Source organism: Myotis yumanensis, unplaced genomic scaffold, assembly GCF_028538775.1.
Source record: "Myotis yumanensis isolate MYYU_CA2020_CCGP unplaced genomic scaffold, mMyoYum1.0.hap1 SCAF_5, whole genome shotgun sequence".
Lineage (NCBI taxonomy): Eukaryota > Metazoa > Chordata > Mammalia > Chiroptera > Vespertilionidae > Myotis > Myotis yumanensis.
This window is the reverse complement of record NW_027223756.1, coordinates 89,676,051-89,814,934: the sequence shown is the minus strand read 5'-3', so window position 1 is coordinate 89,814,934 and position 138,884 is coordinate 89,676,051. Positions and strand designations below refer to the sequence as shown.

The 138,884-nt window shown below is 52.7% G+C and overlaps 6 protein-coding genes across 14 annotated transcripts in view; 3 read left to right on the top strand and 3 right to left on the bottom strand.

The window, feature by feature from the left end:
- USHBP1 (USH1 protein network component harmonin binding protein 1) overlaps positions 1–6,210 on the top strand; it is a 9,210-nt gene extending 3,000 nt beyond the window's left edge. For 2 of the 4 annotated variants that reach the window (XM_070416346.1, XM_070416345.1), the window contains 9 exons: positions 1,640–1,765; positions 1,935–2,071; positions 2,246–2,386; positions 2,671–2,838; positions 3,343–3,592; positions 4,145–4,363; positions 5,095–5,198; positions 5,427–5,549; positions 5,777–6,210. In XM_070416346.1, the coding sequence (XP_070272447.1) occupies positions 1,640–1,765; positions 1,935–2,071; positions 2,246–2,386; positions 2,671–2,838; positions 3,343–3,592; positions 4,145–4,363; positions 5,095–5,198; positions 5,427–5,549; positions 5,777–5,966 (1,458 nt within the window). In that variant the 3' untranslated portion in view covers positions 5,967–6,210. The remainder of the gene's footprint in view (positions 1–1,639; positions 1,766–1,934; positions 2,072–2,245; positions 2,387–2,670; positions 2,839–3,342; positions 3,593–4,144; positions 4,364–5,094; positions 5,199–5,426; positions 5,550–5,776) is intronic. The other 2 variants (XM_070416348.1, XM_070416347.1) reach the window with 2 other exon arrangements.
- A 3,434-nt stretch (positions 6,211–9,644) lies between these two features.
- Positions 9,645–19,197, top strand: NR2F6 (nuclear receptor subfamily 2 group F member 6). Its single transcript, XM_070416344.1, has 4 exons — positions 9,645–10,396; positions 14,139–14,233; positions 16,957–17,523; positions 18,443–19,197. The coding sequence occupies exons 1-4, from the start codon at positions 10,116–10,118 to the stop codon at positions 18,715–18,717; spliced, it is 1,218 nt and encodes a 405-aa protein (XP_070272445.1). The 5' UTR covers positions 9,645–10,115; the 3' UTR covers positions 18,718–19,197.
- Positions 19,198–20,480: 1,283 nt separating this feature from the next.
- On the bottom strand, positions 20,481–22,604 carry OCEL1 (occludin/ELL domain containing 1; the record flags this gene model as incomplete). The annotated part of the gene is made up of 6 exons (XM_070417023.1): positions 20,481–20,872; positions 21,048–21,101; positions 21,351–21,519; positions 21,732–21,874; positions 22,007–22,183; positions 22,545–22,604. Coding segments are annotated over 6 exons (726 nt in total), but the record flags the coding sequence as incomplete, so codon positions are not given.
- A 4,744-nt stretch (positions 22,605–27,348) lies between these two features.
- Positions 27,349–30,318, bottom strand: USE1 (unconventional SNARE in the ER 1). The gene is made up of 8 exons (XM_070414047.1): positions 30,200–30,318; positions 29,867–29,916; positions 29,627–29,705; positions 29,374–29,526; positions 28,905–28,917; positions 28,453–28,480; positions 27,978–28,152; positions 27,349–27,745 (listed from the first exon to the last, which is right to left on the bottom strand). Exons 1-8 carry the CDS (start codon positions 30,299–30,301, stop codon positions 27,563–27,565), a joined length of 783 nt encoding a protein of 260 aa, XP_070270148.1. The 5' UTR covers positions 30,302–30,318; the 3' UTR covers positions 27,349–27,562.
- Positions 30,319–31,672: 1,354 nt separating this feature from the next.
- On the bottom strand, positions 31,673–117,863 carry MYO9B (myosin IXB). 6 transcript variants are annotated; one of them, XM_070416343.1, is made up of 41 exons: positions 117,782–117,863; positions 103,483–104,377; positions 77,049–77,143; positions 70,558–70,620; positions 69,688–69,787; positions 69,326–69,426; positions 67,745–67,874; positions 66,672–66,761; positions 64,657–64,773; positions 64,185–64,319; positions 61,280–61,401; positions 58,853–58,994; positions 58,401–58,605; positions 57,794–57,875; positions 55,238–55,351; positions 53,701–53,740; positions 52,707–52,829; positions 51,773–51,853; positions 49,959–50,069; positions 48,551–48,673; positions 47,445–47,594; positions 47,195–47,361; positions 45,667–46,527; positions 44,841–44,907; positions 44,328–44,452; positions 41,765–41,898; positions 41,347–41,528; positions 39,535–39,633; positions 39,240–39,413; positions 39,087–39,128; positions 38,813–38,924; positions 37,795–37,868; positions 37,194–37,386; positions 36,980–37,108; positions 36,638–36,743; positions 36,339–36,470; positions 34,912–35,035; positions 34,418–34,465; positions 33,918–34,067; positions 33,147–33,270; positions 31,673–33,028 (listed from the first exon to the last, which is right to left on the bottom strand). In XM_070416343.1, exons 2-41 carry the CDS (start codon positions 104,320–104,322, stop codon positions 32,613–32,615), a joined length of 6,423 nt encoding a protein of 2,140 aa, XP_070272444.1. In that variant the 5' UTR covers positions 104,323–104,377; positions 117,782–117,863; the 3' UTR covers positions 31,673–32,612. The 6 variants fall into 6 exon arrangements, with proteins under 6 accessions (XP_070272444.1, XP_070272440.1, XP_070272439.1 ...); XM_070416339.1 differs by lacking the exons at positions 31,673–33,028; positions 33,147–33,270; positions 55,238–55,351 and adding an exon at positions 56,653–56,742 and having other exon boundaries at positions 33,431–34,067; positions 37,194–37,413; XM_070416338.1 differs by lacking the exons at positions 31,673–33,028; positions 33,147–33,270 and having other exon boundaries at positions 33,431–34,067; positions 37,194–37,413.
- A 184-nt stretch (positions 117,864–118,047) lies between these two features.
- Positions 118,048–138,150, top strand: HAUS8 (HAUS augmin like complex subunit 8). Its single transcript, XM_070416337.1, has 11 exons — positions 118,048–118,245; positions 122,124–122,188; positions 125,108–125,163; positions 127,249–127,330; positions 129,749–129,844; positions 129,954–130,048; positions 130,828–130,884; positions 130,989–131,147; positions 132,366–132,507; positions 134,562–134,703; positions 137,753–138,150. The coding sequence occupies exons 1-11, from the start codon at positions 118,217–118,219 to the stop codon at positions 137,928–137,930; spliced, it is 1,101 nt and encodes a 366-aa protein (XP_070272438.1). The 5' UTR covers positions 118,048–118,216; the 3' UTR covers positions 137,931–138,150.
- Positions 138,151–138,884: the final 734 nt, after the last annotated feature.

Sequence of the window (138,884 nt, the reverse complement as noted above, 5' to 3'; positions counted from 1 at the left end):
TTCATTTTTTAAAATAAGCATTCTTTTAATATATATATTATTGATTTCAGAGAGGAAGGGAGAGTGGGGGAAAGGTAGAAACATCAACGATGAGAGAGAATCATTGATTGGCTGCCTCCTACATGCCCCACACTGGGGATCGAGCCCACAACCCAGGCATGTGCCCTGACTGGGAATCGAACTGTTACCTTCTGGTTCCTAGGTGGATGCTCAACCACTGAGCCACACTGGCCAGACTAAAATTTATTTTTATTGATTTTAGAAAGAGGAAGAGATGGGGAAAGACAGAAACATCGGTAAGAATCATTGATCAGCTGCCTCCTGCATGCCCCACACTGGGGATTGAGCCCGAAACCCAGGCATGTGCCCTGAACTGGACTTCCTGGTTCATGGGTCGATGCTCAACCTCTGAGTCACACTGGCTGGGCAATTCTTAATTTTTTTTGAGGAACCTCCATACTGCTTATAATCCCAATAGTGCACCAGGGTTCCCTTTTCTCCACATCCTCACCAACACTTATTTCTTATCTTTTTTTTTTTTTTAAATATTTCTATTGATTTCAGAGAGGAAGGGAGAGGAAGAGAGAGATAGAAACATCAATGATGAGAATCACCAAACAGCCACCTCCCGCAAACCCTCGAACTGGGGATTGAGCCCATAACCCAGGCATGTGCCCCCAACCAGAATCGAACCCGGGACCCCTCAGTCCACAGGCCAACACTCCATCCACTGAGCCAAACCAGACAGGGCATTATTTCTTATTTTTTAAAAAAATGTTTTTATTGATTTGAGAGAGAGAGGAAAGGATAGAGGAAGAGAGAGACAGAGAGACAGAGAGACAGAGAGAGAGAAAGAGAGATTGAGAAACATTGGTTGGCTGCTTCCAGCACACATTCCGACCAGGGATCAAACCTGCAACCTGGATATGTGCTCTGACTGGAAATCAAACCAGCAACCTTTGGTGCACGGGACAACGCTTAACCAACTACTGGCCAGGGCTATTTTTAATTTTTAAAAGTTTTTATTGATTTTAGAGAGGGGAGGAGAAATATATATAGAGAAACATCTATTTATTGTTACACTTAGTTACACATTCATTGGTTGATTCTTGTATGTGCCCTGACTGGGGGTCAAACCTTCAACATTGGTGGATTGGGACAACACTTTAATCAATTGAGCTACCAGGCCAGGGCTGGCTCTTGTTTTTTTTTTTTTTTTTTTTAAATTATTGATTTTTAGAGAGAGAGAGGAAGGAAGAGGGAGAGAGAGAAACATTGATGTGAGAGCTGAACATCGATTGACTGCCTCCTACATGCCCCCAACCAGGAATCCAGATCAGCATCCCACACCAGCCAGGTCATTTCTTGTCTTTTTTATAATAGACATCCTAACAGGTGTGAGGTCATTCTCATTGTAGTTTTGAGAGCATTTACCAGATGATTAGTGATGTTGAGCATCTTTCCGTGTACCTGTTGGCTATCTATACATCTAAAGAAAGAGAAGTCTTGGGTGGCTAAGTCGCCCAAGGTTATATAGTGAGGAATTTGGTGCAGTGAGTATCTGGGGCTCTTGCCACTGCCCCAAGAACAGGTGGGCATTTGGGGCCCCCAGGCCTGACATTTCCCATAACCCCGCCAGGTCCAGGAGCTGCAGGATTCCCTGCTGAGGCTGGAGCCCTTGCCACCTCCCTCTCAAAGCCAAGTGGATGGCTTGGGCAGCAGTTCCAGCAGCTCTGGGACTGTCAGGGAACCCTGGACCACTCAGGTGAGTGTAGGAAGCTCAAAACCACTTATTTGAGATCCTTAGGGTTTGGGGCAGTGAGACCCAAACCTGGCCATGTGATCCAACAGCTTCTGGGGTTGGAAAAGCTTAAAACCATAGTACGAGGCTCTTGATGCCAATCTGAGTGAATCAAGTCCCCTCTTGCTGGCAGGATCCCTTCTCCCTGTCTCACCCCCTGCTCCGGCGCCTCCAGAGTGATTCCAGTGCCCAGATCCTTGGGCCTCTCCCCAACCGGCCCCTTGCCCCTGAGATGCACATTGTGGAAGCTCAGATGGAGCAGCTCCGGGGGTAAGAGACACAAATGTTGAGCTCTTAAGGGCACCTGCACCTGCTTTGCTAGGATATAAACCTGAGTCTGGAGCTGAAATGGGGGTGAGGGTCGGGGAGGAGAATGGAAATCGATAAGGTCCTGACTGCCCTGTGAGGCCTCTCATTTTTTCTCTTCCCCGTCTTTGGAGGTAGAAACATCGAGAAGCTCAAATGCTTTAACCGTCTGCTGTCTGCTGTGCTCCAGGGATACAAAGGCCAGTGTGAGGGCCTCAGCATGCAGCTAGGCCAGTGGGAGGCTGAGGCCACAGCACTACGTCTGGCCTTGCAATATAGGTCAGTGCATCCTGCCCATGATGTCAATGGCTGGGAAGAGAATGGGTACATTTAGAGGATGGCCCTGATCCACAAAGAGAGGCAGGACCCCTTCAAGAAAGCACTTTCTCTCACCATGAAAATTAATTGAAGGCAATTTTAGTCCAAGGATGCTGAAGAGGTTCGCATGCCCTCTGGGGGTGGGAGTCAGGGAGATATGAGAGACCCAGGAGCAAGTGAAAACACCCCTTACACGGAAAGATGGGGCTGAGTGTCCCAGAGCACTCAGAACTAATGTCCCACAGTGAGCACTGTGAGGAAGTGTACAGAGTCCTGCTCATGCTCCGGGAGGCAGACTCAGGAGCAGAAGTCCCCAGGAGTGATGTGGAGGCAGCTGAGAAGGAGGCTCAGAGGCTGCTAGCTCAAGAGGAGGCTGTCATGGATGGAGAAACACTGTGGGATCCCCAGCCAAGGTACTCCTGGGAACCCCTGGAACTGGGTAAGCTAGTAAATGGGATCCTGATTGGAGAATGGGGCTGGCTCCCAGAGCTGACCCTGTGGAAACCTGACTAGAATTGGCTGGTTGCTACTCAACAAACTTGTCATGGTAGTTGACAGTCATGGAGGTTGATCTAGGACCCACCAGGATGGGCATGAACATCGATGCCCACTGATTATAACTGGCATGACCGTGCTTAGTCAGGTTGGCCTGCTGCCAAACAGGGCTGGCAAGCTGAGTGGTGAAGTCTGTTGTGTTGGTGTGATGGTGTTCACCATGTTGTCTTGATGGATCACGGTACCCACTGGGGTTTACATTATAGTGCACATCATGTTAGTATGACAGTGCCCACCACAGATGGCATGGGATCCATCATGGACAGTGAGATGAAAGAGGATGGAGCCCACCAGGGTTGGCATGAAGTTAGTACCACCGTGCCTGCCAGTGTTGATACGGGCCCCTCTTCTGTTTTCCATAGCCCTGAGGGCAGCAGTGTGGACAGGCCCACACTACAGGAGGTGGCTCTCCAGCTCCGGGGCTATGTCCAGCGTCTCCAGGAGCGCCGTGCTCTGGTGAAGATTCTCCCAGAGCCTGGCCCCACCTTGGCACCCATGCCCACTCTGCCCCATGCAGAAGCCCTGGTGCAGGCCATTCTGGAGACTCAACCTGGCCCAGCCCTGCCCCGGCTGGAGAAGAGGCGGATCCAGCAGGACCTGGAGGCCACACGGGTACACATAGGCGGGGTCACTGTGCCAGTCTTTCCTGGTGGGACAAAACCCTTTGGTGAGGATGAGGGGTGTGATTAGGTGACCAAGTAGCAAGGAAAAGCTCTGCTGGGCTAGAGGCGGGCTTCCTGGAGGGAGGAGAACGGGGCTGGAGTTTTGAGGGATGAATAGGAGTTTGTCCTTTGGAATTCAGTTCCTCATAAGACTTTGAATACGGCTTTCCAAAATGCCCTTCCTATGGAAAATAAATGGGGCAGGAGACGCCACCTGAGCTCTCTAGCCTGGTGGGAAAGACCAAAGGTTCTGGACTTGAAGAAACTCCAGACCCTTCCATTGAGCTGTTACTTGACCTTGTCTAAACTACTTGCCCTCTCCGAACTGCCATATCTACAGCTGTAGTTCTGGCGGGAGGATGATATGTCTCACCACACAAGGTCAAGGTGAGGGCTTGAGTTCTTGCTTGACCAGCCCTCAGTGGGTGCCTCCTGGGACCTCAGTTTCCCCAGACGTTGACCCTAGCGGCACAGATTCTTCGCCCTCTCCTTGGTTTCTCAGGAGACCCTGGAGGACCTGGTGCTGAGGCTACAGCTGGTGCGGCGGGAGAAGCGGGGTCTGGAGCTGCAGGAGGCTGCCCTCCGAGCCCAGGGCCCGGTCCACATGCTCCTGCTGGAGCAGCTGCAGTGGGAACGGGCGCAGCTTCAGACTCGCGGGGCCAACAGCAGCGGTGGTGGCAGTAGTGGCGGGAGCAGCGGCGATGAGGAGGCCTGGTGCCAGGTGAGCGGCTCTGCTGGGCCCAGGAGGGAGAGCAGTACCCTGCTGGCTGGCTGTCTCTGGCCAAGCCTCGGCTTCCATTTCTGCACAAAGAAATGAGTTGAATGGGGAACTGCAGGTTGAAGTTCACACTTTGTACTTTGGGGTCTTTTTTGGGAGGGTATTGAGCCCAATCAGCCCCAGGGGCTTAGTATTTTCCCTTCAAACCTGCACCTCCTCATTCCCATCTCCCACGCCTATTCACACTCGCCCCTCTACCCAATAGCCCCAGCCCATGCTTCATCCCTTCCTAAATTTTGGTTCTAGCTCCCTCCCGGAATCCTTCCTTTCCCCCCCTTTTTGTCAGTCATGTCTGCCCTCTGCTTAAAGCCTTCGGTGGCTTATAGAACCCTCATCTGAATCATCTCTTCCACCTCTAAGCCTTTGTATCTGCTGTGCCCCTGCCAGGAACAGGGGTCACTTCTTTATCTAGTTAAGTCCTTGACCTCCTGGAGGTCTGAGTTTAAATATCACCTCCCTCAGGAAGCCCTTCTGAACTGCCTTTAGGTGAGGTCACATGTTATTTACTTCCCTTGTTAGGGAGTAATTTTACCCTTACTGGGGCATCTCATGAGACTGGGAGCGCTGTGAGGGCAAAGGACTATCGCTACCAGTCTGGACATCAACATCCAGCTTGAACTGAGCACACACTTGGCCCAGGCCAATGTCATGTTCCTCCCCTCTGCTTCCTTCAGGGCCCTGCTATCCCTGGAGGCAGCAGGGGCATTGATGGAGGCCAGATGGGGCAGGAGCAGGACCCGGAGGAGCTAGCTCAGGAACTGTCAGCATCACTCGCCCGGTGTGTGCCTGGGTCCTGGGCTGGGGGATGGTTGGCCTGAGAGGGTGGTGGTGGTTCCTATGTGAGCGCCTGGGGGGGCGGGCGGGGCGTTGTGTACAGCAGCGGTATACTGGGTGTGCACCTATGTACAGGTGTGCTCCCGCGGAAACAGTGTGGGCAGGGGGGTCGGCAGAAGGAAGACAGGATTGGCTATGGCTGTGAGCCCTTCTCTCCTCACTCCTGCACCAGGGCCCTGGGCCTGTGGGAGCAGCTGCAGTTTCTTCGGGAGGAGCTGGAACAGGTGGCTAAGAAGGGGCGAGCCAGACGTGCTCAGAGTGCCAAGCTGAACACTGAGTTATGTAAGGCTCACAGGTGGGTCCCCGCCCGTGGTGATCTCAGAAGCATTCCTCACTCTTTATGGGCTTCAGTTTCCCTCCTATAAGCTGGGCTGCAAGTTCAGCCCATTCTACCTCTCCCTCGGTGCCTGGTTTGTGTCAGCCCCTACTGAGTGACAATGGGATCCCAGTCCAGAAATACATAGCCCCCGTCTTGGGCGGGGTGGGGGACGATATCCTGGCTCAGCTCCCTCACCTCTCCAGAGCCCTGGTTCTGGCCTTCCGAGGAGCCCAACGGAAGCAGGAAGAGCAACGGAGAAAGCTGGAACAGCAGGTGACACTACTGGAGGCCAGACAGGCAGAGGAGCTGGCTGTGCTAGAAGCCACCACAAGAGTCCTGGGGAGGCCCAGGCCACCCCGCTCACCTCCCGGGCCGGGGGAGACCTTTCTGTAGGCCCTGTGCCTGGCTGTGTCTAAATGTACCAGACGGTGGTGGCAGGCCCTGTCATAAATCTCCTGGAGTGATGTCATGTGGTCTGACTTTGCATGTTGATGGGTGTTTGGCTTGGTGTGATGGGGCTACGTGGGTGTCTGGGTCCTGATGGGTTGTTGGCCAGAATTTGAAAAAGATTCGGTGTCTTTCTCCTGGCACCATGGGGCATATGAACGGGGTCAGCCAGGGTCATGCTAGAGGCAGCCTGGGCTGTGGGGATAGGGTCCCCAGGGCTGGCTGGGGAGATTCAGGGGTCAGTGAGGTTACATAGCCAGAGCTGAAATTCCAACTCTCACCTGTCTCCAGGAGCCAGGGAAGGGTCCATGGTGTGTGCGTGGGGGGTGGCAGGGCACACCTGCCCCTCCCCACCCCCTTGGGAGATGCCAGGTTTGGCCTGGCAAATGCTCCTGAGAGGAAGATGCTCAAGTCCCAGGACGACTGGGGCCCCCATGGTTCAGGGTGTGGAATATTTGCTGGAAGGGCATTGCCCTCGGGGTGCAGGTTGGGGAAGGAGGAGTCAGATGCCGCTTTGGAACTTGCATGCAAAGTATGTGGAGCTAAGGCACAGGGCTTAAAAACCTGAGCGCAGAAACTCGGGGTCTATACTGCAGGCGCTGAGGAACTCAGAGTTGCTGCTGATGGTGAGCACAAGGCCCTAGAGAACGTGGATGGCTAAATCCCAGCTTTCACCAGGCGGCTAGGGCGCTGTGGGAGGTGTTAGTGTCAGGTTAAGAACAGGCATCTGATTAGCATTCATTTGCATAGGCCACACTTCCCCGCCCTTCCAACCGGGTTTGCCGGGTTGCAAAAGGAGGGCTGGGCTGGATCCAGCCGGCTGGGATTAGTAGCCAGCTGTCCCCTCCTGGGCGGTAGTTGAAACCCAAACTGGGGATTAGCCAGGTTTTCCTTCTCTGCCTGGTGCTGGGGGCGTTTCCCAGGCCTCACCTGTGCTGGTGTGTGTCGGGTGACGGCCTCTCGGGAAGGCAAAACAGGCCTGAGGTCAGCGTCAGTCAGCGACCTGGCCGGCACCCGGTTCCTGATCCACAGAGGCCTCAGGGTGTGCTGGGGCTGCTGACCTTCAGACCCCTGAGCACTCTCTCTGGACGGAGGCAGGCTTGGAAGACAGCAGGGAAACTGAGGCGGGCAATGTCGCCCGTGTGCTGGGCAGAGGAGCCAACCTTATCAACCTTCTTGTCCTTCTCCCCACTTCCCGAGAGTCCAAGAATGACCTTAGCCCCCAGTCCCACCTGGTAGCCCGTGGGGGAGGGGGCAAAAGGAGACAAGGTCACCTGTTGGGAGGTGGGGAAGGAGTTTGCGCCGGAGGAGGGGGCGGGGGCTGGTTCCCAGGCCTCCCAGAGCGGGGTCTGGCTGTTCCCACGGGTGCCCCCGCGGCAGATGGGCCCAGACCTCTTTGTCCCTGGACCTCAGCCGCCACAAGGTCAAATGTCACCGCGGGGCCACGGGCAGGGGTCAGGGGGGCGGATCTGGACCTCCACTACCCCCACTTGCAGGCGGGGCTCCAGGGGGTGCATGGCCAGTGGAGCTGGGCAGGGGGCAGGGCAGCCGCCTGGGGTGGGACCTACTCGAGGGTCTGGGATCTGCAGCAGATGATCTAACTTTAGTCTCCAATCCAGCCCCAGCCAGTCACTTCTGAGCCCCCCTGCCCCAGACTTGTGTCTCTTAAACCTCCATTCCCTGCCTCCTCCCTTCCCCAGCCCCACTGATTCCCTTTCCTGATCCTTCTCTCCCTCCCTTCTAAGTCTCCCTTTCTGAAACCCCTGTTCCCCCATCAAGGATCCTGGAAGATCTAGGCCAGGGAACTAGGATCTCTGTCCTCACCCCAAATAACTAGTCAGCACCCCCACATTCCCAGGCAGCCCCAGAACCAAAGGGTCCTCTCTAACCACCCAGGTCCCCCTCGCCCAGCAAGGCTTACGGGGCAGAAGTCCACTCTAGTTAGACGCATGGCCAATCCTTGCTCATGTCTAACCCTAGTCCTTCTTGCTGTCTGTACCTGTTGAAACCTTCCCCATCTTCCATCCAGCCCGACCCACCCTGGGAGGCCCAGAGTCCCAGAGCTGGAGGACTGTGCTGGCTTTCCCCGGGCCTTGGTATCCTTTTAAATGTTGCAAGATTTCTAAGCAACCCCCTCCTTCCCAGGATGCTTCTTCAGATGTTTTGGGGGGGTGGGGGGTGGGGGGGCTTTCCCAAGGAGGGAGGGCATTGGAGCCTCAGGGACAGAGGGCATTGCTTTCCTGCCTTTATGGCCCTCACAAACCCAGCCACATGGCCTCGTGCTTGGCTCTGGGCAGGGCAGGGCAGGGCAGGAGAAAAGGCTTGGCGACTGGACCTACGGGACTCCAAGGTGAAAGGTGAAAGGAAGGGCTTTTCCAGCCGGTTAAACGTTAACAGTTAAGCCCAGAGCTAGGGGCTGCTGCTTCTCTCGCCAGAAGCAGCCTGGGAGCATTCAAAAGGTGTTTAATAAATGCTGGTTGGCCCTAGTCCAGGGTCTGGGTGGGGTTGTGGGAGGTTTTGCAGGCAGACGGCAGCTGGGAGGAGAGCTCTCCGGGAGCCTGGAAGAGACATCTGCAGTCCAGCCGGCCGCCTGGCCAAGCCCTTTCTATAAAGCACAGGAAAAAAAGGAAATTAAAGGGGAAGGGGCAGGCCCCGGTAGGGGTGGTGGGCATTCCTGTCGCCTCTAACCTCGCCGGGCGGTGGGCGACCTGCTCCCAAAGGCCAGAAATTCTGGCGAGGGACCGTCTGACCTCGCGTCCCACCACCACATCCCTCCCCCCTGGATATTCCGAGCACCAGGTGTTCGCCCAAGCAGAGACTGGGTGGGTGGGGGTCGGACGCGGCGACTTACTGGAAGAGGAAGCAAACACAATCCATTTTGCAACTGTGCAATGCCCCAGGGTGTACGGGCGAGAGCGCGCGCGCGCGCGAGCGTGTATTGCATATGGGCATGCCCCCCGGCTGCAACCGGACCCCCGTTATTGCTTATGCCGGGAATGTGGGGCTTCCGAGCGGCGCCCGGAGGGCAATGGAGCGAGGCAACCTCCAAAACAGGAGGTGGAGGGGAGGGCCATGAAAAGGTGTCTGGGCGAGGCTGCGGCAAGGCTGAGGGCAGCTGCGGCCCGGGTTCCAGCCGCGGCCGGGCAGGGGTTAAGGCTGGAGCGGGCGAGGACGGGGCGGAGACGTGCAGGGGGAGCGGGAGGGGAAGGGTCAGGCTGAGCGGCCCGGTGCTCCGCCCTCGCCCCTCCCGCCTGCGCCGGGCGCCGCGCACGGCCACCCATGCCCTTATAAGGGCGGCTGTCGTCGGGGCAACGAGCGCCCGCCCCCAGCCCGCGGCGCGCGCCCCTGCCCCCGCCCCCGCCCCTCGCCCGCCCCGCGAATGGAACGTTGTGTGTCAAACCGGCCGCAGCGCGAGGCCGGCGCACGGGGTCGGCGGCGGCGGCGGCGGCGAGAGCGAGGCTTGGGCCCGAGCTCAGGCCCAGGCCTGGCGTGTGCGGCCGCAGCGGGGGCGGCAGCTCGGGAAGCGCCGGCCCGCGGCCCCGCAGGCCCCGAGCGGCCGCCGGGGGGCCCCGGCGACCCAGGGGGCGCGGCGACCGGCCCCGGCGCGCGCCCGCCGCCCATCCCCCTCGCCGCGGGCGGCCGCGCAACTTGCGGCCAAACTTTCCCCCCGGCCTCCTGCGCCCGGATGGCGGCCCGCTAAGTTGGCCGCCGCACCCGGCCGAGAGGCGGCCAGGCCAGAGGGCGCCCCCTGTGCAGCCCGGGCCGAGCCATGGCCCGCGCGCCCCCGCCGGGGCCCCAGGGCGGCGGGGCGCGAGTGCCCGGGGCCCCCGGCCCGCGCCTCTAGCGTGCCCCCCCCCTCCCCCGGGCCCGGCCCCGCGCACGCGTGGGAAAGTTGGCCTGGAACCGGCCCGACCAGTTCCGCCCGGGCGGGCGGACCGGCCGCAGGAAGTTGCTGCAAAACTTTTTTGGGGGGTGCAGCCGGTACCCCCGGCGCGCCGGGACCGGATGCGCACCGGGTAGCGTCCCCCCGGGCAGACAGGGGTGCTCGGCGGGAGGAGCGCGGAGGGGGCGCCCCGGCCCCGCTGCCCTGGGGCTATGGCCATGGTGACCGGCGGCTGGGGCGGCCCCGGCGGCGGCGATACGAACGGTGTGGACAAGGCGGGCGGCTACCCGCGCGCGGCCGAGGAAGACTCGGCCTCACCCCCTGGCGCCGCCAGCGACGCGGAGCCGGGCGACGAGGAGCGCCCGGGGCTGCAGGTGGACTGCGTGGTGTGCGGGGACAAGTCGAGCGGCAAGCACTACGGCGTCTTCACCTGCGAGGGCTGCAAGAGCTTCTTCAAGCGGAGCATCCGCCGCAACCTCAGCTACACCTGCCGGTGAGCCCCTGTCCTCGCCCCGCCCGCCGCCTGCGCGGGCCGAACCAGGCCAGGCCTGGGCCCTGACCTGCTCGGTCACCTTGGGCCTGGCGCTGACCTTCCTGGGCCTCCACTCCCCTCCTGAGATCAGGGCACAGCCCCCTGTCCCCCTCTCCGTTCCGTTCCTGGGATTGTGTATACAGTCGGCGCAGTATGGATGCAGTTCCTCCCATCAGGTGGTCCCCTGGCGTCTTCCGCCCCGGGTCCTTGCTCCTCCTCCGCCCCTCGCCTTTTTTTTTCCGGAGAGGGGTCATCTCCGTGGGAAGAGGGACTGGGGTGCTGTCAAGGGTGGGACCTTAACCCCAGGACACCCCTCGGGAATCGCCGTGCAGGGACCCCCGCGGGAATCGAACGTGGAACTTGGACTGTGCTGCTCGAAGCGTCCAGGGGCCATTGTCTGCGGCCGCAGGGATCGATACGGCGCGCCCTTGGGGTCAAATATCACTTCCAAAGTCGCTCTGGCCAAGGGAGGCCTTGACGAAAGCGAGGCCCGGGTGGCACAGGGCGGCCGCCTTCGCATGGAGGACCCTATTGTGGGGGAACTGGGCCGGCCCATCAGTGGGCACCCGCCCTGGGCTCACCCTGGACCTTGGGTCACCGGAAACCGCCGCTGGAGGAGGGGGAGGATGGGGAGGGCGGCTGGATTTGACCGCACCTCTGCTGCTCCGCCCCGGCAGCCTGGAGTGGGATGAGACCTGGGGCTCCTGGAAAATCCCTACACTTAGGTGGCCCCACTTGGGGCTAGGGGTGGGGTATGTTTCTGAGAAGGCCTGGGCTGTGCTAGGTTGGAGTCTCCATTGAGGGGTTTCGCCCAGCCCAGGTCCCCTTCCCACCACTCTTGGGTGAACCTTTTCCCACTCCATTGATCAGCCCCTACTTTGAGCCCACATGAACATGCCTGGGCTCTGCAGAACCAGTACGGGGAGCCCCACTTCCCATATGCACAAAACTGAGGCTCAGAAAGGTCCTAGTGTCGGTTCTGGGTCACCCAAGGAGAGACCCTGCCTCAGTTGGGGCTTAGTGAGGTGAACTATGGGGTGGGGAAGGAAGGGCGGCCAAGTTGGGGTCAGGGCCCTCCCAGAAGAGGCTTTTGGGTGGGTCCCTGGGCACCTGGAGTTTGGCCCCAAGTTTGGGGTCAGGGCTTGTCTGGCGTGGCCGTGTGTGTGTGTGTGTGTGTGTGTGTGTGTGTGTGTGTGAGAGAGAGAGAGAGAGAGAGAGAGAGAGAGAGAGAGAGAGAGAGAGAGCTGGCTTCCTCCCTCCTCCAGTGCTAACTGGGCCACCAGACTGGCCTCATTCTTGCTGCTGGAATAACTGCCTGCTTTCTGGCCAGGTCTTTGGGGAGGGCAAAGGAGGGGCTCAGGCGGTTTTGAGGTCCCAGAGGTTCCCTGAGGGTGGGAGCACCAAGGCTGGGGAGAGGAGGCATTGTTAGGGGCTGACAGGTCCTTGGGAAGCTCAGGGCTGTGTCACCAGGTGAAGTCACTGCCCTTCAGTAAAGTTGCCTCAGGGCCCATCCTGGGTAGTGTGATGCCAGCCCCCTAGGAGAGACTCTAGCTCCAAGTCCAGCCCTCTCCCCGTCTGATGGAGCACAGTGAGATGCAGAAGCACCCGGCCTGTGGAGTCGGGGCTGGGCCAAAGGGAGAGCTAGGTCTGGGGTCCCAGGAGGGAACAAGGGGCTCTGGCTGAGGGTCAGGGAGGGCTGCCTGGAGGAGGGCAGCAGGATGGGCTTTAAAGCAGGAGCGGTTTGGTCCAGGCAGACTCCCAGTGGCAGGTTGGGGGAGCATTGTTGTAAAATGAGACCACCCAGGCATGGGAGAGAAAAGTAAGAGCTGAGTGGGCCTGAAATGCTGGACTGAGGGCCACAGGGGGCAATGGAGGGTGTGAGCAAGGGAGGGCTCTAATCAAATTGAACTGGAAGCCAGAAGTCCAGGGAGGAAGCTCAGTTGGGCCCCGGGGTTGAGCCAAGCATGTGCTTGTTAGGTGGATCATTGAACTTTCGGTTTCCCCATCTGGAGGACCAGGAAAGCTGTCCTGACTCCAGAGCTGGGGAAGTTGAAGCAGAAGGTTCCAGGCCTCCCCTGAGGTCAGGGGCCCTGAGCTGGGCCCCTGCCTGCCTGCCCACCCACCCTAGGCTTGGCTGTTTCCAGCTGCCTGCCCCCAGCCTGCTGCCTAGGACCCTCCCACTGCCTGCCTGCTGGGCTTTGTTCTGGTTCTGCCTGAGCTCCCTCCGCCCTAGCAGGGCCTCCTCCTGGGGGCTGGGGCTGTTTAGGGGCAGAAGCCTGAGCTCAGAGGCTGCCACTTGCAGGATCCAGGCTCTCGGAGGCTCTCCAGAGCCTCAGCTCTTCTAAAGCTGCTATTGGCACTTCCTGCTGGGGCCTGGGGCCAGGGGCCTAACACCTCCCCCAGAGCCCCTCAGACAGCCCCACCCACCTGACCCAGTGCATTTCATGTGGAGCTGGCCTCTGGCCTCCTATTTCCAAATGAGGAAACGGGCTTGGTGGAGAAGTTGCTGCAGGAGGGTCAGGGCTGCATGTTCAACAGAGTTGTTAGATTTTTAACTTTAGTAAGTGTTTTGCTCTGATTTTTCTCTGGATGAACTTCTTGGTGCTCAGCTGGAAGCTCAGGGGTATCTGCCCCAGGTCTGGGCTCAGAGAGCCCTGGGACCAGGGTGGAGAGAGTTATAGAGGGGCAAGGGCCAAGGGGAAGAGATGCTGGGGACATACGAAGGACAAGCTCTTGCATCCTCTTGCTTGGGGTTGACTCTGGACAGGGAGCTCACTGCCTCACAGGGCCCGGCCACCTGGCCCATACCTGGGAGAGGCAACAAGGATCCCTGAGGGCCACCAGAAAGAAGTTTCTTGGGCTCAGTTAGGAGTTGGAAGGTCTTCCAGAGGGAGAGACATGGGTGTGGGGTCTTAAAGCAGGGACAGGAGTTCGTTCATTCATTCATTCATTGGTGGTGGCCTTGTGCAGGGTGATAATGCGGGGGCCCCCACAGTGCTGTGACCCCGTAGAGGACTGGCTCTGGCCTGGCCTGGCCTCTACTGTTCGTCAGCTCCCTGACCATGTACCTTCTCTGCTCTCACAGTGCCCCTGGGACAAAACCGCACCCCTTGGTGTGTCAGTGGCTACATAAAATGAAACTGTTTAGGCCTCCGTATTTTCACATTTCCAACCTTTTGCTCTCCTTGCACTCTGCTTATAATTGCCTTTCCATTCACCTGGGGTACTATTCATCCTTCAAAACCCAGTTCCAATAAACCCTCCCTGGTGTGCTAATCTACTTTGCCATAGACTCCTATTCATCTGTCACCACCCACCCCCAATTGTCCTTTACTCTTTTTTTTTAAAATTGATTTCAGTGAAGAAGGGAGAGGGAGAGAGAGATAGAAACATCAATGATGAGAGAGAATCAGTGATTGGCTGCCTCCTGCACCCACACTGGGGATCGAGCCCACAACCTGGGCATGTGCCCTGACCAGGAATCGAATCATGACCTCCTGAGCCACACCAGCCGGCTGTCCTTTCCTCTTTGTAGACCTGCAGGCGTAACCTTGGTGCCCCTTTGGGGCTACCTACCCAGCCTGGGGTGGGTGGAGTACCAGTGTTTCCCAGGCGCAGCCTTCAGAGGTGGCTCAGAGGGTAGCTTGAGGAGCTGGATGTGGGTGTCACAGTGACCCACATGGTGACCTCTGCATGCCCACAGGTCTAATCGTGACTGCCAGATCGACCAGCATCACCGGAACCAGTGCCAATACTGCCGCCTCAAGAAGTGCTTCCGGGTGGGCATGAGGAAGGAGGGTGAGTCTGCTGGGGCGGGGCAGACAGAGAGTAGACAAATGGCCTGCCCTCATTCCCTCTCTTGGGGTCTGGTGCCTGCTAATCTCGTTACCACCCATCTGAGATCCCACGGGTCTCAGTTGGGCCCAGGGCTTGAGAATCCAATTACCCGTGGCTGCCTTGTGGCTGTGCAGGAGCTGGGGCTGCAAGGGATACCCTGACGGGCCCATGTTAGGACTGTTCTCCAGCCTCCCTGGCCTCAGAGGCAGGTGCTCTGGCCCTGACACCTCAGTGACCTCCCTGCCCCTGTCCCCTAGCCTGGCCACCTCTTTCTGAACAAGGACATATTTTTTTATTTGACTTTCTCTCCCTCCCACTCCACCCTGCGTTATGTTTGCCCAAGGCAGGAACTTGTCTGATTAAGTCAAAGGGCAGCCTGTCCTTCCGCCTGACCCCTGGCCCTGGAGCCAGAGGGAGGCCCAGCCTTTTGTCTCTGCCCTGGGGACTTGGGTGGATATGTGCTGGCAGTTGGCCTAGAACTCCACCCTTAGAATTGAAGTGGAATGCAGAGACTTCCACCAGGAGCCTGGGGGCTCTAGAACAGAATCTGACCCCACGCTGGGTGTCATGTTTCTGCCTGGACTCTCACGGGCCAGGGCAGCAGTTCTTCCCTGCATTGAAATGGAATTTTTCCTGGTCTAAAGTTGGTTTCTTCTCTGCCGGGCTTCTAGAAGAAGCTAGGAATGGCTGCTCAAACTATGTCTCTTAAACCATCTGATCAGTCCCTTTGGTCCTTTTAAGTTTGAGGTGACTGTCCTGCCTCCTTCCCCACCTGGATTTGCCTCCACTTGTCCGTTTGACCTAAAACCCCTCGGTTCTTCAAATCGGGGCTTCAGATCTCCCGTCTCAGGAGTGGATACCGTCATAACTGCAGCTCATGTCCTAAGCACAGTCCTGCCTCGGCCTTTGCATGGGCTCTTCCTTCTGCCTGGCATGCTTTTCCCCCAGACACCTGCCTGGCTTCCTCCCTCCCTTCCGTTAAGGTTTGCTTAAATAGCACCTCCTCAGAGAAGCCTTCCTGTCTACCCTTCATCCTCCTCCTTGGTTTCACACCATTTACCTCGCTCTGCAATTTACTTGCTCCCTTACTAGAATGTCCCCTCTCTGAGGAGGAAGACTTCTGTCTTGTTTGTGACATATCCCCATTGCTTATAGGCCAGGCCCTGGAACACAAAAGGTGCTCAGTAAATGTTTCTTGTCTTGAATTACTATTCATTTAGCCCTTACTGTGTGCCAAGTGCTGTTCTAAGCCAGTTAGATAGATTCTTATGTAACTCAGTGATTGGTGTCATCATGTTTATTATTATCTCCTAAATCTTACAGATGGGGAAACTGAGCAGAGCAGGGAGGTGGGGCCGTTTGCCAGGGTATGAGAGCATATAGTTATGGTTTAGGCTTGAACCCACACATTCTGGGCTGAATGAGGAGGAAGACTGGGGAAAAGATGCTCAGGAAGTGGGAACAGCAAGTGCAAAGGCCCTGAGGTGGGAACATGGTCAAGTGGGGGTGGGGTTTAGAACTGAGTGAGCAAAGGGGGAAGGAGAAGGTCCCCAACCTCTGAGAGCAGAGCATGGCTCACCCCAAGCCTTCACACTCCCCCTTACCCATTTTGTCATTCCTCCCCCATCTGCTTATGCCCCTGGCTCCCACCCATGTCCCCCTCCCCATCTGCTCCATGGCAGGTTGACCAGAAGTTCATGGAGGTGGAAAGACAGGGCCTGCCAACTCAGTAACGCTCAGTCTCTGCCTGGCACCCAGGCTAGTCTGCCCCTCTTCCCACCGCCCTGGTCACTGGGGACACGGCTGAGGCCACCAGTGAGTCCTCTACCTCCTTCCTGTCGAGACTACTGATGGCAGTCAATGTTTATTGTGCACCTACTGCTGTCTAAGGCTCCATTCTCAGCACTGGGCAGCTGCAGTGACCCAGACACAGATCCTCTGGGGCCATGACCTGGGAGGCGGGGCTGGGAGCTAGAGAAATGATCCCATCTCCATAGGAGAGATCACTTGCTTTAGGGACAAGCTGGCCAGGGTCCCAAGTCCTAGGAAAATACCCCCTCCCTGGCCCCATTTTCAGCTCTGGGACTCCCATGATTGACAGGGACATGATTGACAGGTCAAGCCTCCCTGGCTGCTGACTGGAGCTCACACAGGCCAGTGGGAGAGGGCCAGGCATGCCTGAAATTCGCCCTCACCCAGTGGTCCCATTCCCACCCAGGAAGGTACCCCCACCATGGTCCTTCTCTGTAGGAAGTTGGGTGGGGTTGGGGGCTCAGGCTGGAGGCACAGGGCAGAGCCGGGGAGCGGGGGGGGGGAGGGAGCTGCAGGACTGAACCCCTGGCCTCCCAATAAGCTGTGTGCCCATGGGGTGGGGTTTTAGGGAAAGGCTAGGTGTGGGGGCTTTTAGAGGGGAGGGGCTGAGTAACCCTCTGATCACTTTGTCTTTTCCCCTTTATTTCTCCCTACCTGCCCCCATGATTCCCTGGATATCCGCTTTCCCCCTATCCCATCCCTCCTCCTCCTTCCTGGCACCTCTCTACCCTCCCCATGTTCCTTCACACTCCCCTTACCATTTTCATCATTCCTCCCCCACCTCCTCACCCCTCATCCCTTCTCTCCTCTCCTGTCTACATCTCCTGTCTGCCCTCTCCCGTCCCTCCTGCCCATCTCTGTCCCCCTCGCAGCGGTCCAGCGTGGCCGCATCCCGCACTCTCTGCCTGGCGCCGTGGCCGCCTCCTCAGGCAGCCCCCCGGGCTCAGTGTTGGCTGCCGCGGTGGCCGGCGGGGACCTCTTCCCGGGGCAGCCGGTGTCGGAGCTGATCGCGCAGTTGCTGCGTGCGGAGCCCTACCCCGCAGCGGCGGGGCGCTTTGGCGGAGGCGGAGGTTCCTCGGGCGCCGTGCTGGGAATCGACAACGTGTGTGAGCTGGCGGCGCGGCTGCTGTTCAGCACCGTGGAGTGGGCGCGCCACGCGCCCTTCTTCCCCGACCTGCCGGTCGCCGACCAGGTGGCGCTGCTGCGCCTGAGCTGGAGCGAGCTGTTCGTGCTGAACGCCGCGCAGGCCGCGCTGCCCCTGCACACGGCGCCCCTGCTGGCCGCAGCCGGTCTGCACGCCGCACCCATGGCCGCCGAACGCGCTGTGGCCTTCATGGACCAGGTGCGCGCCTTCCAGGAGCAGGTGGACAAGCTGGGCCGCCTGCAGGTTGACTCCGCAGAATATGGCTGCCTCAAGGCCATTGCGCTGTTCACACCTGGTAAGATGCGCTCCAAAGGGGGGGGCGGGGCCGGGGGACTCTTTGGGGGTAGGGGGGTGACCCTTCACTCTCTGACGCCCTGCCTGCTAGGCTGTGGCCTGCGCCTGCTGTGAGTGCTAAATGGGGCGGTGGAGGAGGTGATATATAGGTGGTGTGGCCCCCTGATGCCCCAACCCCAGATCCCAGGTCTCCCTAAGAACTCTGACTCTGGTCCCCAGACCCCAGGCTGGGTCTGAACTGGTTCCACAGCCTCTCTTCCTGATTTGAGGTCCTTCCCATTGAGGAGAGGCAAGGCTGTCCTAATACTCTCCTGCCAGGTGTAACCAACCATCCAGCTGCCAAAGCATTACCTAATTCTGGGGACTGTTGGCACAGCTGCCTCTGTAACCAGGAAGGATCCAGACCCTACTAGGTGTTTTCTTGGGGCCAGGGATGCAGGAACCAGACCTAGGCCATTCGGGGAGGTGGCATCCATGTGAAATATACAACTTTGCCTTCCTTCTTTCCCTAGAAGGCTCTACCCCCACCTTCAAGGGGCCCATCTAGACAATGTCACACTCCCTCAAGCCCCAGACCCCTCTGGGCCTTGCCTTCCTCCCCATGGCCCCTTCCCAGCCCCCTCTTTCCCTTGAACTTGATTAGAACTTGTCTCCCTGAAAGGGCCTCAGTTGGGGTCCCATCCACCCTTGGGGTATCATTGCCTGCACCCTTGTGTTATTGTCCTCGGATGAGGCTACCTCCCTATCGTTTGAGAGCCAATACTGCCTTAGATACCCTCATTTGTGACCCAGTCCCTATCTCTCACCTCCTGAATGCTCCTCTTTCTACATATCCACATCCCCAATGGTGCCCCCAGTCACCCCTGGGGCCCTGTGTCCTGCCATATCCTACCCATCTGACCTTGCCCTTGTCCTTCCAGATGCCTGTGGCCTTTCAGATCCAGCGCACGTGGAGAGCCTACAGGAGAAGGCACAGGTGGCCCTCACTGAGTACGTGCGGGCCCAGTACCCGTCCCAACCCCAGCGCTTCGGGCGCCTGCTGCTGCGGCTCCCTGCCCTGCGTGCCGTCCCTGCCTCCCTCATCTCCCAGCTGTTCTTCATGCGCCTAGTGGGAAAGACGCCCATTGAGACGCTGATTCGAGACATGCTGCTGTCTGGAAGTACCTTCAACTGGCCCTATGGCTCAGGCCAGTGACTGGACAGGACCCGGGGCACCGTGGCCGGGTCTGCAGACCTCAAGGGATGTGGCTGCTCGAGCCTCAGGGGGATTCCCCTGACAGAGGACTCCAGCCTCTCTCCTCAGACTCCTATTTTTTAAAGACTGTGAACTGTTTGTCTTTTCTGTTTTTTAAATGATCATGAAACCAAAAAGTGACTGTTTGTCCAGGCTCTGGCCTTGTCCTCCACAGAATCTCCTGGCCAAGATGGGGGAGGAACTGAGGTTCTAATCCTGGGACAGTCTTGTCCCTCAGTACCTCAGGCATGAACTCGTGGGATGGTGGGGTTGGTTCCCTACTGTGATGGGCAGAGGCCTGGTATCGACTGGAGGGGCAGCCGTAGCCAGGAAGGAGTTGCGTGCACCAGGTGGCTTCTTCTGGACACGTGATCCACGTTGGACACTACATAGTGAATGAATCAAGGCCAATAATAAAGGCATTTCCTACCTGCAAACAAAGTTTGTCATTCCCCCTCCCCCCCCCACATTGATTTTTAGAAAGAGTGGAAGGAGGGAGGGAGAGAGAAACATGCATGTGATCCATTGGTTGCCTCCCACATGCACCCCAACTGGGGCTGGGGATTGAACCTGCAACCCAGGTGCATGCCCTTGACCAGGAATTGAGTCCACAGTCCTTTGATGCATGGGCTGATGCTCTAACCACTGAACCATACCGGTCAGGGCTCTGTTATCTTTTGAGGGGAAGGCAGCCTACCATGGGAACCCACTCCCACCCTCTGGAAAACCCACAGCCTAACAACAGCCCTGCTTGCTGTTTGTGTTGGACAGTGTTGTAGGGAAACAGTCTGGGGTTGGGAGGGGCCGAGGTCAGCCAGTGAGTCTGTAGGAGTTAAGCCTAGCAGATGGCTCAGGTGAAATTCAGACTCTGGCTTCAGAGTGAGCCTCATGGATTCACACATGCCCTGGACCAAACACCTCATTGTTTTCTTTGGCCAGCCCTTAATCATGGCTTCAGGCCCCAGTGTCCTCAGGTAAACCACAGTGCCCAGCGGCAATTGCTGTTCAGCTTGCAGTGCCCAGAAGTGGAAAATTGCAGGGACCCATTTACTTGGTTGGCCTTGCTGCCTCCTGAAGGGTCCTGGCTGCGCCTGCCCCCTTCAGGTGGTCCCCAGCATTACATCACATGAGTTCTCTAGAAGAATACCCCAGCAAGACTCTAGGGCAGTGGTTCTCAACCTTCCTAATGCTGCGACCCTTTAATACGTTCCTCATGTTGTGGTGACCCCCAACCATAAAATTATTTTCGTTGCTACTTCATAACTGTAATGTTGCTACTGTGATGAATCGTAATGTAAATATCTGATATGCAGGATGTATTTTCATTGTTACAAATTGAACATAATTAAAGCATAGTGATTAATCACAAAAACAATATATAATTATATATGTGTTTTCCGATGGTCTTAGGCGACCCCTGTGAAAGGGTCATTCGACCCCCAAAGGAGTCGAGACCCACAGGTTGAGAACCGCTGCTCTAGGGTCCTTTGCCTCCATTACTGGACCTGTGGAAACTCCTGGCCCTGGGGCTCCCCAATCACTTGGCCCCTTTCTTTTCCCCCAGAAAGGGCCACCTGAGGCTCTGGAGGGGCAGGAGCCCGCTGGACAGATAAGCGTTCATACCACACTTGGAGACCCTGAACAAGGCCATATCTCGGAACCTTCATTTTTTCCCTCTGCAACATGGAAGAACAATTTTTTGGTGACGAGTGTTAAGCATAGTATATATTTAAGAAATGTTTATTCCATTGGGATTGGGAACAGGACCTGCTTCCAGAGGATGAGTTGAGATCTAGGGTCCCCATGGGGTCAAGGTTGGGGGTCCTGGAGGAGGTCCTGGGAAGAATTCCTGGAGTAGGGGGTCATCAGGACCAAAGCCTCAAAGGCTGAGGCATTTGTAACCAGGGAAGGCTACCCTAGGAGGGGGAAGAGCAGAAACTAAGGCTGGGCGGTAGAGAAGTGAGCGCAAGGCAGGCTCACTCTGTCAGGATGCTCAGAAGTACACAGAGCCCTCGCTGTCTCCTCGGCTGTCGAATTTCTGGATCTGCGCCTTGAGGTGCCTTAGTTTGCCCTTCAGGTAATGGCAGCGAGCCTGCTTGTCCAGAAAGCCAGGGTCCTGGGTAGGATGAGAGCGGGGAAGTCCTTGTGGTAGTCTGGCCTATGGCCCTCAAGCTGCTTGGCCGTTTGCTTTTCCTCTCTGAGCCTTGGTTTTCTTTCTGTGAAACTGGGCACTTATGGGAGTGTCAGGGGTGCAAAGGCCAGGCTGTGGGATTCAGGAGGCCATGACTCACCGTCCGCTTCTTCTCAAATTCTCTCCAGACTCTGGCGGCTACTTGAGCCTCCTTCTGAGGGGAGAAGGAGGAGGGTGACTAAGGGAGTGCTGGACCCAAGGAGAGATGGGGAAACTGAGGCTCAAAGAGACACAGTGACCCCTCTAGGGAGCACTTCAGGGCTGATGTTGGCTCATGTGCGGTGGTGCCCGCCCAGGCCGGAGGAGGAAGAGTTTGGAGTTCTAGACCTGATGGGTGTGCTGAGAGCCAGGGTCTGGCCACATGGAAGGGCTGTGGGGCAAGGGTTTCCACCTGGTTGCTGACCTGGCTTTGGGGTGGGGGCAGTGAGGTCAGCAGGGCTTCCAGCTGCTGGAGCTTAGCCTGTGCAGAGTGCAACTCCTGCTGGAGCTCCAAGAACTCTGAGTACTGGTCCTGGAACACAGCAGCGTAGCAACTCCGCTCCCTCTCACTGCTCACTGGTGGGTACTTACTGCTGGGGGGAGAGGGGAGTGTTGAAAGCAGGACAGAGTGTGAGTGCAAAGAATCCCTGCCTCTCCCCCAGTCAGTATAATTTGTTTTTCTTTGCTCATGTTGGGCTCCCTGCTCAAAATGTCCTTTTTCTCTTTCTTATTCACTTGCCAAAGCCCCAGACTCAGTGCCCCTTCACTGTCCCCAGACACCGGCAACCACACTGGGGACACTCACAGCTCATAGTCGGGCACTGGGTGGGGCCTAGGCATATGCTCCCCAGGGATGGATTCAACAGGCTTCTTGGTGCAGGGGAGGGTCCGGGAGGGCAGTTCATCCTCAAATACAATCTTCTTGGGCCTTGCCCTGGGAGCTCCTGCCTGCGGTTAGCACAGAGAACAGCGGACGCTGGTTTCAAATGAACGAGGCTATTGGGAAGCTGGGATCCTTTAAACTGGGGGTAAGGAATCCTCTGCCTAGGCTCGGCCTGGGGGACCCTCCTCCTGACTTACCGGAGGCCCTGGGCCAGGCGGGCGGAACTGCAGGTCCCCCCGGGAGCCGTGGGTGTGGGGGGGCCCCCGGGTGGGCATGGACCTCGGGAAGGAGCCGCTCGGGCGTCCCGGGGCCGACGGGCGGGTCCTGCGGGGGGCGTCGTGGCCCGCACGTGGCGGGGGCGGTCTGCGGGCGGCCTGTGAACAGGGGGACGCGCATGAAGGGGGGCCCCGCTGCAGGCTCCGCGGAGAGCAAACCTGTGACAGCCAACTCCCAGCCCCTAGCGCGAGCCCCAACCCCGCTGATTTGCATAGATGCACACGATTGGTCCTCAGAGCACTCCGACTGCGGAACCCGGAAAGGCGCTATGCAAATGACCCTGACGCCGACGCGCGGCCGGGGCCTGGCTGGGGTTAGTCCCCGCGCTGCCCGGGGCTCGCCCGCTGAGGCGCACGGAGTCCAGTGACACCGCCCCCGAGGAGACCCGAGGGCCCCCCGCTCGGGCTACGCGCCGCACGAACCGCTCCCGCCCGAGCTCCCGCTCCCGCCCGGAGTCACCTGTCCCAGCGTCCGGAGCTCGGTGCCCAAGGGTCCACTCTCCGCGCAGCTTGAGTACCACAGTTATGCCTTAGCTGCAGGTTGGACCCAACTGCTGGGGTCGCTCCGCCAAGCGGGGGCGGGGCCGAGGGGCGGGGCGGGGCTGGCGGCGAGGGGGCGGGGCCTGGCGACGCGGGAAGCGGACTCACTGCCTTGATTGACTCCAGTTCCAGTCCTAGGAGGACCCCAAGCTGCCGTGTGTTTGGGGCGGTGAGTCACCCTCTCTGAGCCTCAGTTTACTCCTCTGAAAACCAGTGGCTTTGGCGAACTTGCACCCATCTATTTACAAAGAAATTATATTTTAAAAAACATTCTCTAAATAACTAGCGGCATATTTATAAAGTTCAAACAATAGAAAAGCTGCATAGGGCAAAAGTGAATGTTTCATCCGCTCAGAAGCAGCACTTCCTTGTGTCTCCTGGGGCGATCCTATTTCAATGACAGACAAATACAAATATTTTCCTCACTACAGACAATACTGCAAAAAATATTCACGTGCAAATTCCTTTGGCCACATATGGGAGGAAGTGGAATTGCCCCTGCAAGGCAAAGAGACCTCTGTATTTTAATTTGGGAAGATACTGTCAAGTTGTTTTTCGATGGGGCAGTGCTGTTGATATAACCAGCAGTGAAACACTGGTTTCCCCAAACCTTTGCCACCCTGATGTTACCACGGTTTTCTGCAAATGTATTTTCAGTTTTAAATCTCGCTTAATCTGGTAAGTGAAAAAATTTAGAAACCATTTGTATTTCTTTTCTTATTTTCTGCAAATTTTTCTTGTCTTGTTGATTTTTTAGTAGCTCTTCCTCTATCAGGGAAGTTAGTTTAACCAGGTAGTGTATCTTCTTTGATGCTATTATAAAGCGGAATCTTTCAATATATTTTGCAGCTTCTTTTGCACATAGGAAACAAATTTTTTTTTTCATTTATTTTATTTCTTCCCCATCACCATTTATCCCTGCCATACCCTCTTCCACCTCCACCCACTCTAGGAAACTAATTTAAATATTCATTAAATCCCTTGTTTATTGAATTCTCTTATTAAAATAGCTTTTTAAAATGGTGATGGAAGGAGCCCTGAACATTGTGGCTCAGTTGGTTAAGCATTACCCCATGCACCAAAAGGTCAAGGGTTCAATTTCCAGTCAGGGCACATGCCTGGGTTGTGGGCTTGATCCCAAGTAGGGGGCAAGCAGGAGGCAGTTGATCAATATTTCTCTCACATTGATGTTTTTCTCTCTCTCCCATCCTCTCTCTAAAAATCAATAAAAACATAGTAAAAAAATAAATAAATGGTGATGGAAGGAGCCTTGACTTGGGGTGGTGAACACAGTACAGTATACAGATGATGTATTATAGAATTGTACCCCTGAAACCAATGTCACTCCAATTAATTCAATAAGAATTAAATAAGTAAAAATAAAAAATAGCCTTTGTCTTTCATATAGTCATATCATCTGTAAATATTTTGCCTCTTTTCTAATTTTCCAGTCTCGTGTATTTTCTTGTCTAGTTGCATTGAACACCTCCTGACAATGTTAAATCATTGGGGGAGGTGGATGGGCCGTGGGCTTCCCCATCTCTTCACTTTGATGGCACAACTTTCATTATTTGCTCATTAAACTCAATGCTGCCTTTGCCTTGAGGTTTTGCAATTAAATGAGGGGGGAAAATCTCTCTTCCTTATTTTGTATACTCTTTTGTATACTGTTCAGCAACAGTGCAAAGCACCATTTCACCGTTTACTCTGGTTGTTTCCTGATGCATTCATGTGGCTATTGACAGGCTCCCTAATACCGAACCACTCCTGGCTCTCAAGCACAAGTCTCCTTTAAATATATTGATTTCAGAGAGGAAGGGAGAGGGAGAGAGAGAGAAACATCAATGATGAGAGAATCATCACTCCCCCTACTGGGGATTGAGCCTGCAACCCAGGCATGTGCCCTTGACTGGAATCAAACCTGGGACCCTGCAGTCCTCAGGCTGACGCGCTATCCACTGAGCCAACCAGCTAGGGCTCCTTTTTATGATCTATTTTTATTTTTATTATTATTATTATTTTTAATCTTTACATGATATTTTGGGTTATCTTGATTTTTTTTTTTAATTAAATCTTTATTGTTCAGATTATTACATTTGTTCCTCTTTTTTCCCCCCATAACTCCCCTCCTTCCAGCTCCCACCCCACCCTCCACCCTCACTCCCCACCCACTGTGTTCATCCATAGGTGCATGATTTTTGTCCAGTCACTTCCCGCATCTCCCACACCCCTTTTCCCCCCAAGAATAGTCAGTCTATTCCCTTTCTATGTCCCTGATTCTATTATAATCACCAGTTCATTCTGTACATCAGGTTATTTATTCACTTGATTCTTAGATTCATTTGTTGATAGATGCATGTTTGTTGTTCATAATTTGTATCTTTACCTTTTTCTTCTTCTTCCTCTTCTTAAAGGATACCTTTCAGCATTTCATATAATACTGGTTTGGCGGTGATGAACTCCTTTAGCTTTTCCTTATCTGTGAAGCTCTTTATCTGACCTTCAATTCTGAATGATAGCTTTGCTGGATAAAGTAATCTTGGTTGTAGGTTCTTGGTATTCAGCACTTTGAATATTTCTTGCCATTCCCTTCTGGCCTGCAAAGTTTCTGTTGAGAAATCAGCTGACAGTAGTATGGGTATTCCCTTGTAGGTAATTGAGCCTCTTTCTCTTGCTGCTTTTAAGATTTTCTCTTTGTCTTTTGCTCTTGGCATTTTAATGATGATGTGTCTTGGTGTGGTCCTCTTTGGATTCCTTTTGTTTGGGGTTCTCTGCGCTTCTTGGACCTGTAAGTCCATTTCTTTCTCCAGATGGGGGAAGTTTTCTGCCATTATTTCTTGAAATAGGTTTTCAATATCTTGCTGTCTCTCATCTTCTGGCACTCCAATAATTCTGATATTAGACCGCTTAAAGCTGTCCCAGAGGCTCCTTACACTATCTTCACACTTTCGGATTCTTTTTTCATTTTGCTTTTCCAATTGGGTGTTTTTTGTCGAATCTTTGGTTTGATTATTGTGCTCCTCTGGTCTGCTATTGGGTATAATATTCTTTATTTCAGTCCGTGTATGCTTACTTTCTAATTTCTTTATCGTAGCATCGAGGGTCTCATTAGTTTTCGTGAGGCTCTGCACAAATTTATGGCAAGCCCTCAAAATTGCGATTCTTAGCTCCATATCCTCCATTTCTGTCATGTTTTTTTGTCTCCGCATCTTTTATGCTTTCTTGGTGCACCCCCTTGTGGTCTCTGTGCGCAGTCTTGTTCTAGCCAAGCCTTAATTGTTGTAGTTAACACTAGAGGGCTTTGACCACCAGGCCGACTGGCTATAGGAATCAGCTGTATGGAAAACGTCTGCCTTCTGGGGAGGCGCTAATCCAGCCTTTGCCTGAGGCGATCGGCAAATGGCTGTGCGCAGGCTTTGGGCGGGGCGGGATCAACAGGGCGGGCGGAGGGAGCAGTTATGGCCACGCTCAGTCCCGTTCCCAGAGGCTCTGCTTCTCAGAACCCCGGCAGCCGCTGCAAACTTCGGAGAGAAAGCTGCCCTCAGGTTCCAACTGATGCCGGATAATCCCGCTTCTCCCGTTTGAGTCTGGGTCCCTAGAGACTCGCCCGGATCTGGAGCCCAGAGTCTGAGACTCACTCCCGACAGAAAACGACAACCGCGCCCTCAGCCACCAGCCCGCTTTGCGCGCGCACCTCGGTACCTTTGTATTTTCCACACTGCGCCGCCTCTGAGCCTCGATTTGCTGTTCTCTTTCCTTCTAGTTGTAGAGTCTCTCTTCAGCCAGCCTTCCTGTGGTTCTGGGTGATGTCCGTTCAGTCTTTTAGTTGTATTTTTGAAATGGTTGTTTGCGGCAGCGGTCTCCGGTGTTTACCTACGCCGCCATCTTGGTCTCCTCCCTTTATGATCTATTTTTAAAAAGCTGCCACTAGAGCTTCTATAAAGCTCTATCTGGTGGTTTTGCATCCGTGTCAGTGGAGGTCCACGTGTGTCCCACAGCGCCTGCTCATGTGCCCAAGTGTCTGAAACAGACACTTTCCGTGCAGCTGTCACCTGTCCACACTTCCTTACTGAGCTGCCCTGGTCACCATCCTTACAGGCTTTGCCCTTAAAATCTGAAATGGGGGTGGGCAGAGGCCAGGACCCACTATTACCCTGGACTCCCACTCATGATCCCAACTCCAGTGCCCTCCAGTTCTCATCTGAAATGATCAGACTATAGCCCAGGCAGGGCAGGGTCTCCACGAACCCTCCTGTTTGCTGACTGACTGTGTGAAGCACCTGCAGTGTCCTGAGAGCTTAGGCTGTGCTGAGCACTGTCCCTCAATTATCACCTTCAATTGCAAGGAAGGCCTAGCACTGATGCCCCCTCCTCTAGGCATGGCCCCATTCCTTACCCACCCTCCAGGCCTCACCCCAACTCGACAGGCTGAAGGCATTGTCAGTTGGCTCTGATTCTACCAGACTGAGGGTTGGGTTGGGCGCGTGGGGATGGGAGGGTGGCTCTCACCTTGTCCAGGGGAAAATAGGGGGTTTGCTGAGTCACTATCCCTGTCCCCAGCCTAATCTTCTCCCCCCTCTGCTCATGTAGTCTTTGTGGCTCTTGGGGGCCTCCAAGGGCCTTCCCATCTTGTCCACCCCAAAGGGTACCTCTGGAGAGGGGTGGAGGGCAGACAGGGGACAGAAAGGGTGGGCCAGTCCAGGTCTTTTTACTTTTAAATTTATTTTTATTGATTTCAGAGAGGAAGGGAGAGGGAGAGAGAGAAACATCAATGATGAGAGAATCATTGATCAGCTGCCTGCCTCCTGCACGCCCCCTACTGAGGATTGACCCTGCAACCCCGGCATGTGCCCTTGACCGAAATCAAACCCGGGACCCTTCAGTCTGCAGGCCGATGCTCTATCCACCGAGCCTAACCAGCTTGGGCCAGGCGGGTCTTTATTTGAGTTTGGGCATGATTCGGATGAAGAGGATCATGCTGATGAAAATGAAGCAGACAATGATAAGCATCGCCCAAAGCAGCCAGTTGACGGATTTCTGTGTGTGCTGCTCCAGCCGTTCTGATTCTGTCTTCAGCTTCTCCAGGTTCTGGTCGGCCATCTTGAGTGAGTGCGACAGGGTCTACGGGTGAGAGTATTAAGAGGACTGGGGTGGAGTGTGGACTCTCCCTACTGCCCTGGGGCAAGCCAGCACCTCTTGGCCCTGGCGGGCGGGCGGGCGCTGGTTCCTCAGCTGGGAATCTTGTCTGCTACCAAATTTGCATTTATCCAGCCAAGTCCCAGCCACAATGCCCCTCTACTGGGAAACCTCTGATGTCCCAGGGCAGAAGCCGCAGTTCCCACAGTTCTCACACCTGGTTGTCCTTCTTGATGACACTCTGGGCGGCCAGTGTGTTGGTCTTAAGGCTCCGGGCCAGGCCCAGCATTTCTTCTGCCAGCTTCTCCTGGAGGTTCTGGTGCTGCTGCAGGACGAGGTCTAGCTCGGCTGCCGACTGCTTCTCATCCCTGGGCCTGGGACCTGCCACCCCACTGACCTCACACACGGGTGGACAGGTAGACATGAGATGGGAGTGGGGGTGGGGGGTGGGAGGTGGGGGAAGAGACAAACATGTTCCCAGGGAACCCAGGGGTTATGGCTGCAGCCACTGCCCCACTTGGGACTGTTTCCCCTTCTTTGCTTTGGCTTCTGGGTAAAGCATTCCCAGAAGTGGCGTCTGATGGGTGATTTAGACGCTTGTGGTGGCTCCTCAGTGGTCCAAGATTTGTCCAGCCCCCCCCCCCCCCCCCTGCCGCCCGCCTCAGTGCTGTCCAAGGGCTGAGGACACTCACGTTCTCTTCCTCACATCCAGCTTGGGATCTGGAAGAGGAACAGGCCAAGCAGAAAGGAGGAGAGGATTGGTTCTCTGCATCTGGTTTCTTGACCATTACCTGGGATGGGTCTGCTACACATAGGCCCTTTTCCAACTTGTCTGCTGCCCAGCAGGCTCCTGATCACTCCTCAAGGCTCTAGCTCAAATGCCCTTTTGTCTGGGATGTTTTCCTCACCCCCATCTGGGCTTCCCCTGGCCCCAGGTCCCTCCCTCTGGTTTCCTCTGGGGACCACTTCCTCTGTCCCAGCTGCCCTCTACAGACATGACGTGGTAATGCCCCCAAGGACACTCCCTGGGCTGTGGAGGACCCTGTGGGAGCCAGATGAGGCACAAGGGACGGGGAGCAGCAAGGTCACATGTTATGTCCCAGGCAGTTGGGACTCGAGTCCTGTTCTGCTCAGGGCCACTCACCTCCAGCAGAGTCCTGTGGGAAAAAGGGACAGGCAGGAGGTCATCTACCTTGTCAGGCCCCCAAACCTGTCCTTTCTGCTCTCAGAACCTCTGTATCCTTAGTCAGGGCCCCGGGCAAGTCCCACAACCTCTGACCCTCAGTTTCCTCAACTATTAATAATGACAGCAGCTCATATTTTGAATAATTTAGCTGATCTATGGAAAGTTCTCAGAAAGGGATCTGTCATCCTATTTTACAGATGGAAAAATCTTGTCTATCTGTGGCAGGTGGCAAGCCAGGAGCCAACTCTGTGGCTTAACCAGACATGGGCACCTTTTGCCATGTACCAAACAAATTCCTCTTCCTCTGGCAAAACCTTGACCAGAATGCCCCTCTGGTGGGATGCCTTGTTTCATGGCCCAGGGCAGAGGCCCCTAGGGTCCCTGTATCTGATGGGAGGGTTCCTAAGGACCAGGGAGGGTGCCCTACCATGCCCAGCAGCTCACTCCGCATCTCGCTGGTGTACCGTGCCCGTGACTGCAGATGGACCGTCTTGGTGGCGGGCACCCGCTCCCTGGCCGTGGTGGGCACTCGGCCAGGGGCCAGGAACTGGTTGGCTAGTGCCTTCTCGGAGGAGGACGCCTACAGGAGAGGGAGGAGGCGTCACAACAGGAACAGGTCCTGGGGACTCGGAGAGCCTGCTGAGGGCTGAGGAAGCTGCGGAAGGGATGCCTGTGCTCACCAGCTTCTCTGCCTGCAGCATCCCCTTCAGAAAGTCCACCTTGCGGGAATATTCATTGATCACTTCACAGACCGGTTTGCTGGATGGCGAGATGCAGAAAAAGAAAACCTGTCTGCTGTCCCCAGGTCAGAGAAAGGTCCCAGCAAGGACTGGAGCCTCGGGGCCCCCTACTGCACCTGCCTCCCGCCCCCCGCGGCCTCTACCCTCCGATAGGAAGCCCTTCTGGCCGTCTGCACTCACCTCGTCTGGGCTTTCAGGGCCTGCAGCATGTCCTCGAGGGCTCCCACGTACTGGGGAGAACAAGTGGGTGTCAGCCTGCACCCCCCTTCCTCCCCATCTTGCTCGAAGCGGGCAGAGCCAAGGAGGGGTTAGGGGCTGGAAAACGGAAGGGGCCCATGTCGAGGAGGCGGGGACCAGCTGAGCCCCAGGGACGAGGGTGGACGAAGCTGGTGGACGTGGCGGCGCCCACCGAAGGGGCGTGGCCAGGGCGGCTGGTGGGGGGCGGGGTCCGGCTGTAGCCCCGGGCACCTCCCTAAGGGAGTCGAGCTCTAAGCGGCAATGCAGGGCCCCCACCTTCTCTAGACGCCATTCGTCCGGGTCCCGCTTCTCTGCTGCCATCGCCTCGCAGCGGCACAGCAGCCGCACCAGGTTCAGCTCCAGCCTGGACGCGGCCATCACCGACCGGCGGTACCGCCCCTTCCGACGGCGGTACCCGCCCCTTCCGCCCGCGCCCTCTTGAGGGCGGAAGTGCCTTCATTTGACCTCCTTCCGGGTGGGCGTGCCCTCTCTCTCTCTCTCGCAGTCCCAGCTTTAGAGCGGGAGTAACGTCTTGTTTCCTGGAGAGCCCACCGGGTCCATATTTAGTCAGGGCCGGACCGCCAGCTTTCGTTGTGGCCATCTCAACCCTTAACGAAATGTTGAGGACCACGTAGGTCCTTCGGTACCAGGCGCACGTGCAACCTGATCACTCCCCCCCGCCCCTCCTTCAGTCTCTGATCACCGCCCCCCCCCCCCCCCCCCCCCCCACACACACACACCTCGCCACACTCACTCCTGGCTGGGTTCTTCCCACACCCCAGCAGCCTTCCCCCTAGTTCTTTCGGGAAGGGGTTAAGACCTTGGACATCGGAATCCATGGGTTGGGTTCCCATCCGAACTTACGTGGTTACGAGCACGTCGTTCTCAACCCCGACTCTGACTCAACCCTCCAGCCCTTTCTTGGGAAGTGGGCAGCAGGACGGTGTCGCTTCAAGGGGGCCACAGGTTAGCCCTTGGAGTGAGATGGGGCTGGGTCACCCCTAAGGCTCAGACCCCCATGGAAAGAACCCAGTCCTAGCCCCCCGGCCCCCTAGGGAGCCAAGGCTTATCCTGAGCAGACAGTGAATGAAGATGGAGGCTGCACAGGGACAACCCTGGAGTGCAAACGTTTTATCTTCCCAAGCCCAGGTCACCTGTGTTCCCATCACACCAGTAGGCCTGGTGTCCTCAAAGGATACAATGGATGAAACCAAGCCCAGGACGGATAAAGGGACACTCTAGAGCAGTGGTCCGCGGACCACTGGCGACAGCTGCTCCAGAGGCAGTAGGTTTTGAATCCCAGCCATGCCCAATCCCAGCGTGTGACTTTGGACAATTCCCTAACGTGTGCAGTCTTCACTGCCCCCACCTGCCAGCCAGCTCCCACAACTGCCCCCGTTTGCAGCCTGGGAGCTTGTGTGTGGGGACGTTGTTCCTGGCTCTGTGAGGCCCTCAGGGTGGATGGCCCTGGCTGGGGTTAGGCTGCAAGAGGGTGACAAGAGGCGGCTCCCAGGACAGCAGGCTCTTCTCACTGAATGTAGCTCCAGGTACTCCCTGCTCCCTCTGGTTTCTGGATCAATATGCATGAGCCTCCAGCAGGCCCAACCCCCCCAGGGATGGATACGTGTGCAATTCCAACAGCAGTGACAGCAGTGTTTGCTGCAGGAGCAAGGCAGGTCCTTCCAGAGGAGACCACAACCCTGCTGCCCCATGCTCCTCCCACCCAGAGCAGGTATCACATCAAACACCTCAGTCACCTTTTCTTTATTTCACATGGTTTGTAGGACACCTCTAGTCCCAGACCCGGGGCCATCTGTCCAGGTGTCCAGGGAGTGAGAGGAGCCCGAGACAGGAGCCCCGCTCTGGAGGTCCCCAGGCTGTTCCCAGGGATGTGCAAACTCAGGCCTCGCCCTCCTCGCCCTTGAGCAGTCCTGAGTTCCTGTTCTGCCACATGGGGCAGGCAGTGCCAAGGGTGGCCTCCTCCACTCAGGGAACAGTGGACAGAGCGATGACCACATTTGAGTCACCCTGGATGTGAGGTCTGTGGTACCCCAGGTGAAGGCTGCCCCCCACTTCACGTCCTCACTCCAGCCAACAGCCTGGATCACCATGGAAGGCTCCATTGTTTCTTTGAATGCATGGGGGCTGATGACTGCTGGCCAGGCCTGAGGATGAGACCCAGACAGACTGGGGACAGTCAGTGCCCCAATTGTCCAAACCCCTGGTCCAAGCCGTCCTCGCTGTGGGCCTGAGCCTTCGAGGTGAGGCGGCCATGTGGGTTTTGCTCTGAAGTCTGTGTCCAGGTTATAAAGGCGAGGCAGGGCGTTAATACAAAAGTTTGTACATACACATATAAAAAACAGTTTGGTCTTCTGTTAAGGCTGTTACAGTTTAAAGTTATGTAAACCACGCACAAGGTAACAGTTAACTGTAAAACCGTACAAAACGTACAAAACGGGGTGGGAGAGGCCAGGCTGCCTGCTAGGATTTGGGGCTCTCGGCGGCACATCTGTGTGAAACCGGGGCTCTGCCCCGGCCGGCCTCTCCCCGCTGGACTCTGCAGTTGGAGCCAGTGCCCACCGCACATTGCTCTTGGAGCTTTTCATTCCAGATCCTTCTCGGAGAGCCGAATGCTGGCGCTCCCGCACACGGCTGTCCTCAGATGTTCTGACTCTGGTACTGCGGGCCTTCAGCCGTTGGCCTGGCCTGAGGTGGGGGGCAGGCAGTAGGTCGGGGGGTCTGAGTACCTCCGTTTGGCCCCCGGTGGCTGGTCATCCTTGTCCAGGGGCTCCTGAGTGCCCTGCACAGGCAGGTGTGCACCCGGTGTGATATACACAGAGTGTATTTGGTCCGGGCGTCGGGCAGGTGTGTCTCGGCGCCTCACTAGCATGGCAGCCTCCTGGGCACCTGGTGCCTGACCAGGGAGGTAGGAGGGCAGGCCAGGGGGGAGCTTGATGTTGGCTGTGGGCATGATGGGGGTCCGCCGGGGAGTCTTCACTCTGACCGTCATGAAGGACGACGGCCTTCGTCTTGGAGAGGCGGCCACCTCGGGGAGGGGGCTCGGGGCAGGTGCACTGGGGCAGGGGAGAGCAGGTGCGGGGGGTCCTTTTGAGAGACAGATGGCAGGGTTACTGCAGCTTCAGGCTAGCAGACAGACCCTTGCCCGGGGGCCTGCCAGGGGTGGACATGGGAGGAAAAAAGCAGACGCTACCTTAATACTGACCTTCCGAGGTCCCCCGCCCGGCCCGCTCTTCCAATAGACTCTCGGTGCTGGCCGAAGTCTCCGAGTCCAGGTTCTCCTCGTCAGAGCCCCGAGGGTCCAGCTCTGGCAGCCGGTAGGTGATATCCTCCCTGGGAACGAGAGGGGTCCCAGGTCCCAGGCTGTTCCCACAGTGACAGACCACCCCATGGAAAGTGCCAGGACAGTATGGGACAGAGCAGGACATCCTGGTCCTGGACGGGACTCCCTGCCTCCAGAACGCCCCACCCCCAAAGCATACCCGGCCCCAAATGCCCCGGCCCTGCAAAGCTCACAGGAAGAAGGTGTCGGGCTGTTGAGGGAAGCCGGCCACCTGGCCCAGGACTGAGCAAGCGAGGAGCTCCTGCCTTAGGACTTTGCACGTGTTGTTCCCTCTGCCTGGAGAGCCCTACTCTGTAAGACTAGGGTGTCCAGCTACCCTGGGTCACATCTGTTCTCCTGGCACAATTTCACACTCACATCTCAACCGGACACAAATTCATCAGTCACCCCAGCTAAGGCCACCTTCAAGACAAAGTCTGAACATGATCCCTGTTGCCCTTTCTCTCCCAGTGGGCACATGGTTCCCTGTGGTGAAGAAGGAATTTAACAGAGCTCCAGGCTGTGTTTTACTCCATGAGGTGGGTACTGGGCGGCAGGACTGAGCCTGGCCCATTGGCTCCAGAGTGCATAGTGGAGGGACTGGTGGAGAGGCTGGATGGTGCAGACGAGGGTGGGAAGGGGATGGAGGGACACTTGCTTCTCCTCCTTGATGGACTGGATCCGCTCGATGAGGATCTCCTTCTCCCGGTCCTCGTCCTCATCGGGGCCGGCTGCCTCCTCCTCTGGCAGCACCCCTAGCTCCTCTGGGCCGCTGCTGCTTCCCCGGGCTGTGGGGCTCTTGTTCTGCAACAGAGAAGCAGCAGGTTTGGCGGCCCCTCCAGGCGGGTGCGGTCAGTGCTTGTGGGTGGAGAGAGGGTGGCGTGCACAGCTCGAGGGGTGGTTAGTTCTGCTGTGGCTGGCTGGCTGGGCTTAGTGAGGCTTCTCCAGGAACCACTCTTAACCAAGTGGCCCTGGCACAGCTGGTTAGTTGTCCTCAACACAGGTGGTCAACAGGCAACAGGCCTCCCCCAGCATGCAGTTCCAGAGGTTAGGACATGCTGGGCCTACCCTACGAGGACCCTGGGGGCAGAGGGGAACCCCAGCATGCACTACACTGAAGACATGCAGGGTGGGCCCACCAATTGTGTACATACCAGGACCCCCTCATAGGGAGACGAAAACCCCAATTTGAGAGGCCATGGCTGGGGGGAGAGATGAACAGAGGGTGACCACATGGGACCACGACAAAGACACCAGTTCTGTTATGGTCCATGGGGACAAGGGCATGTCCTCCCATGGAAGCTCAGGACCTGCCCTTTTAAATCCCTCCCACCCCCCACTCTGGGGCCACTTCTGTGGGATCAGTCCCCTATGGGCGGGGCCCAAGTCAGCAAGGACCAGGGCAGGAGGATGTAACACCACCAAGCGGGTGACGGTCTCCCACTGCCCTGAGAGGGGCAGTCGGCAAAGAGGACAGGGCAGTAGTCATTTGGTTGAGGTAGGAATCGGCCCTGGACCAAGCTGCCCGTGACAGGGGTGTTGGTGGTAAGGGAAGTGAGACCCCGCCCTGACACCCAAGCCCTGCTCACAGGGCCACTCCCACCCAGGCCACATCCCCATGGAGGACCCCACCACACAAAGTGCTCACAGTGTTCTGTCGCAGGAGCGAGAGCCTGCGGAAGGCAATGCTCTCGGCGGCCTCCAGCTGGCTGATCTCATCCATCTTCACCTTGTACTTCCTCATCTGTTCTTTGATCAGCATCTCTACGCACCTGTGACGAAGGCCCATGGAGAGGGTGACTCAGATACGGTGCCAGGGATGGCTGGCCAGGGGACCTGGTATCCAGGGAGGTGTTGGCTGGAGATGGCACCATGGCCAAGGCAGAGACCCATCCGGAGACCAGGCAGGGCCAGGGATATGGCTGCAGCTGCCATCTTGACCCCAGCTGACTGGCTGGGTGACCCTGGACGACTCACTCCACCTCTCTGAGCCTGAGTTTCCACCTCAACACGCCTCCTTGTCGGAAGGAAGAAGTACGCACAGAGGGTCGGAGTGAACCGACTCCTCAGTCACGCTGCAGGGTGGGGATTATCGCATTTCACAGAGAAGTACTAGTATGAAGTGCAGGGAGGCTGGGCAACTTGTCCTAAGGCCTGCAGGCAGCTGGCCCCCAGGGCTCCAGAACACGCACTGTAACCAGCAGTTCATCTGCTCAGTAGTCAGGGCCAGCCTGGAGCGGTCAGTACTGAGGGACTCCACCTGGAGTATTCAGTACGGAGGGCACTCGGCCTGGATGGACGACCAGTCACACTCATTTTCCCGTCACCAGAAGCACAAAGGAAGAAAGGAGCACAGACGGTGCTGGAAGAGGCTGGAAGCAAACCTGTCGGGCCAGCCAGGCCCCTCTGTTCCCACTGCCTGCCCGTCACCTTTCAGTCGTGACAAGTGTGGCCTCGGGCTGCACTGTCAGGCCTTCTTGGCGTGTTTGCCCCATGAAACCACCTACAGTGACAGGTTCTTGTTTTCTCAAGTCACCTACACTATGTCCCCTTAGTGACTGATGTCTGACGATCTTCTGAGGAACATTTAAAAAAAATTTTTTTAAAAAAATATATTTTTATTGATTTCAGAGAGGAAGGGAGAGGAAGAGAGAGAGAGAGAAACATCAATGATGAGAGAGAATTATTGATTGGCTGCCTCCTGCACGCCACCCTACTGGGGATCAAGCCCGCAACCCGGGCCTGTGCCCTTGACTGGAATTGAACCCGGGACCCTTCAGTCCTCAGGCCGACACTCTATCCACTGAACCAAGCCAGCCAGGGCCTTTTGAGAAATTTCTGGAGAATTTTGCAGAAGGCTCAGGGGAAAGGAGAAACCTGGAGACCAGCGCTTCTGTTTGCTACCAGCTCTCTGCTGCTGGAGGGGAGTACATTGGCTGCATGTCTGTCCCTCACCCTGGGATGAGGGGTGAGGTCTTCCCCTCCTTCATAGTCTTCAGCCTCAAAAGGACCCGGAAGGGTCCCTGGCATGGCCACCCAGAGTGTGTGTGGGGGTGGGGCTGGCCCGGCACTCACGTGGTGATCTTAAGGACGTCCTTCATGCTGGTCAACGGGTCTGAGTTGTCAGGGCAGCGCAGGAGGCAGGGTGCAAAGATGATGGCCAGTGCACTGGGCGACATGCGGTTCACGTCCTCGAGCAGGGCCACCCTGCGCAGCGAGCGGCAGTTAGGGAGGGGTGGCCGGGGGATCCCCCCAGACCCTCAACATGGACCCACGTCCTGGTGCAGAACCAGCAGAGAACACTCGCCGGGAGTGGGCAGTGGGGCCTCCTGCAGGGACCCCCCATCCCACAGAGAGTGGCAGCGGGCACTTGCTTGACCAGGTGGAAGATGAGTCGCTCCAAGGAGTTGTGATTGGCTTCCGGCAGGTGCTCCAGGACGGCATAGATTGCGGCCAATTGCTCCTGCTTCTCTGGCAGCTCTAGGAAGGCCAAGGTATCAGCTCCCCGCAGGCCCCACCTCCACACACCGTGGGGACGGAGAGCCTCCACCGTGTGGGACAAGAATGCAGGACCACAGACGGTCTGGGTCCCACCCCAGGCCTTGGTTTCTTAGCTGTGACTGGGTGGTCCCACCTCCCTGGCTGGCCACAGGGTGCTCATGCCTACGACCCCGATATCAACCACCTGCCTGCCCTTCCACCATCACAGGACTCACCCACAGCTCGGAGGAAGTCGCCATACTGGGCGAAGGTCATGAGGGGTTCGGGCAGCTCCCTCAGCCACTGCTTGAGCACCCCGGTGATGGCGTGGATGGGAAAGTTATCCAGCTTGACTGTCGAGGGGTCTGAGGGAAGGGTGGGCAGGGCCGGTGAGCACAGTGCAGGCAGGAGCCCTGCCTGTGCGCAGGTCCCACCTGCCGTATCACCCACCTGTCTGCAGCGCTTGCCGGAGCTCCCGCGTGCGGTTGGCGGCGCCTGACTTGCGGTAGAGGCCCTCGGTGTATAGGCCGTGCATCTCCACGTGTTCCAGAAGCTTCTCCAGTACGATGGGCACCGAAGCCTTGTCACTGGTTAAGCTGTCCACGCACACGCCGAAGTGGCCCGGCTCGGTCCCCGGCTCGCTCTGCAATCCCGGGGTCGGGGGTGAAGCCTGGGTTAGCTGCCTCCCTGGCTGCCCTCAGCCTCCTCTGTGGCTCCACCCCTCTGTCCCTCATTCCCCATTGCAGGCTGCAGAGGTCAGATCAAGGGCCACGGGGCAGGGACTCCCTATGAGGAGCACCCATGGTCCTCTCAGAGCCGTCAGCCCCAGCTCCTGCCTCCGCCCAGTGCTCAGGACCCCGCCTTCCTTGTGGGCACAGTGAGGGGGATTCCCTCCACCACCCAGGGAAGGGAAAAGCAGGGCCAGGTCTGAGATGTCACACAAGCCTGGCCCCTGCCTTAGGGGCTCAGGCAGAACCGGATGTGCCTGGTTGGGGTCACCTGGGCCTGACCTAGTGTTGTTTTGCACAGCTCCCGGCCGAGATGGGCTCACCTTCCTCCCACATGGATAGGAGCAGTAGGTCTGAATCTTGTGCATGCACTTCTTGTGGCAGGTCATCTTGCACACTAGGAGGTCATGGTGGGGCAGGGCGGGGGAGGGTGGTCACAGGCGGAGCATTAGGGACCCCAGGTTCCCGTGGCTGCCCGTCCCAATGGCCAAGGGGACAGGGACCCGCCAACTGAATTCTAAACTTGCACCACACAAATCTCTGCCCTGGTTCCCAGACTTGGGGGCTGTGTTGGCAGGTATTTGTAGCTGGTGGCCCTCAGAGCCAGCCTGGCCAGTGTGACAGGAGCAAGGGCTCAGGGGCCTACGCCTCAGTCCTGCCAGGGGGTAGCCCTGAGGATTTGGCCTGTGATAGTGGTATGAGTGATGTTGCTCCAAACACCAGACTAGGGGAATGTCATGCATGGAAAGAAGAAATCAGCTACAATAAACGGTAGCTGGCACCGGGGTGCATCCTCATCTCAGCACAGTGACAGCTGCTGAGGTATTGATGGCAGATATGGGAGGGAGAACTGCTCTCACATGGCCCAGAGGGAGAGGAGGAGACCCTGTGTGGAAAAGAAAGCCAGGCCTGGCTGGTCCCAGGAAAATGCAAGTGCTGGGTTGCCTCCTGTCCACCTGATGGAGGGTCTGCTGGTGGGGACTGATGGCTTCCCCTGGAACATGTGGGAGGGGCCAGCAGCTCAGGTGTGTGCACAAAGGCCCAGAGGTGGGACACAGGGGGACCTGCTCTGGCGGGGGGTCGAGTGGGTGAGATGTGGCTGGGGGGAAGGCCCTGGTGCTCAGCAAGGGGTTGGGAACATGGTGGCAGAGTTAGGGCCACTGTGAGGGGTGAGAGGGTACCGAGGGGGTCAGGAGGTACAGGGGTAGTTGAGATTTGGTGGAGGGTCAGGGGTTACCATGGGTTATAATGGGTAATCAGGGGTTTGGTGGAGGGTTGGGGGCGTGGTGGAGGGGTCAGGGGTACAGTACGGGGGAAGAGCTGGAGTTCTGGGACACTCACCGCTGCAGATCAGGGCCTTGTCCATGAGCCAGATGTAGGAGAGGCACTGCTCGCACGACTGCGGGATGCTCACCTGGTAGCTGGCGAACACGTGTCCATTGTGCTGCTGGACCTGAGGACCGAGGAGGGTGCTGAGCAGCATCTCAGGGCCAGGGGCTACTCACTCACAGCTGGTTTCTTTAGGACCGGGCGGGAAAACACACGCTCACCTGCGCGTGCGCACGCACACACACACACACACACACACACACAGAGTGTGCACACTCATACTTACAGCGCGTTCCTGCTTCCGCTTCTTCTTCTGAGCTTTGCTTTGCTGTGAGGGAGCACAAGGCAGGTCTGTGTGGGCCCCTGGGGTAACCCTTTCCCCAGCTGCCCCCCCTCACCATGCTGGGACCCTGCTTATACTCAGAGTGGCACCACCAACCTTGGGCAGCTCGAAATCATTCTTGCTATGCCCACGGGTGAACTCGTCCAGCAGGGACTGGAAGAGGTTGAGGACCAGGTTGGTGTCCTTCTCGCCGCGCTCGGCCGCCAGGTTGCTCACAACAATCTGGTAGTTCTCCATCAGGTCCTTATAGCCGACGTGGATCTTCCCGTTCTGCAAGGACGGAAGGTATGACTCCCCTGGACAGACTGATGAGGGTGGGGGTGGGGGCCAGGTGCATCCTGGGAAGGCTGGGTGATTGCCAGGCCCCCCCTGGGGCTGGGGTCACACATACAGGGACTGAGTACATGGTCTTGAGGTTGCTTCTGAACTTCTCTGTGGCCTCGATGAACAAGCTCTCGATGGGTGTCTTCTGGGAACGCAGGTCATTTATCTGTGGAGGGGGAGGAAAGGAGAGACCCACTGACCCTGTGCCTCCTCAGGTTGGGCATCTGAGTGGTCACCACTCTGCCCCATCCTAAACCCTTCCCTGGTTCCCCTGGGCTCACAGGATAAAATTAGGGCTCTCTGGCCAACTCTGGTCTCTCCGGTCCATTTAGCCCAGGTTCAAACTGCTGACATTTGGGGCTGGATCACTCACTGGGGATTGCGGGGCCGAGAAAAGCAGGGCTCCTGGTCTCTACACACCAAATGCCAGTAGCACTCTCAGCTGTGAGAACTAAAGACATGTGCAGACGTTGCAAAGTCCCCTGGAGGCAGAACTGCCACACAAGCACTTGACCCTGGACAGGCCCCAGGACCAGGGCTGCTCAATAGCCTGATGATTTCCCGATGCATCCACCCTCTGCAGGGTCCCTGCCAGCTTGCGGTGCCTCTGAGAAGCTCCCGATCCTGTTCTGTCTGCTGTGGGCTTTTCCACAGCCGGAGCCATGAACACCACGAGGCCATGGCTCAGTCACCTCAGCTGCACAAGTAAGTGTTCAATCAGTATCAGCCACGAGACCCAATGCATTTTGTAAAAGCTTATTCTAAACAAAAGTTCATGGCCACGGCTGGGCTATGGCTGAGTCACAGTGAGGATGATGGACTGAGAGACAGTCCAGTGGGACATAGGTGTGTCTTGCGCAGGTTATTCCGGATCTTGGTGTTTCTGTGTCCTTGTGTGTGTGAGCAAGAGGGGCAACTGCCCTCAGAGGTCACTGCAATACAACAGATGAAGCGTCTAAGTGTCTTCTAACTGCAGGTTTCAAACATCCTGGGCAGGAACCACAGGATAAAACGCATCTGCGGGGCGTGTGCAGATGAGACAATGCCTGAGCGTGTGCACGTGAGACAATTCCAGCACAGGTTACAACCCCTCGCCATGGCCCTTGGGACAGGTTCATCCCTGAACCAGATGCTTAAAAAAAAAAAAAAAAAATGTTTATTGATTTCAGAGAGGAAGAGAGAGAGACAGAAGCATCAATGATGAGAGAGGATCATGGATCGGCTGCCTCCTGCACGCCCCACACTGGGGATCCAGTCTGTAACTCAGATATGTCCCCTGACCAGGAATTGAACCCTGGACCCTTCAGTCTACAGGCCGACGCTCTACCCACTGAGCCAAACGGGCCAGGGCTCAGATGCTTTGGATTGTAACACAGTTCTGCACATTGTGTCCAGCCTCTAATAAGACCTCACAGACATTTTGCAGAGAAATTTAAACAAAGTTGGCCCTCCATAGCCATGGCTTCCACATCTGTAGATTTAACCGATTCAGAAAACAAAACAAAACACAACACCCTGGAAAGTTCAAAAAGCAAAACTTGAATTTGCCACGTGCTGAGCACGACTCGGAATCCACATGAGCCTATACAAAAGTATAAGGGACTTGAACATCCACGGATTTTGCTATCTACAGGGGTCCTGGAACCAATCCCCTCAGATGCTGAGGAACACCTGTACCTGGGCTGACCAAGATGGATATAAGTTACAAGTGATCTTGTGTGAGCCCAGGCCAGGTTTACAGGAAACGTCACTTCCTGTGCTAGAATGGTGCCCCTGAACACTTTGCTGGGTGGTGACAGCCTGGGTGGCCCCGATCTGAGCCTGCGCACATACCCCACCCTGTGCATGTCTTGTGCCCCCCGAACCCTCGCTGGCCAACCTTGTTGAGCAGGAACTCATCCAGGTACTTGAGCTCGTTGGCATTGGTGATCTGGCGGAACACCGACTCCCGCCACTTCTCTGACACCGTGATTCTGCCAATCTTGAGGTTTCGGTTTTTCTTCCCTTTGCCTCCTGTCTCCTTGGTGTGCTTCTCGCCCGTGGTGTGGCGGCCCGATGGGGCTGTTGGGGAGAAGGAGTGGCTGGTGAGGGTGGGTTCTGGGGGGGACTATGGTCGGCCTCTCGGGCCTGGTCACAAAGGGAGCCAGGACCCCTATTGCTGTAAACGGATCCACAACCAGAAAGTGCCTCCAAGGCAGGAACCAGCCCCGAGGCGTGTGCCCAAGGCCTCACTGGGGATGGATGTCCCCAGGGCCCCCGGGCTCTGCCGTCCATCCCTGAGGCTTCGGGTGACCGACCTTCTATGTTCTTCTTCATGGTGACGGCTTCCAGCACGATGTGCCCGGGGACTGAGCTCTCTGCCTCCTCCGTGCCCTCCAGGCTGTACTTTTTATCCTTGTTCTTATGCAGGAAAAGTCTCTTAAATGTGGACCTGAAGGAGAAAGTCAGGGTTTCTGTTTAAGCCGCAGGAAACAAAAAAAGACATAAGGCCAAGGAAAGGGCCAGCTTACCATAAAGAAAAATACCCCTTCTCTGTTATCGATGGAATCAGTTGCTTCTAAAAATAAGGTCGCCCTGGCTGGTTTGGCTCAGTGGGTAGAGTGTCGGCCTGCGGACTGAAGGTCCGAGGTTCGATTCCGGTCAAGGGCACATGCCTGGGTTGCGGGCTCAATCCCCAGTAGGGAGCATCATTGATGCTTCTCTCTCTCTCTCTCTCTCTCTCTCTCTCTCCTTTCCTCTCTGAAATCAATAAAAATATATTTAAAAAATAATAAAAAAAAAGGGTCAATTTTCGTGAACTGACAGTGGAGTCAGGTGAAAAAGCAAGATGCCAATCAGATGCTGACCCCATATTCATACAAAAAAATAAATAAAACCATCCCATCTTCCTCATGTTTTTACGGTACAAGGTGAGAGGGAAAAAATGACAAAAAATAAACACCAAGTCGTGCGCTGTGGCTCCTGTGTATGTGGGGGGTGAAAAGCTGTGTCTAAGTGCTGACCCTCAGAGGCTGTGAGCACGACTGTATTTGGAGAAGGGTCTTTGCAGATGTGACCACATGTAATAGACTGTCTGTGTGGTTCTCCCCAAATTCATACGCTGAAGTTGATACCACCCGCCTGACTGTGTGCTGGTCGCCAGGGTGGCACTTCAGAGAAAGGATCAGCATGCCTTTGGCTAGAGACTTACTACATCCATCCTTGGAGGAGGAAAGGAAAAACTTAAAAAAATTGCTAGTTTAAATCCAAATTCTTACTTTATGTATGTAAAATGTCCAGGTTGCTGCAAGATCACCGCAATTTTTTTTTTTTTTTTGTTAATCCTCACCCGAGGATATTTTTTCCATTTTTAGAGAGTGGAAGGGAGGGAGTGGTGGAGGGGAAGAAAGAGAGAGAGAGAAATGTAAAAGAGACATATCGATTGGTTGCCTCTCGTATGCGCCCTGACCAGGGCCAGGGATCGAACCTGCAACCCAAGTATGTGTCTTTGGCCAGGAATCGAACCTGTGACCCCCGGTGCCCGGGCCAATAGTCTAAACACTGACCCCAAAGAAAAACAAAAACAAACAAAAAACCAAAAACACAAAAATACAAAAAATAAATAAATAAAATAAGATAAACACTGACCCACACCGGCCAGGGCAAGGTCACCCCTTTCCAGCCAAGCTCAGACAGTGGCTCTTTGTGTAGGTTGTTAACAGGGTTGTGCCGCTGACAGGAGGAAAGGCTAGACTCACAGCAGGTGGGTGACCATTTAGAAGAACACAACACTAATGAGCCATACAACTTCCTGAATTTTTGTTACATCACAGAAAACCTTATCAGTTCAGTAATTCTAGTTAATCTACCAAGATAATGTAACTACATTTAATTTTTTGAGTATACAGCAGTGATCTCCTATTTTGGTATCAGTTTTTCAATAAAGTTTTGATTATTGGCAAAAAATCCAATCATATGCTGAAGCCTAATCCCCAGTGTGATGTTATTAGGAGGTGGGGCCTTTGGGGGGTGAGTGGACTGTTAAGGGTGGAGCCCTCGGGAATGGGATTATGCCTGCCGTTTAAACTGCTCATTCTGTGGTATTTTGTTATAGCAACCGGAATGGACTAACACACTAAGTGAAAGATCTCAAGATGAGGTCATCTGGGTTACCCAGGTGGGGATAAGTATCCTTATGAGACAGAAAAAGAGATGACAGAGGAGGTCATGTGACAACAGAGGCAGAGATTGAACGAATGAATCCATAGCCAAGGGCACCTGGAGTCCCTAGAGCCGGAAGAGGCAGGAAGCATGCTCCCTTAGCGCCTCGGCAGGAAGCGTGCCCATGGCACCTGGATTTTGGACTTGTGGCCTCCAGGACGGTGAGGGAAAAATTTCCATTGTCTGAAGCCACTCTACTGGGGGTTCTTTGCTTTGGTGGTGGGGTGTCTCTGCAGTGGGGACTCTGCCTCCCATTCCAGCCTGTTCTTCACCTTCCCTCTCCACAGACCACCTTCTCTGCTCTGGGATGGAACCAGCCGTAGCTCTTGGGCAGGAGCTTCTGGGGATGAAGTCTTGGCCTAGATTTTCTATCTGAGGACCCAGGAGGTGTTGGAGGTAGGGACGGGGCAGCTGGTTCTGATTCCATAAAAAGCCCAATGGAACCCATCTGTGACCCTGAGTTGGTGACAGATTGGCTCTAGGCATCAGTGGAATCGTTTCATCCTGATGCTGACAGGACCTGGGCTCCACGAGGGCCTCTTGTTATAGAACTGCCACTGAGCAAGCACCTGCCTGACACAGTTTTGTAACTATCATTGGTGTAGGAGACCAGAGCACTCCAAAACTGGAGGCCTGAGCCACCCCAAACCCCACACTCACTTAGAGTCCACCTGGGAGCCTGGGGACAGCCCTGAGTCTGTGCTGGTAGATGCATCGCCCGACTTCTTCTTCTGGACGGCCGCCTTCTTCGTGCTGGGCTCGCCATCCACGCTTTCCGACAGAGGCTGGGAGAGAATGGGGCCAGGTAAGCAAAGGCGGTGCCTTGCTGGAGGAAAGCAAGGGGTCCCAGCCTCACCATGCGCTCTGTCCACTGACTCCCCTTCTTGCTCTCTCTCTTTTTAATGGATTTTTTGAGAGAGAGAGGAAGGGAGAGGGATAGAGAGAGAAACATCAAGGGTGAGAGAGAATCACTGATTGGCTGCCTCCTGCACGCCCCCTATGGGGGGTTGAGCCTGCAACCCGGGCATGTGCCCCAACCGGGAATTGAACCATCAACCTCTTGGTTCATCGGTCAGCGCTCAACCAGATGAGCCCCCTTCTCTCTCCAGCTGCCCTTTGGGGCTGAGGTGAGCCTGGACCCTGAGGGGAGAGAGCTGCAGACTGAAGCTTTACCTGAGTCTTGGCCTGGGCCGGGAGGAGCTTGGAGACATCACTGGTGGATAAGGAAATGCGCCTCTCCCTGCGAGATGACAGAAATGTGGCTTTTATAGGCAAGAAAGTTTGGATGTATTTTTCGTTGTTGTAACTGGAGGGTAATTCTATTGGCATCTGGTGGGTAGAGACTGGGGATGCTGCTCTGTACCCCGCAGTGCATGGGATGGCCTCACCGGAGAGCGGGAGAGTGAGCTAGCCCCAGGTGCGGCCCTAACAGAAGCCCGCCTCCACCTCACTCTTCTTTCCTCCCGCCCAGTGGGCCTCTGGGACAAGGGTCTGGTCCTGGAGTCGCCGATATTTAGGTATAGGGTCAGGCAGGGCATGCTGAGAGCGGGGTGCTTCTCTCACAGCTCCTGAGCAAGTGCAGTGACCCCCATTCACTGATGAGGAAACTGAGGCCCAGGTGGGGTGGGGAGTGGGGCCCCTGACCGGAGGGGCCTCGTCCCTGGAGGCCAGGCACGTTTTGAGTGAACACAGCTTATTTCCATGGGAAACCCAGGGCTCTGGGTTTTGTCAGGCAGCCTCAGGCAGGTGCCTCTTCCTTGCCAGACCCCTCTCCGTCCTTCCTCAGGGCCTCACACACCTGGTGTCAGCTCTTGGACGTGGAGCTGCTCATGTATTTTGGGGACACCTGCACCCCACAGTGCACAGGGTGGCCCCACCCAGAGAACAAGAGGGCCCCAGATACTGTCGTGTGCAGCTGGTCCTGCTGCCAGACCTTTGGCCGAGAGTCCCCTGCCCTGCCTGCCCACTGTGATAGGCCAAAGGAGGGTGCGAGGCTTACTCTGTGGCTGTGAGGGAGGTCCCCGTGACCCGGTGCCGCTCGCTAAGGTCCAGGGACTGGCTCAGCACAGCGCTGGGGCCAGCAGCCACCAAGTTCTTGCCTCGCCACAGCTCCACAGCACTGGCCAGCCGCTCGGAGACTGGTTCACGGTACCGCTGAATCTGGGTGGAGCTTCCGGGGCTCAAAGGCCTGTCCTGAGCCCTTGGGCCACCACTCGGCTTGCTCTTGTCCTGGGGCTTCTCGGGGGTGGTGACGGGAGACGGTGCGCTGACCCCGCTGTCCAGAGCCAGGCTGGTGGGCCGTTCCATGCAGTCCTGAGGTGCCTGAGGGGTTTCCCCGGGCACATGGCAGGCTGGCAAGGCTGGAGGAGGCGCCCCGGGCTGATTTTCAGGAGCAGGGCTCTCGGCCTCCGCCCCTGTGTCTGCGAGGGCTTCATCCTCCCTGCTCTCCTTTCTGTCTTGGGGGAGGCGCTCCTCCTGCTCGGGGGAGGCCGTTTCGGAAGGTTCCCTAAGGGCGCTCTCGTCCTTACAAGACTGCATGTGCTTGTTCTGGAGTTCCACATGCTCCAGTCCTCTCTGCCGCCTGGACTCGCGCTTCTCCCGGCTGCTGGGCACTTTCTCGTGACTTTCAGGGGGGGTTTTCTGGGATAAGAGAACCTTCTCTGGGCTGGGGCTCTCCTCAGGGTGGATGCTCTCCGCAGGGGGCCCGTGGCTCAGCCACACCTCGGGCTCCAGCGGCGAATGCTCGCTGTCCTCCGGTGGTTCTTGGCTGGGCCCACCCTTGGCAGTTTCTTCCCTTGAGGCTTGCTGGGCTTCCCTCTCCTCTTCCGCCTTCTGCTTCTCTGCGACCATCTGGCGGAAGCTGATGCGAGGAGAGTAAAGGGGGTGGGTTCAGGAACTACCATACTCGCAGCCCCCAGAATCCACCTGGTTTGTCCCTCCACTTTGGTGGGACCCCCGTGCTGCTTGCATGCTGGCCAGCCAGGCACAGCCTCTGGCCCTTAGAGAGGCTTCCAGAAAGGCGGAATCTCCTCAGCTAGAATAGGGGGGTTGGGGAGTGGCCCTGTCCTCATGGCCGTCCCTGCCCCAGGTTTGCCTGGCTAGCTCAGGGGTACCTTCACTGTGGGGGAGGCCTGTTAAGAAACCCCAGAATTCCTTTGGGGCCCCGGCCTGGTGGACACCCAAGCTGCATATGTGCGGTGTGGTAGGAGGGGAGCTCAGGGTGGCCTGAACCCCCCGATTCCAGGTGCTCCACTGACGGGCCTGGGTGGGCAGGTGCAGATGTTCCTGGTGGTGACCAAATGCAGCGGATGGTGACTTGGGGCTTTGCCATCAGCACCACCCTCCAGCCCTAGAATGTCTCTTTGGGATTTGTGTGTCCAGATGGCTGGATCCCACCAGTCCCTCCCCATCCTCCCTGCATTCAGAATGATATTCTGACAGCTCTAACTGTATCTCAGGCAGCTTTAGGGTGAGTGAACTTTCTGGCTTCTGGAATATTCTGTGGGGGAGAGCCCTGTTCTGCTCACCTCTTGCGCAGCAGGTGCCCCCGGCAGAGGCTCTGCAGGCGGATGATGCTCTGTCTCTGGCGCCGGTAAGCTGCCCGATGCCGGTAGCCCCTCCACGTGGCCTGGAGGTATATGGCTGCCTGTGTCCGCTCCAGAGCCCGTCGAACGCGGTAGGACCGCCAGCAGGCCTGAGAGCAGGGCAGGTGTTCAGGGGCCAGGTGTGAGCCAGCCTGGCCAGCCCCACACCCGGGCCCTTCGGCCTCTGCGATACCTGGATGGTAATGGCTGCCCGCCTCATCTGTAGGAAGTGCCGGCGTTCCAGCACCATCCGGAACCAGCTCTGCAGGAGCAGGATCTTCCGTACGACCTCCCGGTGCAGCGTTTCCTGCAGGGCCTGCCGCTCTGTCTCCTTCAGGAAAACCTGGGTAGAGGATGGGGGTGGGGTGGGGATAGGAGCGGTCAGAGCCCCAGTCTAGGAGGTTTGCACAGCCACCTCGAGAGTGCGTGCTGACTGACCTGACAAGGGGAGTGTTTTTTGAAATGTACGGAGATGCAATTCATGTCACATGGAATTCAGTGCATTTAGAACATTCACAGTGCTGTGCACCATCGCCTCTATCAGGTCCGGAACATGTCCTCACTCCAAAAGGAGACCCTGTCCCAGGGAGCAGTCACTCCCCATTCCTCCTCCCACAGGCCCTGGCATCTGCTAATCTGCTTTCTGTCTTTGCTTCTTCTAGCTATTTCGTCTAAATAGAATCACAAACTATGTGGCCTTTTGTGTCTGGCTTCTTTCACTCAGTATGAGGTTTCCAAGGAATCAGGACTGAGGAATATTCTGCTGTGTGGATGGACACTGTGTTCACACATCCATCAGTTCATGGATATTTGGGTTGTTTCTACCTTTTGGTGACAGTGACTAATGCTGCTATGAAATGTACAAGTGCTTGTCTGAATGCCTGTTTCTAGTCCTTCTGGGTCACTATCTAGAATTGGAATTGCTGGGTCACATGTGTTGGGGAGCCATGAGGGATTTTGCACAACAGGGAGGCGAGCTTGGCACTTGTTGGATAAGAAGCAAGTAACATACATCCAGAGGTGGAGACAGTTTCTGGAGGGAAGACGAGTGAAGGGAACCTGCCAGACGCTACAGTGGTTGCTGCCTGGCCCTTGAACACCCCGTGGAATGCTGTGATGGTCTGTAGCCTCCACGTGAGGAAACTGGAAACAGGCCTGATGCTTGCGCCCAGCCCCATGGTGCTCCCTTGGCTTCCAGGATGCCCGGGCATCATGCCTCAGCAGAGGCCTCTATTTCCCTGTGACCCAGGGTCGTGGAAGGACCCTGTATGACGGAAGGCGGGGGAGGGGGGGGCTGACCTTGGTCTTTCCGATCTGGTAGCTCCTCTTGTCGACGTTCATCTTCTCCAGCAGGGCAGAGATGACCTCCCTGCAGGGCTGGGCGTTCTTGGGCAGCAGCACCTGGAACTGCTCTATGAAATCCTGGGTGATTTAGGCAGAGAAGGGAGAATCCGAGTGAGCGCCACCAACAGGGATGGCAGTTCCCTCATCAAGCGGTTCCCGAAGCCGAAGCTTAGTTTGACGTAAATGGTATTGAAGCTAAAATCGTGGCGTTTCTGAAATCGTTTGAAACTTAAGAAAGCCTGTCGCAGACACAGAGCACTGGTCTTTCAGTCCGCTGGTGCGTGGCTATGGAGGGCCTGCTCGGTGCTGCTACTGTTGGGGGGAGTGCCCAGGAGATGGGGCCACCGCAGGGAGGACTCAGTCTACGGCTCAGTAGAGGGCTGGACCGTAACTGGAGGCACATGCTTTTTAGGAAAACAATTATGTTAAATTTCAAGAGACAGTCATTAGTAAAACACACTAGCAGTTTCTCCCTTTTCTGTAATTCTGCCTTTCCTATTTATAAGGTTAGAAAAATCATACTTCCATTCTGTGGATAAGAAAAGAGAGGCATGCCATGATGCAGTCATGTCCCCACAGCCCCGCGGGTGAGTCTGAACAGAGACCAGGTATTGCCACTTCTGGCTCTGGGGCCACGGCTCACTCCAGCACCTCACAACTGGTGCCAGCTAACGTAATGAAACTGGGGTTTTCAACCTGGGCCATGCTGACCCGTGGGGACATTGGTGATGTCTAGAGACATCTTGAGTTGTCAAACTTGGGGGCAGGGGTGAGTGTGCTACTGGTATTGAGTGGGTGGAGGCCAGGGAGGCTGCCCAGCACCCACGGTGCACAGGATGGCTCTACCATAGAGAACGACTCAGTCTCATGTGTCAGTGGAACCATGACTCAGAAACTGCTCTACAATCTGATCTTCACCAACGTGAGGTTATTAATGACCCCTTGTGTTTTGAGAATGCCCAGAGAGCCATCTCTGAGGCTGTCATTTCCCTGGGCTTCAGTTTCTGTATCAGGAAAAAAGGAACCAAGCCCTCTTGCTGTAGGCTGGCAGAATAAAAGAGCTGGGTATAAAAGCTGGTAGAAGGTGCTCAATAAAGGGCAGGCCACACAGGGGTCTGTTTGTGCAGATCCCTCCTCCTGGCTCGCACACCTCTGCATCCTTTACAGCTTAGCTGGGGCCTAGACACCTCTTCTGAGGAAAGCTGCCCTCCTACGATGGAACGATCCGGCGGTGCCGGGTGGAGAAGCCCTGGCGTAAAGTAACCGGATGGGCTCGTGTTCCAGAGCAGCATCCGTCTGGAAGCAGAGGTGGCTGGCCCTCGGCCCTCCGCTGTGTCGTGGGCAGCCACGCCTGTCAGCCTACCTGGAACGTGTACTTGGCACTGTAGCCTGACCTCCGGATCCGCACCGTCTCCAGCATGCCCGTGTAGCGCAGCTGCTGCAGCACCAGCTCCTCGTCGAAGCACAGCTCTTTCTGAAACGGGATGCAAGCAATCAGGGCAGGTGCCTGTGGTCAGATGTCCAAGCCGGCAGGCGGCGGGGGAAGAGGAACTGTGGGACAAGGTCCTGGGGGATTCCAGATATGGACATGGTTCTGGCTGGCCTGGAACTGTCCCTAGCACAGCAGGCATGGGCACCTGAGGATCTGCCTTTCCTTTTTGGAATAAAGGAGTGCTCAGGGCATTCATTTTTTTCTCGAAAACCTGGTATCTGATTTGTTCTAATCCTGGTGTTGAGGAGACACATGTCACTCCTTACTGCCTAATTCAAGGTAATGTGTTGCAAAGAGCCCTTTTCTAGGGGCCCAAACCAAACCTGGGCTGAACTTGTACTCTGTGCCAGGTGCGTGGGCAAGTACTGAGGATTCTACAGAGGAGAGCATAGCCTGGGGGTGGGCAGCCAGACGCATGTGTGAAGGGTGGATGCCGCTGAGGTCCCTGTGGGAGGTGTCATAGGAGAGGGGACCCTGCGCTGAGTGGTGAGGGCTGAGGAGGAGGGCGGGGAAAGCTGGGCGAAGGCCCAGAGAAGAAGGTGGAGGCTAAGGGGCTGACAAGAGATGTAGGGAGATGCCTGCGGCTACAGGGGCAAAGGGAAGGAGGGAACGATGCTGGCTCAGGGGGCTTCAAGCCTGGAGCTCAGGGGGCTTCAAGCCTGGAGCTCAGGGGCATGGCCTTCACGCCAATGGGTATTATTTTAAGTGGATGGAAGGGAGGGAACGGCACTGGGGATGGGGTTGTCATGACTGGGTGGGGGATACTGCTTCTGGCATCTGGTGGGCTCTTGGAGGCCAGGGATGCTGCTTAATACCTTACAACGCACAGGTCAGGCCCCCACCCCCCTCCCCAAGAACCATCTGCTGGCACAACCCTTGCCCAGAGCAGGTGTTGGTGGAGCATTTCCCGGGTTGCCCGAAGCTGAAGTAAGAATCCCTGATGGAAGAAGGAGGGTCATACTCTGTTGCCAGAAGAATGGGGGTGGGGGTGAGGGGAGGAGAAGACCTTCTCTGAGACACCACTGGGAGAACTGAAAGGCAGGAAGGGAGAGGAGGAGAGGAAGCCATGGCACCCGCAGGGAGAAGCCGGGCTCTGGATGTCAGTGGAGCATCCCAGGAGCAGGGGAGAGCCAGGGTAACAGGAAGAGGAAGGGTAAAGGGTATGGGAGAAGAGAGCCACCAGGGTCCCCTGCCCAGGGGTCACCTGTACCAGAGAGGGAGCCGAGATCCCAAACGGCCCCCGGCAAGGTCCCAGTGGGCCCCTGGGGCAAAGGAAGCTGGCATCGAGGGCCGTGCCTGCTGTCAGAGCCCCACCAAGGTTCTGTCTTTACAGAAACTTCTGGATGAGCGGCAGGCTCTGTGCTCCTGCTGCACCACCTCAGCCCCTCCCTTCAGGCACACTGTGCACTGGCTGCTTTTGGGATGTATCTGAAGAGCACCGAGGCCTGTCCCTCCTCGAGCAAGCCTTCGTCGCGGCCCCTTCCTGTTCCAGATGACTCCTGCTTGTGGTTGCCTTTGTTGACCGCCCCCTCTCCCCCCGCCCCCGACCCAAACCGCCGGTCATGACACTGTTTACAGTTCCTAGAACTCAGGTGAACACTTGGTTCCTTGAGGCTTTTCCTGCCCAACCCCCCTTGGCCACCAGACCTCGGCCTTCATCTCCCGCAGACCCAGGAGCCCCTCACCTTCTCAGCGTTGGAGCGGATGCAGCGGATAAAGAAGGGCTCCGCCTTGCCCAGCGCCTCCAGGAGCTTGTTAAGGGATGTCTGGGGAAAGAGGAACAAGGGATTTAGCTGAGGTCCCCGGAGGCAGCCTCCCAGTGAGAGGGGATCCAGGTCACCTGCCTGCATCACCATGGGAGTCCGTGCTGATGTGAGACATGGGAGGTCACAGCTGGACATTCTGACCAGAGGCTGCGCTATTCTGGGGAGCCCCTGAGGGAGTTGTGGGGTCCCTGTGGCCGCCACCTTCCTAGGGTCATCCAGCTCTTTGCTTCAGGTAGAAGTGGAGAGGGGACTAGATAAACTCCTTCTGGGGATTTAAAACATGTGTCAGCCTCAGAAGGGACCACGTATGCAGTGATTTTGGTCTCTGGTCTGCTGTTTCCAAAAAGGATTTGTGGGAGCTCTTGCATGAGGTAATTGTAAAAAAGCTGAGGTGGGAACAGAAGACTCAGATTGAGAAAAGAGAGAAGGAATAAAAAAACCTAATGGTGAGGGTCAGCAGCCATTGGACTCCCCACAAAAGGTGTCCCGACATCTCCTGACAGCCAGGGAATAAAAGGAAAACATGAGCTAAGGGCACAGCTCAGTGGTTATATTAACTCACATACTGACTCATGGTATTTTTAAACTTTTTCTGTCTCCCCTGGGGTATTTGGTAATATCTGGAGGCTTTTTGGTTGTGTGACGATGGGAGCATGCTACTGGCATCTGGTGGGTGGAGGCCAGTGATGCTGTTCAGCATTTCATAACGCACAGGATGGCCCCCTTCCCCCCCCCGGGAGAATGATCCAGCCCCAGATGTCCAGCACCGCCAGGGGCGGGAACCCTGGGAGAATGATCAGCTGCCCGGGCGGAGTCTGTTTTGGCTTAGCCAGGTGAGCCTCGGGCCACCCACCTGGAACTGGGCGCTGATGCTCGGGGGCTTCTTCTTCTTGTGCAGGTGCAGCAGCGACTTGGTGGTGCGGTCGTGCAGGGTCATACTGATGATGAGCTTCAGGGACTTGGAGTCCAGCAGGTTCTAGGACGGACACACAGGGTCTGGCCTGCCCTCCTGAGGCCCCGACGGGCACCAGGAGGCACTGATTCTGGAGCCAGGACAATGCTCCTGGGGGTGACAGCTTAGTATTGGTTTCATGACTGTGCTACCGGAAAGTGGGGGCAGGCGGTCTGGCGGGACTAAATCTGGGCTGTGCCTGTGAATGGCACTGGTGCCAGGAGGGCCGATTACAGCCTCTTTTGCGGCCCAAGTGACTGGAAGGCGAGGGCCATCACAGCCTCCCGCTATGCAGCTCAAGGACGGCAGACTCTCACTGTTGCCCGTCGAGCACCAGCACTGTCTCCTCTGCTGACCAGACTAGAGGCTGCTCTTACTCGTCTACCAACTTCATGATCGTCCACATGCTGCATGCGGAGACAGAACACCTGGGTGCATGTTGCCCACAGACAGCTGCTGAGGTCTCGGCTGCCTGGACACGTGCAGCAGGTGCTGCGTCTCCTGGAGATGGCTGGTGGCTAAAGACCCCTGCTGTGGGGTAGGATGAGGCTCTGTTGCCTCTGAGTAGCATAAACTCTGTGGCGGTTCATACTCTGGGCCCCCCTGGACCAGGTTGAACCCGCCTCCTGCTCAGTCCTTCCCCGGCCCCTCAGGCTTCTCCTGGGATTTCCCGCCTTTGTACCACTTGTGCAAATTCTACTTCTAAGAAACCCAACAGGAGGCATTTTTTGGGGTGGGGGTGAGGGGGGAGAAGGAGATGGGGGAAAGAAGAAGGAAGTCAGAGAGGTTAAAAGCCAGCCCCCGACCCCCGTCCCCATTTTCTGGAAAATGACATGAGCCAGGTGCTCTAGACAGAAAAAGCAAGGCAGCATTAGACGGCGCCGCAGGTGTTTACCTTTGGAATGATCTGCTTTTGTTTGGTACCTTTACTTTTCCTGTCAAAAATATTAAAAATGGTTTTGTGAACAGAAGGAACATGGGGTCTGGATCTGGGTTAGTTCAGCAAGCCACGCCTGGCGGGTTAGACGGAGCGAGAGCAGAGAGAACAGAGTCGAGAAGCACAAGTGCAACGAGGCCACTACCGCTGCCTCTCCAAGGACCAGGCGGTGCTTCTGCTGCGCTCTGCACACTGGCTTCCCGGGGGAGCCGAGAGGCGGGCTGGTCATCCACACGGCAGAGCATGCATCTGCACAGGGCCGGCTACGGGGCAGCTGATGGGTCTCACAAAGTGATGGGGATCCTCCGAGAGGAGCTTTGAGGGGTCCTGCAAGGCTTGGACGCCTACCAGGTGCCCCAGCTCTATTTGCTACATGTTGGCAAACTTGAAGCAGGCCCGCAGAACCCCTTCTGGACCTCCCGCCCTGCAGAACACTGAAACGGGGCCTGGGAGGAGCGCCATTTGAACTTGTGCTGGCGCCAAGTTAAGAATGAAACCTGATCTTTTGGTGGAGGAAGGAGGGATGGCCCCCACACTGTCGGACACTACGGAAACAAAAGAAACATTTTTTTAAAAAAATTGCAGCTTAGCTCGTTTTTTACGACCAGCTGAGGAGTGGGGCCGGATCTGCACAATGCATGGTTGTGAGGGTCTATGTGTGTCAGGTTTCATCTTACTCTCCATGGGGTGGAACGAGGCCTAATAAAAATGTATTTGGGCCAAACCGGTTTGGCTCAGTGGATAGAGCGTCGGCCTGCGGACTGAAGGGTCCCAGGTTCGATTCCAGTCAAGGGCATGCATGTACCTTGGTTGCGGGCACATCCCTAGTAGGGGGTGTGCAGGAGGCAGCTGATTGGTGTTTCTCTCTCATCGATGTTCCTAACTCTCTATCTCTCTCCTTTCCTCTCTGAAAAAAATCAATAAAAAAAATTAAAAAATGTATTTGGAAACTGGCTGCCTTGTGAGCACTAGCTGTGCTCTCAGCCAGCCCCAACTGTCTCCCTGGTGCTGTGGCATGAAAATCATCACCCCCGCTTTGCAGACAAAGGCTGACTGCCTGGAGCACTCAGGCCAGGCGTGAGCAGGAGGGGGTCCAGGCCTAATTTATGTGGCTTCTGGGTCCTTCCTACCACATCGCACTCCTGTCCACAAAATCACATGCCCGACTTCTGACAGCTTTTTTGTGAGCTCAGTGGCACGGGGGTAAGGAAGCAGGCCGTGTCCTGCGTGTCTGAGGGGAGAGACGTAGACTGTGGGAGGCGCGTTCCTGTGAAGCTGTGCAGGACACAAGGGAGCTGGTGGGGATTTGGCCACAGCAGACACTAGGATGAGCGTATTACGAGGGCCACTGAGCTGAGCAACTGCTGGTGTGAGAATGGAACCGCAAGACAGTGCAGCGTTTGTAGCAGTTGATTCAGCGTTATGGGTCCGGGGAGCAGGGGAGGCAGTCGTTGCACTTGTGGGGGAGGCACCCGCAACCTTGGGGGGGACTCACAGGATGAAGGTGCGGGGTTTCTGGAGCCGACTGAGGGACTGGAGAAGCCTACGGGGGTCCTCACCCTGCCAGGGCAATCCTTTGATGGTCTTGATGATTTGGTCATGCAAATCGCTGAGAGCGAAGGGGTAGAGGGGCAGTGACAGAAAGGAAACCAAGTTAGAGCAGTGGGTCCCCCACCTTGGGGTCCCTGGCATGGTCGGGACTGTCCCCAGGCCACTGGAGCCAAAACATGCAGCTGGGGGAGCCTGCTCATGCTGCCTCTCCCTCTAACACCAAGAAGGTGGCAGGTGGCAGGGGTTCAGCCAGGAGCGGCCCCCACCCCAGAGGCTCCCCTTCCTCTGAGGGAGTTGAGGCCACTTCCAGCTCAATGGTTTCTCCTATAATTGAAACAGGCCTCACACTGAAGAGCCTTCTGGAATCTGCAAAAGGCATCAAGGGGCTAGAAGGGGGCTTCTGGGAGGAAAGCGGATTAGTTTCTCTCGATGTTTCTGTGTCCACATGTCAGCCTCCTTGTTGCCTTCAAAAGAGGCCTTAGGAAGAGTAAACTGAAATTCACACAGGGGTTCTCAACCAGAGTGGCACTGTCCCCCGTCCTCCCCTCGAGGGGACATCTGGTGGCCACAAGGCAGAGGCAAGTAGGGGGCGGCCAGGGATGCTCCACGTGCACATGCTGGCCACCACAGTGAGCAGCACGGAGCAGAGGGCGGGAAACCCTGGCTGCAGGAGATCTTCACCCAGAGAGTTCAATCTTATCGGCTTCGTTTTGTTCAATGACTGTGGGTTCAGGTTCAGATCTGAGAGTATGTTCTGGCCCAAACTCTGGCACCGCCGTGTGACAATGAGAACACCTTAGAGGGGAAACCTAGCGCTCTGAAACGAGGTAATTGTGAAGGACGTCTAGATGACAAACATCTTTGATAGAACTTCGGAAGTGAGGAAGCACTGACTACAGAATGAAGACGGGAGGTTCTGGTTTTTGATTGTTTTGTTTTTGTTTTAAACTCCTTATTCCAGTTATTTAAAATGCATGTTTAAGCTCTGGGCAGTTGGCCTGGGAAGACCCCGACCGGCAGCCCCTCGTGTGTTCCATGCACCATGCCCAGCTGGACAGCCTCACTTACCTCTGTTCCCTCACCCTCCAGGGAGGCACGGAGGGCAAAGACAACAGAGCGGTCACATTCACTTCCACACCCCGAGCAGTCAGTGCAGCGGCCAGGGCTCTGGACAAGGCCTGTGACTTCCATCTGTACCCGCCTAACTTGATTAAATATGGTGAGAGTGCCCTGGTCAGAGTGCCCTGTGGCTCACCAATCCCCTCTCCGCTGGCCCTGGACGCTACACTGAGAGCCTAGGGACCAGCTCCTCTGTTGTGCCTCCCTGGTCTTGGGTTCGAAGGCCCTCGCTCTACTTACTTCTTGCTTTCATAGAAAGCAAAGATGTCCTCAAAAGCGTTAATATCGAACTCCTCAGAGCCGTCAATTGAGAAATCTAGCATTGAGCAGCTGAAAGGGAGAGTCTGTATGAACTGCAGCACTCCAGGGGCGGGACCCACAGCCCGGGGGCCAGGCCCTGGGGAGACTGACACTGCAGAGACTGCCAGTCAGGGGCCACCGGTCAGTCTTTGCAGGAAAATAAACAGACAAACCAACCAACCAACCAAAAAATACCTATAAGCAAAGGGGGAAGGGTAACGTGATTTTTATCTTATCCTCTTTTGGATGAAAAAGCCGATTTAAAAATGCACCTTTATAAAAGCAGGGAAAGGACACACTATGCTTCCAGACAAATGACATCAGTCACCCAGTTGCTAGTTCTACCTTCACACACACACTTTCATGTATCTCTTAAAGTTATTACAAAGGGCACAAAAATAACATTCTGGTGTTTGAAAATGTAGTGACTCGTGCCTTGGGGATTGATGTTCAGGGACTTGGTTGCCCCAGAGCCGGGGCACGTGCCCACTGCTGGCATACCCTGCCTCCTTGTCCGGCTACACAGCTCCCTCCTCTGGCTTTGTCACAGCCTCAAATGTCCGGTGTGGCCTTTTCACCCCACCTTCCTGGGAGCACATGCCTGATCACTCTTCCGCTTGGTACAAACTGGGGTATGTGAGGGGCCTTGGGTCATTCCTAAGTGGCCACACAATAGCCCACCTCATCTCATGTGCAGAAAAGAGGTATCGGCGTTTCTGACTGTGAATGAAGTATTGTAGCATCTGCTTTCAGGACAGCCTGGCTGGGCTGAGGGAGGAAGTGCTTTTAAATCAAGCCTGTGGATCTGAGGGAGCAGTGGCTCCTTGACCCCACCCACCACCTGCCACAACCCAACCATGGGAAGGATTCTTTGTAAACTGAGCCATCTCACATCTAAAGCAGATGGCCTGGGTGCAGAAAAGTGGCGGCCAGGTGCTGTTTGCTTCTGGGTCTCTTTGGTTCAAGCAATTGCCGGGTAAGGGCAACCCCAACCTGGGTTCAGGGTGTGGGGTTTCTGGAACTGTCTTAAAAACACTGCTGTCTACCAGCTTCGGTTGGGACAGATCAAGGTCATGCTCACCGGTACAGCTTTTCCGAGGGGGTGATGGCTCCTCTCTGTAGCTCCCCCAGGTGACTTCGGGCGCCAGGGCTGCACAGATTTGCTGGGGACACAGATAAGATGGAGTCGGGGATGTGGGGTTGCCTGGAGCTCGAAGGCCTTTGTCTTTGCTAGGAGGCTGATGTCCTGACCTGAACTCATATTAATAAAACAGCCTGATACTCGAATGTGGGCAGAGTAGGGAACTGTGAAGTATCTGATCTCCAAACAGCAACCATTTATTCCTATTTCTCATAAAGGCCTTAAGCTTTTGGTCCCTTTAATCAATGCCCTTCGTAAAACGGAGTCCCAAGGTTGGTGTCTAGAGCCCAGTGGCCCTAAGGGAGCCACTGAACAATTCCGGGCCCCAGGTTGTCACAGAAAAGCAGGGATGTGCCTTCCTGCCTTGTGAAGGTGATGATGTTAAATTACACACCTGGCAGAGTTTCTGTTTGGGATGACGAAAGAGCTCTGGAACCAGGCGGTGGTTGCACAACATTGTGAATGCGCTAACTGCCTCTGAAAGGTGCACTTCAAAAGGGACTCCAAGGGTCCCCCTCTTGAAGGTGACACGGGACCCTCCTCTTACCTGCAGCCTTCTCGGCCCGCTCGGCCCGCAGGCGCCCGGCCTCCCGGAGCACGGCCATGGCGCGGATGGCGGCCCGGAGCATGGCCCAGCGGAACACTGCCACCGGGTCCATGCCGATGAGCTCCCGCACGTAGGAGCTGTCACTGCCCCGCAGAAGTGCCACGATGTCTGGCCGCATGTAGTCCATGTTCTTCTCCCGGAAGTCCTGGTGGGGAAGAGGCAGGCAGTCACTCACTGGTGCTAGAACAGGGAGGGCTGGTGAGGGTGGGGGACCCATTGTAAGAGAGAGTGGTTTCTGCCTGTGGAGCAGAGATTCAGGGGCCGGGTCTGAGCACCCTGGTACCTGGCCCAGAGTGACTGAGCAGAAGGGAATGGGCCAAGCAAGCACCAGAGAGAAGGGGCCTCCAGGTCACCCACGTGTCCCCTTTCCCACCTCCGGGCCCGACTCGTACCTTAATCTGATATTTCACCTTCCCTGCGAAGTGCTGAATGATGAACGCTGGCTCCATGATGGGGGTGCCGAGGAAGTACCTGTTGTCTTCGTGCTGCTGTTTGAACTTGGCCAGCAGAGTCTGGCTTGTGGCGTGGGGGAAGCTGGGAAGATGGGAAATTGTGAGCTGTAAGAACGGTGGCTGATCACCTGCTCTGCATGGCAGGTTGCCGGTCCTTTGACATGGAGGTGGGTGGGCAGACAGGTACTTGGGTTGCCCTGAATGTTGAGGTTTAGGGCCAGGAACCGGCTGCTGCTATGAAGGGGCCGAGGGCGAAAGGACGCACTCAGGGCTGTGGCGTGAGCTCAGAGCAGGGCAGAGCTGTGAGACTGGGACTTGGACCTACCACGGGCAGCTCCTAGGAGTGATCCCAGGACAGAGTGACTCTGGCCCCGGGTCCTCTGTGCCTGGATGCTATGTCTTGGAGGGGGTCTTGCCTGGGCTCCCGTTAGAGGGAGAGTGGGAGCAGAATAAGGAACCCACTGTACCTGGCTGTATGTGCCCCCCAGGAAGGATATGCCACAGCCAGCTTTGGCATGCTCTGCCTGTGCGCCCCCAGCCTTGCTGCAAACACAGCAGTAAAACATACCTTTGAATCCCCAATGCCTACTACTTAAGAGGAAGAGCCTATAGCTATGAAGCACATCATTTCTAGATATGGACAGTGAGGGACTCGTTCGTGTAGTCATCTGGATAAATAATACTTTTGTTGTTGTTAATCATTACGCAAGGATATTTCCGCCCCTATTGATTTTTAGAGAGAGTGGAAGGGATGGGGAGAGACACAGAGAGAGAAACATTGATGTAAGAGAGGCACATTGATTGGTTGCCTCCTGCACGTGCCCTGACTGGAGCCAGGGATCCAGCCTGCAACCAAGGTACATGCCCTTGACTGGAATCGAACGTGGGACCCTTCAGTCCACAGGTTGGTGTTCTAACCACTGAGCGAACCAGCTAGGGCTGGATAAATACTTTAATGCCTTGTTTTAGAAAACCCAAATCAATATAAAAATCAAATCCTTGATAAACCAAAATGGGCAGATTTTAAACAAAGACAGATCTGACCCTGGTGGGCCTGGTCTTGCCTCCCACGCTTCCCCCACATGCAGGTCTTGGACCATGTAGCTAGCCCTTCCTAGCACCCTGCCCTTTCTCTTATCTGAAGGTTCTCTCTTTGAGTTCCAGTGTGAATGAACCTGTCTGTCCCATCCTGGATGGGGACTTGGTGTGAGGCAGGAAGTGAGTCTAATTTTTCCAGCCCCACAGAGGCCTCAGCAACACACAAGGGCCAATAAAGAGGTGGGTTAAAAAGACGTGTCCTGATACCTGGGAGCTATGAATGTGACCTTATTTGGAATTAGGGTCTTTGTAGATGCAGTCAAGTTAAAATGAGGCCATGAGGGTGGGCGGGGCACTAATTCAAATGACTGTGGTCTTTGTAAGAAGAGGAGACGAGACACTGATAGGCAGGAGATGGTGATGTGACCACAGTGGTGGAGATGGGGGTGATGCAGCCAAACACCAAGGGTATCTGGGGCTGCTAGACACTGGAAAGAGGCAGGAAGTGTTTGCCCCTAGAGCAGTGGTTTTCAACCTTCCTAATGCCGGGACCCTTTAATACAGTTCCTCATGTTGTGGTGACCCCCAACCATAAAATTATTTTCGTTGCTACTTCATAACTGTAATGTTGCTACTGTTATGAATCGTAATGTAAATATCTGATAGGCAGGATGGTCGTAGGCGACCCCTGTGAAAGGGTCGTTCAACCGCCAAAGGGGTCTCGACCCACAGGTTGAGAACCGCTGCCCTAGAGCCTTTGGAGAGCGGCCCTGTCAACATCTTGATTTCAGCCCTTTGACACTGATCTTGGACTTCTGGCCTCTAGAACCATGAGGAATACATTGCTGTTGTTTTAAGCCACCCCTTCTGTGGTCATTCATTACAGCAGCTGCAGGAAACGAATTCAGTCGGTAAATTTTAATGACTGTGACTTCAGTGACTGCAGCTGGGTGACCAAGCATGAGGCACCTCATAAATATCCCTTCCAGCCGTCAGTGCATCCGGGACAAGGGGCCAGGCTCTGCGGAGAGTAGGCGTCTGGGCCCCGATTCCACATGCTGCCCTTTGCAAGGATGCACCAAGCCCGTTCCCATTTTCCACCATCCTTTCCCAAGGACTCGTGGGTGGGCGGGTTTCAGTGATTGCATGTGTTAATTTCCATGGTGAACAGGGCATGCATTTCGCAAATGTGAGGTCAAGATTTATGGCCAAATGAGTTTGAGAAACTCAGAAGCTCTTGGGCTGTTCGGCTTTGGGGTAAGACTGTGGGGGCTGCGGAACTGGACTGAGTGGCCGGGTTTGTGGACACACCGGGACGTGGACACTCACTTGCTCTCTTCATCCAGCAGATAGAAGAGGCCGGTGGGCTTCTTGCTGATCAGGTGGATGCAGCCGACGTTGTCCGTGTAGTCAATGTTATGCCATGAGATCCCTTCGCTCTGGTACTCCTCCTGCAGGGTTTGGGAGGGGCATCCGGTAAGCTCATTATTTCATGGCCAATTTTTACGTATAAACATGTTATACAAGGGTGGGCACGTGTACATGTAAACATGTTATACAAGGGTGGGCAACAGTAGGTTTACAGCTGTGAGTGCACTGTCCCATTGAGTTAATAAAGCTATTGTAATAATCATAACCTGCATGTGTTTTTCCACGAGCAACTGTAAACCGACTTTTGCCCACTCCTGAATTTATATATGCATACACATATCTACCAGGTGTACCAATTAATAATGGCGGATTTTGTAATCAAAGAAAACACGATAATTTCAAGAGAAACATCAAAAGTGCTTTATTCAAAGTAATGTCCATTGCTAGCTACACATTTCCCCCATCTTTCAGGTAATTTGTGGATACCGTCCCAATAGAACTTTTCTTGGTTTGAGGCAAACCATTCAAGAGACCCAATTTTCCACTTCTTAATATGTTTTGAAGTACTGCTCAGAAAGTACATGTGCTATCTATCGGAACAAGTGGTAATCTGAAGGAGCAAGGTCTGGTGAATACAGTGGGTGGGTTAATACTTCCCAGGCAAGATCTTTTAACATGTCTTTAACTGGTTTTGAAGTGTGTGATGGTGCATCATCATGAAGCAAAATTACTTTGCCGTGTCTTCTGGCACATTCTGGTTGTTTCATGATCAAAGTGTGGTTCAAATTGATTATTTGTTGTCGGTAGTGATTAGTATTAATGGTTTCACCTGGTTTTAGAAGCTCATAATACACTACACCTTCCTGATCCCACCAAACACAGAGCATTGTCTTCTTTCCGAAGCGATTTGGCCTTGCAGTTGATGTTGATGGTTGACCTGGATCAACCCACGATTTTGTGCATTTGGAATTCTCAAAATAAATCCACCTTTCATCACCAGTCACAATTCAATGCAAAGAAGACTTCCTTTCGTGTTGTTGAAGCAACATTTTACTGATGACTTTTCGGTTTTCCATTTGTGGCACCCATTTTCCTTCCTTTAAAATCTTTCCTATTGCTTGTAAATGATTGGAAATTGTTTGCTGAGCAACGTTTAATTTTTCTGCAAGTTGTTTTTGAGTTTGACACGCATCTTCATCCAATAATGCTTGTAATTGTTGGTCTTAAAACTTTTTCGGTTGACCTGGATGTTCTTTGTCTTTCACATTGAAATCATCACTTTTAAAGCGTTTAAACCAGCGTTCACAAGTATCTTGAGATGGAGCATGTTCACCATAAGCTTCCCAAAGTATATGATAACTTTCAGCAGCACTTTTCTTCAAAATAAAGTAATGAATTAAAATTTCCTGCAAATGCTCTTTTTTTTTTTGGCACGAAATTCAACATTTTTAAGCGCAAAAATATCTATGATGTTAACACCTTCAGAAAATTTGACATACGAAGTTTTAAAGCTTGTGGTCAATACAACAAAATAGCATACATAATCAAATCGCATATATATCAACATATGTGTAACTCCATCTATTGAAAAAAATCCGCATTATTAACCGGTACACCTGGTATATATATGGATGTGTAAGTAACAAAAAACCTATTATTATATCAATAGAAGTATATTAATAACTATATAAGATTATTACGTAAGTTAATAATTAGCAACATGAACAGAACACACGCTTTCAAACATTTAACACAGCAAAGTACTTAACATCACACTTAAAGTCACCGAGGAAGCCAGCGAACATTCTTTATCAAGAGCCAGACTGTAAATATGTTAGGCTGTATGAGTTAGATGGTCTCTGTCACAATCACTCAGTTTTGTTGCTGCAGCTTGAAAGCAGCCAGGGATGATATGTAAATAAATGGGTGTGTCCATGTGCGAATAAAGTTTTATTTATGAAAACAGGCAGTGGGGCTGGATTTGACCCCTGGGCCCCTGCTCTGAAACTGTAATGTCTATAATAGCCATATAATGTAAGTGACCTATGTAACTTCAAATTTGCTCATAGTCACATTTTAAAATGTAAAAAGAGTCCTGGCCAGTGTTTCTCCGTGGTCAGAGCATCAACCGGAGCACCAAGGGGTCTCGGTTTTGATTCCCCATCAAGGGCACGTACCTGGGTTGCAGGTTCGATCCTCGGCTCTGGTCGGGGCGTGTGCGGGAGGCAATCTATTGACATGTCTCTCTCTCATTGATGTGTGTGTGTCTCTCCCTCCCTCCCACTCTCTCTAAAAAGCAATGGGAAAAATATCCTCGGGTGAGGATTAATAACAACAAAAGTAAAAAGAAATGGGTGAAGACAGCTTTAATAATATACTTAATTTAACCCCATTTATCCAAATCTTTGCAATTCACTGTGTATTTTGCTCTTCCCGCTCAACTCAATTTGGACCAAAAAATATAATAGTAAAATCAGCTAAATAACTACATAACCCCATCAGTTCTTCCCCCTGTCAGAATCACCAATGTGAAGGGTAGTATGTGGGTAAAGTTGTCTGAGTATTTAGAACTGAAAAGACACATAGATTATAAATATTGTTGACTTTAAAGGCAACTCCGTTTCTCTCCCATTAAAGGACTTTCGCGATGGAGCAGAGAGAAGGTGCAAAATTGACGGGTGGCTGAAAACATCCCCGACAGTTTGCCTCATCGCAGGCTGGGCGGAATTTTCCCCGGACTTTCCTTTTTTGCAGAAAAAAATTCTGGGCAGGTTTGAGGACAATCCAGGCCCCCAGGGAGATCCCGGTTCTAGCACATCCTGTCCTCCCTTGGGCTGGACGGGTGACAAGGGCACTTCCTTACCTGCTCTAGTTTGAAAATGTGCTGGTTGAAGTAGTACTGGAGCTGCTCGTTGGCATAATTGATGCAGAACTGTTCGAAACTGTTCCTCTCGAAGTCCTCAAACCCAAAGATGTCAAGGACCCCGATGGACAAGCACTGGGGGAACAGAGAAAACACTTGTTACTGGTGGGTCCTCCTTTGGGAGCACCTGTTCTGTCGTGTCCTGAGGGCGCTGTGCTTGGCGTGCTGCATGCCCTGCTATCGCTGCCTTGGAACCTGTAATATTTGAACAAGGAGCCTGTGTTTTCATTTGCGTTGGGTCTCGAGAATTGCATTCTGTCATGTTCCCTGGGCTGGGAGGAACTGGCCGCTTGCCTGACACTGGCTACAGCCACCTTGGCTCCCGATGCCACAGGCCATCCACCTGTGTGGCAGCAAGGGCACAACCTTCCCCAGCCCAGCTTATGGGTGGCGGGTGGGGTGGGGCACTCACCGAGACAGACTCTTCCATGTCTTTCTTATTGAGGAGGGCGTGGTTAATGCGAAGCACAATCCAGTCGAAGAGGGCACTGTACAGAGACTTGGCCATGGAGTCTCGGGCGGTGATGGCCTGTGGGTACAGAGGAGCCCTTAGCAAGGTGGGCCCGAACGCACCACCCCAAGGTCTGCACAGTGATTTTATTTATTTATTTATTTTGTTAATTCTCACCTGAAGATATTTTTTCCATTGCTTTTTTAGAGTGGAAAGGAGGGAGGGAGGTGGGGGGGTGGGGAGAGAGAAACATCAATGAAAGAGAGACACACAGATTGGTTGCCTCCCGTACATGCCCCGATCAGGGCTGGGGATCGATCAATCAATTGATCCTGCAACCCAGGTACATGCCCTTGACTGGGAATCAAACCTGAGACCCTTTGGTGCGAGGGCTGACACTATAACCACTGAACAATACTGGCCAGGACAAGGCAGTGATTTTATTTTATTTTTTTAAGAGAAAGAGGAAGAGAGAGAAATGTATAAGTGACCCTCCAGTGCACAGGAGGGCACTCAAGCAACTGAGCCACACTGGCCAGGGCTAAGGCAGTGATTTTAAATAGCCAGCTCATCTGACACTTCCCTTATCAGTTTGCACGCTACCCTGTCAGCTCAGACAGCCTTGCCCACCGAAGCATGAGCCGAAAAGCCTTGACCCAGCAGCCTATGGTTCAGCCAACTCATTCCTCAGAGCTACCGGGGACTGGTGACACTGGAACACAGACTCAGGGAGGCCACTGGGCCTGCCAGCCTGGGAACTAGCCAGGAGGCCCAGTGGGTTCAAAACCTGGCCCCTTGCTGTTCTTGGAGCATCAGGGGCCAACATTGTAAAAGTGGTAAAGGCTTTAACAATTTTTCTTAAGCCTTATGGAGGTCTAATTTACATGCAAGAAATTCCTTCTTTTTATGTGCTCAGATCTAAATTGTGACAGACAGCCCTAGCTGGTTTGGCTCAATGATAGAGCTTCGACCTCCGGACTGAAGGGTTCCAGGTTTAATTCTGGTCAAGGGCACCTGCCCTGATTGCAGGCTCGATCACCAGTGTGGGGCGTGCAGGAGGCAGCCGATTAATGATTCTCCCATCATGAATGTTTCTTTCTCTCTCCCCCTCTCCCTTCATCTCTGAAATCAATAAAAAAATATTAAAAGAAAAGAAAAAGCAAAAAAGAAATGGAGCCTCGAGAATCGTAGCCTGGCATCTTTACATGGTGCCTCGGGAGCAGCCGTGCTGCTGGGGCGGCAGGGGTCCTGCACACTCCAGGGGACTTTTGCCCCTGGGGGCTCAGACTGTCCATGGTGTCCTTCTGAGATGACAAGCAGCCATCACCAGCAAAAAATCCCCCGTGGCTAGGTGCTTTCCTGCTGCTGTCCAAGCTGCAAGCTGCAGTCACATTGCTCTTGAGATAAAAACGCAGGAAAAACACACCACACACAGGCTGGGGCAAAGGCCAGAGAGAGGCACCTTATCAATATTTAGGGACCACATAATGGTTGTAAAGGTCATGCTCTAGCTCTGTGATTGACTGAGGTTTTCTGCAAAAGGCCCGACAACCCACATTTCAGCCTTTAGGGTCAGATAGGGTCTCTGTTGCAACTCCTTAGTGCTGTGCTGTAGCAGGAAAGCAGCATATAAACAAATGAGCATGGCTGCATGCCAATAAAACTTTACTTACAAAAGCAGGTAGGGGCTGGATTTGGCTGCAGGTCTCACTGACTCTGCTGGTGAGAACCAGTATACCCATGAAGCAGCCGGGAACACAGAGATGAACACACAGGACCTGAGTTCTGACTCTTAGGCTGCAGTCTGCTGTCTAAGCTGGTCTGTGCTGAGCCTGAGCTCACTGAGAACCGGAGGCACCACAGGGTTCCCTCGTCACTATGCAGGAAAGAGATCACCATGCTGGCTGTTTCCAAAGGACCTCCCCTCACTTGTGTTTTGGGACCCGATGCCCTTGAAAGCCCAGGGCAGTGCTCACCTCGCTGAGACTGTAGGGAAGGATGAGCTTGTCGTTGGCGGTCACTGTTTTTCTTTTGGTCAGAACCTCCACCAAGATTTCTCGCTTCACCTGTTTCAAGGTCAAGGAGGGAGATAAAAGGAGGGTGGGGGTGGAGAACTTGTCTAGTGGGTTCTTGTGTCATTGAGACAAGGCCTGAAGCATGAGGAAGATCAGAGAAGGACCCCCAGGGGCTGTGCCAGGAAGTGGGCCCAAAGTCCACCCTCAGGGCAGCCAACCCATTATGCTCAGTGCATTTCAGAATGACCGCACTCACAGGCTTGCTCAGCACCCATGATGACAGCCTGGGTGCAAGGCTGCACAGCCTGGGTGTCACTGTGGGCCTCAGGTTCACTGCTGTCTGGTGACCTGCATTTATAGCTGTTCCAGCCTGTGTGCCGGTTGTCAAGGTCCTTGACCCTGCCAAGCCCCTTCAAGCCAGCAGCAGTCAAGAGTAGGAACTGGGGAAGCTGCCCTGATCCCCTCATACGTGTTCTTACTCATCCCCATGAACACAACAGAAGCCAGGGCTCCTCCTTTAAGAAAAGCCAGGGATGGAACACATGATTAGAAAACAGAAAGACTGAGGGCAGGGCTTCTCAGCCTTGGGGCCACTGACATGTGAGGCTGTATCGTGCTCTGCTGTGGGGTGGCCATTCTATGCATTATATGATGTCAAGCAGCACCCATGGCCTTCACCCACTAGATGACAGTAGCCCCCAAGTTGTGACAACCAAAAATGCCTCCAGACACTGCCCCTGGGATTGAGAACCAGGGAACAAGGGGATGGCGGGTCCGATGAGAAAATGACCTCACTGATCAAACTATGGTTTTTAAAGAGCCTTTTGCATGAGGAGCTGAGGTGGGAGGTGTCTCTGTCCAGCCGGGAGTCCCTCAGAAATGAGGAAGGGACTTTGCAGAGATGGTGTGAGGAAGCAGGCGCAGGCCTTGGTTTACAGAAGCACAGCCAATGCAGGAAGTTCTGGGCCCTCTGAGGCCACAGGCCCTGAGCTGTCCTAGCACAACCCACAGTGGCCGAGAACAGGGAGTAGTACCTTCAGAAGCTGTGACAGTGTGTCCAGCACCTTGGGGGGCCCGACCTCCAGGCCTTCGTCTCGGCCTGTGGCTCTCTTCTTGTACGTGACGTTGCCCAGATACAGGATGGCCGAGAGCACAGAAAAAATCCTGGGAGAGAAAAGGAGGTTCGATTGGGGCAGTTTCCACAATTGTGAGATGATGGAGGCGTCCAGCCAACTGGGCTGAATTTGAAACACCATCAAACACACGAAGTATGAAAAACATCAAATCCCTTTGTCGGGGACTCTCTCTATGCCATGTGACTTGACAGACAGATATCTCTATTTTTCGTTGTAAGGCGGGGCTAAAAAATATTTTTATGGGGGCATAAGGTGTACATGCAAAAAACTACACAATTCCCAAGTGTAGAGATGTATTACCACAAAATGTACAGATCCTCGTTAATTAGCACTCAGACCAAGGAATATAACATTCCTGGTCCTGGAACCACTCAGCCCCACAGAGCTGAATTGTTGTCCTGAAATCTAACATCATCCATGAACTTAATGTCCAGGAAATCATCGCATGTACTTGTATCTGGCCCGTCACTGAAAAACGGTGATGTGGTGCTATGATGCGGGTACTGCACATAGTCTTGGTGTGTTCACTCTCAATGCTACAGACCAGCATCTCTCAGCCTTGGCACTGCTGGCACCAGGGGCCAGATTGTTCTTGGCTGGGGATGGAGGGTGTCCTGGGCACTGTGTGATACTGAGCAGCATTGCACGCTCATGCGGTGTGACCACTAAATATGTCTCCAGACAAGGGCCCGCCCCGCCCCGTCCCCTCCGGGACAGAATCGGCAGCTCCAGTGAAAACCACACTGTGTGGAGTAGCCCAAGAGTTGGCAAACTTGGGCCCATTTCTGTATGGCCCCTGAGCTAAGTTTTTGGTTTGGTTTTTAAATGGTTATTAAAAAGCAAAATGAAATACAGAGAAGAACATGTAACAGAGACTGTCTGGCTCAGGAAGCTGAAAATATTTACTCTCTGGCCCTCTCCAGAAAGTTTGCTGACCCTTGCCTGGATAGATTGACATTTATTTATTTAATCTTCTGTTGGTGGGCATTTTGGGGGGCGGTTCCCAGGCTTTGGGGCTGTTATGAAGGAGGCTGTTGTGTGCATCTGTGTGCGTGTCTTAGGGTGAGCAAATGTATGCGTTTCGTTGTGTACACACAGCTGTAGCAGAAAACAGCCAAATAGTTTTCCAAAGTGATTGGCCCAATTTGCACTCCCCTAGCAGTGAGGGTGTTCTTGCTGGATATACTGGCAGGTGTGGATGTCAAACATTAAAACATTTTTAATGGTGTAAAATACACATCATATAAAATCTACCACCACAGCCATTTTTAAGGTACTGTTTGTTGGCAAAAGCCCCTGTGGTTTCAACGGGCATCTCCAAATGACTAATGATGAGAGGCCCTTACATGTGCTATTGTCACTGGGCTGGCCTCCTTCGTGCAGCTCCCAATGGGGGTGTCAATCACATCTCAGAGAGTGACCAGTGAGACCTGGGAGTGCCCACGCGGAGACGGCGGGATGGCTGGCCAGCCCACTTACTGTTTCTTGGTGGCGGGAAGGAAGCCCACCATCTCCATGGCCTGCTTGAGTCTTTCAAAGTCATGTTTCAGGTCTTCTCCGTCTTCGATCTTCAAGTTATGCTAAAAAACAAAGTTATCGACACTCTGGGTATTTCTGGGTCAGAGAGGGTGGCGGTGCGTGGGAATGGTTTTGGCTGGAACTGATGGGGCAGGGCCCAGGACATGGGGAATGAATGGGCTCCTTTATGCTGCCTCCTGTGGGCCTCCTTGGAGCCGGCCTGGGGGCCGGAGAGGGCCAAGGCAGACGGCCTCTGACCTGGCGGAGCGTAAACAGCCTACGGGGAACAGAGGCAGTGTTTGTGGCGAGGGCTTAGTGTTTACCTGGTTGAGGTAGAAATAATCTTCAGGCTGTTTGAGCTGAAATTCTTGTCGCTCTTCCTCGCTGACGCCAAGTAACAAATAATAAAACACGTGGTAGTTTCTGCAGGTCAAGATTCGGAGAAAAAAGTCATTTTTGGAAGCCAAGCAACAGTAACTCCTCAAAACCGCTACTAATATTGCTTTGGAGAACATGTATTTGGTAAAATCACAGCATGGGGGAAGATAATTCGTAGAAGAGACGGACTCCAGGGGGAAAAAGCACTTCAAATATATTGTCTCAATTTAAGACAATAAGTCGGTTCTTAGTATGTTTAAAAAAACCTCCCCCTTGCTCTCCCTCCCAGGAGCATCCCTGTGCCTTCCATTTCCCTCCCTCTCCTGCTTCTCCTTCTCTTCCTCCTCTCCTCCCTTCTCCTTCCCCCAGGAGCTCACTCCCAAACTCCTAGAGCCCTTCCTTTGCCACCATAACTCATTTCCTTAGTCCATCTCTTCTACGAATTATCTTCCCCCATGCTGTGATTTTACCAAATACATGTTCTCTTACCAAAAAAATAAACAAAAAAACCTCCCCAAACATGAGCTTCTCCAGTGAGATTTCTCCAGGGGGTGGTAGTGGTGGATGTGTGTCTCCCTCACAGGTCAATTAGAGATGCCTCTAATCTAAGCACATGGGTCAAAGCCCTAGGGAGGCACACAACGAAGCACAAAAGGTGACTTAGGAGGTGTGAGCACAAGGCTTGGAGCTACACAGCAGGCCGCACGCACTGGGGAGTTGTGCCTGGCCTCCTGGGAGAGTCCCTGATCTCAGGATGTCTGCTTCTCTCCTCTGTGCGGAAGGCAGAGCAGATGCGCATGGAGGAGATCTCCTACCTCTCATCCTTCTCCTGAGAGACCAGACGAGACTTTTCAAGCAGGTATTTTTCAACAACAGCTCTGTCATGAAAGGAAAAAGAAAGAGTAAATCATTCCATTTTAATTATCTCCTTAAAGAACTAGAATAACTTGTTACCCATGATAAAGCCAGCTGTGCATTAACTTCCTTAAACACAAAACATATACAGGTATGTTGATATAATCACCCTAAATGTAAATATAATCACACTGAATGTTGTAAATCAATCTAAATGTCGCAAAAACAAATATCCTAAATGTTGCCTTGCCCCATGACCACCATCTATAAAAACAAAGAACTTGGGCCCTAGCTGGTTTGGCTCAGTGGATAGAGCCCTGGCCTGCGGACCAAAGGGTCCTGGGTTCGATTCTGATCAAGGGCATGTACCTTGGTTGCAGGCTCCTCTCTAGCCTGGGCCCTGGTCAGGGCTTGTGAGGAGACAACCAAACGATGTGTTTCTGTGACATCAGTGTTTCTGTCTTTCCCTCTCTCTTCCACCACTCTCCCTAAAAATCAATGGAAAAATATCCTCGGGTGAGGATTAACAAAAAAAAAAAATAAAAAAAAGGAACTTGGGCCGGCCACTTCTCCCCAGACCAGATCACAGAAGCCCAGTGGCATCATGGGGAACCTTCCTCCAGGGAGGCGGGGACTGGAGCGACTGCACCCATGTGAGCCTGGATGTTTCAGGAAGCTCTCCCCTGCTTCCACCATCTCCCTAGCAATTAAATGTTTCTCCAATTCATAATCTAAATATAAGATGATAACAAATTCATTTTTCTATTCTTTTTACAGCTTTATTGAATAAACGGTACACAAAGGGTACAATGTGATAAGTCTGTTTTTTTAAAAAATATATTTTATTGATTTTTTACAGAGAGGTAGGGAGAGGGATAGAGAGTCAGAAACATCGACGAGAAATAAACATCGATCAGCCACCTCCTGCACACTCCCTACTGGGGATGTGCCCACAACCAAGGTACACGCCCCTGACCGGAATCGAACCTCGGACCCTCCAGTCCGCAGGCCGACGCTCCATCCACTGAGTCAAACCGATTAGGGCACAATGTAATAAGTTTTGACTGGGTCCTTTCATAATCCATATCTTTATTTATTTTAAATCTCTCCCCCAAGGGTATGTTTTTATTACTTTTTTATTTTATAGAGAGAGGAGCGGGGCAGCAGGGGGGGAGTGAGTGAGAAAGAAACATCAATGTGAGAGAAACATCAATTGTATGTGCTTGCAAGCTAGGTATGTGCCCTGACCAGGAATCAAACCCACAACCAGGATGACGCTCCAACCAACCGAGCCTCCGGGCCAGGGCCCATATCATGTTAAAGCAGCTTTATTAAGAGTAATCAATGCACAATGAACTTAAAGTGTGCCCTTTGATGAGCTGCGACAAATGCAAACACCCATGAAACCCACACCATGATCAAGATAGTGAACACATGCACCACCCAGAAAAATTTCCTTGGCCCCTGTATCATTCCTCCCCACTCCTCATCCCCAAGCAGCCACCGACCAGCCTCACTTTAGATTAGTTTGGATTTTCTAGAATTTTAAAGAAATAGAGTAATTCAGTATGTGTACTGTGTCTGACTTCTCTCACTCAGCCCCGTGATTCTGAGGCTGAGTCACATTGTAGCATGCAGCATTCATTCCTCCTTATGGCTGAATAATATTTTACATATGTGGACACACCACATTTTGTTAGCCATTTGATGGACATCTGATGGACATGGGTCCATGAGGCTATATGGGTGCCGTGGCAGGGACCGGGCACCTCTACAGCCACACTATCAACACTAAGAGAAGTGATGGCAAACGTTCCAGGCACTGTTTCATAGGATTTAACACATTGACTCCTCCCATCCCTTTGAGGTGGGCACTGGGGCTCCCGTTAATGAATGAGGTACTAAAGTTGGAGAGGCTACACGCTGTTGGGGACCCCACAGGAGGGAGGTGGCCCAGCAGGGACCTGAGCCTGGCATGGGCCCTGCTGCCTCCACACCCACTGGGGTCGGAGGGGCCTGTATCTCACGGGATCCACTATTACCAAGTAAGGGAGCCGGGCGGGTGTGTGGGCCAACTTCATCTGAGCCCGTCCTATTTTACAGGAGAGGCAGCCGGTGCCCCAGGGGTGGCAGGGCCGGGCCCCTGGTCCATCACTTGCTGCTGGGTCAGCTGGCTGTCCCTCCAGGATGGCAGTCGTCTGTGTGCAGCCTTGAACAAGACACACGCCTACTCCATGCACAAGTGGGTTTCCAAGGGCGTAGCCTGCGTTCTCTCTTCTTTCAAACCCACGTTCTCGTCTATTCCTGCCCCTGGCTGGTAACTATTTTAGTGAGCAGCAGTTTGTTTTCCTGGCACGGGAGGCTGCCCTGGTTCCAGAATCAGACGACTGTTGGAATTTCAACCTGTGGCCAATTTCCTGGACTGTGTCAGCAGATGGGGGAGAATGGCAACCCCTCCCAGCAGGGAGCTGTCATTTCACTGACAACAGCCTCTTTCTTCTTCTTTTTTTGTTTTTTTGTTCATCCTCACTGGAGGATATTTTTCCACTGATTTTTAGAGAGAGTGGAAGAGAGAAACATCGATGTGAGAGAAACACATTGATTGGTTGCTTCCTGCACGCACCTGGACCAGCAGGGCTGGGGAGGAGCCTGCAACCAAGATACGCGCCCTTGACTGAAATTGAACCCAGGACCCTTCTGTCCGCAGGCTGACGCTCTATCCACTAAGCCAAACCCGATAGGGCAGCCTCTTTCTTCTGATCATCTTGGAGACCCAGGTACCTACGGCAGTTAGTAGGTAGCCAGGAATCCCCTGGCACTGAGGCCCTGAACCCACAGGAAGAGTAGGTCTTACAAACTGGAGAACTGGGGGAAGGCTTGGACTGCCCTTGACCCTTAGCCTCGGCAGGAAATGGCATCAAGAAGTGTCACCTGCCCAAAAGCAGAACAAGGTCTGCGACCGATCCTTGTGAGCGGCTCCCTGGACGGGAAGTACACCTCCCTCCTCAGAGCGTGGGCAGGACATGGTCGTGGGCCAAGAGGGGACTTCCTTTCCTGAATTCAGGCCACAGATATGACTCTCAAAAGCTAGTCTATGAGACCGGCTACTCAGGGCCACTGGCCTGAGCTTGATGGGCGCCTATAGTGGCTGGGCTTTTTGGTTGATGGCCAACCCTTGCTGGGTCACATGAGAGCTCCCAGAAGATACACGTATACGCTTGGAACCTGTGACTGGAATCTTATTTGGAAAATGTCTTTGCAGATGCAATCAAGTGAAGGATCTCAAGGTAAGATTATCCAGGATTATCTCCATGGGTTCTAAACCCAATGACAAATGTCTGAAAAGACAGAAGAGGCCACACAGAGACACCAAGGGGAAGGCTGTGTGAAGATGGAGGCAGAGACTGGAATGATGCAGGCACAAGCCAAGGAAGCCTGGGGCCACCAGAAGCTGCAGGAGGCAAAGAGGATCCTCTCCTACAGCCTCCAGAGGAGGCGGGGCCCTGCCAACACCTTGATTTCAGACTTCTGACCTCTGGAGAGAAGAAATTCCTGTTGATGTGAGCCACCGGTTTGTGGTGCTTTGTTACTGCAACCACAGGTCACCAAATGGAGACCATGCGAAGGAGAGAGCTGGGGGGCAGATGGGGAAAGCAGTGCCACTGGGAGCAAAGGCTCTGGCGTCCAGCCTAAGGCCTGTAGAGCCAGCCCAGGACCCAGGCAAACATGAGGCACCTCTCGGCATGTCTGCTTTCCCCAAGGGAGCCCCTGTATCTGTACAATTAGTATGTGTCTATATTTTCTGCCATTCAGATACTCTGGGCAAATGTGCAAGAAAAAAACCCCTTTAAATCAGGAGTGAGGGTCTTTGTGGAGAAAAGGTGAGGACTGTGGGGCAAGTGGGTGGCTCCAGGTGTCTCTGATTAATTGGGGCACATACCCTGTGGGTGAGTGGTGGTGCCCATGAAGGTGCCAAGCTGGAGCCCAGCAGTGCTCGGGGAGGGACCTTTGGACGGCTTGGGAGGGGAGCTGAGGAGGTGGGGAGAATCACCAGCTCTGAGCACCCCTGAGGACTGCGGAGCAGGGCAGACCATTTCTGAGGGCCTCTCATCCACACCACTGCCTGTGAGAGCTTGGGCAGCAGGAAAAAGGAAAGAAACCAGGGGCTGAAGGATTAGCAACAATATTAGATTTTTAAAAATATATATTTTTATTGATTTCAGAGAGGAAGCGAGAGGGAGAGAAAGAAATATCAACGATGAGAGAGAATCACTGATCGGCTGCCTCCTGCACACCCCACACTGGGGATAGAGCCTGCAACCTGGACATGTGCCCTGACCCGGAACCGAACCGTGACCTCCTTGTTCATAGGTCAACGCTCAACCACTGAGCCACGCCAGCCGGGCTCCTATTACATTTTGAATATGAACGTTGATTAGAATGATCACCAGTCAGGTAGACAAACAGGAGAACCTAGATTGAAATCCCTCCCCAGTCCCCGCCACATTTGAGGACCCCTCTTCTCCTGAAGTGCTGGTGCCTTTTCTCGGCCTCGAGGAGCCTAGTGCTCAGGTCTCCCCACCTCTAACATCCAGGGCTTCTCACCCTGCTGTTTAGAGCAGCGGTCGCCAAACAGTGGTCCATGAGGTCCAAAAGTTTGGCGACCGCTGGTTTAGAGCATCACCTGAAATCTTTCCACTGTCACCACAGACCCTCACACCAGATTGTGATGAGGAGGATTCCAGGCAATGGACTGTGCTGAAATGGCTCTTTTTCTTTTACTGTGAAATAGTTTTACTGGCTCATAAAACCTTTGCATATAAAATCAACCCCAGCCCTGGCCAGTGGTTCAGTGGTTAGAACATTGGCCTGCGAACCGAAGGGTTGTGGGTTCGACTCCCTGTCAAGGGCACATTCCTGGGTTGCAGGTTCCATCCCCAGCCCTAGAGGCAACTAATTGATGTTTCTCTCCCTCCTTCCCTCCCTTCCACTCTCTAAAAAGTCAATGGATAAAAATATCCTCCAGTGAGGATTAGACAAACAAACAAAAAAACCAACCCCAAAAACACTACACAGTATTAAATCACAATTAAATTTTGTTTAACAATGGAAACTATACAGAATATACATTTTTAATTTTTTAAAAAATATATTCTTATTGATTTCAGAGAGGAAGGGAGAGGGAGAGATAGAAGCATCAATGATGAGAGAGAATCATGGATGGGCTGCCTCTTGCATATTCCCTACTGGGATGGAGCCCGCAACCCAGGCCTGTGCCCTAACAGGGAATTGAACCGTGACCTTCTGGTTCATAGGTTAATGCTCAACCACTGAACCACACTGGCCGGGCCAGAATATACATTTTTTTTAAATTTTTTTTTTATTTTTTTATTTTTTATTTTTCGCTTAAAGTATTACAAAGGGTATTACATAAGTGTCCTTTTTTCCCCCCCGCCCTCGACAAACCCCTACCCTCCCTTACCCCCCAGTGTCTTATGTCCATTAGTTATGCTTATATGTATGCATACAAGTCCTTCGGTTGATCTCTTACTCCCCTCCCTCCTGCCCCTCAACTCTCTCTGGCCTTCCCACTGCAGTTTGACAATCAGTTTGAGGCAGCTCTGCCTCTGTATCTATTATTGTTCAAAAGTTCAGAATATACATTTTTTAAAGGAAAAATAAAATCCTACAGAACTGAATTTAGAAATGATGCTATGGCTTAAAAACTACAACAAAATACATAATTCTTTATAACATTAATTCATTGTACAATGCTGCCAGATAGTTTCATAGGCATAACCAGTGCCCAGAGCACAAGTAAGCACAATTTCAGTGTTACATTTAGTTGAAGTAACTATGTCCCCACCTAAAGAACTCACATTTCTGGCACAAAATGTTGGTCTATTTTAACTTCCACCAGGCAAACAATTTCACAATCCAGTTACTGCCTACCCACTCATCCATCCATCCATCCATCCATCCACCCTTCTCTGGACAACTGCCTCATTTTGCTATCCAAGATCACATATACTTCTGGCTAAAGAGACACATTTGGTAAGTGCCAGAATCCACAGCGACTCTGCCTATGGCATCCCAGACCGACTGAATTAGAAACCTCATCAATACCAAGAAACAGGTTGGTCTGTTCTTGCCTGTTCTTGGCAAACCCTACCACACTAGTACCTACAGTTCATTGCACTTACTCCACTGGTGCCTGAACCCACCACACTCAATGCCCTGGGGCTGGCAGGGTCAGTTACCAAAGTGCTACCCTCCCACACCTTCACTTCCCACCTTGACCAATGCTCAGATCTTCACATCAAGGACTTAAAATCCCACTGGCTTCCTGTAGGATTCACAAATGTAGCTCTTAGGCTGGCTCCCCGCTGCTGGGTTGCCCAGGATCCCACACTAAGGCTGGAGTGCACAGTACAGGTGGCTGTCAACTCACCCTCTCACGATGCCACTCTCTAGGTAGTTGACCTGGATGAATTTTCCAAATCGACTCGAATTGTTGTTGTGGGCTGTTTTGGCGTTTCCAAAAGCCTGCGAGGAAAACAAAAAATAAGTTTTCAGGTGGTGAGGATGAAGTTCCTACAGGCCTCAGGCTGGAGGCGCAGAGCTCCCTCTGGGCATCGCGGACACCTGCGTGCCGGAAGTCACTCAGTGGCCCAGGTGACAGCTAGAGAACAAAGTTATGCAGTCCAGGTGCGCTCCAATGTACTCACTCGTTATCTCTATGCTTGGGTTGTGGGAGAGGCTAAAGTTTTAAGTGTCGGACATTAAAAATTACACTCATTGGAATGCTTTCCCAGTCATAATTGTTTATACAGCATACTCCAGTCTGCTGCATGTTTTTGTATTGCCTACAAGGCAAGAGTGGTTTTCACATTTGTAAATGGCTTTAAAAACAACCCAAAGAAGAGTAGTGTTTCCTGAACTGCGAAAATTCTATTCACAACTCAGTGTCCATAAATGAGGTTTTCCTGGCACACAGTCAGCCTATTCACTAACGGATTGTCCGAGGCTGCTTCTGAGCTGCGAAGGCAGGGTGGCTGAGATAAAGACCATCTGGCCTGCAAAGCCAAAAACATTTACTGTCTGGCTCCTTCCAGAAGGACTCTGCCAGGCCCTGGTAAGATATGAGCTCTGGGCTCCAGGAGGGCACCAGGCTGCATATGAGGGAGCAGAGGTGAGGACAGGTCCCACCCTGGAGGGATCCTGCAATTCTGTGGGATGACAAGCAGTTCACAGCAGGTTTTTAAAAATTGGGGTAAAACTGATACAACATAAAACTAACCATTTTAAAGTGAAGAATTCAGTGGCATTTAGGACATGCAGAATGTTGTCACCTCTACCTAGTTCTAGAACATTTCACCACCCTAAAAGGAATCCCATTAGGAGTCGCTCCCCATAATTCCTCTCCTAATCCCGGGAAACCTCTAATCTGCTTTCTGTCTTCACTAAGTGGGGCATACCCTCTGTGGTCTTTTGTGTCTGTTTTCACTCAGCATGATGCTTTTGGGGTTCTCCCAGGTTGTGGCATAAATCAGGGCTGCATTCCCAAAATGAAGAGGAAAGCATGCATAGTGCACGGAGCCTGCAATCCAGTGGGGTCCCCCTAGAGCCTCCCATGGGACCACCACCCAGATAACAAATGGGAACACACCCTCCCCCCTGCCTAGGTTCCCAGACTGCCCCCCTTTCCACAAGGGACCCACTGTCCCCCGAGGGGTAAATAGACCCAGAGAGATATGATGGAGCCTTGAGGGAACACAGGGTAGGGAAGATGCTTGGGAGTGGGGTTCACTGTTTCAGGGAGAGGAAGGCTGGGGAAGGGATAATGATGTGGGGCGGGGGTGGGGGGGGTAACACCCCAGAGTCAAATGGGGAAAGCTTGGTGGCAGTGAGAAGGGTGTCAAACTGACAATATTCCCATTTGAGGAGGCTGAGCTGTGTGGGGAGCTGACTGTGGGCAAGGGCGGCAGGGAGAAGGGGGCAAGGCCACTGCCAGGTCTGCTGGTGGGGCAGGTGGTCAAGGGCAGGGTGAGGAGAGGCAGCCAGACTTGCAGGCTCACAGAACAGGGAGATGTGCTGATGTGGAGAAGAGACTGGATTTTCTTGAAGGCCTCATTCTGCAAGGGATGGATGCAGATGGATTATCGATGGGAGCTCCTAATGGGGCAGCCTGAGGCAGAAACCCCATAAAAAACCATCTGTGGGAAGGCCTAGCACATTTCCTTGGAGAATGGCTCCATTCAGCACAGCTTGAGGCTGGATGGGAGACCAGTCCGGGCCCACATGCCGATCATGCTCCTGGCTGATGGGGTCACGGGATGAGCGATTTCCTGCCCCATTGCTCCAGGAGCTCCAGACCTGGGTAACAGACTTCCCTGTAAAACCCGAATCAACAGCCAAGTCATCAAGTAGGAGAGTGACAATGAAAAGGAGGCCCCAGAGAAGTGACCTGGCCCCATACTATGAAGGGGGGTTGCTCAGGGCGGGAGCATCAGCTAGGTGCTTTGGGGGGCTCCAGTGGCCTTTCGGAAGTGCAACCCAGCCCGAGAAGGCGCTTCCCTGAGTCAGACAGCAGCCACATAGCCCAACTCACTTCTTCACAATCGCTATCTCAGGGTTCATCACCGGGTAGGTTTTGACAAAATCTTTGGTGGGACTGATTACATACTGGGGCTTGTCACCAGGTCCTGACGCATGTGACCAAGCTGTTGGCTAGCGGCTGTGCACCAGCCCTGGGTCTGCCCTTCTCTCCCAAGTGTCTGGAACCCAGTGGGCTCCTGGCCTGGGCACTGCTGACACTTAGGCCATCCTGGGCACTGTCGGATATTGAGCAGTGCCCCTGGTTTCTACCTGCTAGATATCAGTGCATGTAGGACAACCAAAAATGCCCCTAGAGATGGCTGAATCACCCAGGCTGAGCAGCACTGCTACACACAGATGCAGGTACAAGGGGTTTGCTTGGCCAGGCGGTCTGAGCCTCACTGGACTCTTCCCCCCCCCCCCCTCCTCCCCGTTATGAGGGACCCTATGTCTGCTGTAGTGCTAAGGGCTCCTCTGGGGAGGAAAACTGTCTTTCTAGGTTTGTTTACTCTCCAGTTTCGTCTAAGTTCAGCCTTAGAACTATGTTTGTTGTTTGGGGCAAAGCCTGTGGGTTCTCAAGGCACCGCTCCTGGAAATGCAGACAGCGGCTCTATCTCCTTCCATTCCATCCTTACCAGAGCCTGCGGGGTGGCATCTGAGCTGAGAACAGGCCTGCTCTGTGCTAAAATGAACTCCTGTGGGTGAGCCTGCAGAGTCCTGCCTGTCCTAACTACAAGCAGATGGTGAAGCAGTGCCCAGTCCCGTGTGGGCTCCTTCCTGGAGCAACGGGCCTCTCTCTGCCGGGATCCTGGCAGCACCCAGGTCCAGGGCCTGCCACCAGGCAGCCCAGACATGCACATTCGCACCCTGAAGAGCCACAGTGGTCCTTTTTGAACGTGGGACAAGTCATCATGGCGATTTCTAAGGAAACAGCCAGGCCTGGCATCCTGGGGACAAGAGGGAACGTTTTGGGGATGTGGGGCCCGCTTGCTCTCTGGTTCTGCAATTACCCGTGCGGGGCCTGGGTGACTCCATGCGTCTGGTATGTGGTCTCAGCACACTGCGACTTTTCAAAGCCGATCTAAAAATATCCGGTTGGTGCTATTATACATCCGAGGAGGAGGAAACAACGCTGGCCTGGCCTTCGAGGGGAGCTATTGTGTGGCTGCTCCTGGGCTGGCCAGCAGCACTTGCAGGGATGGCCTCCACGCACCAGAGCGGCTGGTGTGCCTGGGGGGGTCATGTGAGGCTGGGGGTGGACAGGAGGGAGGAAGCGGGAATCGGGTGCCAGCAATGATGCGATGTAATCTGGCCTTGGGTCTGGGGAGGCCGCATGTTTATGTCATTTGCCCACCAGGCCAGAAAAGCCGTAGCCCTGGATTTTGTGGGAAAGGTCTGGGCTTTCTTGCAAACACGTTTTCCCCTTTTATAACATAAAACACACGTTTCTAATACAAGCATACACTTTGGAAAAAATATGTAGAGCTACACTAAAAGTTTACCGCACAGAAGAAAAAACATAACGAGATAACCCTATATTCAACCTTGCACTCCGGTCATGGTTTAACGCACTGTCCTCTGGCGGGGCAGAGCAGGCCAGGACCCGGGGGCACTGTGTGCCGGACAGGTGGTTCCCACTCTGCCAGAGATGCTGAGAACAGGGCAGGGGCTGTCTGGTGGTCTTCCAACTGCTCCTGTCTCTGAGGTTCTTCTTTTGAGTCAAAAAAGTTTTTAAAACTGGAGACATTCATGATTGAGCATCCTACCTAGCCAGAAATTTCTAGAAGGTGCATATTCAATGTAAACAGGATGGCTCTTTTCTCGGTTGGGATGCATGATAAATATTTTAAGAAGAATGGTGATGATGTACAGATAATGTATTGTAGAAGTGTGCACCTGAAACCTGTATGCTATTACTAACCAATGTCACCTCAATAAATTCAATTGGAAAAAAAAAAAGGATAACATCATACAATGACTATGGTATGTACTGGCCCCACCTCAGGCTCACTGTGGGCTTTTCTCCTCTAAGAAACAGACAGACGTGCCATTCCCATTTTAGATGAGGAAACTGAGGTGCAGAGGTCAGCCAACCTCCCTGAAGTCTGAGAGCAGGTGGTTGATGTGGCCCCGGGCTCCCATTCCCAGCCTATGCCCTGCCTGTCCGACTCAGTATCTGAGGCCTGGGCTCCTTCTTCAGACCCATTCTTAGTGCCTGGAGTCGGGCAAACTGGCCTAGGACTTTTTGGGATGCCTGCCCACCCTGGCCCAATCCCTCTGAGTTCATACCTGGCCTCTGGCGCATCCAACCCCAAAACGGAACAAGCCTTGAAACAGATCGCATTAGGCAAATAACGTTTTGTTTTCAGATATCAGAACCCAAAGCCCTGTGGCATGAGCTAAAAAGGCAACCTCACTTGCCCATCTCCCATGTTGACAGGTGAGCCCTGGGTCAGGATCCCCTGGAGAGAGAAGTTCCCCAGCCTGGTCATGCATGGTGGTCCTTCCAGCCAGGCTGACATGGCCAGACCTGGCATAACATCATCTCCAGATTCACTTATGCTCATCCTTTCTCGAAGGAAACTTGTGACTTGGACTAAGTTGTGGGGTTGGCTGTCTCTGTCTTCCTGATCTTGCAGCCACAGGGACCTCACTTCCCAAGTGTTTATGGTTCATATGCATTCATTCATTCATTCATTCATTCATTCATGTGATAACAACTGATTGACCACCTGCTGTGTGCCTGGCACCATTCTAGCTTCAGAGACTTCACCTTCCCTGAAAGTCTCTGACAGGCCCTGGCGGTCCATTTTGGCCAAGATTGGAAGCCCTCTCAGCCCACTCGGTCGCCTGCCACCTCCTGTGGCCTCGATGCTACCTCCCTCTCCAATGCCACCTCTGGGTGAAGCCTCTGTTTCCCCCTCAGACCATGAGCCACAGAGGACTTCAAGATTTCTTGTGTCTGGTCAGGGCCAGGCACTGAGTTGAAAGAGTAACTGATGTTGCCAGGAGAGGCTGAGATTGGTAAAGAACATTGGCAAATATTAGGCCACCATGGATCATAAAGATGGGGCTGACGGACAGAGCGAGATCGTCCGCCACTTCCTGGCCTCCCAGTCCAGCTGGGAGGGGAAGAGAACGAGACACCCAGCAGCAACTGAAAGCTGGGGTTGGCATGGTGACCCCATTGCTTGGAACCCAAGCAATTATTCTCCCAAGTGTTCTCCATGTTCCTGGGTACCTTTCTACAAAAAGGAGTGCTTGGCCCAAGCCCTCTGACAGGTGGTGCCCCTCTGGGGACATGGACAATAGTCAGACCCTGGAGAGGAGGCCTTAGAGGTGTCCTACGGCTGTGCCAGGCCTGCATGGAGCAAGGGGCCCTGTGGGTAATGTCCCTGCCCAGGTGGCCCGTGATCCAAGGACATGGGAGGATCTGCTCCACCTTGTCTGCTGAGCAAACAGCCCTAGGACAGAGTCAGGGCTGGGGTTTTCCTGCGTGGAAATGTCGGGAAATAACCCTGGCCTTCCTGGGAGGGCTGGAGGTATAAGGCTACTGTCCGCTGTGTTAATTGGGACCAACTGGTTTCAGATTCCTCTCCTGTAAAATTAGGGAGAAAACCCCTGCCTCCCAGGGGGAGGATGAAATGACTTTGTGAATCAGGGGCGGCAAACTTGTTCTATGAAGGGCCAAGTAATAAATATTTGGGCTCTGTTGCAACAGCTCAACTCTGCTGTTGTAGGGTGAAGCAACCACATATGATCTGTACACAGCGGATGTGGAGGATGCCCTCCTGATGCGGGGGGTGAGGCAGTCCTGGACAATGACTTCTAAGGGGGGGGGGGGTGTCCTGACAAATGACAGCCAGCCAGTTGTTTCTATTTGGCCTGTGAGGTAAGAGTGATTTTTGACATTTTTAAATGCTTGGAAAAAAATCAAAAGAAGAATATTCGATGACACATGTAAATGATATGAAATTCAGCTTTCAGTGTCCACGAATAAGGTTTTGTTGGCATACAGCCACGTCTGCTTACACATGGTCTGCGTCTGCTTTTGACTAAAGAGCGCAGTTGAGTCGTCATTGTGTCAGAGACTGTTCTGGTAGAGCTGAAAATACTGACCCTCAAACGGGCTGTTTACAGAAAAATCAGGCCCCCTTCTCCCCATGGGGCCAGAGCAGTGCTGGGGCTGGGAGAGAAGTCGCTGACACTCAGACACATGATGGGTGAGCATGCGAGGGCGTCAGTGTCACACAGGCTGACTGGTCTCCCCGGGGCATAGCTGGAACACTGAGAAGAAGCCAGAGATAGCCAGAGAAGCCTGCTCCCTGGGAACTGGGGGGGATAGGCGGTGGGGAAGTGAGAAATACAGCTGATTTGCTTTCCACAGAGCTGGCGCGGAGGGAGCATTGGGTTTAGGAGGGGGCGGCCTGTTCCAGGAAGGGAAGATGCCGGGTAAGGACAAGGAAGTGGGGCAGGAAGTGGAGGAGTCTCCCCCAACCTCATGGCTCCCCGACTCATAGATGAATAAATGGAGGCTCTCCAGGGCCTGGCTGACACCCAGCCTCTGGCCTGCTTCTGTTCTCTTCCGGTTGCCCATGGGGCTTGGGGCACTTAGCGAGCTCTTGACAGCCAGTGGCTAACTGGATGGACAGAGGAATGGATGAACAGACAGATGGGCTGCAGGCATGTGCAGGGAGCCAAGTGATGATGGGACATGATGCTCACCCACCCAGTGCTCCCAGTTTATTACAGGTTCTGTCAGAATCGAGAATAGTACCAACTATCAGACACAGACATAGACAGAAACATTAAAAACAGACAGAAAGGACTCCTGGGGCAAGGACCAGACCCTTTAAATAGGCAGACATCCACCAAGGGGCAAAGTTTCAAGACAAACTGTGCCAGAGTGGGGGTTGGGAGGGAGGTGGAGCAGGGGAATCTTAAAAAAATAAATAAATAAAAGAAGAAAAAGAAACCAATTATAAAACAAGTTGCTGCATCTCATATTTCCCTAAATTTTGGTTTAGGTTATAATGAAACCATGTGCTAGATCATAGAAGGAATAAGACACAGATCTCGCTTTGAGTGGGGAAGGGGTCCTGCTTGCTTCTTACTGTATCAAAAATATTTGAGGAATGCATAAAAATCCTTGAGGGTTCATCCACTGCACACCCATATCATTCTCTTTTGGGTTTGTTTGGTGCTTTTTCTCAGGTTTTTGAGTTGCAAAATTAATATACTTACTTTCACTTATTCATATTTATGGATATTATAGCTATGAAATGCCCTCTCATTACTGCTTTAAATACATCCCGTGGTTTCTAATAATAATGTGTTTGTTTTTTTAAATAAGTGTTTTTATTGATTTCAGAGAGAAGAAGGGAGAGGGAGAGATAGAAACATCAATGATGAGAGAGAATCATTGATCAGCTGCCTCCTGCATGCCCCCTACTGGGGATCGAGCCTGCAACCTGGGCATGTGCCCTGACCAGGAATCAAACCTGTGACTTCCTGGTTCATAGGTGAATGCTCTGAGGCACTCCAGTCAGGCTAATCATATTATTTTTGTCACTGACTTTTAGGAAATCTAATTTCTAGTTTTATCACATTAAGAATGTTGCTTGTAATATTTCTACTTTTGGAAGTTCTAGATACTTTCTCTGTGACCTTATAAGGAATGGATTTTGTGAATATTCCACGAATACTTAAGATTTATTCTCATATGAGAGTGGAGGGTTTGTAATTTGGCCACATAATCTGTCTTAAGCACATGGTTTGGCCATCTTACATTCTTGCCTTTTGCTGTCTCCTCAACCAGCTTGTGATATACAGAGTGCAGCAAAAGTAGGCTTACAGTCATGAGTACGTGAAACAGAGTTTATTCTTGTATTATTACTTATTAATTATTGTTATTTTACCCTCCCCTGTATATTTGTACCTGTTTCTCCTGGTATCTTTTATAATTTCCACTTTGTAAAGACAATAGCTATGTTGTTTGATGCATATACACTGAGTGGCCAGATTATTATGACCACCTGACATTTGTAGGTAAATTAGCTATAATTTTGCTCTGCAGTTGCTAGAGGGCCAGACCATTATAAATAGAGAAGCAGTTTATTTACCACGACAGAAGTGATTTTTTTTCTGAAGATATGGGTAAACAACGCGATTTCACAGCCTTTGAACGTGGGAGACACACACACACACACACACACACACACACACAGAATATTGACAAATATTATACCTGGGGTATAAACTGAGCCTTTTGGCACTGTGACAAAGAAGATTCATAAATGTAAAGTTCAGAGGCCCAATTTCTACCTTCTCCATGTCAAAATTATAGCCCTGCTACTTCTGTTTCTACCTGCCTATTCCACCTGTGCCTATCCCTTTATTTTTAGCTTCTGGAACCACTTTAGTTTAGGTGTGTCCTGTTCATAAGGCATGGAGTTGAACCTTGCTTTGTGAGCCAAGCTGAATATCCTCTCTTTTAATAGGCGGATTGAGCCCATTTAAACTTTGCAGCACATGGACTCATTCCTTCCATCATTAGCTCTCTGCCCTCTCTGCTGCTATGAGTGTGGCTGAGTGACTGGAGGCTGGAGCAATTCTCCAGGCCATTTTGGATGACTTCTTAAAATCCTGCACCCTTTCCAAGACTTTCAACCCCACTTTGCAACTGATTTGCATCCAAGAGAGAGGACCCACCGGTTTTGGTGGATGGACAGGAATAAGCCATGTTTAGGCTGAGCCAAGATGGGAGTGAGTGAAGAGCTCATTCTGTAAGTGGGTGGCTCATTACGGAATCTTTCCTCTTAGGATGACGTTTGCTTCCCTAAATAATTCCTACACTGCAGGGACTCCAGTGCTGATAATGAGAAAAACAAGGTCTTCTGGTACATTAATAAATGAATTTGGCAATGTAGCAGGATACAAAATCAACACCCAAAAATTGATGGCTTTAAAAATATATATATTTTTATTGATTTCAGAGAGGAAGGGAGAGGGAGAGCGAGATAGAGACATCAATGATGAGAGAGAATCATTGATTGGCTGCCTCCTGCATGACCCTTACTGGGGATCGAGCCCAAAACGTGCGCATGTGCCCTTGACCAGAATCGAACCTGGGAACATTCCATCTGGAGGCTGACACTCTATCTACTGAGCCAAACCGGCTAGGGCAATCGGTGGCTTTTTTATACACCAATAATGAATTCTCAGAAAGAGAAACTAAACAAACAATCCCATTTACCATTGCAACAAAAAATTAAGATACTTCATGGATTGGTAGAATTAATATCATTAAAATGGCCATACTACCCAAAGCAATCTACACATTCAATGCAATCCCTATTAAAATACCAATGGCATATTTCACAGATACTCCAAAAATTTATATGGAACCAAAAAAGACCCCAAATAGCTGAAGCAATCTTGAGAGAGAAGAACAAAATTGGAGGGATCACAATACCAGATATCAAGTTATATTACAAAGCCACTGGTACTGGCACAAGAAAAGATCAATGGAACAGAACAGAGACCCCAGAAATCAACTCAAGCCATTACGCTTAATTAATATTTGACAACGGAGGCAAGAACATACAATGGAGTCAAGACTGTATCTTCAATAAATGGTGTTGGGAAAATTGGACAGATACATGCAAAAAAATGAAACTAGACCACTGACTTACACCATACACAAAAAGAAACTCAAATGGATAAAAGACTTAAATGTAAAAATCCTAGAAGAAACCATAGGCAGGAAAATCTCAGACATCTCTCATAGCAATATGTTTACAGATACATCTCCTAGGGCAAAGGAAACTAAGGAGAAAATAGACAAATGGGACTACATCAAAATTAAAAGCTTCAGCACAGCAAAAGAAACCATCAACAAAAGGAAAAGGGAGCCTACTGTATGGGAGAACATATTTGGCAATGATACATCTGATAAATATATGAGGAATTCATGCAACTTAACAAAAGATAAACAATCTTATTAAAAAGTGGGCAAAGGACCTAAATAGACACTTCTCCAAAGTGGACATACAGATGGCCAAGAGACATATGAAAAGATGTTCAAAGTCATTGATCATTAGAGAGATGGAAATTAAAACAACAATGAGCCGAGACCGGTTTGGCTCAGTGGATAGAGCGTCGGCCTGTGGACTGAAAGGTCCCAGGTTCGATTCCGGTCAAGGGCATGTACCTGGGTTGCGGGCACATCCCCAGTAGGAGATGCGCAGGAGGCAGCTGACCGATGTTTCTCTCTCATCGATGTTTCTAACTCTCTATCCCTTTCCCTTCCTCTCTGTAAAAAATCAATAAAATATATATTTTAAAAAAAACAACAACAACAGTGAGGTATCACCTCACATCTGTCTGAATAGCTACCATCAACAAATGACAAGTGCTGGTGAGGATGTGGAGAAAAGGGAACCCTAGTGCACTGCTGGTGGGAATGCAGACTGGTGCAGCCATTATGGAAAACAGTATGGAGTTTCCTCAAAAAGTTAAATATGGAACAGCCATTTGACCCAGTGTTCCCACTTCTAAGGAATATATCCTAAGAAACCCAAAACACCAATCAGAAAGAATGTATGCACACCTATGTTCATAGCAGCACAATTTATAATAGCTAAGATCTGGAAACAGCCCAAGTGTCCAGTAGGTGAGTGGATAAAAAAAACTGTGGTACAATTATACCATGGAATGCTATGCAGCAGTAAAAAAGAAGGATATCTTACCCCTTGAAACAGCATGGAGGGACCTGGAGAGTATTATGCTAAGTGAAAGAAGACAGTCAGAAAGACAAGCATCACATGATCTCACTCAGATGTAGAATCTAACGAACAAAATAGAATGATGAACAAAACAGATCCAGAGACATGGAAGCATGGGACAGACTATGGGTGGGTGGGAAGAGATCAACAAAAGAACTTGTATGCATGTATGCATAACCCAAGGTCACAGACAATAGCGTGGTGAAGGCCCTGGGTGGGGGTGGGGGGGCGCGGCTAGATGAGGTCAATGGGGGAGGGGGGGAGGGGACATAGGTAATACTTTCAACAATAAAGATTAAAAAAAAAAAGGTTGAGAATCAAGTGGAGGCTGTGGGGGCTTATTAAAATACAGTCTTGGGTCCCCCCCCTCAGACTTGTAGAATTTCTGGAAATGCCGAGAAATCTAAATTCTTAAACCAGAGATAGAAGAGGTTCTTGTGATTCCTGGAAGGGTGTAAACTATTGCTCTAAGGTTTATTATGGGTGTGAAGTCTCTTTGGGGAGAAATAATGCACAAGGATGTCTACTTACACCACTCCCTCCTTCTTGAACATCTGAAGTAGGGGTCAAGATAGTCAAAGGCTGGGCAAGCAAAGAGCTTTGTTCTCGGTATACTTAATCAGACTGCTTTCCTAATGCTTAGCCCTGAGATGGGAAACTTTCGTACTCCAGGGCTTCACCAAGATCAGTTGCTTCCCACTTGCACCCTGATCCCAGGCAGGTCTAATCCCCATCTGCCGTGCGATGGCCTTGTTCTGCCAAGCACAGTAAGGTGAAGGGTTGAGGGAGGAGAAACCAGGTCTCCATGGTGATGCAGAAATAGGCACAGGAAAATCATTGCTGAGAGCTTGCCTCTTGGCTTTGCCTCCTCCCTGCCCTGAGAAGCAAGGGTTTGTCTGCTCATTAGAGAGGCAGGGAAACTGAGCTCGGAGGCTGAGCTCCCTGCAAGGGACTGCACTGCCTCCTAATGAGGGCCCAGTCAGCAAACTGGTGCTCTGGACACCACCCCGGCCGCAGGACGCTATCACCCGTACACATCAGGAGGGCCTTGTGGCCAGAACGCAGCCAGCAGTAGAAAACATTTCAGAGGAAGAAGCAACAGGATATGGTGACAGTGAGGAAAGACCAAAGACGGCTGGAGATGGCGCTGGTGACTGAAATGGGGAAGCGGGAGAAGGCAAAGGTGCGTTAGGTTAGAGTTCAGTTTGCCATGACCTTACCTGCCTGAGATTTGCTTACACACCTCACTGAGGTAGTGAGAGCTTGTCTAAGCTGGGGGTCCTCAAACCTGTTGAATAAATCAGGCCCGACGCCTTTTTTTAAAAAAATAAACTTTTTAGATTTACAGGGAAGTTATAAGAATATTACAGCAAATGCCTATATAACCGACATTTAGTTTCTCCTGTTGTTAACATGATAATGGTGCATTTGTCATGACTTATACACCACTGCTGATTGATATGTTATTATTAACTAAGTCTACACTTTATTTGAAAGTCCTCAGTTTCCTCCTAATGTCCTTGCTTTTGAGACCTTAACAGGTTTTTAATTTTTTTAATATTTTATTTATTTATTTAGTTGTTAATCCTCATCTGAGGATATTTTTCCATTGATTTTTAGAAAGAGTGTAAGGGAAGGGGAGAGATTAATAAAGAGAAACATCTATGTGAGAGAGACACACCGATTGGTTGCCTCCTGCATGTACCCCAACAAGGGAGGGGAATGGAGCCTGTAACAGAGGTACATGCCCTGGACCAGTATCGAACCTGGGCCCCTTCAGTCTGCGGGCCGACGCTCTATCCACCGACCCACACCTACTTGGGCAAGTCCTTGGCAGTTTTGAGGACAGTCTGGTATTTTGTAGAATGTTTGTCAATTTGGGTCTGTCTGATATTTCTTCCCACTGCCTGTTTTGTAAATGAAGTTTTATAGCACACAGCCCCGCCCATTCACCACATACTGGTACAGTCTATGGCTGCTTTTGCTCTACAATGCAGAGTGAGTGGATAGAGAGCTGAGTGGCCCTAAAATCCAGAAATACTAATTATGTAGCTCTTAAGAAAAAGTTTGCATATCCCTGGGCTAAGCTACTCTACAAGAGATTCAACTTAAAATGTTTAATATACAGTGGGGCCTTGACTTACGAGTGTTCCGACTAACGAGTTTTTCGAGATACGAGCCATCTCTCGGCTGATTTTTTGCTTTGAGTTACGAGCTAAAATTCAGGTTACGAGCCAGCTTCAAATACCCCACCGCTAGTTGGCGCAGCGAACGTCACAGTGAACGCCACAACATCAGCCCAGCATCACGTGTCTCACTCGTTCACTTTTTGATTTGACATACGAGTAATATGAGTTACGAGCTCCGTCACGGAACGAATTAAACTCGTAAGGCCCCACTGTATACCTAAAGAGTGACCACTGCAAACCACTCTAGCTAACTTTATCCCTTATCTTTCTGTCTCTATTGATTTACCTTTTCTGGACATTTCACATAGACGGGATCTTAGAATACATGACCTTCTGGCTTCTTTCATTCAATGAGTAATCTCCACTGTAGCCACTCTGCTTTGAAAAGGGGCAGTAGGAGCAGCAACAGCCTGTTTGCCCTGTGGGTCGCTCCATCTTCCTTGGGTTAGGGAGCCATGGCTGGTGCCCAGGAAGACCACTGGATCCAAAGCCATGTGATAACCCCAATCAATGGTTGGGGAAAGTGCCCCTGGCCACCTCTTTTTCGGGTGGATGCAATTTTCTGACTTTCTTTTGTTGTTGTTGTTAATCCTCACCCGAGGATATTTTTCCATTGATTTTTAGAGAGCGGAAGGGAAGGGGAGAAACACAGAGAAAAAAAACAGCAGTGTGAAAGAGACACACTGACTGGTTGCCTCCTGCACACTCCCTGACCAGGACTGGGGATCGAGCTTGCAACCAAGGTACATGCCCTTGACCGGAATTGAACTCGGGACCCTTCAGTCTGCGGGCTGACGCTCTATCCACTGAGCCAAACTGGTCAGGGCCAATTCTCTGATTTCCATCCTTTGCTTCTTTGGAGAGCCCCTCCCCAGTGTCCACCATTCTCTTTATGGGTCAGCTCTGGAATGGACATGGAAGCCCACCCACACATAGGAGGACTGCCCTGGATCTCCACAAGGTGTCCCCCTCCCTTGCCGTCACTGTGACCTCATCTCAGCACTCACTCACTCAGCTGACACCCGGGGCTGCTGAGCTAGAAGAGCTTGCTGCAAGAAACAAATGGCCCCTGAACAACAAATGGCCCCTCAGAGCATAAGGGTAGAGTGGCAGGAGCCACACTGTGTGCTAGCTCTGCAGGCCACAGGACATTCCAGATTTCTCCCAGCAGGACTCGGGGCAGGACTTAGCTAGATGACAAAGGCAAGAATATTCCAGACTTAAGGGTATAGCACATGCACAAAAGCCCCGGGCAGGAGAGATCAGGAGGCAGAGCAGAGAGGGTGACTTGCTACAGGTCACACAGAATATTGGAAGCTGAGCTGGGCTGCCTGGTCCGACTGACTTCCTGGCAGTGGGCAGCTCTTGGCCCTGAGGTCCTGCAGGTGGTAAAACGCACTGGGAGGTGCAGGGTCACGTGCTGAGGGTAAAGAACCAGTCCAGGCACTCTGGCAGGATTGGAGATCTCCCTTCAGGGCCTGTATGTGCTTGTCATCTCTCACCCCTCCCCACAATCTCACCGAGTAGCTCTGTCCGGGTTATGGGATCCACATGGCTCCCTGTCCAGAGGCCTAGGCCAGATTTTCAACTGCACATCCTAAAGGCGCCTAAACTAGAGCAAGTTTCTCAACCTTGTCACCGCTGGCATTTTGGGCCTGGATCATTCTTTGCGGAGGGGGCTGCCCTGTGTACTATAGGATATTGATTAGCATCCCTGGCCTCTGCCCACTAGATGCCAGTCTCCAGATGTTGCCAAATGTCCCCTGGGGGTAGAATTACCCCTGGCTGAGAACTGAGCCTTAGATTCAGTTAAAAGTGGCTTCTCTGGAGATCCCCATGTGGCCAGGAAGGGCTAAATGGAACTCTAAATTCTCAAAGGTTGCTGTGACTCACTGCCAAAAAGGGGTGATGATAACATCTAGTCTTTCCCCAGGAGCCTGCCCCACCTGACCACTGGCAAGTGGGGCCACTCTCTCCTCCACCCAGGAGCAGCTGGTCAGCAGCCACAAACCAGGGTCACAGGGCTGGGCAGGTGACTGTGAGCCTCAGACTTGGCCCCTTGGCCTTTCCCAAAGACAGGTCACCTCTGGAGGCCTCCAGTAACCAGTGTCTTGATGGGCAGCTGATTGACTGACACAGAAGAAAACTTCAGAGGGCAGCCCCAGTGGCTCTGGGGACAGGGCACTAGAGCACTTCATCCTGGATAATAGCTAGAAAAGAAATGGGCTACCAGAGCCTGTGGTCACTCGATGCCCGGCCATGTTCCTGCCTCAAACAGTGAGGCCGATACTGCCAGTAGATAGACAGACTCCCCCCGGCCCAGCACTGGTGCAACAAAGCATCCAGAACATTTGGAAAGGGCAGTGGCTGTGGAAGGGATGTTCTGGGCCCGAGCGATGCTTCACCTTTTAATCAACTCTTCCTGCAAATTCCAAGGAGGCCTTTCTGGGTGCCTAAAATATACCCCATAATTTCACTCTTAGATGCAGCATTCCCAAAAATATAACTTCCCCCTTTGTCTAAAATAGCCTTAGATCACTGCAGAGTGTCAGGGCTCTGTGTTTTTGCACAGCAGGACAGAAAGGCAGCCTCAAAGCTCTGCAGGGCACAGGAGAGGCAGGAAGCGCTGTGGCCTTTTGGATGGCCACCTGTCCCTGGTGCTCCCAGAAGCCCTCGACACCCCAATCCTCCATGTACTCCCCCACGGATACCCTCTCATCCTTCTGCACTCCCTCCCTCTCTGGTGCAACCCCACTTTTCAGCTTGGCAGTCTCCCAGCAGTCTGTCGCCCTGTCTGTTCCCTACTTCTGATACAGGTGGCTCCTAAAGCTGCTCTCGGTTTTCTTCATTTTGCAACATCCCTGTGGTAAGACTGAAATACCCATGCCTACTAGTTTGTATTAGGCACTGGGGATGGGAATGCTGCCACGTCCACTGAGGGCCATGAGAAGCTTGTCCTCATGTTCCTTTCTCTGGCTGAATTAATTCCCCTCCTCCACCCAGTCCCACCCCCCAGCTGTGAGCTCCTGAACATCCTCATGGTCTTATGTCCAACACCCGAAATGCTGGCTTTCTTGGAGGGTGCCATGACTCTGGGCACACATTTCTGGCCTGGTTCTGTCAGCCCCAGTCCTGTTAGCATTAGCCTCTCCTAGCAGCTCATGGTGTCCTCATCCCGTTGTGCCCCCGGCAGACTAAGTTGCCCCATAGTAAGGACCCAGGTGGCCTCAGGGCCCAGGGTGCAGCTGGAAACCCTCAGAGGGCCTTCCATGAGGGTGCAAGATGGGGATGAGCCCCCATACAGTCCCTGCCACCCTCAGCCAGAGTTGTAAAAATTCTCTGTGCCTGTGGGACACAGCTAGTGAGTCCCACATAGGGCCGAAAGGCAAAGCCCATCCTGCCAGGATCCTAGGGGACCTCTACATCCCAGTCCTCCTTTGCAGTCTGTCCAAAACTGCTTTAAGACCCTATGATCCTGATACCAATTCCAAGGGTAGTTCTTTCCTCCACACCAAGCAGTTCTCTGACACCAGCTGGGTGTCCTACAATTCAACCCAATTCTGATACTATCTACCTGGAGACAGGGTCAACCTCACAGGTAAGGGCTCAGTTCCACAGGACTGCCTCCCACATCCCCTCCAGATGCCAGCTGCATGTCTAAGTTGTAAGCTGTGCTTCTGACCAACTGGCTATAAACTGAGGTTCCCATGACCCTCTCCTTGGATTCTATTAATTTGCTGAAGCAGGTCACAGGACTCAGGAAACCAGTCTACTTACTAGATCACCAATTTATTATAAAAGGACTAGAGGCCCGGTGCACGAAAATTCGTGCACTCGAGGGAGGGGGGTCCCAAAACCCAGCCGGTGCCCTCTAGCAGTTTGGGACCCTTTGGGGGATGTCCACCTGCCGACTTAGACCTGCTCCCCAAGGGATCGGGCCTAAGCTGGTAGTCAGACATCCCTCTGGGAGCCCTCAGGGGATGTCCGATTAACAGCTTAGGCCCGCCATTAGTCAGACATCCTTAGCGCTGCCACAGAGACCGGAGAGGCTCCTGCCACTGCCACTGTGCTGGCCAGCCATGAGCTGGCTTCTGGCTGAGCGGCGCACCCCCTGTGGAAGCGCAATGACCACCAGGGGACAGCTCCTGTGTTGAGCGTCTGCCCCCTGGTGGTCAGTGCACATCATAGTGAGTGGTCGTTCCACCATTACGGTCAACTTGCATATTACCCTTTTATTATATAGGATACAATGCAATAAGAGCCAGATGGAAGAGATGCACAGGGCAAGGTATGGGGAAGGGGCAAGGAGCTTCCATGTCCTCTCTGGGCATGTCACCCTCCCAGAACCTCCACGTGTTCACCAAGACAGGAGCTCTCTGAATGCCCTCCTTTGGGTTTTTATGGAGGCTCCATTACATAGGCATGATTGTTTAAATCATTGGCTGTAGGCTAGTGAATCTATCTCTAGTCTCTCTGCCCTTCCCACAGGTCAGGACGAAAATTCCAGCCCTCTAATCAGATGGCTGGTTCTCCTGAGAACTAGTCCCCATCCTTAGGTACTTTCCAAGTCACCAATAACAAAACGGAAGACCTCTTTCTCACTCTCTTTAGTTAGGAAATTCTATGGGTATTAGGAGCTCTGTGCCAGGAATAGGACCCTGAAAACCCCCCAAGTGTTTCTTATTATAAAGCACAAAATCACAGACTGTCATGGGTAGATGTCTGCAAAAGGATTTGATGTGGTGATATAAGTCACCTGAAATGAAGATGGGAATCTTTTCCTTACATTTAGGAAGGTAGAGTTCAGCAGATGAGAAGAATGACTGTAGAAACTAACTGTGGAATGATCTAGAACAGCGGTCGCCAACCGGTGGTCTGAGGACCACTGGTGGTCCGTGAGGTCCGAAAGGTTGGTGACTGCAATCTAGAATGTTCTATGGGTACTATAGGTATAAGGGCTCAGTAAACCTTTCCTGCAAAGGGCCAAGTGGTAAATATTTTCAGCTTTGCTTTCAGATATGGTGTCTGTCACAACTGCTCTGCTTTGCTTCTGTGGCCTGAAAGCAGCCACAGACTATTATGTAAAAGAGTGGGCAGGGGTGGGGGCCAATAAAACTACTGAAACAGGTCAGACAATATGTAAATGAGGGTGTGTCTGTATGCCAATAAAACTTTATTTACAGAAACAGGCAGATTTAACCTGTGGGCTGCAATTTGTCAATTCCTGGTACGCACAAAAGGAAATTAAACCTCAAATAAGTTCAGTGGATAACCATGCGTGCTCCCCTGCAGCAAAAACCACCACAGCGGACCTGGTTTGTTTCCTGTTGGGGAGGCGCTTATAGGAGAGCAGCTGAACCATAGCCAACACCTGGCATTAGGTTCAGAAAGTCACCCCAAAAGAATAGGGATGGAGGGGTGATAAAATCCCAGTGCAAAGGAACCAGTGGTAACTGCATCAAAAAACCCACTAAAAGTGCTTTCATTACATTTGTCTGCAAGAAACCCCACAGGGTGCGTATGACTTTTCAGCTCTAGGGGTCCTCAAATCAGCCACTGCATTTTTGGGCATTGATGAGCAGCTTAAAAAAAAAAAAAAAATATATATATATATATATATATAGATTTCAGAGAAGCAGGGAGAGGGAGAGAGATAGAAACATCAATGATGAGAGCATCATTGGTCGGTGCTCAACCACTGAGCCACACCAGCGGGCAATGAGCAATTTTTAAAATAATATTTTAAGAAGTTGTTCAGTTCTCCTGGAAGACCAAACTTGGATGGAAAAGCCGGCCCTTACACCGAAGCATGCTGTATCAGTGATGGGTAGCAAAGACACCAGGACTCTTCTGGTTGTGGGTGGGCAGTGACCATTCTCTTGGCTGTGGCTGGCCTGGAGGTGGGGGTGGGGGAGTAGACAACACCAGTCACCTCTTTCAGAGAGTGAATGAGAACACTAGCCGGGACCGGTTCCTAGCTCGACGGCTTCCATGAGATGGAAGAGATGGCACTAAATACAGTTGGGCTGATGTGTAACAACAGCAAGAAATTACCGAAAAAGAAATTGAAACTATTTAGGTATAGAACACAGAACATCTGTTCAACTGAAATCAGTCTTTGCATGCAGTTGGCCTGAAATTTATTCTCAACTGGTGTCATCTGCCACTCTAGAGACAGTGATGCCTGGAGACATTTTTGGTTGTCACAACTGGGGAAGGAGGTGCTACTGGCCTGATAGTTAGAGGCCAGGGCTGCTGCTCAATACCCTAGAGTGCACAGGACACCCCACCCAGGAGAAAGGATCCATCTGCACCCAGACGCTGGTGGCATGGAAGCGTCGTGGCCTTTGTCCTTGTGTGTTTCTGTCTGTGAGGCCTTAAGTCGACATAAGGCCTTAATTACCTTCCGTTCTCTGTGCCATTTGCCTGCCCCTTTCCCCCTCCTGCCCCAGGGTTCCAGCCTTAGCACCTACCTCCTTGGGGCTGCTCTGTCAACCCAAGGCCCCCCAAACATCCTGGGGAGGCCACACCGGGGACAGAATCAGCCAGAGATTCTATTCTTCACACTCTGCAGCTATTCAGACGGGGCCCATCTCCCTTATGGGCTTTCAATAGCCCATCTCCAGGACACAGGCTTCTTCTCCCATCCCTGCACCACCATATTTCCCTATACCAGTGATGGCGAACCTATGACACGCGTGTCAGAGGTGACACGTGAACTCATTTTTTTGGTTGATTTTTCTTTGTTAAATGGCATTTAAATATATAAAATAAATATCAAAAAAATAAAATCTTTGTTTTACTATGGTTGCAAATATCAAAAAATTTCTATATGTGACACGGCACCAGAGTTAAGTTAGGGTTTTCAAAATGCTGACACGCTGAGCTCAAAAGGTTCGCCATCACTGCCCTATACTGTCCATTTTCCTAGGACCCCATCCTGGGCTCTCACTCTTCCTCCCACGCTGATGGGTGACACGATGTTTTACTGATCTCCCAGCCAGCTACCCAGCCTCTAGGATGGCCAGCGAGCCAGAGCCTTGACCACGGGCCAGGGGGTGGGGGACGACTTCTGAGAGCTCTAAGAAGCAGATCAGCGGTGACGAGGCTGGGGGAGAGGAAATGGGGAGTGGCTGCTAATGGGGTTTCCTTTTCGGGGTGATGCAAATGTTTTGGAATTAGATAGAGGTGCTTGTTGAACAACATAATAAATGTGCTCAAAAATACTGAATTGTTCACTTGAAATGGATGGATTATATCTCAGAAAAGGTCTTAAATAAAAACCCTAATTGCAGAGGCACGCCTCCTCATTCCAGAACCTTCTATCTCTGTCCTCCTGGCTGAGTGTCTTTGCCTGTGCGCTCCCAACATTGGGTAGTGATTGGCCTATCAGTGCCCTGTGGAGAGGAGGATATGGTCTGGGTAGGTGTCCATGAGGACATGGGTCAAGGTGGATGATGACATGTGGTTCTGGGTGACCTGCCTAGGCTGGTGCCCTGGCGCTGACAGAGGGTAGTGGGAACAGCAGGTGGGCAGGTGGAAGATGGCTGAGGGCAGTCTGGGGTCATGTGATACTGGGTCTGTGGGGCCCTAAGGAGGGGTTTGGTGCTCAGGACCAGGTTGGCACAGATGCCAGTCCTAGAACAGGCTCCTTTGGGGCCCCACAGGCAGACTGGAGGCAGCAGCAAGCTCTAGGAGCCCCCTGGGTCATATGTCTCGCTATCTCGGGTCACCAGTCTCCTATGAGTATGCTGAGCAGATTGGGGCGTCACTGTTTCTCAGCTTCCTCTCTCTGTGTGGGCCAGGGCACAGCGGCTACACGAAGGCTCTGAACCCTGGCCCATAGTCGCCTCTGGCCGCTTGGGAAAGCAGCTTGACCAGCAAGGATCCTCATTTCATTTCTGCTTTCGAAATTAAATGCATTTGCTAATGTTGGTGGCATTGTTACAGTTCAGGAAAGACAAAGAGAACCGAGGCCTTAAGCCCTCCATGCTAAGCCTTGATGCTGAGGTCTGTGGCCAAGGAAGAGGCACGAAGAGGCACATGTCCTGGGAGTATTTTGTGGTTGGTCCAGTGGCCAATGCTATGGGCTGCTGCATCTGGAGGGGTAAGGATCCCTGAGAAAGACCCCAGACTGCTCAAGGCCCTAGTGAGTCTGCCATCTGCACCTTCAGTGTTCCTGAGCTCAGGCAAGTCCCACATACATGTCGTGTTTGGGAAGGGAGGGCGGTTCAGAGAGCAGGCTGTAGCTGAGCACAGTCAAGTGACACCGTGTGAAACTGTGACAGTAGCAGTTAAGTGCAGCAGGCGACGAATCAGCTGATTGGAACTGGCTTTCCACAGTGCCCCCCTTCCTGTTTTCTGGTCAGAATTGCACAGTGAGACTGCAACCCGCGTCCGGGGGATGGGGGTGGGGGTGCAGCAGGGAGGTGGCGCCTGGTGACACTCAAACCTCAAAACAACTCAACTTCTCCTTTTGTAGAGCTGTAAAAAGTACCAGACACTGCCAGTGGTGCCGATCTTTGGCCAAGGTGAGGAGGAAATCCTTCATGGGGATGCAGGGAGATACCATGAACTCAGGCTCGTCTCCAGCTGGCTTTGAACCCTGGTCCAGCTATGGCTGCCTGCTGTGTGGCCAGGAGAACCCAGACTAGAGTGGGTTGACTTGTGTCTCCCTGCCCCCCTCCCCCAAATATGTCCAAGTCCTCATCCCAGGAACCTGTGAATGGGTCCTTATTTGCACAAAGGGTAAGGATCTAAAGGTGAGCTCATCCTGGATTTAGAGTGGGCCCTAAATCCAATGACAGTGTCTTCATAAGAGAACGGAGAGTAGAGACACAGAGACACATGGGGAGAAAGCACGTGGAGATGTAGGAGTAATGCCAAAGGGCTGCTGGAAGCTCCCAGAAGCCGGGAGAGAGGCCTGGCTCTGTTCTTCCTCAGAGCCTCCAGAAGGAGCCAACCTGCCCACGCCTTGATTCCAGACTCCTGTTGTCTTAAGCTCCCTAGCTGGTGGTACTTTATAATGGCAGCCCCGGACACTTGCATCCTAGTGTGCCTCTCTGCAGCTCTGTTTTCTCATCTTTAAAACAAGCAGAGCTGTTTCGAGGGTTCAGAGAGATGACACATGGAAACTGTGGCACCTGAAGCTTGAGACCCAACTGGGTCCGAAGGCCGATAACAAATCATTCCTGTTATTAGAAAGTGCCTGTTGGATTAGCACAGGATGGATGGGACTTACTTATGGACAAAATGGTTGGCACCTGAAAGAAACAGTGACTGTCCTCGTGGGATCCCAAGCTGTGACTCTAGACAGCTGTTCTCACCCAAGGATACTGCCCCCCGGAGACACTTAGTGATGTCTGGGTACATTTTTGGTTGTCATAACTTGGGGAGAGGTTGCTTTTGGAACCTGGTGGGTAGAGGCCAGGGCTGCTGCTCAACACCCTGCAGTGCACAGGATGTCCCCCACAGAGAATGACCTGGCTCCAGACACTAGTGGTGCCTCAACTGGGCACCCCAGCTCTAAATTAAAATAACCTTCTCCCTTTCCAAAAGGTCGCCCCAGGAAGCATGTTTATGGCCCTGATGTGGATTTGGGTGAAGCCAGTTTTGGGAGCTGGTGTGGGCACCGCCCTCCAGCAGAGCACCGCCCTCCAGCAGATTCTAACTGCTGGGGAAACTTGGCTGTGCTGGCTCTTGCTGAGGCTCGAGGGAGGCAGCCAGGTCAGAGGCATCTGACTCATAGGGTGCAGATGCCTGCCACAGAGGGTGACTAACGGCACTCCAAGAATGTGCCAAGATCCCTTGAGGCAACTGCAGGGGGAGGAGCAAGGAGGCCGATGGGAGACACTGTGGGCCTCCAGGATGGCTGCTGAGCCAGGGTGGCCCTCAGGGAAGAAGGCCTCAGACACTGCCAGCTGTCACTCAGTGGGGGCTGTTCTGGACATGTCCCCAAAAGTCATGTCCATGTCCTGATCTAGAACCTGTAAACATGGCCTTATTTGGAAATGGGGTTGTTGCTGATGTCATTAGAATGAGGTCATCCTGTGTCAGGGTGGGCCCTAAGTCCAATGACTGGTGTCTTTACAAGAAGAGAAGGCAATGTGACGATAGAGGCAGAGGTTGGGGTGATGCAGCCACAAGCCAAGGGATGCCTGGAGCCACCAGAAGCTGGAAGAGACAAGGACGGGTCCCCCCCTAGAGCCTTTGGAGGGAGCGTGGCCCTGCCAACACCTGCATTTCAGACTTCTGGCCTTCAGAGCTGTGAGAAAATAGAGTCGGCCCTCTGAATCTATGGGGTTTGCACCTGTAGATTCAACTAACTGAGGATCAAAAATATTAGGGGGAAAGAATTCCAAATATTTCCCAAAAGCAAAACCTGAATTTGCCAGGTACCGAGCACTATGCTGAATCCACGTGAATGAAGTGATATACAGGCATCCCGGCTGTAGCCTCTGTGTAAATATAGGCTATCTGCAATTACTATGCCATTTTATAGACGGAGCTTGAGCATCTGAGAACTTTGGTGTCTCCAGGGGTCCTAGAACCAGTCCCCTATGGATACTGAGGGACAACTTTAAAGTCCTGTTGCTTGAAGCTCCCCGTCTGTGGTACTTGGTTATGGCAGCCACTGGAACCTCATCCAGGTGCCCTGGATGGTCCTTAGCTAGGAGAGGAAACTACACCCTGATGCCAATCCTGCCTCCTCACCATGTCAGGTTGATACCTCAGGGCTCAGCGTCCTCACCAAGCATGGGCACACCCACCTGCCTGCCTGGTTCCATGAGGGGTGAATGACCACTTGGCAAAAAGCTCCACCTGGTAAACACTGGGTCTGCCCTCTCATTGATGTTCTTAATGTCTAACGTCATTGACAGCCTGCAGCATTTCAGTCAGGACTCTGGTGCCAGGAACTAATGCACTGGCCTAGAGCACATGTCATGGCTCCTGATACTTGTTGGGAGGACGTTGGGGCCACTGGCTTCACCACAGCTGAGTTTCAGAGCTGGGATGAAGCCAAATTGAACCTGGGACACCCTCCTTAGCTCTATGTCACACAGGGCCGTCCCTGCGGCCCACAAGGCCATGAGTGATTTTCCTGTCACCTCTCTGTCCCCACTGCCTCCCACTCACCCCACTCCTGGGCCCTTGCCTTTCCTCCAACACACCGGGCATGGTCCAGCCTCCTGGCCTTTGCACTGGCCGTGCCTCCTCCTGTATGGATTCCCCCCTCTTTCCAGGTAGGTCCAGCTCAGCATCACCTCTCATCTCCTACCCCCTCAATCCTTCTTCCTTGGGCCTGCTGGCTTCTTACTGGCTCCTAGCTCTGCCTGCCTTCTCATCATTGAGGCGACAGTTCTCCTCAGGCAGGCCTTTGTGTCCACTGTGGCCACCACATAGCCCAGTGCCTAGAACAGTGCCTGGCACATGGCAGACATGTGTGCGAAATATTTGTAGAATGAACGAGTGATCAGGAGGGAATGCACACAGAGTAGACAGCATTAAAGAAAAAAGTGTTCATTCTGCAGCTGGGTTACTCAGTAATTTTTAAAACATTTACACAGAAAATGATAATCTTTACATTACATATACAGGAGAAGACAGAAACAGGCTATCCATGTAGGCATAGGGCCAGGCCACACAGCCATTTCCAATGAATTTCTTGCTGATGATCTCAGAGATCAACAGGGAGGAAGAGGAACTGAAATGTATTCAGCAGGCGCAGTCTAGATGTGATTTCAGTGAATTTGCACAGCAGCCCGAGGTAGCTGCTTTAGGCCCTCAGCTTGGGGGGAATGGCAGAAGCTGGAGGTCAAGGTAGGCAAGGCTTCTGCACCCCCAAAGAGGGGGGTCTAGATGGACAGGTTATGGCACATCCAGATAATGAGGTGTTAATTGGCAACTGAAGTCTCAAGCCACAAAACAACATGAAGGAATCTTACCCGCATATTGCTGAGAGGAGGAAACTAATCTGGAAAAGGCAAAATGATGGAGACAGTGGAAGATCAGTGGTTGCCAGGAGTTTGAGGGGGAGAGGAGTGAACAGGCGGAGCATGGGGTTTTTTTAGGGTAGGGGAACTACTCTGTATGATACTGTAACAGTGGATATGGAACACTGTACATTTGTCCAAAACACAGAATGTACAGCACAGAGTGAACCCTAAAGTAAATTATGGACTTTAGGGATCTCTTGTACTCTCTGCTAATTATTGCCGTAAATCTAAAACTGCTCTAAGAAACACAATAATTTATATTATAATGGATAAAATTAAATCCTTAAGATTAAAATTATTTATATAATTATTTATTGTAAAATCTTTTTTAAAGAAGAAAGAGTCCTAGATGCCAAACCCAGAGCCACACAAACTCTGGGCCACACAATGCCCTGGCCCTCCCCGGCGATGACGGTTGGGCCATGTTCTGAAATGTGGATGCCTCTTGTCGTAAGAACCCGAGAGTGAGGAACAGTGCATGGTCATTTCTGCTGCCCCTGCATCCAGAGGGCTTACCCATAGTAACACATCGATGGCTTTCACGGGGTTTGGCCATGGGATACTGGACAGAGGGCCGAGAGGGTTTCCGCCCCCACTGACCATATAGCGCTGCCCGGTGGCCCCCTCCTCACCTCACTGTCCCTCACCCCCAGGCCTGCACTATGCCTTGATGGCTTTCTTCCATGCCACAGCCCCACAGGAAACTGCTCGGTTTGGACATGCCACCCTTTTATTTCTGGGACATGGAGTACAGATTGCTGCCTCCCAGACGTCAACAGTGTATATCAGGCCTTTTGTTTTTTCCCTACCTTCTGATGTTTTGACATCTGGGGCCTACCTGACCCTGGAGGGATTGCCCCTCCTCGGGTTAGCCAATATCTAGAGAGGGCAAAGGTCTTGCCTGTGAGCATATCTCCCATATGCAAACCCACCCAGTCAGAGCCCACACTCCTATCACCTCTCCTATCAAGCTTTCACACTCAGGACCACTATCCACCTGCCCTGATCACCCCAGGGCCAGATACCAGACAACCTGGGCAGCCCCTATGTCCAAGAACCCTCAAATGATTGAAACCAGCCAATCCTAAACCTGCTCACCCTGCCTCACCCATCCCTTCCCATGAAAATCACATTAGGGACTCTTGTCCATGATTCCCCCTCACTCCTGCCTATTCCTGGCCAGCCCTGGTGCCTCCTCGTGTGGCCCTGTTTCTAGCAAAGCTCCTGTTTCTAGGGAACCATGCGTATAACAAACTATCTTCTCGCAATAATAAAACCCCCATGTTAAGGCCCCTTCTGACGACTGCCCTGCTCACCTCTAGCACAGGGCCGGCGCCCAGGATGGTCCTTTCAACACCACTGGCGTAGCCCTTCTGACTCAGGGCGGTGAGGCAGTGGATCAGGAAGTTGGTGGTCTGTGTCTTGCCTGAGCCGCTCTCACCCGAGATCACAATGCACTGGTTGACACGTTTCCGGAGCATGGCGTAGTAGGCCACGTCGGCCAGCGCGAACACGTGTGGCTCTAGCTTGCCCAGCTGCTGGTTCTCGTACATCTTCACGTACTTGGGGTTGTAGATGGGGAGGAACTTGAAAGGGTTGACAGCCACAAGGATGCTTCCCGCATACGTGTAGATCTTCTGCTGTAGGAAGCGGTGCTTGAGGTTCTTCAGGAGGTTAGCCTCGGTCAGCTCAGGGAGGTTGCACAGGTCATCAAAGTCTGCCTGCTGCCTGGGCAGGAGGCCGCGCTCCACCAGGCGCCGGGCAGCTGTGGCCTGGGCCATCAGCTGCATATGTACATATTTGATGGCCCCATCTGAGTCACGCTCTTGCAGCAGGAAGTAGTAACCATCTTCCTGCGGGTGCTCGTCCTGTGCCCGTCGAGGCCACAGCAACACGCGGTGTACAGGCGAGTCGTTGGCGTCCAGCACCCACTCCTCCCCGCCTGTCTCCTTGACCTCCACCAGCACATAGCGCTTGGTTCCATCTAGCTGCAGGCTGGTGATAGCGTCCTGAATGACGTCGGACGTAGTGCTGTCCTTGGTGGCTGTCACACAGCACGAGGCCTGGCTCTCGCTGGTGGCCAGCTGTGGGTAGATATGCAGGTGATAGGCCGCCTGCCTCTGGCAGCCGGAGCTGCCTGCCTCGTTCACACTCATCTTGCCAGCCGCCTGGCTTCAGCATGCCTCCCAGGCTCAGGGCACGCTTCTGGAGCTGAAAGGGAGGGGGTAGCACCGTCAGAATGGTAGTTGTGGTAGGAAACACTGACGCCCACCCTAAACAAACAGCCCTAGACCTGAGGCCTGAATACCCTGCCAGATAGGGCTCTCCCGAAAAGCCAACAGGTGGTGAGAGCCTCTGTCTGTCCTTAAAGGTGACCTCTGTGACTCTTGCAGAGTGACAGCACCACACCTCCTCCTCCCCAAGATCAAGCCCTTCCCCTGGAGTTTACACCATCGCAGCCCCCATCCCTCCTCACCCAGGGTCAGCCTATCATCCTGCAAGCTCTATGATCACAGTCATGTCTCAGCTAAGCCTTTCCCAGTCCACATCCTTCCTGGCTTTTCCTCTTGGACAAAATCTCCCCCGCCAGCTCTCCAAGATGAAGACTTGGTCCCACAGGCCTTGGTTACATCCCCACAATATACTGGGACAGCAAGAACCTACCCTGAAACTCAGGGATTCTGAAACAACAGGGTACCCCAAATTCCAATGAGGAGGACCGAGTCAGGAAGAGCCCCCCAAAACTCACTCAAGAAAACTGCTCAGAATGTATTTGCTTCTAGAACCCACAACCCCAGTCTCCTATGGAGAACATCAGATAGATGCCCAGCCAGTCCTCCTAAGACTGCCAAGGTTATGAGCAACAAGGAAAGACAGAGGAGACGTGATCATTAAATTCAACGGGGTTTCCAGGATGGGGTCCTCGATTAGAAAAAGAACACAAATGGAAGAATCGGGGACATCCGATAAGGTCAGGAGGTTGGTTAATAGCAGTGTATCAATGTCCATTTCTTAACTGTACAAATGTGCCTGATAATGTAAGATGATCACAGTAGGGGAGGGTGCGGAAAGAATACAGGGAACTCTCAGTACTGTCTTTGCAACTTTTCTGTAAATCTATAATGACTCCAACAGGAAAAGATTATTTTCAAAAAATGCATTTGTTTCTGAAGACATTGTGGAAAAAGATAAACTGCAGCCAATGTTGGCGACAGTGACTGTGTCTCGGAGTAAGAGGCATAAATACGTGTGGGTCAGGAGCGTGCTCACTGTGTGCCACCTAAGCATGACTGAGGATACAAAGATGAACCAAACTTGGCTCAAAGCCCGGTGAGAGAAACTGATACGCAAACAAATGTGAGAGAGTATAAACCACAAAGACGCACATGCATGGACACACTCATATGAACACACCCACACTCATGCACTCACACACAGAACATGCGTGCATGTTTGCATGCACATATATGAAAGCACACAAACAAACATGGATACATGTGCACAGCACTTTCATATGCACACACACGTGTGCGGGCGCACACAGAGCCAGGGCTTTAGGCAGAGATGACACCTCTGTGACTTGCACTCATGGAGACATGGCTGATATGCACCACAATTTCCGGAAGGGTGAACCAGCTCACAGGCTGGGGGCTTTGGACTGTCTCACTCTCAAGCTGCCTGGATGCAGGTGGTGGAGAGGTCACATGCAGAGCCTTTCTCCCTCCAGCAGACACCAACCTCAACTAGAAGCCATCGGAGGCGAGTGACATGATCCTGCTCCTGCAGTTTCACCACCTGCCCTAACGAGGGTCCGGCCGAGGCCTGGATGGGCTGCGGGCCACACAACCAGAGGCACTCAGGGCCACCCCACATCCTCCAGGGAAAGCTGATCATTAGGTGCTTTCAGAGCGCCGCTGTGAACAGAGGCCTATAGGAGACATTTGCAGCTCCGGGTCCCTTGGTGGGGGTAGCAGGAGACCCTGCGCTCAGAGACTGGAGATTGGGGGTTGAGGGGCATTAAAGAACTAGTTGATGCATGCCCCACCCCAGGCCAGGAGGAAGCAGATAAAGCTTGCTCCAGGCAGCTGCCGATAGCCAGGGCTGCAGGGAGGGGGAAAGCCTTTGAAAAGGGATAGGGCCAAAACCAGCTGAGGCCGCTTGTCCACCAAAGGGTCCACCTGACTGCCCTGCTGCAGCTATGCCTCTAGCCGTTGTCAGAGCCCACCCAGGCCCACCATGTCTGCATCCTGGGAATTCCTCTGCCAGACCTGTCTGGTGGCCCTTACTTGCTTAGCCCGGCCTCACCTGGCCCTTCTCTCCTCCCAGAGCAGCCCCCTCCCCCCACTTTCCCAGAGGTTTTAGGGGGAGGACCCTCCCAGCAAACAGCTCACGTTGCCTTAAAGCCAGAGACACTAATAAATCCTTCTCCAGCCCAGGGTAGAGCCCGGTCACCTCCTTGCTTCCGCGCAGCCTGAAGCCAGACTTCCCCATTCCCACATGGAACCACTGCCCTTTCCCCAGAAAGTACCACCAAGCTCCCACTAGTCACACCTGCTGCCAGCAGCCTCTCCCAGACCTGCTCACTTGCTGTGCAGCCAGCATCACCTATGCCTGCCCTGCCCCCAGGCTCCATTCCCAGGACATTGACTGCACTGCACCCCCTCAGGGACTGTGCTCATGTCTAAGGACACCTGCCCCACCTCCAGCCCAACACAGCCACTTCTATCTGCCCTGCCTGGAACATCCAAAAGGCTAGTTCTCTGCTCCTCTCACTGACCACATCATATCTGCTGTCACCATGTCCCCAGAATGGCTGTCTGTTCTCATCAGCCAGCCAGGTCTTCCCATGGAGCCCCTGGATGCATCGGTCTAGATGTGGGTGTCCCAGCACAAAGCCCCTTGGGGGCATCCCATAGCTGGTCCTCAGAGCCCCTGGTCAGCGGGGTCCATACAGCACAGCCACTCTTCCGTCTCCACACTGGCTGAATGGCACCCTGCGGCCACTCCCAACCCAGCCCAAGGCCAGGCTCGGAGGCCAGACCTTGCAGGGTCTCTCCAGCCCAACCATGGAGAAGCTGCCGAGAACCCCGACCCACGGGAGGACGTAACATTCCCCAGTGAGCCAGACAACCATTCACCTACCCCCAGACCCTGCCCACTGCTTTGCACACCCAAATCCCAGATGGAGGTCTGCCCCACCCTGCTGCTTCCTTGCGGTGCCATCCTTAACCTCAGGTTGGCATGTCATTCAAATCCCTCTGCCAGGTCCCAGGCAATAATGTTCCTGGTTCAAAATCTCAGGATGCACCTTCTGGCCCAGCAGCCCTCATTCCATTCAGGTGGCACCATTTTGCCTGTAACACTCCACTGATCAGACCCTCCCTGGGCACAAAAGAGCATCTTGCTACGCATATAACTTTGATTGTCAGGCTGCATTTTAAAAAAATTATGTCTATTGAACAGCTGTTTTTCTATTTTTGTAAGTTGTTCATGTCTATTGCCCATTTTCCCCACTGAAGCATACTACTGCTTTGGGGGAGCTTACTGTGTTAGAGGAGCTCTGTTTACAGGAAGGCTATTAAACTCTTTGCCATGTTTGACGAAACTAATTCATACCAATTTACTTTTGAATATGGTGTTTTTGAGACAAATATTTTACATTTTCAGGCTGTTAGATCTGTGATTTATTATTATTTTTATGTCTACTGCCCATTCCTTCCCCAAATCTGATTAACACAGGACTATACCTTCCCTTCCCTTCCCAGATTTATTCCTTTTGTTAATCATTACCCAAGGATATTTTTTTCCATTGATTTTTACAGAGTGGAAGGGAGGGAGGGAGAGTGAGACAGAGAGAGAGAGGGAAATTGAGAAATAACTATGTGAGAGACACACATCAATTGGTTGCCTCCCACACAGGCCCTGAGGGGGGATTGAACCTGTTACCCAGGCATGTGCCCTGGACTGGGGATTGACCCTGAGACCTTTCCATGCGCAGGCTGACGCTCTAACCACTGAGAAACACCAGCCAGGGCCCAGATTTATTCTTTGCATTTAAGCCTTTATCCACCTGGAAATTATTTCAAAGGGTGTCTGAGTCTCCTAGGGCTGCTGTAACAAAGGACTGCAAACTAGGTGACTTAAAACAACAAAACTGATTGTCTCACATTCTGAAAAAGTCCAAAACCGAGATGTCAGCAGGGCTGGCTCCTAATGGAGGCTCTGGGGGAGAATCCATCCCAGGCCTTTCTTCCACCTTCTGGGGGCTGCCACCAACACTTGGTGTTCCTTGGCTTGTAGATGCTTCACTCCCATATCTTTCTCCATCGTCACATGGTGCACCTCTCTGTGTCCTTGCCTCTTCTTATATAGACACCAATTATTAGATTCAGTATGAGTTCAACTTGAGATCTTTACATCTGCAAAGACCTTATTTCCAATCAAGGTCACATTCTGAGGTTCTGGGTGGACATGAGTTTTGGGGACAGTGATCAACCCAGGAAAGTGTGGGAGGGTAAGTGGGGATCCAAATGATTTTCTCCAGAGAGTGAAGTGATTGTTTTAATGCTTTTTATTAAATAATCCTTCTTCCTCTGACCAGGAGCCCCCTCTGTTTGTTAAACATCACATATAAGTTATTTGACACACGTGAGTCTGCCTCTGGGCTGCTGATGTCTGCGTGGTGCCATGCTGTTTTGATGATCACAGCTTCACGGCCATGATGATTCATGGATAACTCATTAACTAATTGTCATTAAACAATGACATCTCTGTTGGAGGGTTTTCTTTGGCTTCCAAGCATGCCTTCCTCATTGAGTCTTAACAGAGTCTGAGACCTGGAAATCCCTCATGCTATGGCTTAAATTCCTTGTTACAAGTGGATGTGAAACCTGTGCCTCAAGAATCCCCGGACTGAAAGGAAGCAGGTCAGGGGCTGAGGAACTGGAGGTGGCAGGTCCTGGGGGTGGAGGGTGATGGTGGTGAGACACAGCTTGGCAAGCGGCAATCACAGGCTGCAGCCATGTGTCAGGGGAGCAGGTCCTAAAAACCCATGTGTCCGTCCTTCATCCAAACCATCTCACCAAATATCCTGAAGTTAAAACACCCATTCTATCCTCCAACTAATACTCATAGAAGTGCACACAATGTGAAAAGAAGCAACAAAACATACCCCCACATTGATGGAAATCTGTCTCCCCAGGACTCAGGAGAGAACTATTCCACCAAATGGAAGTCAAGCTGGCAGACTATAAAATTCCTGCTGAGAGGACCAAAAGGTGGGAATGAAATGCTCATCGAAGGATGAAGAATAAGCAAAATGTGGTCCAGCCACACAGTGGAATATTTATCAGCCATAAAAAGGAATGAAGCACTGATACACGCTGCAATATGAACTTTGAAAACATGCCGAGGGAAAGGGGCCAGACACAAAAGGCCACATAGTAAATGATCACATTTATATGAAAAGTCCCGAACAGGCAAATCCAGAGACTGAAAGCAGATTAGTGGTTGTCAGGGGGTGGGGGAGGGGAGATGGGAGTGACAAACGAATGGGGATGGGGTTTCCTTAAGGGGTGATGTAAATGTCTTGGAACTAGATAGAGGTGATGGCTGTATAACACTGTGAATGCACTAAATGTTATTAATAGTGAATTTTATGTTATGTGCATAATAAAAGTTCCCACTGTAAAATCTGAACTGTGAAAAATTAAGGCTTTGCAAACGCCACACTCGTATACTTTCTGCACTCTCAGAAGACGTGAACCTCAATTCAGGGCCTTTCTCTCATGCTCCTAGAGAAAGGAGCCGCAGAGGAGAAGGGGAGGCAACCACAAATTCGGCCCCGGAGGTGGATGAGTGGACAAATGTGAATGAGCTCAAGGCCTGGCCAAGGCTTTATGCATGAAAAAGCAAGGTTCTGCCTATAGGTTTGGCGAACAATTTGGAATTCACTGGAAAATAAGGCAGACGGGGCCTCCAGAAAGTGTAGTGGAGCAGCTTCGTTTATATAAGGCCATAATTTGCAGCCACATGTTTATCGGATGAAATCATTCTCAAGCTAAAAGGAGGAGGCTGGCATGACTGTAGAATCATGTAGGAGGTACAACTTAGAACACACAGCATTTCCACGTCTCCATGCGGGTGTCCTTGAATTTTTTAGGAAGAAATGATCATGTGAAGTTATTGGGAAGATGAATGCTGAGAAACAGCTACAAAACAAGTGTGTTTCTCAGTCAAGGCAGCTCAGAGCTGGAGGACAACTTAGGGTTCAGATTGGGGTGATGCAATGCGGCCACAGCCATGGGAACACCTGGAACCCCCAAAGCTGTAAGAGGCAAGGGTCTCCCAGGGAGGCTTTGGAGGGAGCCATGGCCCTGCTGACACCTTGATTTTGCACTTCTGGCCTCTAAAGCTGTGAGAATAAATTTCTATTGTTTAAGTTGCTTGGTTTGGGGTACCAGCTCATGGCAACCCTGGGACACAAATCCAGGTCCCCAGTGCAGAGGGTACTGGATACTCCAAGTATAGACACCCTCTCATAACTGTTGCCTGTGTGTCCCTTTCTTCCCTAAGACATACCCCTCAGGCTTTCCAGTCTGGCCCAACCGGTCTGAGCCCTGGAGAAAGCCCCTCCCCCAGGCATGTGCTAGGGCAGCCACCTCCTCCAGCAATTCCATTGTCTGCCCCTCAAGACCTATCCTTCCCCCAGGGGTTTGTAGCTACATCCTTCAACCTGTCCTGTCAACAAACGTTTCTCCAGTCCCTCCACCGAGCCAGGCCAGCTGGGCACAAGAGAGTGAGAATGCGAAGGTGTCTTGGCCTTCAGGAACCTTGACCACAAACCGGTCCACGAGCAGAAGCATTTCTAACCAGATGTGATGTGTGTCACACCCAGGGCCTCCCCAGTGGACACTAGGACATGGTGGGAGACGTTTTTGGACCTCACCATAGAGAGGAGGGGTGGTGTGAATGGCACCTGGTGGGTGAAGGCCAGGCACACTGCTCAGCACCCTACAGTGCACAGTATGACGCTACAGTGCACAGTATGACTGCAGAGAATGATCCAGCCCCAGAAATTAAAGGTGCTTTGGTGAGAACAAATGACCAGGGTGGTTTTTTTGGAACAGGAAGCAGGGAAGTGATTAGAATAGACGGTTGCTGAGGCCTGTGCAATGAGAAGGGGCGGACAGGCCCAGTGAGGGTGGTGAGCTTCAAGGGCAGAGGCAGCCTCAGAACAAGGGGACCAGTGTGACCAACAGAATGAGGCTGCAGGGGGAGGGGCCAGGGTCGAGGAGGTCAGATCCTATCCAGTAGCCTGGTGAATGTGGGATGTAGTTGAAATTTTCATGCAAGTTTGATGGGGAGCCCTGGCTGGTTGGGCACAGGGAGCACCAGAGCACGAATGACACAAGGGGTTAGCCAACCAGCATGTGACAGCTGGATTACCATGGGGGATGGGAGGGAAGAGGAGGGTTTCCCCATTAGGTGGCTCCTATAGCAGTGTGTGGGGGGACTGATGGTAGTCAAGCCAGGTACTTGGGATGCAGGTGGGTTCTGGTTACGGGGGGACAGGGACAACAGACCTTTGAGGCTCTGTAGGAGGCTGGGTTCTGGGTCTTTTACAGGTGACTGGTGGGCTCATAAAGACATGGAAGGCCGTCGGGGAAGAGGGTCTGGATGGGCAGAGGAGACCCCTTTGGGATCTCCAAATCACACATTCCACCTGTCGTCACGCTCAGGTGGAAAGCCACCTTGAGACCTCCTGTGGGCAGAGCTACAGTGACAATACACGAAAGCCCTGCTTCGGACCTCGGCTCGGCAGCCCTGGAGAAGGAGGAAGCCCTACTCAGCTCTAAGGTCCACAGAACCGCCCCCCCCCCCCCCAACCTGGGACATGTCCCCATGGATCCCTTGTCGCAAGTCTGGGGACACTCTCTGCCTCACTAGTTGCAATGTGGGATTTGGGCAACAACAACCATGCGGCTATTAATCTCATGCCTGGAACTAAATAGCTGTTCAATTAACACTGGTTGTTTCTGAGCTCTTAGCAGGTGAGATATTTCACAAAAGCCACCTGTTGCCTCCCACCAGGAGTCCCTGTTCCAGTTTCTTTAATAACCCCTCCTTGGACTCAATTTTAGAACATTCCCACCATCACAAAGAGATCCTGAACCCTTTAGCCATAGCCCATTGTCCCAACAAGACCCCCACGTCCATCCCTGTTTTCCATTCTTGACTTTGGCCACCCCGGCAGGATGGGGTAGTCTCTGGCCCGGAGTCACCCCCTCCCACCTGTCTGTGACCCCGAGTCTCATGGTCTTCACATGAGCAAGACCCCCTCCTCATAGCTACGAAGCACACCCCCTGCCCAGTTTCTGACACAAAGATCTGGTTTCCTTTCAGACCCAATGATACCCTCCATCACCTAGGTGGCTGATGGTCCAGGGTTTTGACCTGTTAATAACATCTTTGGTCATAGCCACCAAACAACTCCCTTCCCAGCCTATCCATGCACTGTCATGGAGGCAGAGTAAAGGTGATCCTTTAGGCTGGCCACAGGTTTGGCAATACTCAGGACAGAGACCACAGTATGTCCACCGGACCCCTGGTGGACGGAGGGACACACACACACACACACACACACACACACACGGCCTTCCAAGTCTGGCTCCAAATATGCCCCTTGCAGAGTCTGAGATACACTCCTTCCCAAGCTGCGTTCTTGCCTCTTTACAGTCACCCCAAGTGTAAGGAAGGACATGTGCAAGATCTGGAAAATTCCCTAACAGGGAGCTGCCAAAGTGGATGTGACCAACCTGCCCACCACCCCTAAAATGTTTACTTAAATGAGTGAGACAAAACAAAATGTACTCACTCCCTATTGGTCCAACTGTTTGTCCAAAACCCCTTTACTAAATAGAAATAAAATTGGCCCCTTACCCAGTGTTATGGGCTGAATTGTGTGTCTCCACCCCCTCCCCCAATTTATTATGTCGAAGTCCTAAACTCCAACATCTCAGAATGTGACTGTCTTTGGTTTTTATTTATCCTCACCTGAGGATATATATTTTTTTATTGCCTTTTTTTTTTTTTTTTTTTAAGAGAGAGGAAGGAAGGGAGAGAGAAAACGAACTATTGATGTGAGAGAGACACATTGATTGGCTGCCTCCCACTATGCCCGGACCGAGGCTGGGATAGAACCTGCAACCCAGGTACATGCCCTTGACCCGGAATCGAACACCCAACCCTTCAGTGAGCAGGCCGACACTCTAACCACCGAGCAACACCGGCCAGGTCTGGGGTACTTTTTTATGACAGCCACAGGAAACGCGCACAGCCAGCAGTGACAGCAGTGAAAAGCTCATTCTCGCACATACAGACCCATGAAGCAGGGCTGAGCTGGGATATAAATGAATGAGTCAGACCAGGTCAGCTTATTCATCACTCTGACTAATCCACAGGCCAAATGCTTGAATCACCACTTTATTTATCATTGGGATCCGCCGAGGAAAGAAAGTCTCGACGAGGAAATGAGTAGAACCCAAACTCATCCCTGCGTTTCTGAGACATGCCGACTCTCTGAGGCCCTTTCTGGACCAAAATGAAAACTGGAGAGGTGAAGTGAGGGGTCTCAGTGCAGTGGCCGGCAGCAGGCTGGCTCTTCAGGGCCCTGGCAGAGCTCAGACAGAACCCTTTGTTCTGCGACTCCCTCTATCCAGGAGGACAGAGAGAAGGGCCTGTCTTGCTCTGTGGGGAAGCCGAGCAGGGGCTGCCTGGCACAGTTGGTTGGGGACTTGGGGACATACAAAGGGCTGGTGGGTGGGGAAGAAGGGGAGGAGGGACATCGCCCACAAGGGCTCGGGAAGGCCCCAGAACGTGCATGTCCTCTCATGGAGTTACCGCAGCAATGTCACAGTTGGGGAACAAGCAGAGAAGCACGCACTAGGCCAGCCGTGGGCAAACTACGGCCCGCGGGCCGGATCTGGCCCATTTGAAATGAATAAAACTAAAAAAAAAAAAAGACCGTACCCTTTTATGTAATGATGTTTACTTTGAATTTATATTAGTTCACACAAACACTCCATCCATGCTTTTGTTCCGGCCCTCCAGTCGAGTTTAAGAACCCATTGTGGCCCTCGAGTCAAAAAGTTTGCCCACCCCTGCACTAGGCGCAAAAGTTAGACAATTTGTCTAACATTTTTTTTTGTCTTAAAGATGGACTGGCATCTGGAGACAAGAGGGCAAACATGAGAACATAATGTAGCTTCAAGAGCCACCTTGATCCGGGATCACCTCCAAAGTAGCTCTTGAAAAGAGAATCAAATACCTCTAATCTCAGAAGAAAAGCAACAACTTGTGCCAAGGCAGGGACGGTTCCTGCAGAAATCCAGGTCAGTGGTAAGACAAAGAAGGGAAAGACAATGGCATGGCTGTCCGGGCGAATGCAGACAGCCCCCGCTCATCTCCTGTTCCTCCTCTGCTGTCCATTCTTGGTGTGTGTTGTCCAACTCCCCCTTGGTCCGTTCCCAGTGGTGCCTCCTTTTTATCGAGTCTCCAGATTAAGAACTATCTGGAGGGCAGAATTCAGTTGCTGACCTCTTTTCCCCACTCCTGCTCTTGACAGCAGCTTGCAAGTAGCTCAACTTACACCAAAGATCCACTGAGGCAATGGTGGGCCTGGGGCAGCAGCCAGATTTTACTATAGAGCAGAGGTTCTTACTGTTGGCAATTCTGACCTCAAGGGACACACAGTATGTCTGGAGGCATTTTTGGTTGTCCCAATTTGAGGGGTGGGTGCTATTGGCATCTGGTGGGTGGAAGCCAGGGATGCTGCTCAATATTCTAAATTTATGGGACCCCCGGTCCCCCAGCAAAGAATGATCCAGTCCCAAATATGAATGGTGCTGCAGTTGAGTAACTCTGCTCTAGAGATTTTGTCCTCACCCATTTGAGGTTACTCATGATCCTTCGAGTTTCTAGATCACCCAGGGAGCCATCTCTGAAGTCATCCCCTCCCTGAGCCTCAGTATCCATACTGGGGGGATAGGAACCAGGCCTCCTTGCAGAATAAAAGAGTTGGGTACGAAAGTGTCTATCACAGAAGGGTAGAGCCGCACAGGGACCTGCTTGTGCAAATTCTCCTTCCGGGTTTCATTTCACACCTTCATATCCTTCAAGGCTTGGCTTGAGCCCAGCTATGTCTTCTGGGGAAATTGCAGGAATTCCCAAGCCCTGAAGCTTGCACTAGTCATTCCTCATTCTATACCTATGACTTCCTGGGCTAGCTCTGTTGCTGAACTGACTGCCACTCAACTCCACTACAGTATTCCTGTTTTGTTTTGTGTGTTTTTGGGGGGGGCGGGGGGGCACGAGGGCTCATCTCTGTGCCCTGGAACCAGCCCCCAGCACAATCAGCCCTTGCTTAACTGAACACTGGGCCCACCCAAGACACACAACTTCGATGAGATGAGGAGAGGGAAGTGGCAAGTTAACAAGCCCCTATTGGGGACGGAGAATGAATCCTACAGCTGAACAAACGGGAGATTCCTACATCTCACCTGTTTCTTGCAGTCATAGGCCTGGGCCTGAGGGAGGGTCTCACCCAGCAACTTCCAACCACAGGATGCAGCTAGAGCTTTGCGAACAAGTGCGGTGTGCAGAGCATGTTTGGCACTGCAAACTTTCCCTTTCAAACATGAAAGTGCAGTGTTTTTTTAAAAAAAATCATTTTGGGGTATAAATTTTAGAATGGAAGGCCAAACCACTGCAGCAGGGAGGGGATCACCAGTTGGGGGGCTGCATAAAATCCAAGGGGGCTGTGTGCTGGACACACCAAGATTATCAGGAGGGGATGGGTTTGCAGGTGAAGAAACAAAGAGACTTGATGGAGGTGAGAACCTCCAACACAAGACCCTCCAAGAGAGCCTACCTGACCATGCTCCTGGTGCAGGGAGGAGAAAACAGCCAGGGCCATGCACCCAGAAGATTCTGGTCCTCTTTATTGGGGCTGCTCTGGCCAGGGCAAGTCCATGCTCAATGTCTGCACAAGGCATGACTGCGGGCTCTGAATGAGTGTCCTGGAGCCACCTTTCATAAGGGCCAGAACATTCTGGAGGTGAAGGGAGTGGCTATCTTTCTGTGGTCCTGTTTACATTCAAGCTATCCAGATTATCTCCTGTGTGAGCTATAAGCCCCGGCTCCCCAGCCCTCTGGCAGATCCCAGACAAGGTTCACCACAGTCAGGAAAGGAGAGAGATGAATGCTGATCAAAACTGCCCTATGCAAGGCCAGAATCGGGCCCATCAGATGGTGAAACAACTTTCCAGCTGCCCTTGTCACCTCCCACTGCTCCTGGATGGCTTCAGGGCCTGGAGACTCCTAGACCCAGACACAGCAAGGTAGGAGCTGGGACCCTGCAACTGCAGGGCACAATGTCTCCACCAGCTACCACCTCAGACACAGAGTGCAGGAGAGGCTTTGCCTTTGAGAGCCCTGGCCTACAGGCATGCAGAAGAGAAGCAGGGCACACTGGCTGCCTCTGGGGCTGAGCTCACAGCCGCTGGAGGACAGATTTCCTGTATGTCGTTTTACCCATTTAAGTCCAAGGATGCAACTGCGGGGAGGTGGTGACAGCCTAGCACACAGGGAGCGTGCACATGCACTCCCTCCCCTCTGAAACCCAGTTCCGGTCCCAAGGAGGGCCCAGAGTCTGCTTCCTTGCTCCCGGGGACACCCTACCCCCCGCAACCTCCTCACCTCCCACTCCCCCCAGGGCTTCAGGCAGCCAGGTCTTAGCAAAAGAGTTGTGTGGTTTTTCCCCCGGGGTCACCCAGCGGCTGGGGGTGAAATTGAGAAGATGAATCAAGAGACGCCCCCCCCCCCCCCGCCCCCCCGCGCTCCACCACCAATGTCCATGGGCTGCATCCCAACATCCGAATGGGCTCACTCTATAGTCCTTCCTTCCCCTCTTCCCCAGGCCCTCCCTGGACAGGCCCTCAGTTCTGGCCATAGTTTTACCCTCTTTTGCTCCCTTCCATCGCCCATGTTCCTATTCCCAATTGAGCGGGCCACCGCGCCAGTGCGTTCCGAACCTCTTGCATTTATGAACACCCACCGAGTCCCAGGCGCCGCCCGGCCTCAGGCACCCTTCTTCCACCCCTTCGGCCGTGGGCAGACGCCCCCAGGCTGTCCTGCACCCCTTCCCCCGATCGCACCCAAGCTGTCCCGCCCCCACCAGCCTGGCCCCGTTTCCCCAGCGTGGGCCCCTCAACACCGCCTCCTCGCCTCTGCCCCTCCCAGACCCGTTTCCTGCGACCCCTCAACTACCACTTAAGCCACGTCCTCTTCGAAGAGGCTGCTCAAAGCCACAGGACCTACCACCCCCGCTCGCCCACAAACTCCCCTACAAGGTCCACCCCATCAACTCTCTTCCGTTTCATCCGGCGCGGTCGCACGCCGTCTCCGGCAGCCCCTCCGCGACCCCCAAGCTCGTTCCCGCCCCCCCTCCACCCCTGCCTCCACACACCCCCATTGCCCCTCAGCTCCGTCCCTGCGCTGCAGCCAGCCGACGCGAGCTTCGAGAGGGAGCCCCCGCCCGCGGGCGCAAGCACTCACCTGGGCCTCAGCCGCCGCGCGCCGCCGGTCCCGGGCCGGGTCGGGTCCCCGGCCAGCGCGCCCGCCCGCCCAACAATCCTCCGGCCGCTCCGCTCCGCCCCGCCGCGCCCGCCGCTCCCCTGCGCGCGCCCGCTTCCGGGTCTCGGAGGGGCGGGGCGGGGCGTGACGCCAGCGCGCCGCGGGGCGGGGCGCCACAAACCCCGCCCCCACTGGCTGCTCCCCTGCACCTCCCGCTTCCGGGGGGCGGGGCCTGGGGCCCTGTCCGCGGTCTTCCTCGCTGGTGAGCGGAACCAAGTGTGGGGGAGGACCGCGAGGCGCGCGCTGGGCTCTCCCGCTCCGCCTGCAGCTGCTCTCCCCGGTGGCCCGCGGCCACCCCTCCGGAGGGCTCGGGACAAGGGAACTTGACGAGCCCGCCTTTGAGCTGAAGGCGGGAAAATGGCGGACTCCTCGGGGCGCGGCTCTGGGTGAGTTGAAATCCCGCGGGTCTGGAATTTGTGGTTGCCGGAGGGAAGCCCTTGGCCGACGGCTGGGGGCTACGGGCAGCAAAGTTGGGGAACGGGGACCCTCGGGGTGAGAGTCCGGACCTGACCCTTCTAGGAGCCACCAAAGATGCGCAGGTTCAGGGAAGCCCCGGGTGCGACCTCCGCGCATGCTGGGAAAGCGGGCGCCTGGGGAGACCGCGAGTTCGAGTCCCAGGTCTGCCGCTTCGATGGGGGTCATCCCGGCCAGTGACTTAAATTCTCCGAGCCTCGCGTCCTCGGTTCCGAAACGGGGCTGATGACGCCACCGCTCAACGTGTAGGTCTCACGTGAGCCTTGAAAGCACTTAGAACAGCGGTTCTCAACCTGTGGGTCGCGACCCTTTGGGGGTCGAACGACCCTTTCACAGGGGTTGCCTAAGACCATCGGAAAATACATGTATAATTACGTATTGTTTTTGTGATTAATCACCATGCTTTAATCATGTTGAATTTGTAACAATGAAAATACATCCTACATATCAGATATTTACATTACGATTCATAACAGTAGCAACATTACAGTTATGAAGTAGCAACGAAAATAATTTTATGGTTGGGGGTCACCACATCATGAGGAACTGCATTACAGGGTCGCGGCATTAGGAAGGTTGAGAACCACTGACTTAGAACATGCCTGACCTGTAAGGGTGGTCTGTTGCTGTTAGAACAATCATTTCGGAGCGGACATGTGCTGGGCCAATTCAAGATCTCTCTGACTTGTCCCACCCGCCTTCTTAAATGCTCCCCATTTACTGATGAGATGGTGGGGCTCAGGGAGGGACGGTTATTTGCCCAGAGTCACACAGCAAGAACAAGAAAGGCGTGGAACACATTCCCGGTGCCAGGCGTGATTCCAGGGCTGTGTTTTGTCTTATTTGTTCATTCGGCTAATGCTTATTGTGCCGATGAGAATGAAAATTAAATGGGCCCCATAAATCACTTGTATTTCCTCCTCAGCCCTTTGCCCTAACTGTGAGATTGATGTTAGCTTCTCTGAGCTACAGTACCGGGGTGGTACCTGAGGCTGGCACAGGTGTGGTGACCCCAACCCCAGGTCCCTGCAGTTTCGGCCTGAGCTCATTTTGTTCCAGAGCCCTGACTTGGATCCAAGGGAATCCTTGCTCTTTCCCTTTCCAGCATTGAGACTAACTAGGGGTGACCTGTTGAAGCTCAGGCCCTTGTCTGGAAAACAGATGAAGCAGGCCAAAGGTAGGTACGCATTTGTAGGGTTGGAGATACCTCCCACCGTGGCCTGGGTCTCACTTGGGGGTCCCCCAGCCCAGCGCCACAGGAGGTGGCTACAGCGAACTGAGCAGGTGACCTCTGCTGCTGCAACTAGTGGAGCCTGTGATGTCAGCAGGAGTCAAAGAGTCCAGGTCTCACCCTAGCCCAGCCGTGGGCAAACTACTGCCTGCGGGCCGGATCTGGCCCGTTTGAAATGAATAAAACTAAAAAAAAAAAAAAGACCGTACCCTTTTATGTAATGATGTTTACTTTGAATTTATATTAGTTCACACAAACACTCCATCCATGCTTTTGTTCCGGCCCTCCGGTCCAGTTTAAGAACCCATTGTGGCCCTCGAGTCAAAAAGTTTGCCCACCCCTGTCCCCTCAACCTGCTCCTACTGCATGGCTGGTCCCCTGTTCCTGGCGTCCCTGCTTCTTCCCATTCGCCCAGACTGGAAACCTGGGAGGCATTCCAGACTCCCCTGCACCCCACAGCTGATTTGTCAGCAATTCCTACCTCATTGTTCCCTCATCTATTACATCAGGCTTCATTCTTTCTTTCAGGACATTAAATTAACCATTGTAAGGTGAGCAATTCCATGGCATAAAGACATTCTCAATGTCGTGCATCCACCACCTCTGTTCTAGAATGTTTTCTTCAGTCCAGAAGGAAGCCCTATATCCATTAGCACTCCCCATTCCTCACCCAGTCAGGGCACATATCCAGGTTGTGGGTTCGACCCTGCAGGAGGCAGCCAGTTGATGTTTCTTCCTCACATTGATGTTTCTCTCCCTCTCCTCCCTTCCTTCTCTAAAAAACAGTGGTTCCCAACCTTCTGGCCCTTTAAATACAGTTCCTCATGTTGTGACCCAACCATCAAATTATTTTCGTTGCTACTTCATAACTGTAATGTTGCTACTGTTATGAATCGTAATGTAAATATCTGATATGCAGGATGGTCTTAGGCGACCCCTGTGAAAGGGTTGTTCGACCGCCAAAGGGGTTGCGACCCACAGGTTGAGAACCACTGCTCTAAAATCAATAAAAAACATACCCTTGGGTGAGAATTTAAAAAAAGTCTGACTGTCAAACTTTAGAGGGAAGGGAGGGGAGGGGGGGTAAGAGATCAACCGAAGGACTTGTATGCATGCATATAAGGATAAGCAATGGACACAGACACTACGGGGGTGAGGGCATGTGCTGGCCGGGCAGAGAGGTTAATGGGGGGAAAAGGAGACATGTAATAGTAAACAAAGAATTTTTAAAAAGTCTGCTGTCTAAGCCTCCTAGTCTTATATTTTGTGATGGAAGCTCGAGCAGATGAATATATAGGCACGGTGGGATGGTGAGGAGCAGACCTGGTCCCTGTCCTTCTAGAACCTCAGAGCCTGTCTTCTTCCCGGCTGCCAGCAGTCTTCACGAAACATGGCTCTGACAGCATCTGTTCCCCGGGGGCTACAGTGAAAGCCAGAGCGCCCCCTTTTTGATGGCTGGCGAACTGAGAATGGTTTGTCCATTCTTAAATGGTTGTTAAAAAACATCAATAGAAGAAGGATGTTTTGGACATATGACAGTTGTATGAACTTCAAATGTCATTGTATAAATAAAATTTTATTGGGACATAGCCATACCCGTTCCTTTGTGCATCATCCATGGCTGCTTTGTGCTACGATGGCAAGGTTGAGTAGTTGTGACTAAGCACATGGCCCACAGAGCTGAAAATATTTACCATCTGGTCCTTTACAGAGAAAGATTGCCAACCCCGGGCGATAGGACCAGGTGCAAGCCCTTATGTTGGGCATTCAGAGCTGCCGGCTGGCCCAGGGTGCTCTCCTGATCCCATTCCCCTGCCAATGTTCTCTAGCTAAGCCATAGGGCTGGTCATTTCCCGCTTCCACATCATTCTCCATTGCCCTCATACCCTTGGTCTTGTTGGTCCCTGTCTTAGGATGTCCTTCCCAGTGTACCTGAGCAAAAGGTGCATTATCACCTCCCCCCACCCCGTTACCTGTCTGGGGTACTTCACACTTGCCCAACAGAAAGATGCTGCTCTTCCCTCTCACGGAGGGAGTTCCGTCTGTCGTTCACCGTGCACCCCCAGGGGCAAACAGCAGGCACATAACCACCTGCTGAATTAATGAACTCATGACAGAGGCTGAGATCTTTGAGGTTCGGCAAAAATGTTCACTCTTCTTTTTTTTTTTTTTTTTTTTTTAAATATATTTTATTGATTTTTTACAGAGAGGAAGGGAGAGAGATAGAGAGCTAGAAACATCGATGAGAGAGAAACATCGACCAGCTGCCTCCCGCACATCTCCCACTGGAGATGTGCCCGCAACCCAGGTACATGCCCTTGACCGTAATCGAACCTGGGACCCTTCAGTCCGCAGGCCGACGCTCTATCCACTGAGCCAAACCGGTTTCGGCAATGTTCACTCTTCTTGCTCTGTGGGGCGACTCTGTGTCACCCAGGTGATGGGACTCCATGTTCTTCCTGTCGAGGTGGCCCAGCTTCGAAGAGAAACCTGAGCTTTCACGGGCTTCCCTCAGCTACTTGTCAACTACATTAACAAGACCTTGCCCCTCTCTTTTAGGTTGCCTTCTGCAGGGGACCCCAGTACTCCTAGTGGCCCCAAGCCGAAAGGAAAGCAAACACAAGGTGAGTCAAGTTAGAATCTACCTAATGATCCCATGAAATAAAACGTGATTTTTTTTTTTCTAGTAAGTGTTCTTGGGGAATAAAAAAAACAAAACAGCAGAGCAAGGGAGATACGGTTTTATCTTCTGTTCACATCTTGGGAGATTTCTAGTCTGGTCACCCAGCCCCGCCTGCACCCAGGGTTGTGGCAGGACCGGGTAGGGCTCATTTTGGGCTATGCCCAGGGCTTGTCACTTGGAAGTGTGGGTGAAGAGAGCTTGAGCTGAGTTCATTACCAAACATCAGAATTTCCTAAGTCTCTTCTCTGAAAGCATATCAGTCCTTTGGGGGTGCCCCATGTCCCATGTCCACCTGAGGGTTTGGGGTCATTGTGAACAGCCCCCTTGATTCTTGGCAGTGCCCAGTTGACTCTTGAGGATCTCCCATGTTGGAGCTGAAGCCTCTGAAATGAAATATTCTCTTAAAGTGTCCTCTGTGGTAGTGCGCGTCTCAGAGAACTTAGAGCAGCATCTTGTCTATAACATCTATTTACATGTGGTCTGGTTCTTGAACACAAATTCTGTTCTTCACTGTAACATTGCCGCTGTGGAAAACCCACCACCGTTTAAAACAAACAGATGCATACCAGTTTTCTGGAAACTTGAAACTGCTTTCAATTGTCCAAGGAACCCAGAGCCTCAGGTTTTTTCCTGGCTGTGCAACACCCAACACAGGAGGCCATGCCTACTTGGAACCAGGGGTGTCCTTTGTCCCAGTCCCCCATGTCCGGTGGCAGACACTGGGGTTGCCTTGATTCTCTTCCTGGACCCCGCCTGACCCAGCCTTGATTCTAGGGACCTCCTTCCTGATGGCCTGAGCCCACTCGTGCTCTGGGCCCACAGGCACAGCTCTTCCCTGCCTGGAGCATGCTCAGGGTGACCACCGCCTCCATGGCCCGCACCAGGCTCCCTGCTAACTGGTGCACCTCCTTTCCTCTTGGGGTGGCACTGCAACTGGAATTGCCAGTGGAAGATGCAAATTCTGGTGTGAAGTTCTGGTTTGAAATCAGTCTTGCTCCACCTAGCTGTTAAACTGTGTGATGTTGACTCGCTCTCCCTGGGTCTCTTCAGTAAAAAGGGAGAGACTGAGCTCTACAGGCACCAAGAAAAAGTGCAGAATCATGCATTTGATCTTTGTTGGGCACCTACTCCCTGCAGGGTGGTGGAATATAGCAGCAAGCCAAACAGACACAGTCCCTGCCCTCAGGGAGCTGGTGGTCTGGGACACAGGCAGTGCACTGAGCGGAGAAGTAAGGAGACCCAGGGTTCTTGAGGATGGTAACAGATGCGGTGGGAAAAACAGCAGGAAGGGGGTAGCTTATGGGTCCAAAGGAAGTGCTGGGCTGAATAGAGTCAGGAAGGGGGGCCGGTGCAGGAGCAGCCCGTTGGCTGGGAACAGAGTGACTGAGGGGAGCGAGGAGGTGACTAAGTCAGAAGGACGCCCTGAGTCGTGCCAGGCTTGTAATGTGCCTAGCGGTGCTCAGGCTCCACCAGCTGGTGGGCCTGCCAGATAGCCTGTTGTCAGCCACCAGGGGCCAGCCAGCCTGGAGGCACAGGTGTGTCAGGAGGAGGACGCATGTGAGCGAGCACTGTGCCCAGTGCTGCTGGTGGCTCAGTATGAGGGTGGCTCGCTGAGAAGGGCTGATGGGCTTTGGAACACGGAGGTCTTGATGGTCTTGCTGAAATGCGTTTCTTCTGTGGGGTGGTGGTGTGAGAGCCAGGTGTGTGTGTGTGTGGGAGGGAGGTTCAAGGGAAGAGGGAGGAGAAGAGAAAGCCAGCATTGTAAAGGGAAGCAGAGAAATGGGGGTGAGCCAAGGGGGTGGGTGCGGGGAGATTAACAGTGTGACCTGTGGAGAGGAGCAGGAGTGGTGTGGGGGTGAGGAAGAGAGGGGTTTCCGGGGCAGGTTTTTTTTTTTTTTTTCTTAAATAATGTATGTATTTTTATTTATTTAATTTCAGAGAGGAAGGGAGAGAGAGAGAAACATCAATGATGAGAGAGTATCATTGATCGGCTGTCTACTGTACGCCCACACTGGGGATCAAGCCTGCAACCTGAGCATGTGCCCTGGCCGGGAATTGACCGGTTTGTAGGTCAATGCTCAATCACTGAGCCACGCCGGCCAGGCTCCAGGGCAGTTTCTTTACGGGGTGGGGCTTGGCTCTGACAACAGGAGTGGGGGTTCTCTTTACCCAGGAGCAGAGGTCCATCCACATGGGGTCAGGATGCTGCCCTGAGGTTTGGAGGGCAGGTGGGTTTCCTCCATCCTTGTTCAATGCCTCGGGGGCAGGAATGGAAGGAGACCTGCACTGGACTGTCACAGGGATGTGCTGTGTCTGAGAAAGGGCCTCGGTGCTGCGTGTGTCCAGGGGGTTGGTCCTGAGCTAGGAGAGGTGTGGTGAGGGTATGTGAAAGGTGGTACCAGGAGTAGGTCAGAGGAAGTGGGGGAAGCGGTGTTTGGGGTCATGAACACAGGGAGTGAGTGAGCTGGGGAGAGAGGAGGAGGCAGCAAACAGATGGCCATCTGTGGTAGGTCTGTCTTCCTTTACCTGCCCCACCCCTCAGTCCCCTTTCTGCTCATGTGGATCTCTGGCTTTGCCCGGAGCCCGGGACTTGTACACAGTAGGTGTCTCCTACATGTTTTCGCACACAGTAGGTTCCCATAAATGTTCTTACATATAATAGGTGTCCCATACGTACTTAAGGGTACTGAAGGGCAGGCTCTGAGAGGAGCAAGGGGGATCAGCTCCCCCATTCCTGCTGTTGAGCAGGGAGGGCCAATAGCACCTGGCTCTGGGGGAGGCGGTGTGGTCCTCGGTGCGGGCGGGTCTGCACACACCGCTATTGTAGTTTTGTTATAAACCAACAGTGTGTTCCCCACAGGTGGAAAAATGGTCGAATCCCGATACCTGCAGTATGAGAAGAAATCCACTAAAAAGGTAACACACAATGTTTGAAACAGTTTGGAAGGGAGTTCTAAGGAACTTAGGATTCTGACACAAGTTACCCGAGCCAGGCACCGCCTGGTTCCGAAGGCAGCGTTTTGGGGACTTTGCCTAGTTGTCCTTCCTGCAGAGACCTGTGTGTTTGTTGTGAGTGGCCAGTCTCTTTGAGAATCCTTTTGCAAAGCCATGATCTCTGTTGAAACCTCAAGTTGTTCTGCTTTTCAACCCCATCATTTCTTTTCTGGATTCTGTCCTGGAAGCAGTTCTGGCAAGTGCCCAGCGCATGGTCCCTGGCCTTAGCTGGTATTTAAAAAAATACCTGCAGGGCTATAGGAATGACTGGGGAAAATGACGTACCTGAAACACTAGTAGTAGAGAGAGTTTCGTGAACTACCTGTAGTCACACCATAAAAATTATGAAACCATTTAAATGACAGCATGAAACACTTAACAACACGAGAGCATACTTTGTATGATGTTTAATAAAAGCTAGCACCATGGCCCAACCAGTGTGGCTCAGTGGTTGAACGTCAACCTATGAACCAGGAGGTCACGGCTCGATTCCCAGTCAGGGCACATTTCCAGGTTGTGGGCTCGATCCCCAGTGAGGGGCATGCAGGAGGCAGCCAATCAATGATTCTCTTTCATGATTGATGTTTCTATCTCTCTCTTCTCTTCTCTGAAGTCAATAAAAATATATTTAAAATAAACAAAAACAAAAAAACCAATCAGTATGTTACCCAATTATATATTTGTTTCAGTGTGTACCTGCTGAGAATGTGTTGAGGTGAAGGTCATGTTATCCCCAAATAATTGTTTCTGGTAAAAATTAGTTACATGTTCATTTCCACTCTTAAAATCTGGATAGAGTGGGTGGTGGGTGCTTAAAAATGTGACCTAAAATACAGCTTGAAGAAAAAGGATAGTTTTATATAAACTATTTGATATGATTCTTGGAGTGGTTTTTTTTAAATGGACTTAAAAAAAGTTTATTGGGATGGCATTGGTTAATAGGATCATATAGGTTTCAAGTGTACAGTTCTATGATACAAGATCTGTATATTGCATTGTGTGCCCAGCACTCCAAGTCAAACCATCTTCCGTCACCATATATGTATTTGGTCCCTTTTACCCCCTCCACACCCCTTTCCTCTGGTGACAACTGTTGTCTCTGAATTTTATATCTCATATATGAGTGAAATCATATGGTTCGTAGCTTTTTATGACTGACTTATTTTGCTTAGCATAATATTCTCAGGGTCTATCCATGTTGTCGTGAATGGCAGTATTTCATCTCTTCTTATGGTTGAGTAGTATTTCATTGTGTATATTTACCACATCTTCTTTGGACTTTATTTTTAGAACAGTTTTAGGTTAATAGCAAAATTGAGCAGAAGGTACCTCCCCACCCCATTCATATGTAGCCTCCCCCACAATCAACATCCTGTACCAGAGTGGTGCATATTTACAATTGGTGAGCCTACGTGGACACATTGTCACCCAAAACGTGTAGCTTACAGTGTTGAAGTGATGCTCTCAGCAAAGGATCACAGTCCACACGTCATAATTTTAATGTTGCCTTGCAAACGTGGTTACAGCGCCCCCGTGTGTCTACTTGCTGCATGTAGTAGTCTATTTTATCTTATCTCATTTTATTTTATGTTCTGTTATTTTATTTTTTGTTAATCCTCACCTGGTGATTTTTCCCCATTGATTTTTGTAAGTTTTGAAGATTAATACCTGTACAAAAACTTGGTTTTTCCTGATGACCAAAGTAATATAGTCTGTCTATAAAACTGGCAAATACTAAAAAGTATACAGAAAATCAGTCATCTGTAATCTGCCATGTCAGAGATAGTCACTGGCAAAAATTGTGGTGGTTTCCTATGTTCTGTTTGCGTGAGGGTACCCTTTTTGACAAAAGTAGCTTGACCTGCATGTATGCAATTAAATGTCAGAACTCCTTAAGCCTGTCCTTTGCCTCAAAGTATGAGCAGGTGCCAACCTAGCAGACGTGAAGGGGCCCCTTCTCATAAAGGGAAAGTATTGTGTGCCCTGAGTGTCATGTGTTCCCAACAGGCTCCTGCAGCAGATGTTTTAAAGACCAGTGGGAAGATGCCTGAAGGTGGAAGGAAACCCAGCTCCCTCCAGAAGAGCAAAGGTGTGTGACCATGGGGGGAGGGCGTAGGTCAGCCGTGGAGCTAGCAAGTGTTGAGTGTGGTGGTGAATTATGTTTTCAAGTTAAAAGTCCCTCTTTTCTTTTTTGGAAGCATCAGACGAAAGAGCTGGGCAAAGTGTAAGGACAGATTCGGGGCATGTGGGGAGCTGAAAGGGGGTGGCGGGGGAGTGGGGGAATCTCTTCCTTCCTGTGTGACCCCAGAGAGGAGCCCAGTTGCCATATGGCTCTTCCTTGTGGCACCAGTTCCTTAACTGAGTGACTGTTTTCGCCAGAGCTCCATGACCAGGACCAGAAAAGGTGCGAGGCCTCATTCTGCCTCTCACTGCCTTGGGTCGCGTCCTCCTTGTAATGGTCTCCCTATGTTTTTCATCTAAAAGCTGTCACCAAAGTGACATGAAAAGCTTTCAGTTTTTCTGATTATAGAAGTGGCATGTGTTCATTGTTTAAAAAAATGAAAATGTAGACGAGGAGGGAAAGTTCCCTCACAGTCTGCCAATCCGACCATCACTGTCGGTGGGTTTGGTGTTCCGTTCTAGGCAGTGTGTTCACCTAGAGGTCTGGGAGGGCCCCCCCACCGTAGCAGTTTGTCCAGAGCCTCACGTGCCCATCTCTACAGCGCATTGGGCGGCTCTTCTGCATGAGAGCAGTTCACAAAGGGCAGAACTCTTCCTTGGCCCTCACCTCCGTTCAAAATGGTGGCAGCTTTGAGTTCTCCTACAACTTATATTTTCAACTTTATTGTTCAGATCAAGGGTCAGCAAACCTTTTCTGGGCCAAATGGTTAATATTTTAGTCTTTGCAGGACAGACACTCTGTCACAAAGACTTCACTGCCATTTGCAGCATGAAAGCAGCCACAGACCATACATACATGAATGAATATGTCTGTGTCCCAATAAAACTTTTTAAAAAAATATTTTTTTATTGATTTCTGAGAGGAAGGGAGAGGGGGAGAGAGAGAGAGAGAAACATCAATAATGAGAAAAAAAATCATTAATTGGCTGCCTCCTGCACGCCTCCTACTGGGGATTGAGCCCACAACCTGGGCACATGCCCTTGACCGGCATCGAACCTGAGACCCTCCAGTCTGCAAGCCAACGCTCTATCCACTGGGCCAAACCAGCCAGGGCCCAATAAAACTTGTAACAAACACAGGAAGTGGACTGGGTTTGGCCCGCAAGCTGTAAGTGTGCTGATACTGGTTTAGATGTTTGTTAGAATTTGCACTGTTCCTTGACGCAGGCATGACTGAGAAACAGGCATCATCTTGTAGTGTTTTCTTGTGCAGTTAGTTGAGCGCCCTGCATGAAGCTGAGAAACAGCATGGGCTGAGGGCCCCAAACGGGGCCTGCCACATTTTAAAGTCAGGGTTCTCAGCTGGGGCAATTCTGACCCCAGGGGACACTGGACAATGTCCGGGGTTGTTGCAGAAGAAGGCGGTGTGATGGGTGGTGGCCCAGGACCAGTTCAACACCCGGAGTACACAGGACAGCACACAGCAAAGAATTACCCAGCCCCGAATGTCAGCAGTGCCAAGGCTGAGAAACCAGAATTCAAGCGTAGCCATGGTGTAGAAGGACTGCTTTTTGAGTTCAATCATATGGATTTATAGGAAATTACATTTTCTAATGGAAATACTGTACATGCAGATGACAAAACATTTAACTGTGCAAAAACCATAGCAATAAAAAAATAACCCTTTTTCACATCAGGTTCCAGCTTCTCACCCAGGAGGCAGCTGCTCTTAATAGGTTTTTGTCTGTCTAGAATTTTTTAAAAATTTTAACACAAACGGTACCTTGCCCTACACATTATTGTGACTTTGCTTTTTTTATTTCCTCATATTTATTTTCTCAGCTGCACAGTTGCTCATGAAATTGTTTTCTCTTTTAGTTCGTGACGTGACAGCGTGTATCTGACATACCGCTGCTCGTTTTGCAGCACTCTGGGGCCTTGCTGAATTAACACAGTGCCCCACTGCCCGTTTCAGATGGTGTAAGGCATAGCTGCACAGTTTTAAATAGAGGCTAAAAGATGAAGGGGACTCCTGGGAAGATGAACACTCCAGAAGCTGCTGGAGAAAGAACGAGAAAGAGCTGAGGGCAGAACAAATACATGGCATGTATTAGGCTCATATTGTGCACACAGCAGCTTTTATTAAACTAAGTAGAAAGACTTGCATCTTTGGGTTTTACAGAATGCCTTCCTCGTCTAGTTCTTTAAAATATATTGAAGTTGATGGCTGGGAATTTCCCAAAGTTTTCTGCCTTCTCTACTACCTAGCAAGAAGCTTAGTTTTAGAAGGAAGTGGTATTGTCCAGAAGGTTGCCTGCTTCCTGGCCTGGGTGTAGAGCCTCTTAGGGACTGTGTTGACTTTGAGGGATTCTCATTGAGCCCACAGAAAGCAGTGGGATCTTCGACAAAGGTGACCTGCAGTCCACGTTGCTGGAAGGACACGGCACCGCCCCCCCGCACCTGGATCTCTCAGCCATCAATGGTAAACTGTTCATTTCACCCCTTATGTTCCCAGCTGGGGGTGGCAGTGCATCTTAGCAAGTTGCCAAAGGATGCTCTTCTCACCTCAAAAATGCTTTCCTTGATCTTAGACAAGAGCATGCTCAGAAAGACTCCACAATTAGAAAAAAAAGTCTCAAAGAAAACCGAGTCGACATCATTTTCTGCCTCGCAGGAAAAGGACCCAGTAAGTGTATGAAAAGAGAGGGAAGTGCTAATGGGTCGGATAAATCTGGTTTAGCTCCTGCCCTGGGCCAGGTGCTGTGGGAAACCTGGGGCTCCAGGAACATGCCTTTTAGGACAAAAGCCAACACACAGTCTTTTTCTTTTTAATTTTTAAAAAAATATATTTTATTGATTTTTTACAGAGAGGAAGGGAGAGGGAATAGAGAGTTAGAAACATCGATGAGAGAGAAACATCGATCAGCTGCCTCCTGCACACCCCCAACTGGGGATGTGCCCGCAACCAAGGTACATGCCCTTGACCGGAATCGAACCTGGGACTCCTCAGTCCGCAGGCCGACGCTCTATCCACTGAGCCAAACCAGTTAGGGCAAGCCAACACACATTCTTAGGTCGTTTAAAGAGTTTGTTTCTACAGGAACACATACGGGAGTAGATACAAATGCGGAATCATGGGAAGAATGAGATTGGGACCTTGTTTGCGGTGCCATGCTAGGGAAGGTGCGAGTCCGGACCCCGTCCCAGGCCAGGAAGAGGTCCAGGCTGTGGTCTCACTGGGGTGGGAGGTTTGAGTCCTGGTTCCAGAGTGGCGCTGAGTGAGAGGGGCAGACCATCCTCTTTCTTGTCACAGAGCACCCAAAAAGGCTAAACGAGATCATAGAAACAGCAGCTGGAACGAAATAAATAAAGTGCCTGTGGATCAGTGTTCTTTCCCTCCCGGGGAGAAAGCTGGATATATACCAGTTCATTGGGGACCCAGAGTATCTTTTCTTTCTCCTTAAGGATCTCTCCGAATTGATGGAATCCCAAACATTACTCCTGACTCTACTGACCGTGAAGGTGAAAATGGAACCGCATTATGCGTGACCTGGGTGGAAGGGCAGCCTCTGACAGCCGAGAGCTGGAGTCCCCTCCGGCCTGAGCTCTTGTTCTACACCTAACAGATGGAGAACAGCCTCGCAGCATTTGAAGAAGAGGCAGAAAGGAATTTAGTAACGATGTGCCAAGAGAAGAAGCAACTCCTGAAAAAGGCCCACGAGCTAAAGCGCAAACTTCTCCTCTGTCAGAAGAAGCGGGAGCTGGTAGATGTCCTCAACCCCCAGGTCAGCTATGGCAGGGTCTCTGAGCCGTGTGTCCCCACTGGTCATCGCGATGTCTGGAGGGATTATGTACAGTGGCTGTCACTCCTGGCCTGGCTCTAAGTTTGTGCTTGGCTTTTGACACCAGCGGGTATTGGTATGTAACTGTTTATAAGAGGATGTGCCCATAATGTTAGGTGCCAGCCTGCAGAGGGACCTGTCCTTTCAGCACACACATATCCTTCAAGCGCCCACAGCTGTGCCCAGTGACGGGAAGACATGCTTCAGGCCTGCCCAGGGGTCCAGGGTGCAGGTGGGAGGCACAGTCTTGGCACCATGTGGTCAGTGCTGGGACACAGTCGTCCACGCCAAGGAAGGTCACGGAGCAAACCCTTGGAAACGAAGGGCTGCTCAGGGGCGTAGCTCCTCATTCAGTGTTTGCATGTCCCGGGGCTGCCGTGACGAAGTCCCACAGACTGGGCAGCTTCAACAGCGGACACTTATTCTTTCTCAGTCTGGAGGCTGGAGTCCGAGATCAAGGCGTCGGCAGAGTTTGCTCCTTCCAAGGGCTGTGAGGGAAGGATGTGTCTTGGGTCTCTGCTTGGCCTGGAGGCTGTCTTCTCCCAGTCTCTTCATTTGGTGTCCCCCCGTGTGCGTGTTTGTCCCCAATTCTCCGCCCTTTACGAGGACAGTGCCCACTGACTCAGTTCCCTCTGTAAGGCCCTGTCTCCAAATCAGGTCACATCCTGAGGGGTTGGTGGTTTGGATGTCAACCAAGGAATTACGGGCTTCAGCCTGTGACACCCAGTGGTGCATGTGTTCGTGCATGTGCCAGGCTGTGGGCTGAGAAACGAGTGGAAGGGAAAAAAAAAAGACAAATAATGAATCCTTACAATGCCCTGTGATGGCGTCTATGAGGGAAAGGGGAGTTGGTGAGGATGGCCTTGAGGTGGGGCAGGCGTTTCAGCTCAGGGCTCCAAAGCAGGAGGGCACAGCCTTCCTGGATCCCCTGTGATCCCGATGGAGGGCTGGCCCTGGAATGCGCTGGCAGGTGGATGCATGTTCATGGCGAGGAGGGTGGCCAGGAGTGAGGGGAGAGCCCACCCACCTGCTGAACCTCCTGGAGGATCCCTAGATCCCAAAAGAACAGCCTCTGTCTTACCCTCACATGTGCCAAGTGTGAAACTTCCGGGGCGGTGACTGCCAGTCTCGTCTCATCGGCCCCTCTCGCTCCTGCTGCAGATCGAGATGCTCAGCCCCTACGCAGCTGTGTCTGAAAGCTTCAAGGAGCAGTACAAGGCACTCGCGAAGGCCCTGGACACCACGAGGCATGAGCTGCCTGTGAGATCAGTTCACCTGGACGGAGGCGCGCAGAAGTTCTTAGGTAGGACGGGCATCTGCTGGGCAAGGAACGGGAAGAACTACTAGCGGGTTTGGCACTTCCTGTGTGCCGCACCTTTATTCCTTCATGTCATCCTCACAAGCCTCATGTTAGGTAGATGGCATGTCCCCCTTCACATGGCACAGGATGTAGGGTGCTGGCAAGACTGGTTTGTCCAGGGTGGCACCCCAAGAAAGAGCCATGCTGGGATTGGAACCCAGGCCTGTGGTTTCCTTGTTGATTTCCTACCCCCACTGAAAGACATTCTTGGGGAGCGGCCTGCAACCCCACAGACTTGAGAGAGGGGCTCTACTAAGGTGCATTGTTGAGGGGGCAGTGATAGACCCACACCCTCTGCCTTCTATACAGAGCCAAGGGGTCCCTTTCCTGCAGAGGGGTCCCATCTAGTCCTTCACCTAAAGAAATGGGCAGGTGTGAAGTGCTGTGCTTGATCTTAAAATTCTCTTTAGAACAGCTGCCTTCCCAAAGCAGGTTTTCAGCTGCCCTGGAGTTTGGTTATTTCTAAGCAGAGCTCTCATGAGCCTCTAAATATGTTTTGCTGATGTAGTAAAACATCGCCACCTAAAATCAGGCAGACTTTCCCTGCAGAACTTTGCACAAAGGCAGTTCAGGATCCCAAAGGGTGTAGCTGTATTGGCAGCTTCAGACAGAGACTTAAAAATTTTTTTAAAAAAGCTTTATTGACATACAACTCAGGTACCATACAATTTGTCCACTTAAAAGTGTACAATTCATTGTTAATATATTCATAGGGATGTGTAACTATAACTATACTCTAATTTTAGGACATTTTTGTTTCCCCCAAAAGAAACTCAGTATCTATTAGCTGTCACTTCCCATTGCTGCTTATCTCTCAGCCCTAAGCAATGGCTGATTAACTTCCAGACAAAGATGGTTTTTAATAAAATCAAGCCTTTTCCATTGTGAAATAGTATATATCTGACATGGGATCTTGAAAAGTGAGCCTGTTGAATGACTGTCTGTGTCTGGGTTTCCTGTTGTATGGTTGTTGCAGTCAGTGGCACATCTGTGACTCTTGGACTCCGTTTCAGAAAAGCTCCTTAGATAATTGCTAGGAGTTGGGATTAGGGAGGGTATGAGTTGTTTGTGGCTGCTGTAACAAAGGCCCACACACCGGGTAGCTTAAAACAAGAGAAACGTATTCCCCCTCAGTTCAAGGGGCCAGAAGTCCAGAATCAAGGTGTGGGCATGGTTGGTTCTTTCTGGAGGCGCTGAGGGAGAACCCATTCCAAGCTTCTCTCCCAGCTGCTTCCTTGGCTGCTGGCAGCGTCACTCCAGTCTCTGCCCCCATCTTCTCATTGCCTTGTCCCTTGAGTGCCTCTGTATCTAAATCTCACTCTTCTTAGAAAGGCCCCAGTTATTGGAATGGGCCCTACCCTATGACCTCGTTCTAACTCAATTACATTTCCAGTAAGGTCATATTCAGACACTTGAGAATAGTACCTGAACATGTCTTTTTGGGAGGACACAATTTAGACCACATTGTGGGGAAAGACGTGTGTTTGTAAGAACCCTTATAAGGTTCCCAAAATGTTAAAATGTTTGGTTGTGATGTGTGTACACGTGTAGCTTGTAGATGGGACATGTGCCAGGATTGGAGAGATGCTGGTGTCCCTAGAGCAGGTGGGACCCAGTGCAATTGTAGGCAATACTTTACTGGGGCGGGAGGTACTGTATCGAAGGGAACCATGGGATTCTTTTTAAGTTACTCACAGGACAGGCTTTCTCCACTTTTTGCATTCGTTTCTGTTGGGGATGCTGGAGTGGCATTCCAGGTCTGTTGCAATGACCGCCTGGACAATGGACACGCCTGACCCATGGTCTCAGGCAAAGGAGCACAGAGGTGGTACCTGTGCACAGATGTCGTCCTTCATGACCCTCTCAGCCTTTGAGCCTTCGTAACAGGAGAGCGTTCCGATGAAATGAGAACTATCTAGCCAGCCACCTCGCTCACGCGTGGGTTGCTTGGGGCACCGTGAAGCCTGTGGCTGATGCCCTCTCCCCACCCTCCTCAGATGATTTGCAGCGGGAACTGACGACCACACACCATCTGTTGGGAGAACTTGGGGTCTGCAGTTCAGAAGAAAACGGGAAAGTGCTAGACCTGCTGGGTGAACTGAAGGAAATGACCCAAAAGAAGGATCTGGAGCTCCGAAGGTATTTCAGAAAATACTTTAAGAAAAAGATAGCACCCTGGCCGGTGTGGCTCAGTTGGAGCACTGTCCTGTGTACCAAAAGGTTTGGGGTTGGTCCCCATTTGGGTGCACACCAATCGATGGTCTCTCTCACATCAGTGTTTCTCTCTCTAAAATCAATAAGCCTATCCTCAGTGAGGAGTAAAAGGTGGCGGGGAGAGACTGACCAATGTGGCTTATTTGGTTGAGCATCGTCCCATGCACCTAACGGTTGCTGTTCGATTCCTGGTCAGGGCACATGCCCAGGTTTCCAGGCTTAATCCCCAGTAGGGGGCGTGCAGGAGGCAGCCAATTGATGTTTCTCTTCCTCTCCTTTCCTCTCTCTAAAATCAATAAAAACATATCTTAAGAAAAAGATAGCATATACATAACTATATATATACTAGAGGCCCGGTGCACAAAAATTTGTGCACTCGGGGAGGCGGGGGGGGGGGGGGGGGGGGAGGGGGGAGGGGGGGTCCCTCAGCCCGGCCTGTGCCCTCTCACAGTCTGGGACCCCTCGGGAGATAACAACCTGCTGGCTTAGGCCTGCTCCTGGGTGGCAGAGGGCAGGCCCAATCCCTAGGTGCAGCCCCTGGTCGGGCTTAGAGCAGGGCCGATTGGGGAGTTGGGGCGCCGCCCCCTGTCATGCACAGAGCAGGGCGGATTGGGAGGTTGTGATGCCACCCTCAGTCACGCTCAGGGTAGGCTGATTGGGGGGTTGGGGCACCGCCCCCTATCACACTCAAGGCAGGGTCAATGGGGAGGTTGCGGCACCACCCCCTGTGATGCACAGAGTAGGGCCAATCAGGGGGTTGGGGCACTGCCCCCTGTCACTCACAGAGCAGGGCCCATCAGGGGGTTGGGGAGCTCCCCCCTCTCATGCACAGAGCAGGGCCCATCAGCGGGTTGGGGAGCTCCCCCGTCACGCACAGAGTAGGGCCAATAGGGGAGTTAGGGCACCGCCCCCTGTCACACACAGAGCAGGGCGGATCAGGGGGTTGGGGCGTCACCACTGTCACACTCAGGGCAGGGCCGATGGGGAGGTTATGGCTCTACCCCGTCACAGACAGAGCAGGGCCCGTGGAGGGGGGGTGGGGGGGGGTTGGGGCGCCACCCCCTGTCACACACAGAGCCGCAGGGCGATCAGGGGGTTTGGGCGCTGCACCCTGTCATGCTGATCCGGTGCCAGGAGACCTCTTGGCTCCGCTGATCCCGGTGCTGGGAGGCATATTACCCTTTTACTATATAGGATAGAGGCCTGGGGGCCGGCTGGTTTGCCCTGAAGGGTGTCCTGGATCAGGGTGGGGGTCCCCACTGGGGTGCCTGGCCAGTCTGGGTGAGGGGCTGAGGGCTGCTTTCAGGCTGGCGGTTTTGACTGAAGCTCCCAACCACTCCTTTTTTTCTTTTTTTTTTTTTCTTCTGGGCCAGCTTTAGCTCTGGCTCTAGCTCTGAGGCTTCCGCTGCTGGTTTGTTTGCCGTACTATAATCGAAACAATGTATAACTTCAGCTCTGAGATCCCAGCCGGCTATATTTGTTACAAAGTTTCAGACTGCCAGCTCAGAGGCCGGCAAGTCAGGCGGGGAACGTTGGAGTCTGCAGTCACTGGAGCAAGCAAGCCTCATGTTCGCTTCCAGCTGCCTGGCTGCCGGCCGCCATCTTGGCTGACAGTTAATTTGCATAAGGATATGCTGATTAGCCAATGGGAAGGGTAGCGGTCGTACGCTAATTACCATTTTTCTCTTTTATTAGTGTAGATAACTATGTGTGTATATATGTGTGTGTATATATATGCGTGTGTATATATACATATGTATATATAAAAAATTATATATTACTTAAAAAAGAAGAAAAATAGCCTCCCATCAGGCAGAGATGTGCCATTGCCGGCTGCCCTGTGCAGAGAGCGGGCAGCCCTGGCATGGCAGGGTCCAGCAAGGCAGGGAGAAGGGAGGGGGTAAAAGCCTTCAGCCCACCTGAAACCTCAAGTGGGTTCCCCAACAGCCAAAATAGAAAGGGCAATGGCATCACCCCTCATTCACTCCTCGGGACCACACAGCACTGCGGGCGCCTTGGATCGGGCTGTTCATGTTTTAGATGTTTTCCAGGGTCAGGGCCTGGGGTGATCTCTTTGGAACTCCTTATTGGAGTATAAGTACATAGAGAAAAGGCGCAGACTGTAGTGGTACAACTCGAGGGGTTTCCCAGCATGTGCCCACGAGGAACCAGCCCTAGGCCCGCCCCCCGAAATCACCCCGGTTTCCTTCTCTCCAGGGGATTTCTAACCATGGGGTTTCTTCCACGTGTTCCAGAAAGAATCTTGTTTTCTTCTCCTTTACAATGCTAAACATACTTCCTGAGATGCCTACAATATTTGAAAGGTGCTGATAAAAATCAGATGCCACCCGCTGTGGAGTTAGCTTCTTCTGGCCCCAGGATGAAATCGGGACACACCAGAGCGTTCTGGATTGCAAAGGTCACAGGCTTGAGTGGTTAAACATGCTCATTTAACACCTGTGTCCCCACCACCATGTACTTCGAGGGCGGGCTGGGATATGCCCCATTCACAGTTCTTTTTAAAAACACATATTTTTATTGATTTCAGAAAGGAAGCGAGAGGGAGAGATAGAAACCTCAATGATGAGAGAGAATCATTGGTCAGCTGCCTCCTGCACACCCTACTGGGGATCGAGCCTACAACCTGGGCATGTGCCCTGACTGGAATCGAACCGTGACCTCTTGGTTCATAGGTTAATGCTCAACCACTGAGCCACACTTGTTTCTTGAACAAATGAGTCTTTCCTTTCATGCCTGCCTGGCCCTGTCCTTGGAGGCTTCCCTGTTTGAGTTCTGTTCAGACAGCTTACTGACCCGCGCTTTCCCATGTGCTCGGGAAGAATCTGCCTGGACCCGCTGCCTCCGCGCTGCCACCTTGGCGAAGGCAGAGGCGCCTTGGCTCCTTCCGGCCCTCGGGCGCGGGGTGGGGGGCGGGCGGGGGCAGAAAGCATCATCCCTTCCGTTATTCCCGCAGGAGCTTTGCGCAGGTGCAGGAACTCTCTGCTGGAGTGAGTAAGGAGGCAGCCTTAATCAACCAGGAGGTCTGGGAAGAGGCCCAGGGCCCGGTGGCCCCCCGCCAGTGGTATTTCAATGAGGAGGACACTCGAGGGGACACGTGGGGAGAGGCCAGCAGCCTGCTCCTCTCAGGCTGACAAGCCCTGCGCACGGTGAATCCACACGCAGGCCGTGACCCTAGCCCAAGTGGGGCCTCTGAAACCCTCGGGAAGAAAGCTCTGTCCAGGGCGCCTCTGTGCCAGGGCACCGGTGTGGTGTTCCCGAAACTCACGCACTTTAGTCACTTAGCTCAGCACTACAGCTGGTTTTGTGTGATAATCTTGTTTTATATTAAGAAATAAAGTGTTTGGCAGTTGAGTTTGGTTTCTATGTAAGGGGAAGCAGGAGAGACGCTGAGTATTTCACTCTCGAGGTGATTCCTTCCTCCAGTCACGGTGCTGTTCTGTCTAATGTCCGAAGCAAGTGAGGAGTTGGTCCTCAACTGGAAATTCTCATCCAGTCCAATGTCCCAGCAGCGGTCGCTGGAGCACCTGCGGGCTTTGCCGTTGCTCCAGCTTACACTCCACACGGGACTGTGCCACAGAGAATTTTCCTCCCCAGCTCGTCGGCTCCCGTCTGCACCACGTGGGCTCTGGCAGGCCTGCTGGTTCCCGTGGACATGGCTGCTGCGGGACGACACGGGAGGGGTGGTGCTCTGGAGGTGCCCGTGGACATGGCTGCTGCGGGACGACACGGGAGGGGTGGTGTTCTGGGGGTGCCGTGGACATGGCTGCTGCGGGACGACACGGGAGGGGTGGTGCTCTGGGGGTGCCGTGGGCATGGCTGCTGCGGGACGACAGGGGAGGGGTGGTGCTCCGGGTGAGATGCAGTATCCATCCCTGCCCTGCATTCTGGGAAGAGAGATGTGTCTTGATCTAACACATGTTCAACAGGCACACTTTCACCTTCACACACCCCACCCCTACCCTGACCCCTTACAGTCCTGACCTGCTTCCTATCAGCAGGTTGGGAGCTATAATTGCACATCAGGAAGCAGTCCCCAGTCAGACATAGTAACCATTCCCACAACCATGCAGGTCAAGGGACACAGG

Coding starts and splice junctions, on each gene's coding strand:
- NR2F6 (XM_070416344.1), top strand. CDS start 10,116: ATGGCCATGGTGACCGGCGGCTGGGGCGGCCCCGGCGGCGGCGATACG. Junction 10,397..14,138: donor AACCTCAGCTACACCTGCCG/GTGAGCCCCTGT, acceptor GCATGCCCACAG/GTCTAATCGTGACTGCCAGA. Junction 14,234..16,956: donor GGTGGGCATGAGGAAGGAGG/GTGAGTCTGCTG, acceptor TCCCCCTCGCAG/CGGTCCAGCGTGGCCGCATC.
- USE1 (XM_070414047.1), bottom strand. CDS start 30,301: ATGGCCGCGTCCAGGCTGGAGCTGAACCTGGTGCGGCTGCTGTGCCGC. Junction 29,917..30,199: donor ACGAATGGCGTCTAGAGAAG/GTGGGGGCCCTG, acceptor TGTTCTCCCCAG/TACGTGGGAGCCCTCGAGGA. Junction 27,746..27,977: donor TCATCAAGAAGGACAACCAG/GTGTGAGAACTG, acceptor TCTCACCCGTAG/ACCCTGTCGCACTCACTCAA.
- MYO9B (XM_070416343.1), bottom strand. CDS start 104,322: ATGAGTGTGAACGAGGCAGGCAGCTCCGGCTGCCAGAGGCAGGCGGCC. Junction 57,876..58,400: donor GCGGGCCGAGAAGGCTGCAG/GTAAGAGGAGGG, acceptor CTGTGTCCCCAG/CAAATCTGTGCAGCCCTGGC. Junction 35,036..36,338: donor GACGTCCTTAAGATCACCAC/GTGAGTGCCGGG, acceptor CCTTCGTCACAG/GTGCGTAGAGATGCTGATCA.
- HAUS8 (XM_070416337.1), top strand. CDS start 118,217: ATGGCGGACTCCTCGGGGCGCGGCTCTGG. Junction 127,331..129,748: donor CTCCCTCCAGAAGAGCAAAG/GTGTGTGACCAT, acceptor TTGAGCCCACAG/AAAGCAGTGGGATCTTCGAC. Junction 130,885..130,988: donor TGACTCTACTGACCGTGAAG/GTGAAAATGGAA, acceptor TACACCTAACAG/ATGGAGAACAGCCTCGCAGC.